The 136,541-nt window shown below is 48.1% G+C and overlaps 8 protein-coding genes across 22 annotated transcripts in view; 2 read left to right on the top strand and 6 right to left on the bottom strand.

Annotated features, from left to right (window-relative positions):
• LOC111151709 (tubulin gamma 1) overlaps positions 1-6,993 on the bottom strand; it is an 8,777-nt gene extending 1,784 nt beyond the window's left edge. Inside the window, exons 1-11 of one of the 4 annotated variants that reach the window (XM_022509862.1) lie at positions 6,904-6,993; positions 6,474-6,586; positions 6,123-6,290; positions 4,847-4,919; positions 4,498-4,603; positions 3,929-4,055; positions 3,377-3,463; positions 3,108-3,257; positions 2,575-2,727; positions 2,323-2,484; positions 1,808-2,195 (exon numbers count right to left, since the gene is read on the bottom strand). In XM_022509862.1, coding sequence (XP_022365570.1) covers positions 1,998-2,195; positions 2,323-2,484; positions 2,575-2,727; positions 3,108-3,257; positions 3,377-3,463; positions 3,929-4,055; positions 4,498-4,603; positions 4,847-4,919; positions 6,123-6,290; positions 6,474-6,586; positions 6,904-6,952 — 1,386 coding nt within the window. In that variant the 5' untranslated portion in view covers positions 6,953-6,993 and the 3' untranslated portion in view covers positions 1,808-1,997. Of the gene's footprint in view, positions 1-1,807; positions 2,196-2,322; positions 2,485-2,574; positions 2,728-3,107; positions 3,258-3,376; positions 3,464-3,928; positions 4,056-4,497; positions 4,604-4,846; positions 4,920-6,122; positions 6,291-6,473; positions 6,587-6,903 lie in introns of those variants that run through there. The other 3 variants (XM_022509864.1, XM_022509863.1, XM_022509865.1) reach the window with 3 other exon arrangements.
• Positions 6,994-7,344: 351 nt separating this feature from the next.
• On the top strand, positions 7,345-29,512 carry LOC111151539 (reticulophagy regulator family member 3). Its single transcript, XM_022509601.1, has 9 exons — positions 7,345-7,589; positions 20,273-20,379; positions 22,293-22,323; positions 23,258-23,384; positions 24,029-24,113; positions 24,913-25,050; positions 26,101-26,183; positions 26,798-26,930; positions 27,357-29,512. The coding sequence occupies exons 1-9, from the start codon at positions 7,345-7,347 to the stop codon at positions 27,809-27,811; spliced, it is 1,404 nt and encodes a 467-aa protein (XP_022365309.1). The 3' UTR covers positions 27,812-29,512.
• Positions 29,513-31,076: 1,564 nt separating this feature from the next.
• LOC111151244 (PSMC3 interacting protein) lies at positions 31,077-35,348 on the top strand. Of its 2 annotated transcripts, XM_022509100.1 has the most exons (9): positions 31,077-31,127; positions 31,222-31,322; positions 31,497-31,586; positions 33,484-33,595; positions 33,646-33,647; positions 34,145-34,252; positions 34,352-34,405; positions 34,523-34,582; positions 34,663-34,888. In XM_022509100.1, the coding sequence occupies exons 1-9, from the start codon at positions 31,094-31,096 to the stop codon at positions 34,717-34,719; spliced, it is 618 nt and encodes a 205-aa protein (XP_022364808.1). In that variant the 5' UTR covers positions 31,077-31,093; the 3' UTR covers positions 34,720-34,888. The 2 variants fall into 2 exon arrangements, with proteins under 2 accessions (XP_022364808.1, XP_022364807.1); XM_022509099.1 differs by lacking the exon at positions 33,646-33,647 and having other exon boundaries at positions 34,107-34,252; positions 34,663-35,348.
• On the bottom strand, positions 34,961-39,758 carry LOC111151243 (MLX, MAX dimerization protein). Of its 5 annotated transcripts, none has more exons than XM_022509093.1 (8): positions 39,427-39,758; positions 39,035-39,071; positions 38,459-38,548; positions 38,076-38,182; positions 37,719-37,818; positions 37,420-37,519; positions 36,863-37,064; positions 34,961-36,114 (listed from the first exon to the last, which is right to left on the bottom strand). In XM_022509093.1, exons 1-8 carry the CDS (start codon positions 39,697-39,699, stop codon positions 36,058-36,060), a joined length of 966 nt encoding a protein of 321 aa, XP_022364801.1. In that variant the 5' UTR covers positions 39,700-39,758; the 3' UTR covers positions 34,961-36,057. The 5 variants fall into 5 exon arrangements, with proteins under 5 accessions (XP_022364801.1, XP_022364803.1, XP_022364802.1 ...); XM_022509095.1 differs by having other exon boundaries at positions 39,589-39,752; XM_022509094.1 differs by lacking the exon at positions 38,459-38,548 and having other exon boundaries at positions 39,427-39,756.
• A 588-nt stretch (positions 39,759-40,346) lies between these two features.
• LOC111151242 (Coenzyme A synthase) lies at positions 40,347-44,569 on the bottom strand. Of its 3 annotated transcripts, none has more exons than XM_022509092.1 (10): positions 44,477-44,569; positions 43,325-44,035; positions 42,482-42,696; positions 42,086-42,217; positions 41,765-41,954; positions 41,616-41,680; positions 41,345-41,429; positions 41,077-41,174; positions 40,840-40,986; positions 40,347-40,738 (listed from the first exon to the last, which is right to left on the bottom strand). In XM_022509092.1, exons 2-10 carry the CDS (start codon positions 44,022-44,024, stop codon positions 40,688-40,690), a joined length of 1,683 nt encoding a protein of 560 aa, XP_022364800.1. In that variant the 5' UTR covers positions 44,025-44,035; positions 44,477-44,569; the 3' UTR covers positions 40,347-40,687. The 3 variants fall into 3 exon arrangements, with proteins under 3 accessions (XP_022364800.1, XP_022364799.1, XP_022364798.1); XM_022509091.1 differs by lacking the exon at positions 44,477-44,569 and adding an exon at positions 44,430-44,461; XM_022509090.1 differs by lacking the exon at positions 44,477-44,569 and having other exon boundaries at positions 43,325-44,429.
• Positions 44,570-48,914: 4,345 nt separating this feature from the next.
• On the bottom strand, positions 48,915-51,541 carry LOC111151543 (hydroxysteroid 17-beta dehydrogenase 1). 2 transcript variants are annotated; one of them, XM_022509605.1, is made up of 6 exons: positions 51,047-51,541; positions 50,774-50,941; positions 50,464-50,643; positions 50,249-50,342; positions 49,609-49,786; positions 49,245-49,497 (listed from the first exon to the last, which is right to left on the bottom strand). In XM_022509605.1, the coding sequence occupies exons 1-6, from the start codon at positions 51,141-51,143 to the stop codon at positions 49,273-49,275; spliced, it is 942 nt and encodes a 313-aa protein (XP_022365313.1). In that variant the 5' UTR covers positions 51,144-51,541; the 3' UTR covers positions 49,245-49,272. The 2 variants fall into 2 exon arrangements, with proteins under 2 accessions (XP_022365312.1, XP_022365313.1); XM_022509604.1 differs by having other exon boundaries at positions 48,915-49,497; positions 50,249-50,643.
• A 70-nt stretch (positions 51,542-51,611) lies between these two features.
• On the bottom strand, positions 51,612-58,823 carry LOC111151541 (N-acetyl-alpha-glucosaminidase). The gene is given in 7 exon segments (XM_022509603.1): positions 51,612-52,118; positions 52,120-53,114; positions 54,181-54,437; positions 55,279-55,364; positions 55,550-55,696; positions 56,580-56,727; positions 58,411-58,823. Coding segments are annotated over 7 exon segments (2,235 nt in total). The 5' UTR covers positions 58,797-58,823; the 3' UTR covers positions 51,612-51,902.
• A 7,185-nt stretch (positions 58,824-66,008) lies between these two features.
• LOC111151299 (ATPase H+ transporting V0 subunit a1) lies at positions 66,009-121,981 on the bottom strand. Of its 4 annotated transcripts, XM_022509191.1 has the most exons (22): positions 121,843-121,981; positions 110,545-110,623; positions 108,930-109,027; positions 108,074-108,202; positions 101,079-101,182; positions 100,622-100,748; positions 98,669-98,751; positions 97,539-97,632; positions 94,089-94,301; positions 92,789-92,939; positions 91,757-91,896; positions 91,261-91,418; positions 90,508-90,598; positions 86,567-86,685; positions 85,470-85,686; positions 84,984-85,091; positions 84,082-84,156; positions 79,895-80,002; positions 78,664-78,681; positions 73,712-73,829; positions 73,236-73,407; positions 66,009-67,591 (listed from the first exon to the last, which is right to left on the bottom strand). In XM_022509191.1, exons 1-22 carry the CDS (start codon positions 121,957-121,959, stop codon positions 67,498-67,500), a joined length of 2,613 nt encoding a protein of 870 aa, XP_022364899.1. In that variant the 5' UTR covers positions 121,960-121,981; the 3' UTR covers positions 66,009-67,497. The 4 variants fall into 4 exon arrangements, 3 of the variants coding, with proteins under 3 accessions (XP_022364899.1, XP_022364901.1, XP_022364900.1); XM_022509193.1 differs by lacking the exon at positions 84,082-84,156; XM_022509192.1 differs by lacking the exons at positions 78,664-78,681; positions 84,082-84,156.
• Between the last annotated feature and the right edge of the window lie 14,560 nt (positions 121,982-136,541).

The following is a 136,541-nucleotide window of genomic DNA, read 5'->3' as shown; positions in this document are numbered from 1 at the left end:
GGAAGGAGGAAGGAAGGGAAAGGATGTTAAGAAACATTTTATTAATGCTGAGCCAGGTACAGGTCTAGTCACTGGGGATCCAGCAGTGATCAAAGATAAGCTCAAGGCACTTACATTAGGGCAGGAGGTCAGACACTAAATAAGGAATCAGAAACTATCTAAGACAGTAATAGATGCTACCAAGGGAAGGGTGGTGTGACACGAAGTGACTGGAAGGGGTCATAACATTAGGTAGAACAGTCAGGAAGGGATACTGGAAGTGACATTTAGGCTAGCCACAGGAAGATCTGGGGAAACAGCATCCCAGGTAGAGGATATCACAGGTGGAAAGGCTCTGAGAGGACAACAGCATTTAGAGAAGCAGAAAGACACAAGTGTGACTGGCACATAGTGAGGGAGAGCGTGGTGGTGAGGAGGGAAAAGTTGCGGGGAGGGGGGCAGCTCTCAGAAGGCCCTGGTGAGGAGCCTGGGCAAAGGATGAGACAAAGGAGAACCCAGTGACCCCTACCGCCCTTTGACCTCTGCCCTCTCTTAGGTGGAAGAGATCATGCAGCTGGTGAATGCCTACTTGCCCAATCCCTCCCCTGAGAGGCCTTGCAGCAGCCCTTCTCCTCCATGCCAAGACCTGCCAGACACCTCCCCTCCCAGCCAGCACCCGGGCCTGGACGAGCCCCAGGGACAGTCTGGCTGTTTAGGGCAGCTGCAGGACTGAGCCTGCCAAGAGGTCACGACCTCCCTTCTGCCTCCAGCCTGGACCTGGACTGCTCTGAGATTTGAGGGAACCATGGACCCTTTTGGCCCTGCAGGGACAGGGCACACCCCACACCCAAGGGCTGTAATGGGTGCCGATGATTTTCTAGTTTGTTTCTTAATTTATTTGTAGAAGAGAAGCGAAAAAAATCCTTATTTACACAAACCCTTCCTGTGGGAGTGTTGTCGGTGGGACCAGTTAGAGCCCCATAACTCAGCGCTCCACCCCCCTGGGGACGCCCACACTCTGAGCTTTTACCAGCACTGAGGGGAGTCTGGACACCACAGAGCTCCACCCTCCTTGACCTTCTGGATTTAACCTCCTCCTAGCCAGCAGGCTGCCACAGGGTGCTGGGTGGGGCAGGCAACAGGGCAGTTTGGGAAGCTGGCAATTACTCACACTCACTTCTCCATTGAGCAGCACAGGGGTGGCCTCCTGGCGTCCCTGAGGCCGGAAGGCAGTGAGTCATCAAGACTGGCACTACCCAGTTCCTACCCCGGTGTCCAGCATCTGGGCCCTCGTTGGGTCCATGTCGGTGTGCCTACTGCTTTGGGTCTGGAATGGAGAGAAGCTTGGGACAGGATCAGACCCAAGAGCTTCTCTGGCACAGATAAACGCCTTATCAGGATGGGCTCAGCCCTACTCCTGAGTTCTGTTCCTGCTTTATCAAGCTAGGTTGAATTGGGTTGCGTTCCTAGGGATCTGATAGCCTTGGGCGCTGGGAATCCAGAGTCCCAGGTTTCCTGACCTGCTCAGTATGCTGCAGGCCCTCCTTCACTAGCCTCCACAGCCTACTCCCTGAGTGGAAGAGTCTGGGGCAGTACTGATCCACCCCGGGGGCAGAAGCTCAGGCACCGAGGACAGGGCAGACCTCAGTAACCCTCAGGGCTGACTCAGGTAGAGTGGCCTGGTTCTAGGCAAGGTATGCCAATGGAAACAGTGACCACATTGACACCCGGATTAGTGGTAAGAAGCTACAGCAGGTAAAGGACACATGCCTGGGAACTGGGAGGGAACATGGGTCATCCCCCCATATTCACACTCTGACTATATGCACAACAAAGCTTTATCACTTTATTAGAGATAACAAGCATATCAAGGGTCAGGGCAGAGAAGGGAGGAAGGAGGACCAGCGTCTGGGATGGAGATGATTCTAGAAAGGTTTTAGCTGAGAGGAATCCATGTCACAGGGACCAGGCATTATGGGGACTGTGCTTACTGTCCAGGGGAAGTGGTGGCAAGGAAGTCACTGCTCCTGAGTGCCCCAGGAGATGTAGTCTGGCCGCGTGGCTGCGTGGTACTCGTCGATGAGTTCCTGCACCACCTCCCTGGACGTGTCCAGCTCGTCGAAGTTCTCCTTGAAGATGTCCTCCTTGCGGAACTGCTCCAGGAAGGCCTCCCGTTTCCGCAGCTTGTCATACTGCTGGCAGGAACTTTCAAAGAGCTGAAAGAGATAGAAATCTCCAGGATGGGAACCCGTGCAAGATAAGGGTCTGGAATGGAATGGGGCAGAATGATAAGAGTGGCTAGTGGAACAGACTGGTCAGTGAAGCCCAGGAGATTAGGCTCACCGAGGAGATGCTGGTGTGGTTGGCCATCATGAGCCCACTGACCCGGTGGGCCGAAGGCAGGTAGGGAGACTTCCTTGACAGGGCCACCTGGATGCTGGCAGGGCCCCAGGGGATGAAGTTGGCCAGCTTCCGTTCCCGGATCCTCTGCAGACTCTTGTGGACCTGGGGGGAGGGGTGCACACAGCAGTGGTGGTGGTAGCCTCTCCTCTACCCCTGCGGGGCCCGGGGGTGGCACGAAGGGGCCTCACCTACCTGGGTGGGGTCCACCTCCCCCTGGATGATGTTGAGGATGGCGATGTAGCAGTGATTGGTCTGGCGATCCCGGCCCGTGGACACCATCACGTTCTTGGGCTGCAGCAGCCGCCTCATGACATCCAGGACCGTGGTCTTCCTCACGCTGGCCACCTGAGGGGACAGTGGGCCACAGGGCCCGGGCCCGCACTCAGGCCACCGTCCAATACCTCAGCCCTGTCTGACTCGGGCTAGTGTGGTTTCTTGGGGAAGGGTCTCGAGATCCAGGTCTACACTGAGCCTCTGCTGTGGGACTGAGTCCTCCTCAGCTCGGCAAGGTCATGGCCCTGTGCAGGAGCGTTCGCAGACCCCACAGAGCCCGGGCCCTGCGGGGAGGGAGCCAGAGGCACAGGGGAGAAGAGAGCGGGTCAGCGTGGAGTTGGATGGTCTATGCCGGTCCTGGAGCACAGAGCCTCTGGGGGCCGCAAGGGGCAGCTCCTGGGGCAGCAGGGGGACAGAAAGGTGAGGGCAGGGCCTGCCGCGACTGCTCCTACCGACTGGTCCGTGGTAAGCGGGGTGTAGCCCGTCATGAGGAAATGGAGTCGAGGAGTGGGAATGAGCGAGGCGATGAGGCCGATGAGGTCGTTGTTCATGTAGCCGGGGTAGCGCAGGGTGGTGGTGCTGGCTGACATGATGGTGGACACCTGGGGACGGGAGCGTGTGCTGTGGGCCCTGGCCCCTAGGAGGGGTGAGGGCTCCCTTCCTGAGGTGGAGCAGAGCAAGGAGGGGTTCCAGCCCAGAGAGTCCGGGAGTGGGGGCTCACCAGCTGGTTGATCTGGGAGAAGGACGGGTTCTGGATGTGCAGGCGGTCTGTGGCGATCCGGTTCAGGGCTGTGTTGTCCAGCACTACCTGGGGGGGACAGAAGAGAATGACAAATTTATGGAGACAGAAAGAATAGGAGTTCTGCCTGAGTCTGGGCTCTGAAACTTAACTTCTTTGGTGCCTCGTGGCCAAAAAGACCCATCCAAAAGGCACTGACACAGGACTGAGGAACAAAAGGGCTCAAAATGGACTTTTTTCTTTTTTTTTTTAAAGATTTTATTTATTTATTTGTCAGAGAGAGAGAGGGAGAGAGAGCGAGCACAGGCAGACAGAATGGCAGGCAGAGGCAGAGGGAGAAGCAGGCTCCCCGCCGAGCAAGGAGCCCGATGCGGGACTCGATCCCAGGACACCGGGATCATGACCCGAGCCGAAGGCAGCTGCTCAACCAACTGAGCCACCCAGGCGTCCCTCAAAATGGACTTTTTAAGTGCAGGAAGGTGATGAAAGCAGACAGAGGTGCTGGAGGGGAGAATGGCAGAATCTAGGACGCACCACACAGTCTGCGTTCTGGGTCAGCCTCTTGAGCGTGAGCAGTGAGTTGTAGGGCTGGACCACCACATCGCTCATCTCGTCCTGGTTGGGGAACACTGAGTACGTCTGCACCAGCTTCTTGGGGTACCTAATGGGGTTGAGAGAAGAGGGTCAGGGTAAGAGACTGGAGATTTGGTTAACATGGGGCTCATGATAGTCAGAAAGTGGCTGAACCTAGATGGGGAAACTGGGGTGGGACACAGGATCAACAGAGAAAGGAGACTTGACTTTTGGAAGTCCGCAAGCCCAAAGGAGGAATGGCAGAGACACATCTTCAGACCTAGGGTTCTAACTCTAAACCAGCCATGCTCCCTGAACCTTCATCTCTTCATCTAGGGCCTAGATTCTAAGCTGCGGATCCAAATCCCCAGAGTGTGATCAGGTTCTTGGTCATTGTACCTTCCCTTTCCTAACCACAGGACTGAACAAAAGGCCTCTTTCTCTGTTCCAGCAAATAGGAAGGTGTATCTGGAAGGCCTCCCAGCTTCTTGGGAAACCAAGTTTTCCAGCCTCATGAAACACAGACTTACCTGTCATTCAGCCGTTCTAAGAGGTAGGAGCCCAGGCCAGAGCCTGTGCCCCCAGCGATGGAGTGACACAGCACGAAGCCCTGCATGGGGAAGGGGCAGTCAGTGTCTAGGTATTGCATTGCAAACTGGACCCATCCTACGACTTCTAGGACTCCTATCTTCCCGAGGCCTCTCCTCCACTTCCCTCCCCCCCACCTACAGCTTAGGAGACCCTGCCTTGTGTCCAACAAAGCCCAGTGGCTTGTTCAGTAGAAAAGGCACACGGGGAGGTCTTATACCTAACGGGTGGCTTCTAAAGGGTGTCGTCAAGCCTTTCCTATGACAAATCCCACCAGCATTCCTAAGACACTCACCTCTAGACTGTCACTGCCATCTGCCTCCCGATCTATGATGTCAAAAATGTCCTCGTGGATCTTCTCTCCCTGTACAGACATGGGGAGTGTCAGAGTGAGACAGGACCATGGACAAAGACTCTGACCTCAGAAGAGCCACCCTGGATTCTCTTTATAGAACCATAAAAGTCCTTTTGTGGAGCACAGTAGCCCTGCTTTTCATTAGTACTGAGAGACAGTAAAGCACAGTGGGTATGAGCAGACGGTACATCCGGGTCATGTATCAGTTCTAGTTTTATTTAACCAAGTGACTCTGGGCAGATTACTCAGTTTCCTCATCTGTATAACGAAGGGAATAATACAACTCTTCAATGCCTTATTTAAAATTCTTGGGGCCAGGTACGTTTTGGGATTCAAATTTTTCCTGTTCAAGTAAGGTACTATGGTACATATGATGTATGTTAAGTAAAACACCAGTGGGTGTCTAATGTGTGTTAATCAAATATATTAATATATTAATATTAAATATATTAATATTTCTGCAATGACACATATGAGTAATGACAAGTTGGATAGAAGCTAAAATAGCTTATCTCCACTGATATTTTTTTTTTAAGATTTTATTTTATTATTATTTTTAAATATTTTATTTATTTATTTAACAGACAGAGATCACAGGTAGGCAGAGAAGCAGGCAGAGAGAGAGGAAGGGAAGCAGGCTCCCTGCTGAGCAGAGAGCCGGACGCGGGGCTCGATCCCAGGACCCTGAGATCATGACCTGAGCCAAAGGCAGAGGCTTTAACCCACTGAGCTGCCCAGGCGCCCCTTAAAGATTTTATTTTTAAATAATCTCTACACCCAGCCTGGGTCTCGAACTCACAACCCCCAAGATCAAGAATCACATGCTCTACTGAATGAGCCAGCCAGACACCCAAGATTTGGTTTTGCTACTAAATAAGTTATAAATCATCTTTTGGTTTCACAGCTTTCTGGAATCTGAAAAAGCAGTTAAGAGGCCATGAACCTATAATACCTACCTCTACAGTTCTGGGGAGGTTTAAGCAAGTTATATGTAAAGCATTTAGTATAGCCTGGTACGTAGCACTGGCAAGTGCAGTCTTAACCATATTATGTAGTAGACTTAAAAAAAAGAACTCTCCTCAGCCATCTCTCTCTCTCTCTCTCCACTACGCATACATCCTTGATCTGGTTTCTTCTCTCTCTGGCAAGTCATACAACCTGTCCTCACACAGGAAGGGAGTTGTGGGTCCTGCCAGAGAAATAGCAAATGACCTGCGAGAATCCACTGGCCCAGTTGTTGCCAGCTCCTCCTCCATGCTCCGACAGGTAGATGTTCTCTGGGTTGTAGAGCTTCGCATAGGGGGAGTTGAGGATGGAGTGGATCACCCGGGGCTCCAGGTCCAGCAGCACCGCCCTGGGGATGTAGTGCTCATCGTCTGCCTGCCAAGGGGCATCCAGCAAGGGGGCACAATCAGCTAAGGCCCAGCCCTCCATCCTCCCAGCTCTGGCTCCTGCCTGCCCTCCCTCCTCAAGCCTCCCGCCCTGGTTCCTCTGCCCAGCGGGTCTCCCGGTACCAGGCCCCTGCCCTTCCCTCAGACCCCCTGGCCAAGTCGCTGGGGGCACCTGGTAGAAAAAGACGTCCTTGCGGTCAGTGCCCTCGGTGGCGAACTCCTCCACGATGCCCTCGGGGCTGATACCATGCTCGGCGCACAGCTGTTTCCAGAACTCGAACCCAACTGGGGGAGAGGGGCAGACGGGGGAGAAAGAGGATATCTGGGTCTGGGCAGATTCCAACTAGGAGCTGAGGGACTGAGCGTCTGGGTTTGAAGGTAGGAAGTCAAGCCTCGGGAGTCTCCCGTGTAGGAGGAAAGGGCTGTATGCCAGCGACTGGGAGGGGAGGGCCCCTCGGGGTTGGGCAACTGGACACTGGGTCAGGCATGTCCCGCCTTCGGAAAACTACGATTCTGGGAAGGGCAGATGGAGTCCGGGATCACAGCGAGAGCCCACAGAATCTAAGGAACCTAAGTAGTGGAGGGGCCGGAGGTTCGCTCACTCTGATTGCCGCACTGGCCCAACTGTAGGGTGATGATTTCCCTCGGCATCGCTCCTCAGGCACCGGCGCTGCAGACGCTCCCGCCACCCAAGCCCCGGCTCTGAAGCCGCTAGCCGCACGACGCAGGCGCCAAACAACCTGTTCCTCCCACAAACTTTCTCTGCTCCAATGAGAACTGAGTTCTGGCGATGGCAGGTCCTTATTCATCCGGCTTCAGTCGAGCAGACTGCGCGTGCGCAGCTCCGGGTCGCCCTCTGCGCCTGGGCGCGGAGGACGTACTTTGACGTAGTGTTCTTTCCTCTGGGTGGACGGGAACTAGAGCCCGCGCGCAGGCGCACTGTGGAGATCGCGGCCTCCCCCGCCGAAACGCGCATCTGCGCAGTTGGTGTTTATTGTGACCGTCGGGCCGCGGCCCCGGATGTTGTGGCTGCCGGGGGGGAGATGGCGGAGGCAGAGGGGGTGGCCGCAGCCGCGGCCCCAGGCCCAGGCTCGGGGCCGAGTTTCAGGGGCCGCCGCGCTCTGTCAGGCTCCTGGGAGCGAGACCAGCAGGTTGAGGCGGCGCAGCGGGCCCTGGTGGAGGTGCTGGGGCCTTACGAGCCTCTGCTGAGCCGGGTGCAGGCAGCCCTGGTGTGGGAGCGGCCAGCCAGGAGCGCCCTGTGGTGCCTGGGGCTGAACGCGGCTTTCTGGTGAGAGAACTGGGCCCTCGGAAACCCTCCCAGGCGCGAATTCGTCAGGTTTTTCTAGGGCTCTACCTCTCGCCTCCCTGTTTTCTTCGCTGCATTGGCTCCTTACAGTAACTGTCTAATTTTGCCTCATCTCCTTCCACTCCATCCCGCCTGCAGGCTTTGCACCGCAGTTCTCCCCAGGGCCTTCCAGTCATCGTCCCTGCTTTACTTGTCCCTCAGCCTCACCCCGTACATGTGGCAGGAGCTTCTGATAACATCTTGAGCCGCTCGCAGTGAGCGAGGGCGCCTCATTTTGGCTAGGGAAAGCTGTGTCACTTAAGGCTATCACTTCCCGTCTCTTGTTTGCTCAAATGTGGTTCGAAGACCACCCCCCGAGCTCTGATTTTAGTAGTTGTTACTGGGCTAGATGCGTCAGACTTGAGATGTTGCAAAGGTCTCCGTAGGTGTGATAAGAGATCTGAATTAGAATTAGCACGTTAGGTCTTCTTTCTCCTGCTTAAGGGAGTTTGTGAAGTCTGAGCGTCAGTGAGAGCCTCCAAAGCTGCAAGTTGAAAGAAAATTACAAGCTTTTGAAGAACAGTTATGAAATAGTGATAGTGCGGTTTCGCCCGTTTCAAAGCCACTTATGATTGCAACTCCTCCCAAAGAATTAGAGATCCATCCTTAGGCATGGTTTATAGGCAGGGAAATTGAGGATGCCTAAAAGCGTGTGTGAGTTTTACTCAGCTGGCGAAGTGAGACTGTATATATGCTCTAAGAGTCTATGTGTCATGCTGTGTGAAATGGAACTGCTGCTTCTTGGTTGTCATGACCTAAGGTGGACATAGGTCTTTATACAATCTGCTGAGCATACTTCGGAATTATTCATAACTAAGAAAGGATTATCCACCAAATTCCAAGGGAACTGCAGTATTGGGGAGGGGGTCTACAGCTGAATGAAAAACCTATTCTGGATAAGTCTGAAATGGAACATTTCCAAAAAAAAAATGTCGTTTTGTTTTTAAGATTTTATTTATTTATTTGACAGAGAGAGAGAGAGACAGCAAGAGCAGGAACACAAGCAGGGGGAGTGGGAGAGGGAAAGCAGGCTTCCCAGTGAGCAGGGAACCCAATGTGGGGCTCGATCCCAGGACCTGAGATCAAGACCTGAGCAGGACACAGACGCTTAAAGACTGAGACACCCAGGCATCCCAGACAATATGTTTTTGCTGAAAATACTTTTTCTCCTAAAATTCTTGGTTTTAAAACCAGCACATTTATTATTTTTTTGTCTGAAAGATTTTTGGTGAACTGGAGCACAATTTCAAATTCATTGACCGAAAGGTACAATGTTCAGCTATTACTTCTCACAGTTTGAAGGAGACTCAGATTAAAGGTGTTGCAGCAGTCTCTGACACTAGTTGCTTCCAGAGACTTCAGCAAACTTGGTGATAAAGTTTTCCTACAGCATTCTTCATTTATTTTTGGTAGTGCTTCTTTGATGCCCAGGTACTTACTTCCTTTCCTCTTCTACTCTGTCAGAAACCTTTAACTAGAGCACATCAGTCAAGAGCATTTTCCAAAATGATCTTCTCTTCCTTTCCCCACCTCCCCCATCACAGCCCTAAACCCCAAACCATCCAGTCAAAACTTCATTTTTTTACCTACACTGAGATTGTACTCCTAGGGAAAAAATTGGTCCTCATTAAAAGGTTTGGATCCAAGTGTGATTGTCTGATACATAAAAACTCCATCAGGATTTAAATGAATAATGAAACCAAGGGTGTGTTAATACAAATGAATCAGTAGCATGTCTGTTGTTATTTCTCAGGGGACTTTCCATATGCCTCTTGCATGAGAAACTTTAGAAGTAGGTTGTGGAGTTGAGATCTGAACATGGCTGCTCCTACTGTTGGAGTTAGCTTTAATTTTGCCCCTCAGCAGTGTATGCTCAAGTTTACTAACAGGCTAAATTTAGAATCTCACTCAGCTCCTGTTTTCTTACATCTTGGTCTCTTAAAGCCTTGTGATTGGTCTTTATCTCTGCCATTTCCTGGTAGCTTGCCTACTGTGTATCCAGAACATGGTTACTTGTTACATTCCCATCCTTCTCCACAATGTAGGTGAAGAGCTACAGCAGAAGGAAGGTGTGACTCGAGACTCTGGCACTTTGTGGAGAGAGGACTCATACCCATGAAGGTTACAGAGTGACAGCTAAGGTAGTTTGGTAAGGCAGTTCACAGGATTGTTGTTTTAGGAAATGAGCCTCCTTGGGAGGCAGTTCGAGGTTCAAATTGAAGACTAGACTTAACATTCTAGTAACATCATATTTTATATGTGTATTGACATTTCAGTTAGTAACTGTTTAGTTTTCAGACTTTATAAATAATGTTTAGAAAATGTAAGAGGATCATTGGCATTTTTTCCTTTTTTGTTCTGAATAATGATACATCATTAACTGAGATGTTTTATACATTTTGAGGTATTAGAAGATTGGATAGGAGTATAAAAAAAATCAGAGTTCAGGTAGGTAGCTCTTAACTTTCATTGATATGTATTCTCACTCAGGGTTTTTCTATGCCTGTGAATGTACCCTCTTACATCTTAATTAAAAACAGCAACAACAACACCACAAAAGAAAGAGATGTATAGCCTTGCTATATAGTATTTCAGGGCTTTCATTCATGTTTTGTTCTGTTTTTTTTGTTTGTTTGTTTTTTGTTTTCCCTTCAGGTTCCAGAGCAATTATAGCTATTAGGTCAGAAATCTATATTGCTTCTGGTCACGGATATGTTATTATCTCTAGGATATTAACAGAAATGTTAACCCTTCCTTTCCAGTAGCTTGTGTTTTCATTAGCCTCAACGCCACCTGTAAATGAGTGATTTGGGGGAAGAATATCTGAGTCCGCAAGAGTGTATCCTCACAGGATCAGAAAAAAACAGGTTAGAGTAACCTGCTGGTTTAACTCTGACCTAGCAGATCAGGGGAGCACCAAGGAGCCTTGGAGATGTGTATGCATTCTAAGCCCTTCCTCTTCTCTTAAGAGTAGCGCATGATTCAAGAAGGGCTAGATGACTCTGGAGCTCCTTTACACTTCTTAACATTCTAGGATTCTAGACAGTCTCTATTAGGGATACTGCTTTAGAGCAATCACAAGTTGATTCCCTGTTGAGATCTGCTCACTTGTCTGAATTAACCATCCTATACTCTACCCTAGGGGATATTATGGAATCTGTTGTTTCCATGATTAAAAAAATACAGGTGTTCCCTCCCCCACAAAGCCTCCCAAATAAAAAAATGACCGAGAGGGGCGCCTGAGTGGCTCAGTGGGTTAAGCCTCTGTCTTCAGCTTGGGTCGTGATCTCCGGGTCCTGGGATCAAGCCCCTTGTCGGACTCTGCTCAGCGGGGAGCCTGCTTCCCCATCTCTCTCTGCCCGCCTCTCTGCCTACTTGTGATCTCTGTCTGTCAAATAAATAAATAAAAATTTTTTTTAAAAATGAGCAAGAAGTGATTAAGAGTACAACAATCCTGATTTAAACGGATAGAATATGAGTGAAAAACAATAGTGAGGAACAAGAGATGGAAGGTAGGGTCTGTTTAAGTAAAGACATTTGTTCTATGAGAAAAATTTACAATCAAATTGCAGTTGCAGTCTTTTTTTTTTTTTTTAAGATTTTATTTATTTATTTGTCAGAAAGAGAGAGAGAGAGAGAGCACAGGCAGACAGAGTGGCAGGCAGAGGCAGAGGGAGAAGCAGGCTCCCCGCAGAACAAGGAGCCCGATGTGGGACTCGATCCCAGGACGCTGGGATCATGACCTGAGCCGAAGGCAGCCGCTTAACCAACTGAGCCACCCAGGCGTCCCGCAGTTGCAGTCTTTTGAGCACATGTTTCTAATGCTAGTCTCTGGAAGGTTCTTGTTGGTTTTAGTAGCCAGGGAGACTCCCAAGAATGCCTTGGCTTACTTTTTTTTGTCTCCCTTTCACCATCAGCTTTTATCTATCCTAATTGCAAGGTTGGGTACTTTATGTTAATGGACAATCATTAACATAAAATAGGTGTTTAGCAGCTAGCTGGTTTCATTTCTGGTTTTGTGTAAGCAACAATGATCACTACATTATGTGGGTTGGGTTGATTTTTTTCATTCTCATTTACCAGTGACTGGCTCATTAACCAGACAGCCACAAGTGGTGTACAATAATGGGCTTTTTGTCCCTATAGGATGGGAGGCTTTGTTCTGAAGTGCCAGTGAGACAAGCTTACTCTAATAACAAAGGAACCCAGAAATAGTATCTTCTTTGATTGAAGATAGACATATGCCCTTTATTTTTTTATGATTGTAGCATAAACTTTATGATTATAGCAAACTCTTAATTTACCTGTACTAATAATGAGGATCCATGGTATAGTTAACCTCAAAAAATTGTTTAGTTTTGGACTTTCTCATGACTTTGCAGGAAACCAGTTTTTTCGAGGAATATTTTATTTAGACTGATAATTGGATTTTAACCCCTAATAAAGGGGTTGGAAGGTTTACAAAAGGACAGGGGGAAAAAGGCAGAAAATGAATTGATGGATAGATAATATTTCACTCTCAGTAGTAGTAAAAGATTTTAAAGTAAATGGCAATGAGTTACTAATTTCTGCTTATTCGTTTATTTTTTATTTATGTAAAAACGTTTTAAGGGGCACCTGGGTGGCTCAGTGAGTTAAAGCCTCTGCCTTCGGCTTGGGTCGTGATCCCAGGGTCCTGGGGTTAAGCCCCGCATCAGGCTCCCTGCTCGGTAGGAAACCTGCTTCTCCCTTTTCTACTCCCCCGTTTGTGTTTCCTCTCTTACTGTGCATTTCTCTGTCAAATAAAAATCTTTAGAAAAATTATTTTTTTAAGATTACTTATTTGAGGGGCGCTTTGGTGGCTCAGTGGGTTAAGCCTCTGCCTTCGCCTCAGGTCATGATCTCTCAGGGTTTTTGAGAGAGAACAGAGGGGAGAGGAAGAGAGAGAATCTCAAGCAGACTCCACGATGAGTGTAGAGCCCAACATAGGGCTTGATCTCACCATCCTGAGATCATGATCTGAGCCAAAACCAAGAGTTGGACAGTCAACCAACTGAGCCACCCTGATTTATTAGAGAGAGAGAGAGACAGCAAGAGAGGGAACATAAGCAGGGGGAGTGGGACAGGGAGAAGCAGACTTCTTGCCGAGCAAGGAGCCAGACGTGGGGCTCAGTCCTAGGACCTCGATCCCAGGACCGTGGGATCATGACCTGATCTGAAGGCAGACGCTTAACGACTGAGCCACGCAGGCGCCCTCAAAAGGCCATTTAAAAAAAAAAAACATTTTCTTTTAAATATATATATTTTTAAATTTATTTTTATTTATTTGACAGACAGAGATCACAAGTAGGCAGAGAGGCAGGCAGAGAGAGAGGAGGGGAAGCAGGCTCCCTGCCGAGCAGAGAGCCCGATGTGGGGCTCGATCCCAGGACCCTGGGATCATGACCCGAGCTGAAGGCAGAGGCTTTAACCCACTGAGCCACCCAGGCGCCCCAAAAAAACATTTTCTTATGGAAAGTTTAAAACATATACATAAGTACATAAGTAGACAGAATAATAATATGTACCACCTTGTACCCAGGTTTAAAATTCTTCAGTTCATGGCCAATTTTGTGTCTTCTGTACCTCAGTTCTTTTTTACTTCTTCCTTTATTGTTTTGAGGCAAATCCCAGGTGCCTTATAATGTAATCTGTAAGTATTTTAGAATGTGAGTCTCTGAAAAATAAAGACTTGAAAAAAAAAATACCAGTGCCATTATCACCGGTAAAAAATTAATGATTCTAGTTAGTGTTCAAATTTCCAGTTTTTTCATAAATATTATTTGTGTTTTGGGGCAGTTTGCTGGCTTAGTCGACAGAGCATATATGACTCTTGATCTCAGGTTGGTGAGTTCAAGCCCCACGTTGGGTGTAGAGCTTACTTTAAAAAAAATTTTTTTTTTTAAAGATTTTATTTATTTATTTGACAGACAGAGATCACAAGGAGGCAGAGAGGCAGACGGAGAGAGAGGGGGAAGCAGGCTCTCCACTGAGCAGAGAGCCCGATGTGGGGCTCGATCCCAGGACCCTGAGATCATGACCCGAGCCGAAGGCAGAGGCTTATTTAACCCACTGAGCCACCCAGGCGCCCCCAAAAAATTTTTTAATATTATTTGTTTTTTTAAAATAGTTTGTTTGGGGGGCACCTGGGTGGCTCAGTCAGGCGTCCAACTCTTGATTTCGGTTCAGATTATGATCTCAGGGTCATGGGTTCAAGCCCTGCGTTGGGTTCTGTGCTGGGGGGTGTGGAGCCTGCTTGGGAATTGCTCTCTCTCTCTCTCTGCCCCTCTGCCCTCCAAAAAAATAAATAAAATAGAAAAATAAAATTGTTTGGGGATGCCTGGGTGGCTCAGTGGGTTAAGCCTCTGCCTTTAGCTCAGGTCATGATCTCAGGGTCCTGGGATCGAGTCCTGCATCAGGCTCTCTGCTCAGCAGGGAGCCTGCTTCCTCCTCTCTCTCTCTCTCTCTCTCTCTCTCTCTGCCTACCTCTCTGCCTACTTGTGATCTCTCTCTGTCAAATAAAAAAGAAAAATTAAAAAAAAAATTATTTGGGGAGCCTGGGTGGCTCAGTGGGTTAAAGCCTCTGCCTTTGGCTCAGGTCATGATCCCAGGGTCCTGGGATTGAGCCCCACATCGGGCTCTCTGCTCAGCAGGGAGCCTGCTTCCTCCTCTCTCTCTGCCTGCTTCTCTGCCTACTTGTGATCTCTGTCAAATAAATAAATAAATAAATCTTTAAAAAAAATTATTTGGGTAGGATCCAAATGAAGTCCATATATTGTGACTGATCATTCTGTTTTTTACATCTCTTTTACTCTGTTGGTTCCTTTTCAGTCTTTTTTCCTCTACCATTTGTTGGTCGAAGAAACCAGTTTGTCTTATAGAGTATTCCACAGACTGGATTTCGCTTATTGCATCCATGCACAGATACCCCTACGCTCTGTATTTCCTGTACATTGATAACTGGATCGAGAGACTTGATTAGATTCAGGTTCAAGAATTTTGGGGGGGGGGGGGGGGTAAGACTGTTTTATAGATTATGCACTAATTCAATTTTTAATTTCATCTGTAATTATCACTTACATTTTCTTTTTTTTTTAAGATTTTATTTATTTATTTGATAGACAGAGATTACAAGTAGGCAGAGAGGCAGCAGAGAGAGAGAGAGGAGGAAGCAGGTTCCCTGCTGAGCAGAGAGCCTGATGCGGGGCTCGATTCCAGGACCCTGAGACTGCGACCTGAGCCGAAGGCAGAGGCTTTAACCCACTGAGCCACCCAGGCGCCCTATCACTTTCATTTTCTAAACTTTCTCCAATAAACATGGTTGCCTTTATGAATAAGAAAAAAGTACATCATTCAGAAAGAATAGATTGTGAGCCCACAGTGGGTAAAATGAGTAATGGGCTATGGGCAATCCCCAGATTGAACCACTCACAGGTGAAGATTCAGAATTGACTGCATTTGCACTTGTTTTTGTTAAGTTGGGAAGTTTTCATGCTGATTTTAGTTGCTGAAAAATGTTTTGCGTATTGTCTTATTAAACTCAAATGCTGTTAAATCTGCCTGTGGATTTTTGGCCAGATGAATAGACATTGCAGGACTTGAACAAGTCCAGGAGAGTCCTGATTTTTCATCCATCCCTTACCTGTACCAATCTCAAAAATAATTTATCCTCAGTTATGACTTGTATTTTTTTTTTTTAGATTTTATTTTATTTATTTATGTATTTATTTGTGAGAGAGAGAGATCCTGCGCAAGAGAGTTAGCATGAGTGTGGGGATTGGGCGGGGGGAGGGAGAAGCAAGCTCCCCACTGAGCAGGGAGCCTAATGCAGGGCTCTATCCCAGGACTCTGGGATGATGACCTGCGCCGAAGGCAGATGCTTAACCAACTGAGCCACCCAGGCACCCCCAATTATGTCTTATCTTTGCACGTAGTTGCAGAGTTTTCTTACAGATAGGCTTCTAGGTTACGTCTGTAAAATGATAAGCATCGATGTGACTTCTTTTCACATGGTCCATGTCTTACTCTTTTCTGAGCTTTTTTTTGAAAAAACACTCATCTGAGATTGATACTCCCTTTTTGTTTAGGGTTTTAACATTGAGGCCTGGAAGAAAAGAAGCACACCCTTATCCATATTTTATGTTTGATGGTCAGACCTCTAAGAGAACACTGATGCTATTGTCTGATTACCTTGGAGGGGTCAACTGCAATGTATTGAGGTGATCTTTACATTAATGAAGTTTTTACCTATATGGGGGCGCCTGGGTGGCTCAGTGGGTTAAAGCCTCTGCCTTCAGCTCAGGTCATGATCCCAGGGTCCTGGGATCGATGCCCAGCATCGGGCTCTCTGCTCAGCAGGAAGCCTGCTTCTCCGTCTCTCTCTTCCTGCCTCTCTGCCTACTTGTGATCCCTGTCTGCCAAATAAATAAATAAAATCTTTTAAAAAAAAAAGTTTTTACCTATATGGAAGAAACTGATTTCCCAAGAAATGTTATTTTACACCACACAGAAAAACTTCTTCTGAGGTTCCTACATTGGCTTATTCAAGAAAAAAGGTAAATCTGTTCCTAAAATTAATTTATGCACCAGGATTAATCTTGTTCAAGAAGATGTTCACACTTTTAGCCTTCATGACCCAAAAAATACAGCCTTTGTAAAACTCTTTATCACCTTTATCTGCAGGGTAAAATCTAATATGCTTATGATAAAAGGCCCTTCATAATATGACTCCTGCCTCTCTCCCCATACTCATCTCCTCCTTGTGTTCTGTTTCAGTTCTATCAAAACTGCTTGTCATTCTTTAAATATGTCATGCCAGCTGGCTCTTCTCCCTGAGTGTCCTCTCCTCCTTCCCAGCTGGCTCTTCTCCCTGAGTGTCCTCTCCTCCTTCCCCACACCCTTTTGTCTTGTTTTCTTACCATTTATCTTTTTTTTTCCCCCCAGTTATCTCTACACCCAGCATGGGGCTCAAACCCACAACCCGAGATAAAGAGTCACATGCTCCATTGACTGAACCAGCCAGGCACCCCATTCTTACCATTTATCTTTTAAATTCCAGCTTGATGTCCTCCTCTTTGTTATTCTTACCCTGACATGTTATATTGCAAACACAGATAGACGCATAAATACACTTGAGAGTGAGGTCCATGTCTCACTGTTTTCTGTAACTGGGCTGTGTACCTCCGGCCTCCACATAAAATGGGCACTCAGTAAGTATTTGCTGGATTGAATTGAAGCATAGGCGGGGACTATAACAGGCTACCAAAATATAAAGTAGTTCAGGTCTTGGAGAAGCAGTATTTTTTCCTGCCATCATTTTTGGAAAATCAGCCTTTCTTAGGAGAGCGTAATATCCTTTCCCTACCCCAGTTTAGATGGGTGTTAGTAATCGTGATCTGGGAAGTGGAAATTGCAGACAGTCTGGATTGCCTCCCCGGGGAGCCCTTTCAAGAACTCTGGAGGGAGCAGTGGTCCTGCCTTATCCTCCTGCGGCTGGGACAGAGAAGCAGCAGTGCTAGGGAGCAGGAAGCTCTAGGGCCCTTATCCTTGGCCTTGTTAAATTTGCTTATTTGTTGCGATGATGAACTGGACTTGGAGAAAAGATTAATGACCTGAGGCAGCTCGAGAGGCTTATTTTTGTTAAGCTGCTTTCATTCTTTAATCTCATGTATACAGTGTCCTTTAAGTGGTGGGGTGGAAAAATCGGAATAGGGTTATCATTTGGTGACCAGATTTTTAAGTCCTTGTTTCCTTCATCCTTCATCCTTCGTGTTAGTTTTAAAAATTACATAACATGGATTCATGTTTATTGAAAACAAGTACAAAAATATCTAGAAGCATTGAATTGAATTGAAGTTCCTCTGCCAGTCCCTGCATATGTGTATGTATTGATATATACACATAGACAAAGCTTTTTTTTTTTCCTTTATGAGGCTCATACTCTGGTATTGTTCTGAGTTACACCAAGCCATTAGGTCGTGTGTTCAGTTGAGAAGAGACAGGTCATTTGTAACCAAACCTTGGTCATCCCTACCCTTGTTTGATCAGTTCCTGTGATAATAGCTGATAACACTTCTACCTTGTAAAGTTGAATAGAACCGTGTGTTAGGCTTGTATTTTCTTGTCTTTCTAGCAAGATACGAAGTATGATATTTTTATAGGCAATTAAGTATGTTGTATCAAAAACTACAAACAGTCCTGCAAGTTTTGTTATTGTTACCACTACAAATAGATGAAGAAACTGAAGAGGTTAAGCTAATTCATTCAAGGACCCATAACTAAGAGTGGGTGTTCAGAGAATCAGATTCAAGCAAGTCTGACTTTAAAAGCCATCCTCACTGCCCTGCGTAACGGTCTGTGGGGAGGGCTAGTGGTGGTGTTTTCCCTGATGTGTTGCAAATTAGTACTTTTGTAAAATACAATATAAATGAGTTACTAGAAAAACAAAGTTTAAAAAGGGACAGAATATACAAACCCAAATGTGTTCTTAGATTCAAAATTACTTGGTCAGATTTTATAAAAATTTCTCAGTGTTTACTCTAAATTTAATACTGATTTCCTCGCAGATGGGCAGAGTCAACTTGCAGCCCTGCACTGGCCTGCATATACTGAGAGGCACTGCTTTAGAGCCATAGGCTGCTGTAGTAGAAGGACTCATAGAACTAGTTTTTGTAGGGATGCCTCGGCGGCTCAGTTGTTTAAACTTCTGCCTTCAGCTCAGATCATGATCCCAGGGTCCTGGGGTCCAGTCCCATGTTGGGGGGTGGGTAGTCCTTGCTCATCAGGGAGCCTGCTTCTGCCTCTGCCTGCTGCTCCCCCTGCTTGAGAGCTTTCTCTCTGACAATTAAATCAGATCTTTAAGGAAAAAAAAAAAACTACTTTTTAAAAATTTTTTTCCACTTTTTGTGGAAGATTTTAAATATTAGAATTTATCAACTCATCGTCAATCTGGTTTTACTTTTTTTTTTTTTTTTAAAGATTCTGTTGATTTATTTGACAGTGAGAGAGAGCAGGAGCAGGGAGAGAGGCAGAGGCAGAGGGAGAAACAGGCTGGCAGGCTCCTGCTGAGCCCGGAGCCTGATGTGGGCTTGATCCCAGAACCCTGAAATCATGACCTGAGCCAAAGTCAGATGCTAAACCGACTGAGCCACTCAGGTGCCCTTGTTTCATCTTCTTTCATATTCTTTCCCTTGCCAGACTCTATTATTTTGACATAAATCCCAGATATCTCATCATTTTTTTAATGAATATTATAGTATGTATCTTTTAAAAATAGGGACTCTACCAACATATTTTTCATAACATTATCACACCTAAAAAATAAGCAATGGCTCCCTAATATCTTCGGTATGTATTCAGATTTCCCAGATTTTTTGTAAATATCTATTTGTGCTTGATTCCTTCAAATAAAAACTAACTTTTCGGGCACTTGGGTGGCTTAGTTGAGCCACCTGAGGGTCTGCCTTCGGCTCAAGTCATGATCTGGGAGTCCTGGGATCGAGTTCCTCGTCAGGCTCCCAGCTCCACGGGGAGTCTCCTGCTTTCTCTGACCTCCTCTCTCATGCTCTCTCTTATTCTGTCTCTCAAATAAATAAATAAAATCTTTAAAAAAAAAAAAAGAACAATCTTTTCCTTCATTCTGTTATTGTGATGTATTACATTTACTGGTTTTTATATATTAAACTACCCTTGTATTCCTGAAATTAATCCTTTGAATATGCTGCTGAATTCAGTTTGGTAGTTTTTTTGTGTTTTTTTTTTTTTAAGATTTTATTTATTTATTTGACAGAGGGAGAGATCACAAGTAGGCAGAGAGGCAGGCAGAGAGAGAGGTGGGGAAGCAGGCTCCCTGCTGAGCAGAGAGCCCGATGTGGGGCTCAATCCCAGGACCCTGGGATCATGACCTGAGCCAAAGGCAGAGGCTTAACCCTCTGAGCCACCCAGGCGCCCCGAGTTTGGTAGTGTTTTATTAAGGATTTTTGCCTCTGTGTTCATAAGGAATGTAGGGCTGTAGTTTTCTTGTAGTGTCTTTGTCTGGCTTTGGTATCAGAGTAATGCTGGCCTCATAAAAATCAATCAAGAGGTATTCCCTCTTCAATTTTTTGGAAATGTTTAAGAAATACTTGTGTTAATTCTGAAGAGTTGCCTTTTAAGATTTTAAGATGTAGCTTCAGTGCTTTCTGTTGACCTTGACCAAATCATTGTACTTTTTGGATCTGAGTTCCTTCATCCGTAAAAGGATATCTGATTGAATTTTGTGCTTTTTAACACATTTCTATCAGTTTGTTGCCCTCCACTAAGGTCTAATTTGGTAGAAAGGTGTTTGCTTTCATCATAATGAGTTATCAGGAATGAATTTCTCCCTGAAATTAATAGAATTGCAGACTTGAAAGTCGAAAGGGGCTTTAAGAGGTCATTTGATTTAGCCCTCTGCCTTTACAGAAGCAAATTGTTATCATAGGTGAAATAGCTGATATTCAGAAAGTTTAACTGATTTTCCTAAGGTATATAACTAGGACCTAAGTCTGTTTACTGGAGCCTGAATTACACAGATGGTCCCTTCTGAAATTAGCTTAATTGGATAATAATCTGTTTTTCCCTCTCTGTAGGTTCTTTGCACTGACATCCCTTCGTCTTGTGTTTCTGCTTGCATTCAGCTCCATGATCGTCGTATGTATAGATCAGTGGAAGAACAAAATCTGGCCTGAAATAAAAGGTGAGTTCGGTAGCGTTTAGAAGAATCTGAACTGGAAATGGTCTTGCCTTTAATTTTTACCTTTAGTTTTTGGGGTTTATGAGGGTGTATCTAGAACTGGGATATCCTTTCATGTCTGAATTGTTGCTTTAGGAGACACTTGAAGGGTTGGGGCCCCATCTGTAGTTCCTTAGAGCTTTGTTCCAGCCTTCCCATTGTTACCAAGCTCAGGAAATCTGTATCCACCACCTGAGATATTCTTGACCTCATAACTGGCCGGAGGAATAAGTAGTCCTCAAGTTAAAAAAAAAAATTATCTTTGGATACTGCATCTTTTTTTTCTTTATTGGACAGACAGAGATCACAAGTAGGCAGAGAGGCAGGCAGAGAGAGAGGAGGAAGCAGGCTCCCTGCTGAGCAGAGAGCCCAATGCACGTCTCCATCCTAGGACCCTGGGATCATGACCCAAGCTGAAGGCAGAGGCTTTAACCCACTGAGCCACCCCAGGCGCCCCTGGATACGGCATCTTTACTGAGGCAGTGTCAGTTTGCCTCCCAGGGATTTCTTATGAATTGTTTATTTGCAAAGCACTAAGCTAAGCATTGTGACTTATATAAAGTATTTTCTAAGATACGGTTCCTTTTCTCAAAGATGATACACACATAGACAACAGAATGGTACCGGAGATGTCACTCTGCAGCGTGTGATCGGTGTGTTTGTCATGTATTTTGGCCCTGGCTCAGGCCTTGATGAAGCAAGAGTTTTGAACAGGTGAAGTGAAAAGTGTGTTTCTAGAGGGGCTAGTAGTTTGATTAATCTGAGAAACCAGAAGCTGCAAAGCATCTCCTGAGAGCAGGGAATTAGTCACTTTTACCAGGACGAAGAGGTCATTATGAAAGGAGTGCTAGAAGAGATAAAACTGAAATTGTTTAGATTTTACAAGCCTTTCAAGTTAGATCTAGAAGTTTAGACTTTATCCCATATGTAGTGTGTGGTCATTGAACATTTTTTTATTAGAGCTATATATTACAGATTAATTCAATAGCATTTTATAGGATCCCAGGGAAGGATAAAAAGGGGAAGGAGAGAGACCTGGTAGGAAACTATGGCTTGTATCTGTGTGAGAAGCAGTCAGAGAGGTGTTCCTGGAAATAAACCATGGGTGACTTAGCTGGGAAGAAGGAAGACACGTGAAAACTGATAAATAGAGGGTTAGGAGGGTAAGGAATAAAAGCCAGCTGTGAGAGTTCAGCGCTAGGAGGGTGGGGGGAATGGCGTTCAGGTACCAGATCCAGTAGTGTCAGGCAGGGGCATGGGGGTTGAGAGCAAGGAAAATTGATGTATGTTTTTGACATTAATTTTGAAGTGTTGGCAGGATATTTGCACCAGAGTATACAGTTTTTAAATACATTCCCATCCTATTTTGCAGAGACTTTAGGCAGTCATGTAGTTCATTCACAGGTCTTATGGCTGGTGAATGTCAAAAGACTTGACCTCATTCATTGTAGTTAATGGAACTTTTTCAAAGAGAAAAGGCAGATTTCCGGGGTTGGAGTGGTTATAACTTGCCTCGGTAACCTGGTGCACGTTGATGTGTATGAGCAACCAAGACACACTTGAGGGGCGGGATGGGTCATTTTTTCATGTGCACCTTGGCTCTTGATTGTAGTAAGTAGAAGGGGCCCTGATGCTCCATTTGGATCCCCTTACCGCCCCACCCCCACCCCCGGAGAAATGAGCAGGCATCAGCCATCCTCCCCATGTCTACACTTCCCTGACTCTGTCAGTATAACATTGTGTCTCCTTTTTATTGGCTATTACTATTTTCTTTTCCCCCAAACCTATTAAAACTCGAGCTGTCAGACCAACAGCCTAACATTTTTGTGTTTAGTTTTCCCTACCAACTAATGCTGGTGTTTGTTTTAATATTGTAGTGCCAAGACCCGACGCATTAGACAATGAGAGGTATGGAACACTAATTAAATCCCTTTTTGTTGCTCTGATTGATTCTCTTGTTGTAATATTCTGGTTACATATTGTTAACCCCATGTTATGGATACAGAGTATGACTGAGAACCTAGTCTGTTCCAAATAATCGTCTTAACGAGTCCTAAAGTTTAGGCAGCAGTATGTTGAGATGGCTAGCGTCCTCTGCTATTAACAAGAAACGTTTCTGAAAAAGAAGCATTATAGCGCCATGACCTGGTATGCCAGGGAGTGAGTTGCATTTTTTAGCCCTGCTGTAAAAACACAGAAGAGGCTTGCTTCATTTGTCTCCTGGCTTTTATACCAGGTCATTTAGTGTTTTCTGTGACCTCTGGCTTTTTAAAAGGTCCCCGGTCAGAAAACACATTGGTTCCTGGCATCAGCAAGCCAAAGATTCCTCTTGTGTCTTACAGCTCCTGCTTTATTTCTCAGTTCATTCATCCCATATGTTGGATCCAAGGAAATTTCCTCTGCTATGGTTTATTTTGCTCTTGCTGAGTTTCTTTTCTCTCTGAGGGACACACCTACCATTGCCTCCCCTTCAGCAGCAGCAGCGTCAGACTGTGCTCTGCTTTTATCCCTGAATTGCAATCACAGTGAATTGCAATGGTCCGAGGGTGGAGAAGATGTTTCTCAGCACAGAGTGCCTTGGAGCTGGTGGCAGGTTTATACACGTGGATCGGGCGGCTTGCTCATAGGGTGGAGTTGTCAGAACCAGTGTGCCCTCTTAGTCCCTAAATTCAAGTTTCAACCTGGTGAGACAAGAAAAAAGTCCCGCTTCACCTCCAAAGCACCTACGACCAGCCACTCCCCAGCTCCAGTTGTAACCTAGAAGCATTGGCTGCCTACACAGCAAGATGGGGGGAGCCCCTCAACACCCTCCTTTCACAGCTCCCCCTTCTCTCTTCTATAGTTGGGGCTTTGTGCACCCTCGGTTGCTCAGCGTGCCCGAGCTCTGCCACCACGTAGCTGAAGTCTGGGTTAGTGGGACCATTTTCATAAGGAATCTTGTGCTTTTCAAAAAGCAAAACCCAGGCAAGGTAAGACTCTTCCCTTTTCATTTTCATTTCTGGCTTCTTAGTTCAGTTCATGCTAAACTGAAACAGTCCTTTGACTACATAGCCTCATTCAAGAAAGGAAAGACAGTGATGATTGTGGAGACAAAGGGAAGTTATGGGAAGGGGCTTCTGACCAGCCACTAGAACTAAGGGAAGAGCTTGATCGATGACTCCTTTGGGTGCTTGCCTGTTAGATTGAGCCATCTTCCTGCCCTAAGATGGGAAAGAGAGCTTGCTTATGTGTATTCTGTGTCATATTAAACATATGGTAGGTTGTTGGATTTTTAAATTTTTTTTTTACTTTTTTTTTTTTTTTAAACCCACCACCAACACTTGCTTTCAGAGAGAATTTTTGCCTGAGCCTATGCAAACCAATTTTCCAGTGGAAAGGGTGCAGCCCTGTTGAGTTAGCAAGGGAGAAGGAATGTGAATAGAATGGACATGCTCCTTTTCATCTCAAACAGATGCACCACGGGGTGCACCGGTGGCTACACAGCTCTCATTCTGACCTGCCCACTCATAGGTCATAAAGAATCATTTCAGCCACGTCTCCACCTTATCCCTTGTCTGCACCCTAGTCTCCTGCCATGTAACAGAAACTTAATACTGTTTCCTGACTCCTCTAGTTCTGCTTGCTGAGCTGTGGGATACTGACATTTTTGGCCGTCTTGGGCCGCTACATCCCTGGGCTCCTGCTGTCCTACTTGATACGTAAGTATGGCATGTACCTCCCCCAAGCTTCCCCTTCTCCTAGCTTTTCTAGCCAGAGCTAACTCTGGGTCTAGGAAGAGGACTTTTATATCTTGGTTCACCAGGAAATAACCTTTTTATATTTCTGTAACCTGTTCGGTGTCATGAAAATATCTTTCTTCTTGCCTGTAGCAGGCTCCTCAACATCAAGTCCTTTTCTTACCAAGCGAGCTTTAGAAATTGATGACGGTCCATTAACATATATTGTGTTACCAATCATAACAGACTGTCTGTCCCTGTTTAGGAGGAAAGTTTTAGAGTCAGTATATTGTATAACAGCAGAACCTAAGTTTTAGGGGTTACTCTACTAGATTCTGCTTATCCTAGAGCACTTTTCTCCTGGAGTGCAAGGTTTTAAATTTCATTACTTCCTCTTGGCATGAACTTTGCGTGGGGCCGGGAAACTGAGTAGTTAACGGCTGTGGCCAGCAGCTCCTGTGATTTGTTGAGTCGTTCCTGAGTCGTTGCCGGTCTAGCCTTATTTATGGCTCAGTGACACCCAGATGCAAGTGACCACACCTGGTTCTGTCCTCGATATATCAGCAGCACACTCTGCTGTGCGCGGCCACATCGGTGGCCACAGAAGTCTCTGCCATCCAGAACCCCCCCCCCCCCCCCCGCCATGTGGCATGGGAGACGAGTAAAGGTCACCGGGAGAATGAAGCAGAACTATGCCCCACCGACTCTCTGGTCAGAGGACACAGTGGAAGAGGAACAGTCCAGCTTCTTCTCCCTTGTGACTATTTCCTACTCGTTTCAGTTGTCACTGTCCTGATGTGGCCCCTAGCCGTGTACCACCGACTGTGGGATCGAGCCTACGTACGGCTGAAGCCAGCTCTGCAGCGGCTGGACTTTAGTGTCCGTGGCTACATGATGTCCAAGCAGAGAGAGAGACAGTGTAAGTGTCAAGGGGAGGCTTCGTTCCACTTGGGCAGTTTGGGGAAGAGAAGAAAAAGCCCATAGGTCTGACATAATGGGTAGGTCCTCAAAAGTGGGAGTGGTGGGATGTGGTGTGTAGGAGGGTGGTAGGTAAAAGTGATATCTTATTCGAGGGAAATCTGTGCAAGCTTACGAGTTTTTGCATTTGCAATTCTGGACACTCCCAAGTTGAGTACAAGTCAGACAGTGAAGATCTCTATCCCTAGAGTTTGCTGCTTTCTGTGAAGCCCTTTCCATATACCCAAGCACTGTGGTGGTAGCTCTGTGTATTTTTATTTATTTTATTGTATATTTTTATTTTATTCATGTGTATCTTATTCAACCCTGACAACCTTGAGAAAAGAAATTGAGCTTTATAGTCAATAAATAGTACCTCCTAACTAAGCCATGCCTCTTTTCACTACTGAAAGCTGCTTTCCAAAGGTGATAGTTTGATACTGCCTGAGAAGTCAGAAGGGTACTAGCCCTATACCCTCCAACACAGGAATGACAGTCGTGTGAACATTCCCCTCCCTTCTGTGGGCTGGTCAGATGGGCTGTTTCATGAAGGCCCAGCACGCTGCCTGTGGTCATGTGGGCCCAGCTCCCCAGCATGGCCAGCCGAATACTATCAGTCCTCGGAAGCCTGATTGAACCGGGGTGGGGCGGCTCCCTTGCCTTCTCTGCAGTGGCATCTACTTTCCGCTTAACATCCTGTTTGCCCCCAGCCTATCCTGCGAGTTGCTGATCCTCTAACCAGAACAAAAACGGAGAGGGGCTGGTGGAGGAGAGGCGCTGGGAGAGAGCCTTTCTGTGCTTATTATCAGCTTATCTTGCCGCTGAGGGTCAGCAGCTGCCCCCGCACCAGGCATTGTTGTTTTGGTTGTTTTTTTTCAGGCATTGTAATTTTGGTTTGGGCTGTATTTAGAGGGTTCATTTTCTTGTATTCTGATCTTATGCCTTTGAAGTCCGATGGGTGGGGTTTTTCCTTCAAGGGAAGGTGCCAAGGCCTTCTGCTCTTTGCACACAGTGCGCCGCAGAGCTTTGCACCCAGAGCGTGCCTTGGACAGCCACAGTGACAGTGAAGAGGAGCTCGCGGCCTTCTGTCCTCAGGTATCTTGGATGTGGGAAGTACACCACCGGCTAGTTTTCTTTTAGCTCCCTTTAACCATATGACACCTCACATTTAGGCTGTAACTAGGCTTTCAAACTTATGGTGCTCCAGGGCCCCACCCTCCCCTTGCCCCACGAACAGTGAGGAAAGCAGCTCGTGTTATACTGGGACTGTGTGTATAGATCTCAGTTTGAGCCTGGTGACCAGCACACCCTCTTCCATGTCTCCTTTTAACCCCTGCCATCATGGCAGGACTTCTGGGACTAGTGTGATCGTCTTTTAAACAGCGCAGCTCACCTTTTGTTGGGCAGTGTATCTTCCCGGCCCCCAAGAAAAGTAATCTCTGCATCAGCTACTCGCTTTAGAGTAAGTGGCTGGTTGGCTTCCCCGACTGCTTTCCTTCCTGCTCGAGATCGGTAAGTAAGGGTATTTTCCTTGGGGGCGCAGCCTAGAAGGATCACGATGCTGACTGAAGTCCCCAGTCGTGTCTGATGGCAGTGCTGGCTGTAGGCTAGCCTTTAAGGCCAGCTAATTAGTAGAGCTATAACTGGGGAACTGCACCTGTTCCTAATGGCATCCGCTCTTCAGGCTTGTTGATCTTTTCTCTCCTAAGCTGGATGATTCTACTGTTGCCAGGGAATTGGCCATCACAGACTCTGAGCACTCAGATGCTGAGGTCTCTTGTACAGACAATGGCACGTTCAATCTTTCACGGGGCCAGACACCTCTAACAGAAGGCTCTGAAGGTGAGGGGGACCATGGATGTGAATTTGTAACGGCTCTGACTGTCGCTGTTCAGCTTCCCTGGGCAGAGGATACTGCCCCCTCCTCCCCTATTTTCAGAGGTGTGGAACAGGTGGCAGAGCAGCTTTGGTGGGGGTTGGGGGGTATGGCTGCAGCTGGGATTGTGCTGCTGCTCTCCTTAAAATCCTCAGTAGTCTCAGTTCTAGGCTCCTGTAGAGCATAAGGGAGGAAGGGGAGGGAATTCTTTGGCCAGCAGAGATCACAGCAGTATATAAGTGGAGGGGAAACGCCCACCAGTGCTCCAGGTTTTGCTTTACCCTGAGAAATTCCAGGTAAAAAAATCTGGTTGCATGGTGCTGACTTTGTGGGGCTAGGGCACAGGAGTGCCAGACTGTTGCCATGTCTCAGACACCCCTCTGTTCTCCCAGACCTAGATGGTCACAGTGATCCAGAAGAATCCTTTGCCAGAGACCTTCCAGACTTCCCTTCCATTAATGTGGATCCCGCTGGTCTGGATGATGAGGACGATACCAGCATTGGGATGCCTAGCTTGATGTACCGTTCCCCACCAGGGGCTGAGGAGCTCCAGAACCCGCCTGCCAGCCAGGAGGAGACTGTGCTGCCAGAGCTCCTGCTCAGTGCCCTGCCTGCAGGGTCCCACCTCACCAGCAACCTCGCCAGCCTGGTCTCCCAGGGCATGATCCATCTGGCCCTGTCAGGGGCCTCCCAGCCAGGCCCTTCTGGCCTGCCTCCCCGGAGAACAAGAGGCTTCCTCCGGGCCCCCAGTTCAGACCTGGACACTGATGCTGAGGGGGATGACTTTGAACTTCTGGACCAGTCGGAGCTGAATCAGCTGGACCCTGCCAGTTCCAGGAGCCACTGAAGCAGAGACTCCTTTTAGGGGTCACTGTGCTTTAGGTTTTTTTTTCTCCCTATCCCACTTAAGGTGAAGGGGCAAGGGAAGAACCCAGGTCCCATCCGCTGAATTACATATGAGTGCTTGGCGGCCTGGCTGAAACTCAGGCCTGCTGAGAGGATGGATGCTCACGCCCCTGCTACCCGCTGGACGCCCGGTTCTGAGCTCAGTCGCTGCAGCGAGAGTGCTCCCCTGAGGGAGGCTTCTCCATCAGAATGGTACTTTGGGGGAACAAAATAATCAGGGGTATTGGTTCCCCTTTGAGGGGGTGCTGCTGTTCGCTTCTAGGTATGGGTGCTCGGGGGCCCTCCGTGACAGAAGCACCCTTCCCTTCCTCCCTCCCTCCATCACCTCCTTGGAGCTCCAAGTCAGCAGCAGCTGCCATCCTCCTCTTTTGCGAAGCCATGATTTGATTTGTCTTTTTCTAAGCAAGTTTTTTGGTTGGGCAGAGCAGGCCTGCTCCTTCTGCCCCAGCCCATCCTCATTTCTTGAGGCCTAACCTCCAGTGCTCCAAAGTAGTGCTTGTGAAATTTAAGAACTGTGAACATGTTGTGGGGGCGGGCTTCTTCGACATTACCTTGGGCTGTGGGGTCAGCTGGCTGAGAGGGCGAGTGCCTCTGTGTCTCCTGGTCTCATGGAATCTTCTGAAGCTGCCTGGTTACTTCTGGTGCTGCTACCCCTGGCTCCATTTGACCATCAGCCTGAGCAACGAGCAAAGCAATACCACACCATATCCGTGTCCGTGTTCCTGTTGCCTCCCCGGCTCCTCCACTGGAGCAGCAATGGTTGCACGGCGTGTCAGGGAGCACTTTACCAGTGGCCCGCCGGCATTCGCGCAGGGCCCAGCTCTTCCTGCACCAGCTCTTCCTACTCCCTGTTCAGTTCCTTTAATACTTTCATTTTTAACTGCTTCCCAACTTGGTGGGGCCTCCTTTAAGGAGAACCCAGTTAGCAAGAATGTGTCTGTAGTCAGTAGAGACTTCTCTGAGGGGTATCTGTTCTACTGCCCCTAGAAAAATCATGTGAGACAAAAACTAAAAATGATCATTCTAGACCTGTGCCAGCCTACAGCCTCTCTTTGGCTCCCCAGTCAGAGCTCAGGCCAAACTGTTCTGTCCTCTTGCCCTCTGCATTAACCCTTTGCTGATCCTCAGGGACCACTCCCCCAACACCCCCATACCTGGGCAAGGGATGTTGGACAGAGCCCATTTTCGTGTGCTGCAGGTGGGAGTGTGCTAACATGTTTGCTCTTGGTTGATGGAAAAGGTAGAGGCCAGGAGTGAAAACTAAGGGAGAAGAGCTAGGTGCCTGTTTCATAGTCACTTGTGTGTGTGAAGTTTAGGGGTAAATGGCATCTCCCTGCTTTATGGTTCTCAGACTTTGGACAGAACCCAGATGTCTCACAGGTGAGCTCTGATGTGGGAAAAAACGGGAAGTGTGGAAGAGGAGTGGGTTTGGGTGTGTTTGCAGGAGTGTGGGTAGCTTCAGGCCTTGGAAGTTGGCAAGAGGGAGGGAGGAAGGAGAGCAAAATCTTCAGAAGGTGTTTCTTGTACCCCGGGGGATCCGGCTCTGAATCTCCTTCGTCCTCCACTGTGAACTGGGGTGGGGATGGGCGGCGGGGGGCTGGGGGGAGTGGTGCTGGGGAATAAATCTTGTATGAGAACAATCTTTAAGAGACTGGTATTGAATGGTGTCTTGCCCTTGGTAAGGACAGCTGGTTAATCTGAGATGGGATTAATCTGAGGTGACAGCCTCAGAAGAGTAAGCCCGGGTGTGAGGGACCCACCTGCCTGTCCCTATTTGTGACCTTTGTGATGGTCAGGACAATCACCACATACGAGGCCACTTCCCCTCCCTAGGAGAGCCCAGGCAGCACAACTGGCACTCTTGACTAGCATCTAGCCTGCACTCCCATCATTTTTGTTTTTTTAAAGATTGTGTTTATGTATTTGTCAGAGAGGGGGAGAGAGCGCACAAGCAGGGAGTGGCAAACAAGAGGGAGAGAAGCAGGCTCCCTGCTGAACAAGGAGCTGGACCTGAGGACCTGAGCTGAAGGCAGAAACCCAGCCAACCGAGCCACCTAGGCATCCCCATTTTTAATTCTTAGTATTGTTCCCTAGCCGTGTGAAGACAAGTAGGTGCTTCAAAGGCTAATGAGACTTTAGGTAACAGGTTTTACTTTTTTTTTTTTTAATTTTTTAAGATTTTATTTATTTGACAGATCACAAGTAGGCAGAGAGGCAGGCAGAGAGAGGAGGAAGCAGGCTCCCTGCAGAGCAGAGAGCCCGATGTGGGGCTAGAACCCAGGACCCTGGGATCATGACCTGAGCCGAAGGCAGAGGCTTTTAACCCACTGAGCCACCCAGGCGCCCCCATTTTTTAAGATTTTATTTATTTAGGTAACACGTTTTAAAAAGTAGCACCATGCTCCTCCTCTGGAGTGAGCTACAGGGACAGCTGCTCTTTGGCCTTCGGCTGACCTCAGAAACTAGAAAACACTTATTTCAGGCTTTGTCCCACTGGCCACTGTGGGCAGGAGTGGAAAACACCTGCCAGGTGTTGCCATAAGATCCACTCCGCCAACAGGAAACTTTTCTACAAGCTTTGCGGCTTAACAGTATAGCCCCCTCCCAACCCTGCCTTCCCTCGGCGTCCAAACCTCAGCGCGTGTGGAGCGCCCCCTGTGCGCGAGGCTCGGGAACCGGCAAATGTGGGCAGCGCTGTGCTCCCAGGGCTCTGAGGCACTCTGTCCTCCCAACCAACCTCCTGCTAGTACCTCTTGTTCCTGTTTTACAAATGAGACTGGCGGTCGAAAAGAACACCGGGCCGTGGGACAGGACACGTCCCTATGGGTAACTGACCCTGTGACCTTGAGCAGGTCGCTAGCCCGGCGGGAGCTGAGCCTAAGTTCTCTCCCCCTTGGAACATCGTCCCAGCTCACGGTCACGAGAGCTCAGCCGCCCCTGGAAGTGGGTTTCCAGACCCCAAGCAGTGGTTGGCCCGACCTGCGCCCAGAGCCGGAGGGCGCGGGGAGGAGCGGCCCGGAGCCAGCGGACCGGAACCGCCGCTGCGACCCTGGGGGCCGACGCCCGACACGGGTCGGACTGAACTACGGCGCCCGGGAAGGTCGTTCCATGCCTCGCGAAGACGTCCGCTTCCGCCAATCACCGCTTGCGGCCCGCCCCGGAAGCAGCCGTTGCCTCGAGCAACAACAACGTCCGGCTTTCCGAGTTGGAGGCGGGAAAGGCCATGAGTAAAGGCCGGGCGGAGGCCGCGGCGGGAGGTAAGCGGGGAGGTGGGCGCGGGGGAGACCCGGGCGGGGGGGACGGGAGAGGCGTTGGTTGGGTGACCCCCACCCCTGTCGCGTGTCTTCGTAGCCCCTGGGATCCTCCTGAGGTACCTGCAGGAGCAGAACAGACCCTACAGCGCCCAGGACGTGTTCGGGAACCTGCAGCGGGAACACGGACTGGGCAAGACGGTGAGGACCCTCTCCTGGGACTCCTCCCCTTGGGGCCCCTCGAATCAGTCCGGGGTGCTGCCCTCTCGGGGCTGCCATTCCAGCCGCGGGCTTCCTAAGGCTTGTCCGGCTGAAATTCCCGCTGCGTGGGCCCCGAAGTCATTGCTCTGACTGCCCGCCGCCCTCCCCCGCCAGGCGGTGGTGAAGGCGCTGGAGCAGCTGGCCCAGCAAGGCAAAATCAAAGAGAAGATGTACGGCAAGCAGAAGATCTATTTTGCGGACCAGGTGAGGGAACCTGTGCAGATTATCGCCCGTGTGACACCCCGACACTAGGTCAGCCGGTCTCTAGAATGAACTCTCTTCTGGGGAATTTGGGGCACCCCATGAAACTCACTTGTCCTAGGTCATGAAAAGGGCCCCAGGCACCCTTTAAATCAGAGTGGGTACTCCCCTTGCTGTGACCCAGACTTAGTGAGACTTCCAGATTTGGGACGGGATAGATGACAGAAGATCCTGAATTGCTGCTGCGGAGATCCGTTCCCTCTTGGAAGTTTCTTTTTCCCAGTCATCTAGATTAGCGCCACCATCTGCCACACGGTTCGCCTTCTGCCCCCACCCCTCACTCCCAACACAGGTAACGCTGATTTTGTATCTCTGGGCCAGCCCACCACTTGGATGCCTTCTAGACCTTTCTGAGTCAGTATTACTACTGCTAAGGTAGATTGCCTCATCCCTCCAAATGGGCACCTCTCCCTGCTTCTCCCTCAGTGGACTCATGCTTCACCCAAACTAGAGACTGGGGAGCCCCTCATCTCTCTCCCCCAGTGCCCCGTTGGTTTTCCCCCTTCCTGACTTGGCCTGTCCTTTCCATCTGCATCTCCTGATACCCTCCTAGCATCTGCTGGCCTCAGATGTCTTCGGCACGGCAGCCAGAGTGGTCTGCGTGGGTGCACAGCGAGTGCCATTGCCCGACTTCAAACTCATGCTCCCTAGAGTAGGGAAAAGGTACTAGGGAGACCCGACCCCCGTGCCTCACTGTCCCTTCTCGGTCCACTCACCAGGACTAGAACATGTAGATGAGTTTTACTCCTGTGTCCTTCTTCTGCCTGGAGTTTTAAAAACCCTTCTTCCTCTTCTGCCTCTTTGCTCAGCTAACCCTTACTCATCCTGTAGGATTCCCCTCAGGGATCACCTCCAGAGACCTTCCCTGAATTCTCTGATCGCCTCTTCTGCAGGCGCTCGCTTCTTTGAGGGACGCGCTTGTCTTACGTGTCTCCTCTCTGGACCGCAGTCTTCCAAGGCAGGCCCCACTTCTCACCCGTATTCCTTTGCTCAGCACCCCCACCCCAGAAGCTAACATCTAGTAGACGCCGAATACTAGTTTCACTGAACCGAACCACCACCAAGGCTAATTTTCCTAAAATCGGTTTCATTATGTGACAACTCTAGATTCCTTAAGGGAGAGTTTTGCAGATTTTCTTCTGTAAAGAGCCAGACCCTTAATATTTTAGGGTTTTGTGGGCCAGATGGTCTCTTGTCCCAGGTACACAGCTGTCACAAGCCCTCGAGACTGCCACTGGAGAGCAAAAGCCGCCCGAGACTGTGTGAAGGCACAGGCACGGCTGTTTCAGTCAGTGTGTGTTTCCAGAACTCCGGGTCTGGCAGGATCTGGCGCGCAGGCTGGCGTTCCTCTTTTCCCTAATGTGCTCCCCACTGTCGCCGACCAAACCCCCACGGGGCCCATCCCCGAGGAGCACCATCCTCGGTAGCAGCTGGTCCCTCGGGGTGGGCTGCTCAGGCTTGTCCCTTCAGTACTGTCCCCGCCTCTGTCCCCATCCCTGTTCTTCCTGTTGTGGGAACGTGTAATTCAGGTATCGCTACCTTGGGGAGAATGTTCCTCTACTCCTTTAGCCCAGTGAGCGGTCTTAGCACTAAGTGAGATCTCCGCCGCGTTAGTATCCTGCCAGCCTTGACGCCCCTTGAGGACAGGCGCGAGGTTTCACTTATCCATCATACCTTGTTATAAGCTGGGACCAGTACTAAACTGAGCGGTTTCTCACAGGCCCTCTGGAGGGCTGGGGAGCCCCACAGTCTTGCATGTATGTGATGCTGCCCCCACCCCAGATGAGGTTCCCCTCCCGTGCCTCACATCAGCCCCCTTGTTTTTCCTCACCTCTGGCAGGACCAGTTTGCCATGGTGAGTGACGCTGACCTCCAAGGCCTGGATGCCAAAATCGTGGCCCTCACTGCTAAGGTGCAGAGCTTACAGCAGAGCTGCCGCCACATGGAGGCTGGTAGGACTGGGCAGCCCCCAAGGGTGCCCCTAGGGTCAGGGTCGGTCTAGAGGTCAGGGATTATGGAGTGAACGGTTTGCTGGCTGCAGCGTTGTCCCACGGCAGTGACTCTCTCTGCTGGGCTGCCACAGGCATCGTATCAAAAGAGAGAACGGCTAATGGCCTTTGAATGTGAGTGGGCAGGACATGCGTTTGCTTTCCCTAACACCCTCAGTGCCCTGGGCCCACACTCCCTCGGTGCCGGCTGCTCTGACTGGCTACAAGACCAGTCTGTGCAACCTCACTTTACCACTGCTGGTAGATGGAGGAGGAGAGAAAACAGGAATAAACCGGTAATTCTGTAAGCCTTCATCTCTACTGAGCATTTCCAGAATGTGGAACTCATTCTGGACCCTGTGTGTAGAACCGAGAGCAAGGTAGGGGTCCAGTCACTACCTCAGGGAGCACCCGCCGGGAAAGACCAAGCCCCAGCCTCGGGGTAGGGAGTGACCCCGGAGAGCTGTGGTTTCAGAGCTGAAGGAGTTAACTAGTGCCCTGACCACACCGGAGATGCAGAAAGAGATCCAGGAGTTGAAGAAGGAGTGTGCTGGCTACAGAGAGAGACTGAAGAATATTAAAGCAGCCACCAACCACGTGACTCCAGAAGAGAAAGAACAGGTGAGCTGGGAGCGCGGGCAGTTGTGGGCCCGGCGAGGAGGCGCAGCCTCGCAGCCTCCGTGGGGCTGAGGGGTTAGAGGCAGCTGTTTCCCTGCCCAGGTGTACAGAGAGAGGCAGAAGTACTGCAAGGAGTGGAGGAAGCGGAAGAGGATGGTGAGTGAGCGTGCTCCGGGCAGGCCCTAGAAACGGCAGGGGAACCCGGGACCCGACAGCGCGGCCCCTCCAGGCGGTGCTGCCCACCTGAAAAGGGGTGGTTTTGTTTCCTGTCAGGCAACAGAGCTGTCTGATGCAATTCTGGAAGGATACCCCAAGAGCAAGAAGCAGTTCTTTGTAAGTGGTTCTCTCTCCTGTCCCCGCTCCCCTGGGTGCTGGGTCCAAGGAGCGCTCACTCACTTGTCTCCCTGCCCCAGGAGGAAGTCGGGATAGAGACAGATGAGGATCACAACGTGAAGCTCCCAGACCCTTGAGGGGTCCCCCGGCAGGACCCGGGGGGGATGGAAAGAGAGGTCCGGCACTGGTTGGCTCCTCCAGGTTGGCTTCTGTGTTTGTTCCTGCTGCTGTCTTTGGGCAGAGCAGCTGGGAGAGGGGCAGGAGCCAGAGTATGGGGCGTGGGGAGTGAGCAAGCCCACAGCCCACGGTCAGGCTCAGGTTCGTTTTCCTGGCTACATTCCAGTTGCTTGAACTGAACGCTCCAACTGGAAACAATGCTAAAGGAAAGCATTTGGTAGTATTTATTGTAATATAATTTGATATAAAAATACTTAAATTTCCTCTGGATAACCAAACCTCCCCGATGTCAACCCTGCAGAAGGCTACAGAGTAGAGACAGGAAACTGTATATAGCATTCAAGGAGCCCAAGGCCTTACCCAGGACTTCTTGGAGCTCTTTACCCCAGGAGGCCTTTAAATACCTTCTCTACCCCTTCACCCTGACCCCAAGTCCTGGGAGAGATGCAGGCAGCACGGGGACAGAGACCCAGATACACTTGACAGGAAGGGTGGGAGTGGTTCTGAGGCCCAGTTTGTTTTCCAAAATTGTAAGTTTAGCAAAATTGCACTGTTGGTGTTTATTTAGAAAATTAAAAAAAAAAAAAAAAACTACGTAGTGCTGTGTGTCACACTTGACTTCTCTGTGCTGTGCTCCTGCCTATGGGCACAGAGGGAGCAGGAGCACACAGGAAGGCCGCTTCCCTCTAGCACCCAGAGCAGGATAAGAGAGGCGATGGAGTAGCAGGTGAGGACAGGATCCTGGCAGCCCTGCCCAGAGCTGGCCAGCAGAGCCTGAGTCCCACCTTGGGCCCACCAGGGAGCCCTAGCCCAGGTACTAGGCAGCCTGTCACACTTCATGGCTGTGAGAGTATTTCCTCATGTTCCTTTCTTTCTGTCCAGCTACTGCCAAAATGGCCAAACTTGGGCCAGGTGTTGCCCAAATCTGGCCCAAGAGACCAAACCAAATGCAAACAGTAGCTCCCAGATATGTGTAGATCTGGAGCAAAAGTCTGAGGCTTAGAAGGGGAGAGGACGGGAGCTCTTGGGGATATCCAGAGCAGACCCCCACCCTGAGGATTTTTACGGGAAGGGGGGAAAGACCAGAGGCTCGAGTTTTGTGGTCAACATAATAAATTAAAGCTTTCACAAAACAAACACCCCAGCCCCACTGAGGATGAGGGGTATCGGGGAACCAAATGCCGGGAGCCAGCAGACCTGTGTGGAGCATCGAGTCTGATCTCAGAAGGCCAGCGGCTCTGTGGCCAAGCAGGAGACTCGGGCCTCTCGCTGGCTCTTCTGTGAGTTCGGGGCGCCGGTCAGTACAGCTGGTTCTTCAGCTGGTGCAGGACACCAATCACGATCTCCCGGAGGGTCTGGTGGGGGCAGCAGAGGGAGACATGGGTGGTGCTCAGGCAAGGACAGAGCACCGGCTGGGTGACCCGTGCCTACACAAGACGCGCTCTTTAGAATGCAACAGAAAAAGCCCCTGGGCCGCACTGCTATCTGCAGTTTACTCTGAAGTGTCCCTGCGAGAGCACAGGGAAAGGGATGGAAGCATGGCTGGCTATGTGGAAAAGCAAATGCAAGAAATGGAAACGGTAGCATTTAGGTGTGGGCTTGGGAGCGTTCGGGACATACTATGCTTCAAGTGTTCCCAGAAAATGTCAGGAAACAAAAAAGTGGGACTCTCCGGATGCAAGTCCAGCCTCAGAAAAGGCAACCAGGCCTCAGGAGCACAAGAGTCCGGCAACAGCATTCACACGCTGCCCCGTTACAAAGAACACAAGCCCCGGGGCAGACTACTCCTGCGGGCCTGGGGGTGGCGGCCAGCAATCTTCCAGATGGGCCGAGTGAATCTGCTGCCTCAGTGAGGGCAACACACTAGGCAGCCACACGTGGGCTGAGAAGGGCCAGGGTTAGGCCCATGGGATTTAAGTGCCCAATCAGTCCTGCCAAATGAAACCTTATAGGAAAATCTGGGCTAAGAAGCAGAGGAGGGAGACACCCCCCAAGAAACCTGAAAGCTGCTGCTGCCTCCTCCTCTGGACAATTTCGGACTTGGGCCACTTTGCCAGGAGGAGTGTTCTCCCCCACCACCCCACGATCACGGCTACCCCGTACCTGAGGCTTACAGTGCTCCTCAATCCAGCTGAAGACACAGGCTGACAGCTCCTGGAAGCTGGCCACGGAGATGGAGGCATTGAACGACTGGAACAGGGAGTCCATGATGCCTTGAAACACATTGAACTTGACCTGGTCAGAGACCTGGTCTTCCCCCTCATGGGGGTTGTCCTGGTGTGCCTTCACAATCTGCTCGTAGTTCCTGAAATCGAGGAGTGAACAGGGCTCAGGTGCCCGAGGTTCTCCCCCAGGAAGTGGCTCCTGGAGAGCTGCTGCAAGGTAGTCCACATCAGCCAGACACTGCTCCGGGACAGAAATGGTGACCCCCCCCTCTCCCCACCCTTCCCTTCACGAAGCCCACAGGCACTTCGAGAACGTGCTGTGCGTTAGGGACACGGGGGTACAGAGTCCAGCCTCCAAGCGGCCACCTAAGGGAGTGAGAGGATTATCTGGCCTGTAGTATCTGATGTGGCCTTTAAATGAGAAGAAGGTATGAACTGAGGTCTGCCCGAGTCCCCTCAGAAGCCCTGGTTCACCCAGCTCAGTGTCGCCCTTACACTTTCATGATCTTCAGGGCTGTGACATCCTTGCGTAGCATGGACACTTCCTCCTCCTGCTTTTTCTTCTCCTTGTGCAAAAACTGGATGTAGTCAATGGCTGGGATGGGTGGGGGTGGGCACAGAGGAAGTCTCAACCAGAAGGACAAGGCTGACTTTGTCTCCCCCCGCCCCGTCCCACTCCCCACCTGCCCCATAACCACCGCCCCACCAGGGCCAGGCCGAGAGTGGGTAGAAGGCTCTGGCCTCTTCACTGCCCTGCTGGTCCCAACCACTCCCAGGGTTCTCCCTGGTCATACTCTTCTGTAGAACGATGGCTTTGCTGAGCTTTTGGGAACCAATGGAGAAGTCCTGCTGCTGGCAAGTGGGGACGATTGTCTGAAGGTCATCATAGCCTCTCTGTGGAGACATCAGGGGAAACAAGGCTTCCTTTAACTCTGCGGATTAAGGCAAACTCACACCAAGCTTTCTCTTCAAGAACTGAGTTCCATGCTCGAAACTCAAACAGGTGGGGGTGGTGGAAGGAGGGTGTTCTCATCCAGAGATGAGATTAGCTGCCCACAAGGATGTCTGGTGCTGTCTGATGAGGTCGGGGCAGAGCGAATCAAATGTAATGGGCCTTCCTGCGCTGGCTGAGCTGCGGGCCCCCCAGTCACCTTGATGGCGTCTCTCCTCTTCTGCTCGGCCTGCGTGTGTGCTCGCCGCCGCCGGTCCTTGTAGGACTCCTTGTAGGATTCCTGGTGGTAATCGCTGTCCTCGTCATCTACGCTCAAAGTTGGGGGCGGGAAGAGGTCATTTTGAGGCCCAGTGAGGCCCAGCTCACCCACCGTGCCCCAGTGGGAAAGAAAAAACCGGTGCCTAGAGACAGCAATGGACAGAACAACCTAAGGTCCTAGATGAGGTGAGAGACAGTGAGAGCCTGTGTCTATCACTAGTTCTCCAGCAAGCCCATGTGGGTGACTGGAGCTTCCTGTCTGGGAAATACACTAAAATGATGGTGTAACTGAGTCCCCCCAGGTCGGGGCATGTTGCTGCCTACCTGTATTGGGGACGGAAGAGGCACTGGTGGAACCGATGCTATTAGCTCTGGACACTACACTCCCCTTTCGGGTACTTTCTACAAAAAGCCCTGGAAAAGAGAGGTCCCAATCACTAAGGGGTAAGGCAGGGGAACACTATATTAGACCCTGAGAAACCTGTGGGTACAGTGGCTTCCTGATCCCTTAAATCTGACCTCTCCCTTTCAACCCAAAAGCCACTCATACTGGGGCACCCATTTCCTGTTTGTGCCATGCCGCAATGCTCCTGTCCCTGATTTCCACACTGCTCCATGGGCCTGTAATGGTACCACTGGATCACAAAATGGCATCTGGGCACAATGAGGGTGAGAGAGCGGCCAGCTATCACTGCTGTCACTTCCCTGCTTGAGAGCAGAGGAAACCAGCTGTACCCTTATGCTTCCTGCCCCGGTCCTGCAGCTCCTCCCTGTCTCAGGGCAGGAACTCGGCTCAGGGACAGTGGACTGTGCTCAGGTGTGGCTGGCAAGACCACGGGAATCTATAGGGCTGCAGCGGGAGGGTCATGAGGGAGCTGGGGACAGTGGGGAGGCACTCACCGGGGTCCAGACTGTTGTCGCTGTAGGCGTATTCCACCTGCAGCACCAAGCAAAGGAAACTCATCAGACCTCGGCCCAGGGTCCGCACCTCCTTTCACTGCGCGCGCGCGCGCACACACACACACACACACGTCCTACTCACACCCACCCCCCCAAGGTACGCAGGCAATTTCAGGATGCACGCGTGCGCGCACACACACACACTCTCTCTTCCCCCTGGGGTGCGCAGGCGACTGCAGGACTGCCCCGGGAGCCAATAGCGGATAGGCCATGGGAGCGCCTCCCCTCCGCAGGACCCCGTCTGCCCCTACCCACGCTCTAGCACCTCCCCAGCCCCCCAACCCCGCCCCCCCCCACACACTTGTGTACACACGCGTCACTTGTCTCCCCACCTTGGCACGCGCGGGGTGAGAGCTGTCTTCTCTGCAGCCCCGGGGCCCGGAGGGCGGGGGGACCTTTAGGGACTGCAAGGAATCCCCTCGTCTTCCGGCCCCCCCACGTGCACGAGCCCGACCCGCCCTCCCCTCGCCGGCGTGCGCGCCCGCGGGGCTTGCCTTGACCCAGGGGTCGTCCGGAGAGGCGCCCGGCTCTGTCATCTCCGACCCACCAAACCGGAAACCAGCCCGCGGGCGGGCCCCCTGCCGCGAAGAAGAGGCGAGGCGCATCCACGTGACCCAAACCCACCAACCCAAGAACGGGAGGCGGAGGGCGGGGCGAGCGCATGCGCAGCCCAGAAACACCGAAACCGTGGACCAGAGCCGCTGGCGTCGGAGCGGAAACCGGTAGCGTTCCTGTTGCCGCGACGTGAATCGTTTTGTAAAATGGGGTCCCCTCAAAAGGCTCGTCCAGTGTCGCCGACAGTTGTGTGCACGCGCTGTGCGAGCCCAGGCGGCTCTCGGGGCGCGTATCCCAGCCCCGCCCTGCAGGCGGCCTGGAAGGTGCAGACTTGGCCACCTGGGCTGACCCTGCCTGGCTGCCAGGTCCAGTCCCGTGAGGGCAGACACCCCGCCGGGTTCTTAACGTCCCGTTTTCAAAAACCAGCCAGGCATCTGGCAGGAGACCAGTGGAAGAAACACTGTCAGAGAATCTGTTAGCCAAGTTATGCTACTTTACAGACAGGGAAACCGAGGAACCTCGAAAGTCTGTAGCTTCTTGCAAAGCAGAAAGCTATCAGTGATAGAACCAAGGCTGACCTCTGCCTGGCTAGCTTCAAAAGCCAAGCTCTTAACCACTGCACTCCCAGGTTCCAGCTCAAGGCTCCCCAAAATACCCAGAGGCATCGGGGCAGGAAGCAGACACCATACAGGCAGCATCCGGCAACATTCATCTTTAATTCTGTTACAAGTTCCAGTGTTTGCCCTGGCTACAGTCGGCCGTAGATACCATGCGCTGTGGGCAAGAGTAGGCACAGAATGCCAGAGAGGCCTGCTTCCCCAAGTGCCACAACCTCAGTGATGGCCAAAGGCCAGCCAGCAAGCTGCATAAGGCTCTGCATGTCCACCAGGCCCGGCCCTGCGCTCCCCAGTTTGGCTCAGAGCCCTCTAGGCCCAACCAGGATGAGCACGGAGGCCCCCATTCCTCCTCACCACTGAATCTCTGGGCAGCTCCAAGGGCCACTCTGGCCCACAGAGAACTCAATGTCAGCCACGGGCCTCACAACGTCTGGGGGATGCGCTTCTGCAGGAGGGCCCAGGCTTTCTCCACCTTTGAGCAGGCCAGAAAGTTTGGAGGAAGAGAGGACAGGGTCAGGCAGGCACCCAGCGGAGACCATTTCCCCACAACCCAGCCCTTCCCTCAGCACCAACCTGGCGTTGGGTGACATGCGGTTCCCATAAGGTGCTCAGCACCACGTGGCTCTGGTCCACGAGCTGCTGCCCACTCATCTGGCTCTGCAACCGGCTTTGAGCTGCAGCCTCACTTAGGCCATCCCTCTCCACAATGCGTCGTATGGCCTTGACACAGACAAGGCATAAGTCAGCCCACTGGCTCAGAGCAGGCTGCAGTCTGCAGTGGGGACAGGCTGGGAGACGGGGTCCGGATACCTCAGTCTCGGGAATGACAACGGTCCACACCTCATGCACCATGTCCTGCCAGCCGGCTTCAAGCAGCATAGCAGCATCGATCACACACACGTGCTTTCCTGTGGGGAGACCCCAGTCACCGGTGGCAGCATACTGCCACTTATCAACAGAGAGCCAGTGAGGCCTAGTCCCAAGGAAAGTGGAGGGTCTGCCTTGGGGTGGGGAAGCTCCCAGGAGGAGAACTGGCTTGATGTCCCCCTTGGCTGCTCCCCTTATCCCTCCCACTCACCCTCAGCCATAGCGTGCTCTATCTCCTCTCGCGCCAGCTTTGCGATAACTGGCCACATGATATCCGTGAGTATCTTCAGCTGCTTCTGAGGAGGAGAACAGAAGAAGTAGACGGTTTACCTTCCCTCAGTGATGGAGCCAGCCCGAGGGAGGAGGTGACTGGGAACAGATGAGTGGAAAGTGGCACTCTGGACCAGAGCAGAGAGGTCCACTGGGTCCCAACCTCTGTGTCTAGTAGTAGCTGAGAAACCCTTGAAGAGGCGTATGTTTACCTTGTTCCCAAACACCCGGCTGCCTAGGACCTTCCTGTTGATAATGCCATCTTTATGGAGAATATCTGGACAACAGAGACACGGGACTGGGCAAGGAGGCCAGGCCGACTTCTCCCTTCGGGCCACCTGCAGCCCTCCCCAGGTATTACCTGTTCCAAAGGCCTCCACAACAGGCTGGTAGGCAGGACCACCTGGGGCATAGGCCCGATGGCCCAGCTGGTCACTGTCGATGACATATGCCCCCAGGCCCTTAAGCCGCTGAGCTACTGAGCTCTTCCCGGAGCCACTGATGCCCGTCAGCCCAATCACGTAGAGTTGTGTGGGGAGCTCTGGCCTCTTCTGGAGGTGGAGGAGAGGGAACCCCAGTTACTAGGATCTTCAGACTCATCCTTGGGACTGAATTCTTCAGACTTTACTCTCCAGCATTTCCAGCCCACCCAGGAGGGGAGAGAGTGGGAGGGCAGGCATACATATGGAGGCCGAAGCAGGTTTCCCAGCATTCGATGGCGGAAGCTAGAGGAGCTGACTTTATCTTCTTCATTTTCCTTGTGGCTTTGGTCCTTCAGCAACTGGATCTGGTATAAGGCAAGCTCCTCCAGGTTCTGTAGTAAAAGAGGGATGAGGAGAGGGAAGGAGGGACAGGACAGTGACAATTGAGCTGTCCCCCACCCCCCGTATCCTCCCCTACATATTCCAGAGGTAGAGCCTGCGTCCAAGGGCAAGCTGGGAACCGGTTCCTTCTTGCCTCTTCCTCACCACCCTAAACCCTCTCTTCCCTCCTCTAGGGTTGTGGTACTTCCAGCAGTCCCCCACGTGGCCTTCCCCATCCCCATCCACTCCCTCTGCCAGTGTCTCCCAGGGGTTACATTCTCAAGGCGGAAGCGGTTGACGGCCATCCCCCCACGATAGGTCTCCTCGCTGACCACCAGGAACTCCAAGGAGGGGTCAGAGCCAGCGGGCCCATAGGGGTCCAGCAGGGGGATGATATCAAAAGTCAAGGAGGGCTTGATGTCCACCAGGAACTCACTCAGATGTTCCACACGCTCTGCATAGGGTTGGAGCAGCTCAGGGAGCAACTTGCCTGGGGAAGGAGCCCAAAAGAACAGGGAGATCTTTTTATTGGGGAGGAAAAGTATAAGCAAGTTTGGGGAAGACTGTCCCTAAGCATCCAATCTCCAGATAGGGGTGGGTGACAGGAAGAAAGGGCTAAGCTGGGAAGTGGTCTGTGTCAGGGGAGCTACCAAGAGGGGGCAGCCGCCAAGCACAATAGTCATGGCAGGCACCGGCCTGTTCCCAGAGAACCAGCAGTGCCAGCATCAGAGTCAGATGGAGAATTCCAAGACCCACCCAACCACAAGTCCCCTCTTACTGTGTCTCTGGCACAACTACCTACAACCCACTCATCCATTTATTGCAAGGGTCTCCATCTGTAGGGTTCATCACCCAGAGAACTTCTTAAAAGTGAAGACTCCTTGGCTCCACATTTGGGGGATTTCTGATTTGAATGGTGACTAGACCACACACTGAGAAAGCTGCACTTACTCATTTAACATAATTTCCTTAGCACCAACTGAGTGCCAGTCACTGGGACATCTGGGAAGGGTGGGAAGTAAAGGAGGGCCCCCCTGTTCCTCAATCATGAACTGGGGGCAAGGTTAAGGAGTTCTGAGGGCCTTCCCCTGCTCTATTCCAGGGTCCGTCTCACTCACTCTTCAACAGGTCTTTGTCTGCTACTCCCACCACAAGCTGCTCCTGGGCCAGGATGCACGCGACGCTGAGCAACACCTTGTGAGCATTGTGCAGGCGGTCAAATGTGCCACCCACAGCCCCACGGTGGTAGCCACGCACTGGCTGCTTTGGAGACCTGGCCACGGGGGAGGCTGGCCTGATGGTGGAGGGTAAGGGGACATCCAGGGACTCCACAGGCAGCTCTCCGGGTCCATAATCGGGGTATAGCAGCACTGAAGCCAGTTGGGGACAACAACTATAGCAGCTGGTGGCATAACGCTCTAGCTGTTGCTTGACTGGGTTGTACTGGCTTCCGTCCAGGGTCTGGAAGTCAGTCAGCACCACTTCCGGTGGGTGGGCCAGGTTCTGAACTGAACCGGACAGGGGAGGGAGAAAGGCGCTCTTGGCTCTGATATTGGTCAGCAGGACTCTGACGTCCAGGTGCCTGTGGACGTCGGCGCCAGCGTAGAGGTGTGTGATGAAATCCAAGACCTCAAACGTGGCCTGCACGAGGCTGGATTGGGGCTGAGCTGGGGCCCCCAGACTCATGCCCGGCTGCAGGTGTACATAGAGCGTGTGATTCACCAGCCGGGCCGCCGAGGTCAGGATGGGGGCCAGGCGAGGGGCCAGGGAGGCCAAGGGCGTCGTCAGCACCAGGAGGCCCGACCGGAATACGGCCATGCTGCCCAGGCCTGCGGACAGCCAGGGAGACGAGGCGTGGGTGACCGAGAGGTTATGTGGCTGAGGCTGAAAAGTGGGGCCTTGGACCCAAGGGAGGGGACCTGGCGCAGGGACGGGGTTCTGTGCTGATCCAGAGGAGACCGGGGGAAGGCGCGGGGCCTGGTACATGGCGCCTCGGGTCTATGTGCTAAGACGCTCTTTCCACATTTCTCAAACGCAGCGGTGAAGTCGCTGAACTGAATCGAAATCCTGGGCAGGGAAACTAGGCTGGACAAGAGCCCCTGAGTCATAGGTCTGGGGATCCAGAAATCCCGGGCCCTCCTGCCACGCTGTACCCGGGTCTTCAGAGACTCGAGGGAGGGGACTAGAGGAAAACGCTCAGGCTCGGGTCGGTCCCCTACTTACTGAGACCTCTGGGCTTAGGTTCCGCGAGCGCCGCCGCGGAGGCTCACCTGGATGCGACCCGGAAATACTGGTTCAGCAGCTCCGTGTCCGAGCTACGGAACGGCAGAAAGGCCAAAGTGTCTGCTCTGTTCGGGATCTCGCGAGACTTTGTATGGCGTTGGGAGAGCCCTGCCGAGGGGGCGGGGTCGGACTCGGGGGTTGGGTAGGCGGGTGGAGCGTTATTTCCAGATTCCGGCCGCAGGGGTCTGGACCGTGGAGGGCTAGGCGGTCCTGAAAGGGTTTTGTGTATGCTCTTCAGACATTAAGAGAAGAGAATGGCTTCGGCCAGGTTACCCAGGAGACAGCGGTAAAGGCAGAACTAACACCTGGCTTTCCTGTTAATAAATTACAGAGATGGGAGTCACAGGGTGGCACTGAAGTCAGGACTCAGAGTCCCCGCAGCCCTCCTGGCGCCCTCCCAGTCTGAGGATCCTCCTGTGGAAGGACCACTCTGTCGGGAGTCCCCATTTCACAGCTGGGGAAATTGAAGCCCTCTGTGTTCCAGGAACATTATAAGGAAGGTCTTGTGGCTCCGGAGCTCTCCACACCACCCAGAAACAGTTTGAGAGAGAGAGGAGGAGAGCTCTGCCTGGCAGCTCAGTAGGGTTGCCAGAGGATGGTCTCCAGACGGGAGAAAAGGGGAGGAGGGAGGGAGACCTAGTGGCAAGGGTTTACTGTGAAGCTAATGGGGCCCGAAAGGTTGGAACCGGTAGTCTGCACGGGGAGAGGAAGCTAGGATGCCATCAGGAGGTATTTCAGATAAAGTGTCCACAAAGATCTCAAAAGGGAGGGAAACCCAATTTCCAAGATTCCAGTAATGTGCTATCGTTTATTTTCCCAAACTAAACAATGCTTGTTTTCATAATTATGTGGGTTCATTTTGTATTTTTTTAAAGATTTTATTTATTTAGGGCTCCTGGGTGGCTCAGTTGTTAAGCGTATGCCTTCAGCTGGAGTCATGATCCCAGTGTCCTGGGATCCAGCACAGCATTGAGCTCCCTGCACAGCAAGAAGCCTGCTTTTCCCTCTCCCACTCTCCCTACTTGTATTCCCTCTCTTGCTGTCTCTCTGTCAAATAAGTGAATAAAATTCTTAAAAAAAAAAAAAGTAAAAATGATTTTTTTAAAAAAGATTTTATTTATTTATTTGAGAGAGGCAGACAGAGAGCCAGCACAAGCAAGGGGGAAGGGCAGAGGGAATGGGAGAAGCAAGGCCCCCACTGAGCAGGGAACCAGACATGGGGTTCTATCCCAGAACCCCAGGATCATGACTTGAGCTGAAGGCAGATGCTTAATTGACTGAGCCACCCAGACACCTTAAAAAGGTGTCCCAAGGGGTGCCTGGCTGGCTCAGTCCGTAGAGCATGCAACACTTGATCTCACGGTTGTAAGTTCAAGCCCCACATCAGGTATAGAGTACTTAAAAATAAAATCTTAATGTGTTGTGATGAGCACATAATGAATTGTTGAACACTACATCAAAAACTAATGATGAAAAAGAAACAAAAGTAAACAACTAACAACTAACAAACAACTTAGTATGTTGGCTAACTGAATATAATAAAAAAATAAAATCTTAAAAAGTAAATAAAATAAAGAGGTGTCCCAAAGGTGTATAAGCCTTTGGCCCCACAGAGCCTGGCTCTGCCCCTGGAGTCAAGGATTGGAAGAGTCACAAAGGCACTGAGCCCAGCCTTCTAGCAGGAGACACCTTAGATTGGATTTTTTCTTTTAGATTTTATTTATTTATTTGACAGAAAGCATAAGCAGGGGGAGCAGAAGGTAGAGGGAGAGGGAAAAGCAGGCTCCCCGAGAGCAGGGAGCCTAATGGGGGCTCGATCCCAGAATCCTGGGATCATGACTTGAATTGAAGGCAGACGCTTAACCCACTGAGCCACCCAGGCGCCCCCTTAGGTTGGATTTTTAAAAAGAGAACCCAGGGGCGCCTGGGTGGCTCAGTGGGTTAAAGCCCCTGCCTTCAGCTCAGGTCATGGTCTCGGGGTCCTGGGATCAAGCCCTGAGTTGGGCTCTCTGCTTGGCAGGGAGCCTGCTTCCCTTCCTCTCTCTCTGCCTGCCTCCCTGCCTACTTGTGATCTCTGTCAAATAAATAAATAAAATATTTTTTTAAGTTAAAAAAAATAAAAAGAGAACCCAAAATAAAGAATCAAACTGCCAAAAAAAAAAAAAAAAAAAAAGAATCAAACTGCAGACTCTCAGGGAGTACCTTGAAACATCGGAGCACACTCCCACGCAGAATCACTGCTGGAAGAGATCATCAAGAAAACATGGCTGCCAGTTGACTCTCAAGCTGGATGTAGGCAATTATAAATTCCTTGACCCCTCCTCTGTCAGAATATCCCCACAGCGGAAGCCTTGAGAGAGCAATGTTGTTGAGACCATCTGGACATTGCATGTGACTGAACCTATGGAAGGCTTCCATATAAGCTTTTAAGATTCCAGTGGACGAGTGCAGAGATCCGCTTGTCTTGCAGCTGCCCAGGACGAGTCTCCTATGTCAGTCCGCTTGCTTATTAAACCCACCACCTACCACTCTGGAATCGTCTGCTTCTTTCTTCCATCCTCTCTTGCCCTCTGTGTACAAGGACCAGTTTCAGGTTTCATCCAGGGAGCGGCCCAGAGTGTGAACCAAGAGTCATTTTTATTCAGTAAATATGAATTTAGTGTCTCCCATGTTCAGGGATGGTTCTAGGTACAAGGGATCAACCAGTGAGCAAAACAAAAGGGCTGCCCTAGAGCTTAGATTCCTGCGTGTTTTGGGATATGGTGGTGAAAGTTATAAATAAATGTGTAACAATAAAGTCAGCCAGTCAGTAAGTAAATCTAGTACCATCTAGTGATGGTAAGTGCTACGAAGGAAAATAAAACAAAGTAAGGGGACTACAGCGGAGGGAAGGGAATGCTATTTTAGATAAGGTTGTCCAGGGAAACAGCAAAGACCTAAAGGAAGAGAAGAATTAGGGAAAGTGAACCAGACAGAGAAACAGCCAGTTCAAAGGTTCTGGGGCAGAAAGCCAGCAGGGCTGAATCAGATGATGGGAAATGGTGAGAAGTAAGGTCAGGGGGCACCTGGGTGGCTCAGTGGGTTAAAGCCTCTGCCTTCGGCTCAGGTCATGATCTCAAGGTCCTGGGATCGAGCCCTGCATCGGGCTTTCTGCTCAGCAGGGAGCCTGCTTCCCCCCCTCTCTCTGCCTGCCTCTCTGCCTACTTGTGATCTCTGTCAAATAAATAAGTAAAATCTTTTAAAAAAAGAAAAAAAAAAAAAGAACAGCTTGGGGGACAGGAGCTGGGCTCTGAGAGCAGGTCCTATGTCCCAGAGATTCATGCCACATGGTCCTTTCCCCTTCTGTGGCCTTTCTGGATCCTGAAGGGACAGCGGAACCATCTGGGCCGGCGAGGCAGGGGGATAGGTAGGGATGAGCCGGCTGAGGTCCCCTGTCCCAGGAGCAGAAGCAGCCAGCAGCCCAACGGCCCAGCAAGACCACTACCTGGAAGTCGCAGCAGGCCAAGATGGGGTGACTCCTTCCGGCCCCCCTCAGGTTCCACACAAAACCCCAGCAGTTTCCTCTCTATTCCAGCTTTCCAAGTTCTCTGCAGCCAGGTCCCTGCCCTCTCCAAATGGTCATTTCCCTCCCCATCTCCTAGTCCCTTCCCTGGTCCCATCTTCTGGGCACCCCTGCCCTTCCTCTGCCTGCAGGAAGGATAGTCCATCAGGCACCAACCTGGCTGGAGCTTCAGCTGAACCTCCTGGTGAGTGGCAGCCTCTGGGCTGGTGGGCATCCGTCCAGCTGAGTTTTGTCAAGGGCCTGGGCAGGAGGAGGACGAATGGAGCTGTGTCCTTTTGACTCACTTAGCTTTGTTTCTTCTTTACATATCTAGCTTCCATATAGGAACACAATTACATAGTAACACCACTAGTAGTAGAAATAATATCAGGGCCTGCTATTAAGACCTCTGTCCCAGGGGCGTTCAGGTGGCTCAGTTGGCACCTGTGTTAGGCTGGGGTAGTGGAGCCCTGGGATCGAGCCCAGTGTTGGGCTCCCTGCTTGTGGGGTAGCCTGTTTCTCCCTCTCCCTCTGCTGCTCTCCCTGCTTGTGCGCACGCTCTCTCTCTCTCTCTGACAAATAAATAAAACCTTTAAAAAAAAAGATTTTATTTATTTAATACAGAGTGAGAGAGAGAGAGCACAAGCAGGGGGAGCAGCAGAGGGAGAAGCAGGCTCCCTGCTGGATGCAGGGCTTCGTCCCAGGACCTTGGGATCATGACCTGAGCCGAAGGCAGACTCTTGACTGAGACACTCAGGCGTTCCCAATAAATAAAATCTTAAAACAACATCAACAAATCTCCATCCCAACACTTTCAGACAGTACCTCAATTAATCCCCCATACACTCCATGACATAGGTCTTATACCCATTTTACAGGTAAGAGAACAGTCAGAGAAAGGTTAAGGCCCTTGCCTGATTTCCCATGACTGGGGGTGGGGGCAAGTCACAACCTGGCTCTCGCCCTTCCCCGGTCCACCTAACACCTGCTGCAGACACCCCGTGGGAATCCAGGGACCACTAGCCGCCCTGCCCTTCCGAGGGCTAGCCTCTTCCTCTTTCTGGGCCTCGGTTTCCGCACAGCTATAACCCGGGCTAACCACGATCTTTCCAGATCGCCCACCCGAGGCACGCGCCACTTGTCCCACCGGAGCAGTGCAGCCGGCAGCCTGGCGCCGTCCCGCAGAACCGCGCATCCCTGGGGCACAAAGGAGAGAGCGGCAGACAGCGGCGGACCAAGCCTTTATTGCGGGGCGGCGGCGGCGGGAGGAGCGCGGAGCTCGGGGCCGCCTGGGGCAGCGTCGGTCGGCTCCTCCGCGGGCTCGTCGGCGAACACCGCGCGGTGCATGGCGGCGACGTAGCTGCAGCCGCTGGGGTCGGCCAGACGCAGGTGCGCCAGGGGCAGGAAGCTCTCGGTGCTGAAGTAGCGCAGCGCGGGGCGCGGGGCGCGCAGCGCGGCGAGGAAGACCTGCGGCGGCGGGAGGAGGCGCGCTGGCGGGAGCTGCCCCCTCCCCCCCCCCCCCCACACACACCGCCGCCGCGCGCCGTCCCTGCTCCCGGGACAGCGCCCGACCCCTACCTCGGTCACCTCTTCCGGGTCCTGCGCCGCCTCGCGGAAGATCCGCTCCAGATGGCGCTGGTAGCGGGAGAAGAGGTGGCGGGTCTCGGCGTCCGCGCCGTCCAGCACCCCGCCCGCGACGCCCTCCAGCTTCTCCAGGAAGGCGGTGCGCACCGGGCCGCACTCGATGAGGCTCACGCTGCGGGCCCAAAGCGGCGAGTGGGAGGGGGGCGCAGCCAGAAGGCCGGACCCCAGCCCTGTCGCCGGGCAGGGCAGGACCGGCGAGATGTGGGTCTATGCCCGGGCGCCGGCTCCGCCGAGGTAACCAGAGCCTTTGAAAAGCGGCTTACAGCCCGAAAAGCACCCCTGCCTCCCCGCCTCCCACAGCCATTTAGGGGGTGTGAGGGAGATTTGCATTGGAATTCCAACCTGGCAAGCTCCCTTAGTGTGTGACCTTGAGCCAGTCACCTAACCTCTTCAGCTTCCCAGCTGGATGGCAGCAGAGGCGCGGTAAGGAATGGCAAGTGCCCTGGCACACGATAATTGTGACCCGAAGTGGGGAGGGGCCAGGGAAAACGCCTGAGAGAGGCTCCAACAGGACAGGGGGCTGGAGTTCCCAAAGTCAGGGGACAGGGGTCCCCGGGGCGGGGCGCTGACTCACTGGACCCCGAAGGGAGGCAGGAGAACCGCCAGACTCTCGCACAGACCTTCGATCGCGAACTTGCTGGCGCAGTAAACCGCGTTGAACGGCAGCCCTTCGAGGGGAGAAGAGGCTTCGGAGGCGCGTCTGGGAGGGTCGCCACCGGGAGCCCCAGGCAGCCGGAGGCACTGCTACCAGATCCCGCCCCTCCCGCTGGCCCCGCCCCATCCACGCACCCATCAAGCCGCCCATGCTCCCGGTCACCAGCACGCGTCCCGAGCGGCGGCGCTTCATGTCGGGCAGGAAGGCCTGCAGTGTCCGCACCGTCCCAGCCACGTTCACGTCCAGCACGGACCCCACTGCGCCGGCCGTATGCGCCTCCAGCGGCCCGAGCAGACCCCGCCCCGCATTACACACTGAGGAGAGAGAAGTCGGACCCTGCCTGCCTCTCTGTCCTCCGACCCAGCAGGTCCCTGGGCCTCAGGACATTTTGGTTTGGACACAGTGCCGGGGAGGCTTCTGCACGCGTGTTGCGGGGAGGCTCACCCAGCACGTCCACGCGGCCCTCGGTCACGCGTGCCCGGGCAGCGGCCACAGAATCCGCGTCCCTCACGTCCAGCTGCAACGTCTCCAGGGAGCCAGGAGGGCACCCTCGGGACCGGGCTGCCTCCCACAGCGGGTCCTGCGCCCTCAGGTCCCGCAGCGTGGCATACACTGGAGGTTCGGAAGAAGACGAGGATCTGAATTCCCTGCTTACCGCTACGTGGTCCCCTTGGACCCGGGGCTGCTCCTTTCTCTCCATCCCAGCCTCTCAACTACCTTTGAAGCTCCGGGAGGGGTCGGACGCCAAACGCAGGGCCAGGTGCAGGCCGATGCCGGAGGAACAGCCAGTGATGAGCACCACGGTGCGGTCCATGGGGAGACAGTGAGGAGAGGTCCGGGACTGCACCGCTCAAGACTCGGGTCTCTGAGCTCTTTAATCTAACCTGCTCCGCCCCGCCCCCGCCCTCGGGGTCCCCACCCCTTGTTGTGTCTCCAACCTAATCTCAAGGCTGAGCCCTCCTTCGGGTATGGGGCCTGCTCTCCTTGTCCTGCTCCCGGTCAAGGTGGAGATGACGCCCCTGCTGGGAATACCCGTTCTTGGGTGGCTGGTCAGAAGCAAGGCAAAGCTTTGCGACTAGGAGATGTGGGCACTGAGTGCCCTGGGCACATCTTCCCCTGGGTGTGCCTCTGTCCCATAGAGACAATTACGGGTTCCAAAGTTGGCTGCGGGGGGTGTGAAAGTAAACGTTTTGGGAGGGCATTCCCGGTTCCAAGGTCGGGTGTTAGTATCAGAAATGGGGAGGCTGAAGCAAGCGGGCAGGGAGAAAGAGCCTCACGCCAGTGTCCATCCTATAGCCCAAGTCCTCCCAGGCATCATGGTAGTGACATTCTGAGAAGCCCAGGGGACTCACCGGTTTATTAAGTTGTATTAAAAGAGTACTTTGATCCCAACTTTGGAGAGGAGGAGGAGGGCAGCTCACCACCCCCACCCCCAACTTCCCATTCCTGATCCTCTGGCAGGTCTTGAGTTCTTTTGCCGGGGCCTGGGGACCTGCTCGTCTAGCTCCAGGCCCTGGGAGCCTGCCCAGGCCTGGAATTCAGGAAAGACCACCACCCAAGGGTGGCTCATCTGTCACAAGTTCCCAGCCACCAACCGGGGGTAATATTTGAGGAAGAGCTTCTTGGCCAGGTCCACAGTGTCACCTTGGGGCTGGCTGGGATACCTCTGTGTGCTGAAGACAAAGGTCTGCTCCAGCTGGAAGGCTTTCTCTTCGAACTGGTGCTGCTGGAAGGGACGGCCTTGGACCAGGCTCTCAACCAGCATCTGCATGAAGAGCTCCCAGCGGGGGGGCGTAGTAGCCAGCCACCAGCCCCGCCAGCTGCTTGTTGGCGTAGTCTAGGATGTTGCCCTCGGGCCCCCAAAGGGTCAGCTGGTAGCGGCCGTCCTGCTCATAGAAACGGGCCTCGGTCTCGCTGACGGCGACCGCGCGGGCCTGCTCCAGCCACGTGCCCAGCAGGAAGCGGCTGTCACTAGCCAGCACTCCATCCAGGGCCGGCAGAAGCTCGTAGACCAGGATGCCGGCCGCCCTCATTAGGGGCACCAGCTCCTTGTTCAGGTAGGCAGTCTTTGCCTCCGTGTAGTACAGGCTGACCAGCTCCTGGACCGCCTGGCGAGTCACGTCCAGCAGGTCGTAGCGGAAGGTGGGGCTCTTGGCTAGGGTGGGTGCGGCTGTGAGCAGCAGCCGCCAGGCCTCGAACACGGCCGATCGGTTGTACCAGACGGTGGTGACCATCTGCAGGGACGGCCTCCTGACCAGGGGGCTGCGATTGTGCCCAGTGCAGGCCTCACCAGAACAGCTGTAAACACTCCCAAGAAGCAGTCTCCAGGCGACCTCTGTCTCCTTGCTGTCGACTCCATACCGACGTGCCGCAAAGCTGGTCACCCAGGCCTCCAAATCAGCCACTGGGTCCTTCCGCCAGCCCAGCTCTGCCATGAGGGCATAGACCACTTCGTTCTGGCCGATGCCCTCCGGGGCCATGCCCGTACCTACCATAGTGGAATTGGGGAAGAGGCGGGCCGCGGCAGGGCCCTGGTTCACGGCCTCCAGGGCCCCAAACAGACCGTGGTTACCCCCAAAGTTATGCAGCATGCACCAGATAAAGGGCTGGCCGTGGAAGGAGGCCGTGCGGAGGTACACGGGCTGGCTCTCGGCAAACAGGTCCAGAACCAAGAGGCGGCCACGGGGTACGGCCCCCAGCACGGCTCTCACCTGGGCGGGTCCCCAGAACTGGGGCTGGTGCTGGAAGAGCCAGCCTTGGAGCAGCCACACGGCGTCAGGGTCCACTGTGGTTGGGGCAGAGGCAGGGAGACAGAGAGAGGACTGATGAGAGGCAAGAGGGTAGGGGGCCGTTCACCTCGTACTACAGATGAAGAGACCGAGGTTCAGAGAAGTTAAATGACTCTATCACAGTTGGCAAGCTTTATGAAGCATCAAAATTACCAGAAGGGGGCGCCTGGGTGGCTCGGTGGGTTAAGCCTCTGCCTTCAGCTCAGGTCCTGATTTCAGGGTCCTGGGATGGAGCCCTCCATCAGCCCCACATCGCATCGGGCTCTCTGCTCAGCGGGGAGCCTGCTTCTCCCTCTCTCTCTGCCTGCCTCTCTGCCTACTTGTGATCTCTCTCTGTCAAATAAATAAATAAATAATCTTAAAAAAAAAAAATTACCCAGAAGGCTGGTTAAAACAGGTGCCTGGGCCCAAACCCGAGTCACTCCAATTCAGGAGAATGTGCAGACCCGACAGGCTCTGGGACGAGGCTGAGGCCATGGGGCCTGGATCACAGTGCTCTCAAGGCAGCCTGAGCCAATGGGCTCCCTTCCTGGCTGACACGGAGGCCTCCTCACCCAGCCACTGCTGACCTGACCCCTCTCTGCCCCACCCTGTAAGTGGCAGGACAGAGCACTGGGTTCCTGGAGGAGGGTTCCTGGAGGACCAGGAAGGGTACCCACCGGCTTTGAACACATCCCCTAACCTCTGGCCCACATTACCGACCTCAGCTCGGAGGCAGAGGCCAAATGAAATATTTGCAATAGCCAGCACTTAATGGCACTTTACTCTGGGCCAGGCATCATTCTGCTTACGAGGCAGCCCCATTTTACAGATGAAGCCACTGAGGCACTGGGTGGGAGATAACTTGTTGTAAGTCACACAGGCCAAGGTTCGAGCAGGCTGTCTGGCTCCAGAGCTCATCTCCCACCCACAGTATGGTTAACTGAGACAGTGTATGTGTACAAGTGCTTGGTAAACGGTCAAGTGCTGTCTTTTTTCCCACCCCACTGACTTCTGTCACACCCATGTCCCTGAAGGTTGGGGGTGGGGGGCTCGCCTTCCCGGCTCTCCCTGGCACCGAACCTGTGATCATGGCCTGGTAGACAGAGGCTGTGGCTGCGGCAAGGTAGGAGGGCTCCGAGGAGGGGGGCAGCATCTCGTTGAAAGTGTCGGCCCCATAAATGTGATCCGTGCCAAACTCCTTGGTCAGCTCCCGCAGGAAGAGGCTCCCAATGACAGGGAAGAGAGGGTCTTCTGGAGCCAAGAGGAAGGAGCAGGAATAGGAGCAGTTGAAGTGTCCCCAGCTGCCCAGCTGGGTGACGTTGATCTGAGGGAACACCCTGGTGGGAGAGGGAGCAGGGGGCAATCCAAACATTTACTGGAGGCTGATACACATTTCACCAGCTGCCTCCCTGGCTTATCTGCAGTTCCTGGAACACATCCCAGTCTCTCGTGCTCCCGTGCCTTTGCACAGACTGTGTCCCGTGGCTGGAATCCTTTCCTCCTCCCTCCCTGCTTATGTAGCTGGTTACTTCTCAACATCCTTTGAATTTCATCTCATCTGTAAAGCTTCTGTTCTCTCTCCCCCTCCCACCAGCTGAACAAGCAACACTCATTTTTCAATGCTTGGCCCAGTGCTGCCTCTGCTCTGAGGCCTGGCTGCCCCTCTTCCCCAGGCAGAAGGGGCCTAAACAGAGAAGTGGACCCATATATATTCCTGCCCCTATCACTATACTGCATGCCCCTGCCAACCTCTCCCACAGCAGGGGTGGAACTCACTGCACCTTCAGTGCTGCATCCCCATGACCCAGCACAGAGCCTCGTCTGACAAGCACTTGCTGAATGTAAGAATGAGGCTCTTGCTACCCAGCCGGGAGGTGAGGGGGTGGCCAGCCAGGCCAGCAGCAGTGCACTAAGCCCTGCGACAATGGTGGGAAGCGGGTGTTCATGGGCGCGGAGGAGGTGCTAACAAGGCTGGGGGCCCCAGCAAGGCTACCTGAAGGAGGGGGGTCTCAGCTGGGCCTCAGAGACTTTTCCCAGCCACAAGAGAGGAAGGCCAGAAATCAAGCCCAGGCCCACATCCAGAGCTTCAGTTTTTCTTCAAATCACGTTTTGCAGGAAAAAATAAATTCCCTCTCAAGCCAAGTCCGAGGGCGGGGTGGGGTGAGGGGGGGACGTTACCTGGTGAGAGCCTTGGGGACGTGACCTGCAAAGGCAGGTAACACCGGGATCATGCCAAAGGAGCGCATGCGGTCCAGGATCCGATGCTGGAGGGAACAGAGGGGGGAGGCGATGGGCATGGCCTTGAGGCGGAGGCCCTCACTCCCCCAGGGCGCACTGAGTCCCCAAGGCCTAGTTAAGAGCCCCAAGGCTGGCCAAATACCCACCCCCCTCGGCCCAGGACTACGTGGCACTGTCCAATGCTGCCTCCTTTCCTTCCCCGTCCTTTTACCTGCAGGTACAGCTGTTTGAGGTGCCAGGAGTGGGGCAGGGGGCCACCCCACGTGTGCAGGTTGCCCATGCGCTCCCAGGCCAGGAAGGCAGGGCCAGTGAAGTACTCATCAATCTCCGACTGGGTCAGGCCCAAGGCCAGGTACACCTGAGGAGGAGGGCAAGCCCCGCACATAAACACATGAGAATACATTAATCTCCGCTCAGTAATTCATGCACTCAACACTCACTCATCTCTTCTCTGGGCTGAGCCCTAGAGTTACTAAGACAAAACGTGACCCTTGCCAGGAGCCCACAGTCCAGGAGAAATAGACCTGTGAACAGGGGAGTTGACTTATCGGTCAGTTTTGCTGCAAGAGTGAGGTGAGGCACAAAGGGGCTCTCCCCAAAACGGGAAAGGGGTCTTAGAAGGCTTCACAGAGCGAGGCAGGCCAGAATGACGGGTGAGGCCAGCTCTGCAGGGAGACTAAAGAACCCACCAACCCTCCCCGCCCCCACCGCCAGCAGCCAGAGCCCTCAGGGCCCTGGCACGGAAGCCCCCAGGCCAGGGGGATGCCTGCAACGGAGGGGAGCGCCTACATGTGTTGACAGGAGCAGGTCTCTCCCAGATTTGCATCTCAGAAAGGACACTGGTGGAACTTAAGAGCCAGGAGTCCTGTTCAGAGGCTCTTGCAGGGTTGGGGGTGGGGGTCGTCCAGGGAGAGGGGGCAACAGCCTGCACTGGGGCCATGAATAAGGATAAAGATGATGAGGCAGATCAAGGCTGCCAATGAGACAGAACCCATGGAAGCAGCGGCCTCACCAGCTGTGGGGATGGGGAGAGAGGGAAGCCCGACTCCTTAGCGTTTCTAGTGGGGTGCTGGGGTCCAGCCCTGAGCAAGTGCTCCTCTGTGTTCAGCTCAGCAATGGAAGCCTGCTTCTGGACAGCTCGGGCCATCATGCACGTCATGAACACCTCTAAAGTCTTTATTCTGTGTCTCAGACCCTGAGCTGTGGGGAGGCAGGGACACAGAAGGGAGGGGGACACACACCCGCTGCCAGATGGCCTCCTGGCCGCTCCAGGCCAGTGCCAGGTTGATGCCATTCAGTGCCATCCAGTCCAGCTCCCACTCCCAGCGGGCCCAGTCCCACCACACGAAGGAGTAGCTGTGCGTGCACACATTCTGGTAATAGCGGTACCTGCCGGGGAGGTGGGGGGGGACAGGGTGGGTTTGAGCTGCAGCATGACCCTGAGGGCAGAGAGTCCCCAAACTCTGAGGGTCCCTTGCCCTGGGAACAAGCCCCCCCACCCCAGATAGAGCCCAGACGGGAGGAGTTGTGGCCGTCCACTGCTTCACTCCAGGACCCACCCCGGGTGGCGCTGAGACTCAGTACTGAGGCAGGAGGGAAGGGAGGCTTGGGAGACAAGGTGACCAAAGTAAAGCCATTCTGGAAAACTACAACGCCCCACTCCCTCCAGTAGTAAAAGCTGCAAAAGTTGGACATTCTTAAAATTGCTCCCCATGGGTAATTCCACAGCCCGAAACACAACCTTAAAACAATGGAAAAAACATTTTTTAAAAGATTTTATTTATTTATTTGACAGACAGAGATCACAAGTAGGCAGAGGAGGCAGGCGGAGAGAGGGGGATGCAAGTCTCCTGCTGAGCAGAGAGCCTGATGATGCAGGGCTCCATCCCAGGACCCTGGTATCATGACCTGAGCCAAAGGCAGAGGCTCTAACCCACTGAGCCATCCAGGCGCCCCTAAAATAATGGAAAAATTAACCACCCAAGCAAAGGTTAAACCCAAAGTTAGGGGTGACTGGGTGGCTCAGTCAGCTAACCATCTGTCTTCAGCTCAGGTCATGATCTCAGGGTCCTGGGATGGAGCCTCATGTTGGGCTCTCTGCTCAGTGGGGGGAACTGATTCTCCCTCTCCCTCTGCCCCGCCCCCTTGCTCACACTCACTCAAGTCACTCTCTCAAATAAATAAAATCTTTAAAACACCCAAAGTTAAAAAGTAAGCCTCTTTCTACATGGATAGCTAATTTGAGAAACAAAAAACGCTTCATCTGGGAGGAGAGATGGCTCCTTTGTGAAGTAGCACCTTTCTGACTTCTAGACTTCATAAATCTTTGTCCCTTCTCTAAACGGCTTGTTCTTGAACCTTTCTCCCCAAATGCCAAGAACCTTCTTATGAGGGGCCTGACGCCCTCCCATTCAGGGTCCCGGCCACCCAGTTGTTCTGAGGTGCCCCTAGCCGCAGCCAGGCAGGAGTCCGGGATAGCGCACTGCCTCTCCTGTCAACTCTTCCAGAGCCCCCGTCAGCACAGTGGTTAAGTGCTCCACGGCAACGCTGGTCCCTGTCCTGGAAGGGGGGGGGGGGTCCCCTCCCCACTGTTTAATGTGGAGACAGAAGTGTGAGCACCTCTCTGCAGTGGGACAAGCACCAGCATGGAGGCTGTGAGGCGGTGGGTGTCATTCCTCGGTAAGCATCTTCCAAGAGAAGGTGGAAGGAAAGGAATAGCATTTTCTGGCCACTAATTGTGCACCACAAATTCTACGCCCGTCACGGGGCAGATCCTCACGACCAACACTGCGCGATAGATGTCACTGTTTCCATTTTTCAGATGAGCCAGCTGAGGCTCTGAGAGGCTAAGTGACTTATTCAAGGACACTCGGCTTTTAGAGGCAGAGCGACCCTACGGCCGGCGCTAGGATCAGTCTCGGTGCCGTATCTAGCGCGGGGCGCGGCCGGGCCTCTGCGAGGAGGGCGCCCCGCGGCGGGAGGTGGGAGGCAGGTGCAGGTGCAGGCGGCCGCCGGGCGTGGGGGCGTGCGGGGGGGGCGGTGTGGGACCCGGCGGGCAGGCGCGCCGCGTACCTGTTGGGCGTGGCCTCGGTCAGCTCCTCCGGCACGGCGGGCAGCGGCTCCGGCAGGCGCAGCTGAGAGCCGGACCAGGCCACGTGGCAGCCGCAGAAATCGCGCAGGTAGCGGTGCAGCCCCGCGGCGGCGGCCACGCCGGTGGAGCCGAGCACCCGCACCCGCGCCCCGGCGCCGCCGCCGCTCAAGCGGTAGGTGTCCAGGCCGGACTCGGACGCCAGGGCGCGCTGCACCGACACCGAGAAGGCGGCCGCGGGCCCGGGCCCCAGCAGCCGGGCCAGCAGCTCCCGCACGGCCGCCGCCTCCCGGGCCTCGTCCCCGGCCGAGCCGCCCACGGCGGCCAGGACCAGGAAGCCCAGGACCGCGGCGACAGCTGCTGCCTCCATGGTCCTGCGGTCTCGGGCTGGCCCAGGGCCCGCGAGGCATCAATTGCGACTTGGCTAGGGGGCGGGACGGCCCGCGCCCAATCAGCTGCAGGTCTCAGACCACGTGGCGCAGAAGGTAGCGCCCCAGCCTGGCGGGGAGAGACCGCGCTTCCGGGTCCCGGATCCGAGTCCCAGGGGTGTCTCCTGACGGCTCGTGGTGTGGGGGCGCGTGACCCGTGTCATCAAAAGCCCAGGCTGTGACCCGGTGCCCTTCAGAAGCGTCTTCAGGTACGGTTGTACCTGAAGAGCTTTCACACTGTCTTCCATCCAGCAACTGCCCAACAGATTTTTATTTGGAGTTTTATTTTGTGCCAGACACAGGCACTCTCCTCTAGGAAAAACCTAGAAACTAAATACCTACATATATTGAAAGGAATCCGGACGCCTGGGTGGCTCAGTCCTTTAAGCTTCTGACTCTTTAATTTTGGCTCAGGTCATGATCTCAGGGTTGTGGGATCTGGCCCCCCACCGGGTTCAGCAGGGAGTCTGCTTGAGCTTCTCTCTCCTTCTCCCTCTGCCCCCCTCCCCCTTCCCGCTCAAGTGCTCTAAATAAATTCATTTACTCCTAAAAAGAATTGAAAAGAATCTATTCAAAGTCCGTCCACCCACCCACCCCAGCAAAGCTAACAGACAAAACTCACAGGTGTCCACTTGCCTCTCTGTTTTTCTCTGTGCTCTCCATCTTCGGAAAGTAGACCCCAACTACGGAGCATATTCTCTACCCATATCCCAGATGAGCCTGGGACAGAGCCCCTCAGAGAACCTGCCATCTCCTGCTCTACCTAGCCAAGTGTTGCAACCCTCCCAAATCCTTCAAAACCCCTTAAAAGATCCAGCCTGTCAGAAACTCAGGTGACTTCTCTGGGATGTCTGGCCCCTCTCCTCCCTGGGAGAATAGACAAGCTCTGTCCTGCTTGTTCCTCTACTCTTTTTGCAATTCTTTGCCCTGGACACTGGCCACTGTAACATAAATAAAGTTGTGATGCTGTGAAGAAACACAATAGGTACCTGGCCTAACACTTCCAAAAGGAAGCAACATTTAATATGAATTAAATTGGGTTGACTAGGAAAAGAGGGAGGAGAGAACATTCCCGGCAGAGAAAATGTATGTATGAAGACTAGGGGGGCGCCTGGGTGGCTCAGTGAGTTAAGCCTCTGCCTTCAGCTCAGGTCATGGTCTCAGGGTCCTGGAATCGAGTCCCACATCAGGATCCCTGCTCAGTGGGGAGCCTGCTTTCTCCCTCTCTCTGCCTGCCTCTCTGCCTACTTGTGATCTCTCTCTGTCAAATAAATAAATAAAATATTAAAAAAAAAAAACTAGAGAAGGGTAAAGAAAGAGCTGGGCAGATTTGAGGAACTAAAAGATCAGGAAGTGGAAGGAGATGGGTCATGTGAATCTGGACTGACCATGGTGGGACAGGGCAGGGGGGTGGGGCAACGGGCGGGGGGGTGGGTTAAAGGCTCTCCGTTTGATCCTTAAAGGGTAGCAGAGAAGGACAGGTGGACCCCTTATCTTCATTGTACCTCCTGGGAAACTGATGGCCAGAGAAAGGAAGTGATGTGGACGAGATCAGTAACCAGTAGGAGAACATGTTTAGGACTAGAACCTGGACCTCCTAATTCCCACCGTTCTTGCCACTGCTCCCAAATGATGCAACTTTTCAGGCTGCCTGCTGGGCCGGGTGGGGTTGGGTGGAGCTGTGTAGTGACCGGAAGTGGTGGGTCCTTTGGGAGGACCACACTTCCTAAGAGGATTCTGAGTCCTTTTGGAGGCAGATGTAGCTTTTTCTAGAGCGTTAGGCCTGAGTGAACTCCTGAGAGAAAGGGGAGGGGTCAGAGGAAGAGTTGCCAGTGCAGAGAATCCAGAGCCTGAACCAAAAGAGAACATGGGAGTCCAAAGAGCTTTTTCCCTGCTCCTCTGCCCCCTGCCCAGCCACAGGCAGGAACTGCAGGCCCCCTGCCTTGTTCCCAGGTCAGTGAACAGCTCCTGCTCCCTGTTGGTTTCTGGTACCAGAAGGTTCCCACCGTTTCCCTGGGAGCAGCTCCAAGACTAGCCCAGAGAGCTGTGCCCTCCTGGGGCCATAGCCTATACCATCCCCCCCCACCCCCAGCTTCTCTCCACTCCCCTCCACTCTCCCCTCCAAACGCTCTTTGCTCCAGGTAAGACTTGTCAGATTTCCCTCCCAGGACCACTTGACCAGCATTTCTGGATTTTAGGACACACAAGGGTTGGGGGAGTTGGGCTGCAGGTTGTCAGGCTCAGGGGGTCTTTCTGTGGGATCTGGCTTCATCCAGAGTGGTGGGGGCTGCCTACAGCAGCGAAAGATTAGGATGGGTTTGGTAGAGCCTTCAAGGCCTGAGCTCATGGATGCTTGGGCAGGAGCTTCGAGGATTACTCCGGACAAGTCACACTGTCTCTGCTCATCTTCCCCATCGGGCTAGGAACTCTCTGCAGACAGTAGGGGGCTGATCGAAGAAATTAAGGTACATCAACAGGATGAAGTATCAAGCATTTGCTTAAAAAAAAGTCGGGGGATGAGGACAATGTGTGGTGTTAATGTTCTGCAAATTATACATTTATTTATATATTTTTAAATTTTTGTTTTAAGATTTTATTTACCTGACAGAGAGAGAACATAAGCAGGGGGAGTGGGAGAGGAAGCAGCAAGCTTCCTGCAGAGCAGGGAGCCAGATACAGGGCTTGATCCCAGGACCCTGGGATCATGACCTGAGCAGAAGGCAGACACTTAATAAACATCTAAGCCACCCAGGTGCCCCTATATATTTGTACTTAAAGGCCAAACTAGTAGGTATAGCAAACTCCCATTTGTGCCTTTTTTTTTTTTTTTTTAAGGGCCACGAAAACAGTGGTTGCCCTGGGTGGGGCACTGGGACTTTTGGGGTGGGAGTAGGGCTTTTATAATAGAGACTTTTGTTCTGTCTGATCATTTCACCATGACACTTTTGCAGTTAACATGTGTGGAACGAGTGAGCTGGGCTCTCTGCTCTCCACCTGTCTCCTCTTTTGTTCCTGGCCAGCCTGATCTTCTGCCTATACACCCCAGAACACCTTCAGGGTCACTTACCCCTTTCTGCCTGTCATCACAGCCTGTAGGATCCCACCACCTTGTGTGTGAGGAGGAATGTGTGGCTCCTTCCTTGTCTCACCACCAGGGGACAGCCCACACCCAGGACATGCCTTGGGTCCGCCGGGGAGCTGGGAGAGCAGGCAGGTCATTGAGAATCTGAGATCTGAGAAGAGCTCCAATGAATGCCCCTTCTACCCAGGGCTCCTGGGAGCAGAAAGAGGTGCAGTCCTACCCAGGCCCCCAGTGAAGGACAGGATGAGAGGGGGTTCCTGAAAATGCTGATGGACTTGTCTCCTATAACTCCAAGCCACCCTCTCCCATGCTCGTTCCAGTACCTCAAAGTGGGGCACTCCCCGGACAGGAGCACACTCATTCAGCAGAGGTCTGCGGTGCAGGGCTTCCATAAGAAGGGGATCAGGATACATGGTGTGCCCCTTAAACATAGGAGCAATGGCTCCATCCTGCTCCCTGCCCATACCCCAGGGCTCCTGGGACTCCTCCCCAGCCCTACTTCCATGGCTCTGTTCCTGCCCAGCCCATCTTTAGCTGGCTGGGCTGGAGGCAGTCCAAGGCCACTAGATCCCAGAAGTTCCGCTTAGGCAATGACCTGCCAACCCAGGTCTTTTCCAGTGGGCAAGGGAGGTATTTCTCCCCATGGAAGCCCTAGGTCTCTCACCCCCGCCCCATTTTATTGATACACATCATAAGTTTACCAATTTAAATGCTCAATTCAGGAGCTCCTGGGTGGCTCAGTCAAAGTGTCTCTCTTTGGCTCAGGTCATGATCCCAGGGTTCTGGGATTGAGCCCACATCGAGTCCCACATCAGACTCCTTGCTCAGTGGGGAGCCTGCTTCTCCTTCTCCCTCTGTCTGCCGCTCCCGCTGCTTGTGCGCTGTCAAATAAATAAAAAATCTTAAAAAAAATAAACGTTCAATTCAGCAATTTTTTAAGTGAATTCAGAGTTGTGCAACTGTCACTATAATCTAATTTTATAACTTCATCATTCCCCAAAAGAAACCCTATACCTACTAGCAGTCACTGATGTCATTTTAATTGGGCCCCAGCCCCATCCGGTTGCCCGTCTACTCTGTCTCTATGGATCTGCCCCATTCCAGACATTTCACATGAAAGGAATCACACATTATTTGGTCTCACATCTGGCTTCTTAGCTTGATGCTTTCTTTTTTTTTTTTTTTTAAGTATTTATTTATTTGAGTGAGAGAATGAGCAGAGAAAGCAGCAGAGGGAGAGGGAGAAACAGGCCCCCCGCTGAGCAGGGAGCCCGATGTGGGGCTCGATCCCAAGACCCTGGGATCATGACGTGAGCCAAAGGCAGCCGCTCAACTAACTGAGTCACTCAGGAACCCCTAGATTCAATGTTTTAAAAACTGCCAGAGCTGCTTTCTGAAGGAGCTGCACCATTTCCCATTCCCCCGCCCCATACTGCAGTTCCAATTCCTCCACATCCTTGTCCACATTTTTAATTTTCCCTTTATTATTGCCTTTCATGGTGGGTTTGGTGTGGCAGGTCTTCTTATGGTTTTGATTTGTGTTTCCCTAATGATGCTAAGAATCTTTTCATGGGCTTATTGTTCATTTATGTAGTTTTCTTCCTAGAAATGTCTACTCAAATCTTTTCATTTTTTAAATTAAAAAGTTAATTTTTTTTACCTTTTACTTTTTAAGATTTATTTTTTTACAAAAAAAAATTTTTTAAATTGTTATTTAGGGGTGCCTGAGTGGCTCAGTGGGTTAAAGCCTCTGCCTTCGGCTTGGGTCATGATCCTGGGGTCTTGGGATTGAGCCCTGCGTCGGGCTCTCTGCTCTGCAGGGAGCCTGCTTCCTCCTCTCTCTCTGTGCCTACTTGTGATCTCTGTCTGTCAAATAAATAAATAAAATTTCAAAAAAAAATTGTTATTTATTTGACAGAGAATGCACACAAGCAGGGGGAGGGGCAGAGGAAGAGGGAGAAGGAAAAGCAGACTCCAAGCTGAGCAAGGAGCCTGATGTGGGGATCTATCCCAGGACCCTAGGATCATGCCCTGAGCCAAAGGCAGACATTTAAACCACTGAGCCACCTAGGCTTCCCTAATTTTACCTTTTATTTAATATTTTTAAGATTTTATTTATTTATTTGACAGACAGAGATAACAAGTAGGCAGAGAGGCAGGCAGAGAAAGGAGGAAGCAGGCTTCCCGCTGAGCAGAGAGCCCCATGTGGGGCTCAATCCCAGTACGCTGGCATCATGACCTGAGCTGAAGGCAGAGGCTTTAACCCACTGAGCCACCCAGGTGCACCTAATTTTACCTTTTAAATTAAGGTATTTAGGGGTGCCTGGGTGGTAAGACGTCTGCCTTCAGCTCAGGTCCTGATCCCAGGGTCCTGGGATCGAGCCCCACATCGGGCTCCCTGCTCAGCGGGAGGCCTGCTTCTCCCTCTCCCACTCCTTGTTTGTGTTCCCTCTCTGGCTGTGTGTCAAGTAAATAAATAAAATCTTTAAGAAAAAAAAAGTACAAAACCTTATTAAGACTAAGGCCCATAGATTTTTTTTTTTTTTTTAGAGTTATTTTAGAGAGAGACCCTGTGCACATGCAGCGGTGGGGAGGGGCAGAGGGAGAGGGGGAAAGGGGAGACGCAGACTCCGTTGAGCACAGAGCCCAGTGTGCGGCTTGATCTCAAGACTCTAAGATCGTGACCTAAGCCAAAATCAAAATTTGGGACTCTCAACTGACTGAGCCACCCAGGTGGCCCTAAGGCCCTTATCTTTTCTTTTTTGTTAAGATTTATTTATTTGAGAGAGAGAGAGAGAGAGAAGTGGGAGGTGGGGCTGGGGCAGAGGAAGAGGGAGTTAAACTCAAGCAGACGCTGTGCTGAGTATTGAGTCCAATGCCAGGCTAGATCTCCCGACCCTGAGCTGAAACCAACAGTGGGACACTTAACCCATTGGCCCCCCGGGCGCCCCTCTTTTATCTTGTCATTTTGCTTTTAGGGTTGTATCTAAAAATCATCCCCTAACCCAAGCTCATGAAAACATTCTCCTATAGTTTCCCGTAGGAATTTTAGTTTTTAACTTTTACATTGAGAAAAAATGTAGCCTACTTTGAGTTCATTTTAAATACGGTGTGGGGGCTGCCGTCCAAATGTGTTCTTTCGCACGAGGATACCCAGTTGTACAAATACCACTTGTCCAAGACTGTTCTTTCCACACTGAACTGTCCTGGCCCCTTTGTGGAAGCTCAATCTCCCACAAAGTAAATCTATTTACTTCTGGACTCTCATTCCACTGATTCCAAATCTCTCTCCTTTTGAGTCGGTAACGGAGCAGAGGCTGAAAGCGCTCCTCCCCATGAAGGCTCCACCCGCGGGGGCCTGAAGCCAGGTGCGGGTGCCGCACTCACGGGCCTGTTCTGGGGCAGGTGGCCTGTCGGGGAGGAGAGGGCTCGAGGAAGAGGAACATGAAACAGGGTGTTCCTGCCCCTCCTCACCCTGCCTCACCCCTCCCGAGCAGCAGCTGTTTGCCTGCTGCTCACATTCCTCCTGGAGGCCCCAGGAGGAATGGGGAGGGAGGGCACTGCGGAAGAATGTGGGGGCCTGACAAGGCAGTTAGGGAGACCTCGCCCTCCCTGCCCGCCCCGCCTGCTGCCTCTTCAGCTGCCTGCCGACTTTAGCACCTCACATCCTCCTGCTGCCCTGAGGAACCCCACGCAGAGCCTCCACTTACACCAAGGCCAAGGGCATCAGGGCTCAGAAGGGCCAGGCTACTGAGTCCTGGAAAGCACACTTGTAGAAGAGGCAGAGGCAGGTGGGCAGCTGCCCAGGCCCCCTCTTTCCCTGCCCAATGGGTGGGCAGAGTGGGAAAGGAAAAGGAGGACAGGTCCCTAGGTCCCCTCCCCAATGGAGGTATCTGCAGAGCTGCTGGGCTCGAGGGAGAGGAAGGCGCCTGGGAAACTTGAGAGGTGAGAATTTCACAAACTGTCCAGCCTGCAGCTGTGGCCTCTGATCACAGGGAAGCAGACGTGCTGGGGGAGGGGCAGGGGCGTGCGACACAGGGGCTGTGGGCACAAGGACAGGCAGCCTCCCTGGTAGAGTCAAACACACTTTATTCAGCATAGGAATATGTGAACAGAAGGGCCTTGGGCAGGGTTCCTAAGAGCTCTGCTTCAAACCCTGCTGTAAACAGAGCAAAGGTGACATGTAAACCACAGGGCCCAGAGGGGAGGGGGCTCAACACAGGGCCACACTGGCCAGCACACGGGGAAGCTCGGGTGGCCCATGCCCAGGAGAGGCTCTAAGTGACTCACTCAGAAAAGCCCGGGTGGGAGGAGCACAGGGCCCTGGCCAGCTCAGGGGATTATCTCCACCACTGGGGGCCCAGGGTTCAATTTAGCTGAAGCAGCCCGGGCTGCTGTGTCAACACATGATTAAAGGCCCTGAAAGCCATAGCCCAGCATGGGGGTGACAGGAGAGGTGGTCCCTTGGGGGGTGCTCCCCATCCGCCCACAGGGTAAGGCCCTGTAGCTCTCACAAGCAGCGCACTGCAGCCCTGGCCCAGCATCCCACTGACCAACTGTAAATGGCCCCGACCTTCACTGCCCATGACCAGGACCGCACTCCCTTGACCGGGGGTCCCCAGTGGAAGTGCAGAGGGACACTGGAGAGCAGAGAAGGCAGGTCTGCCGGCAGAACCACCCTGGATGACTATGGTCCTGCCCTAGAGACTCATGATTAGGGGTAGGGGAATGTCTTGGGGACTGCGCCAGGAAACAGCACCAGTTCGAAGCCTCTGCCCAGAGGGCAGGGCCCGCAGCTCCACCTGAGAAGCATCCCGCCAGAGGAGACAGCCAGGACCTCTGCGCAGAGACCCAGCTGTGCTGTTGTGCCGGGTACACAGCGGGTAGGGAGGAGGAGGGGATTCTGGGAGGGAGGAAAGGGCGAGGATTAGGGAGGTGGTGTGCGGTCCCCTGGCACCCTTGGGAGTGACAGGGAGAAGCCACGCACAGCGGCACAGTCGGGTCCAGCCGAATTCCTGATTAACTGCTCTGAAGACCAGAGGGGATGGGCAGAGGACAGAAACACCACCTCCTGGACCCTCTCCCTGCTAACACAAGAGTGGGGTGTGTTAAAGGGCACCCCTGCCCCCAACCAGTAACTAGAGGGGCAGGAAGAGGGGGCTCCAAGTCCTGGTGTATATGGTGACGGCGCTCCTTCCGTGGGCTTTGGGCTCAAATGTAAAATGCACAAACTTGTTCATCACCAGGGGACAGAGAAGGGGCTGTCTCTGGCTGGACGGAGGCTGGGAGGGCAAGGCCAGTGCCCAGTGGGTATGAGTGACAGCCAGAACCCGGCTTCTCTCTAGAAAATCACTACACTACACATGAAGTTGGAGGTGGCGGAGGACCCAGGGAGGGACGGATCTATCTAAATGACTCACAGGTAGCTGGGGGAGGAGTGACGGGGATGACACAAATACCCCGATACCCAGGGAACAGAACCAACAGGCAAGAGGAGCGCAGTTAACCACTGCAGAGGGAGTGGGGAGGGCAGCCTGCTGGCACACCGCCCCACGACGGGCTCACTCGTCAAACTTCCCTTCCCGAATGTGCTCGAAGGAGAAGGGTAGGAACTTGAAACCGGTTCCGCTGTAGAATTTATTCTGGAACTCGACCCTGGGGAAAGGGAAAAGGAAAGCCATCATTCCACAGAATCCTTTTGGGGTTTCCCAGGGGCTAAAAGGATGCTCTGACCCTCCTCCTGGAGACCTCACTTTCCTAGCTGAGCCTGGACAAACAGCTCAGCCTTCTGCCACCCACCTGCCCACCCACCCACCAAGCCCAGGCCTTAGCCTACTTCCCACAGTGCACACAAGCCCTGCTTCTGAAGCCGGGGCCTGCCCTCGGCCAGGCACTCTGGCAAGGCAGGAGTGAGTGCCGTGTACCTCCTCACTGGTTTGTCCTTCCTGCTCCTTCCTGCTAAGCTGAGTGTGTTTACGCAAAACTCTTTGTCTAGCCCTGTGCAAAAGTGCCACTGTTTTGAGGCTCTTGAGGGCAATGAGACTAGACACTAGCTCCTGGCCAGCGCTCAGGGGCTCACGGCCGACCTCTCAGGGAAGCCCCTGGGTGGCAGAGCTCAGCGCCAGGGACTCGGGCAAGTGCCCTTGTTTGTTTCTTTTCTTGCAGGAGGAAGGAGAAGGGAGGGTTGTGAGTGAAGGCTGGAGGCTTTGGGGAGGAAATTCCCAGGAGTTGCGGGGGTGGGGAGGAGTCTTCTCCAAGTAATGGTAAAAATATTCTCCAACGACAAAAACATCTGAGAACGAATTCTTCTCTCAGGGGCTGAAAGGAAAAGCAGAGCTTCACCTCCTTTCCCAGGGAGCCCAGCAGCCATCACTGACCACCTCCCTGGGGGCCTCTCCAACTCCGAGGGGCAGGAAGCCGGCCCTCCTGGAAGCAGAGCCAGGCTGCTGGCCGAGCTTCCCCCTGCACACTTCCTGGAGGGCTGCCCAGCAACCAAATCACCACCAAATATGGGCAGAAAAATGCATGAATCAGAGGATAAAAAAGCCAAGGAGAGCTGCCCTGAGGAATAGTTTCCACTCAGCTGTGTGACCCTGGGGGCACCAGCAGAAGCCCTGCAAAGGACAGAGGGGCTGGGGGCTGGAGGCTGGGACCTAGGGCGAGACTCCGTCCTGCCTCCAAGCCCAGAGGCTGCACAGGAAGGACTGTGTGCATCAGGGACGGTCTGATAGTGGCCTTCAGAGGTCCTCAGAGGCCCCTTCAGCCCTGCACTGCTGGCTGCAACCCCTGAGGAGAAGAGGTGAACAGAATTTTCTGCGGGGGCATTAAGAACAGGTGGCCTTCTCCTCCCAGCCCCACATTCCAGGGGCTGAGCCCAAATCCCAAAGCCTCCCAGACTCTGGAGGGTTCCCTGGGCCAAGGGAAAATAGGACCTGGGGGAGGGGGCTTCACACTGAAGTCACAGGATTCCTGGCAAGAGCAATTTCAAACCGGGATCTGGATTTGTCCCCCCGTCCCAACCCCCTGAGAAGTCCTAGAAGCTACAGCTATTCAGGCCTCCATTGGGGGCATTAGGTAGGGATGGGGTAGGTTCCTGCTTTTCACCCACTGCTGTGAGGTCTGCATGCTTCACGCCGAGCAGGCTGTCTGCATATGGCAAGGGCATTTCTGAACAACTGGAAAGAGATCGACATATCCCATCTGCATTCAACATGTGGCGAGATGGTAGCCAAGTCACCTTAGGGTCTATGAGGGGCGCAGAACTCTGACCCCTGGCTGGCTAATCACACAAACAATTCAAATTCCAAACTGGACGAATGGAATAGGAGCTTCAGGAATTGTTCTGATGCCCGTGGGATCACCATCCTTCTGGCATTCCTCTGTGTGCCTTACCTACCCAGGGGGCCCAGCGGGAAGGAAGGGCTCCAGGGGTCTGGGATGCAGGTGGATGACTTCTGCTGTGTGAGCGCACGGGTGGTCCCTCTGACAAACGGCCCGATACTCCCTCTACCTCGAGCCACTGCCTGTGGTTAGAGGGTTCAGGTGGCCACCACCACAGACACCCTGGGGCATCTCGGGGTCTGCCTGACTTCCCGTCCCTTCTCAGCCTCACTTACTCCAACCTCCCAAAACAAAGCTGGAAAGCAATCTCCCTATCGGGCTCCCCACCCTTTTTTCCCTCCCAGTCAGGAAAATGAGTGTTTCCTGAGAAAGTGCAAACATCAAGTTCTTTGCGCAGGGGCCTAGAGTGCCCTGCTCACAGCCCTCCAAGTTCCTCTTATTTTAGGAGCCTGCTACACTATTCAGGTAGCCTCCAGGGCCCTGCCATGGCCCAAGCCACCTCTAGAATTCCACAGTTGTGAGGAGGCCCAGCCTCAGGAAGTCAGATGGGTTCCTCAGACACCCCTTCCCTCCCTGCTGCGGTACCTGGCAGAGGCCTCCCCGTGACCCGAAGGGTAAGGGGGAGTTGCCGGAGCGCTCAGCACTGCTATGTAACAGGAAACCTCGTTTCCTTGAGTGAAGGAAGGGGAAAGGAGTCCTGGGTCTCCTCCCTTTCCTGGCAGGCATGTGAGTGGAAAGAGGCAGTTTTAGAAAGATGATCTGGGGCTGAGCTACTTCTCAGGCCCTTTCTGCCACTCTCTGAGCAGCCCAGGGCCTGGAGCACAAATCTGTCTGATGGCCCCCATGCCAGCCAGGGCAATGATGGCAGCCAGGAACTACACTCCAGGTGTACTCACTTTCAGGCCAGCTGTTCCTGCAACCGCCCCGTGGTGTCCTGTGCGCGCCATTTCACTCTTTATGACAGCCTGGTCCCCACCTTCCTTTGCCCTTCAACAAATCTGTGCGTGCACACGTGTGCACACTGACACGTGTGTGGATCTGCTCGGTAAGAAGGGATTTGGTTCCTGAAAGTGGGCCAGGAGGCCGCAGTCTTTCTACTGAAGTCAGTTTGGCGTCCACAAACGGACAAATCCTATCCCTGCCTTTGCCTTTCCTGCGCAAGGAAAGACATCTATGACAGGCGGCCAAAGAGAGAAACATGTAACTCAGAAGGACACGAGATGAACAGGCTGGGACAGTAACCTGTTCACTCTTGTTTTCAAATATATCACCCACCTCCTTAGGACCCTACATGAATCTCACACTAGTGGTGTATGACGTTGTTGTTCTTGTCCCCACTGAAGACATCCAGAGCTTTTGTAATGGGGCAGCCCTTGCATAGGATCAGGAAACCCCAGCTGACAGCCAAGGATAAAGTGAGTTATGAGGACGTCCAGGCTCGACCCCAGGAAAAATACAGCAATGTCAAGCACCCATTTTCAGCAGGACCCGCTGTCCCCAGCCTCACAAGAGGGCCACAACTCAGAATTCCTGCATCCCAGCGGTGGTGGGAACCAGGACTAGAAGGCCCCAAATCCCTGCCTCACATCCACATCTGGCCAGGAGGGGGAGCACGAGCACCCGTTTCATTCACCCCCCTTTCAGTCAGGGCGATGTTCCAAACGGGCCTCCAACAACGGGATTCTGAAAGCTGGACAAAGGAGTTTCATGTTTCTCTTCTCTGAGACACCTCCGCAACCCACAAGGTTGTCTGATGAGCCTGTGCCTCTCTTGGGGGGGGGGTCTCCCCTCTTGAAACACTAAAAGCAGTTTCTTCGCGAGGGACTGGCACCAAGATGCCCTCTCCTTAGGGCAGCCCACTTCTAAGCGATCTGCACTCGAACGTCAGTTTCTGATGAGCCGGGCCACTGCGACAGGCACCTGGTGTGCGCATTATTTCCTATTTATCACAGCAACCATGTTACACGGATACCGTCCTCTCCCCACCTGAAAGTGAGGTCCAGAAAGGTAAGTGCTCTCCTCAGGGTCACGCAGCCAGTGACAGCAGAGCCGGAATTTGAACCCAGGTGGGCCTAATTTGAAGCCTGCTCTCTTGTCACTCATCAGGTCCTTGGGCTCACTCATGGGGCCGTGGGAAGACACCTTCACTTGAAGGCCACAGGTAAGCCCGAGGGAGAAATAATCCTTCTGGCCGCAATAGAACATGGCCTCCCAAGCGGCCTCTGCTCACTATGGAGATTAGGCCCAGGCTCAGGTGACGACGGTGTGCCTGGCTCACTGCTCTGACAGTTCTGATCTAGCACCATGACTGCTCCTGCCCGCCCAAGGGAGGAGGTGACAGGCTCCCCTCTTGGGCTGGAATTCAGGTGGGGTGGCAACTTGGTCCCTCAAGCCCAGGGCTCAGGAGACAGAGAAGGGACTAGGAAAGGAAGGAAGAGACAGTGAGTCACCAAAGCCTGGCTACACAGACATTCCCTCATACCGAGCGGCTGAGGAAGTGTGCTGGGGAGAGAGCGTGCTGATAAGCTGAGAACAGGGCAGCGGGCCAGCAGTCTGAGCCACACAGCACCCCGAACCTCCTGGCTGGACAGTAAATAAACAACAGCTGGGTGGGGAGGAGGGCAGCAAGGAGGAGGAAAGCCAGCCAGAGGACGGGTTATTTTAAAAGAGCTTTTGAGGGAAGAGCAAGTCCCAGTTACGCCCCGCTCTGCCATGCCTCACGTTCCCCTGTCATTTAGAACAGCAAACAAAGGAATCTTGGAGGGGGCTCGGCATAACCAAGTCAGGAGGAAAACCAAAGATAAGGGGAATGGGGAAGAGGATCCTTGGGTTCAGGGTTAGAAAACTGATGTCATGAGACATTCCATACACCCTCTGATCTTGAGATCATTGGCACCATAGGCCCTCTCGTCTAGGAGTTCCTACGGTTAGAGTCTCTGAGTTTGTGACCCCATAAACGGGTAAGACTGCTGGTGGGGGTGTTTCTCTAGGGACAGGGCCCAGAGCTTCCACAGCCATTGGGGTTTGAGACGCAAAAAGAGAGGGAGAATCATAACATAAAGGATGAAGTAGAGACTCAAAAGAGGGAGAGCTTGAGGTAGGGAAACCAGATGAAGTACAGGATGCCTAGTGTTTAGGATGAGTATATCCCATGTACATTTGGGAAATATTTATACTACAACAAAACAAAACAAAACCAAACCATTGTTTATCGGAAATTCAAATTTCACTGGGTGTCCTGTAATTGTATTTGCCAAACCTGGTAACCCTACCTTGAGGTCACAGGGTCACTGCCTGGACCAGACTCCACCTCTCCCACTCCCTGGGACTGAGCTAGCTCTCTCCAGACAGAGCCATTAAAAGCCACCAACTACTTTAAGGAAAACAAACAAATCCAAACCTGCCCTTCTGAAGAAGCTGCTTCAGGGTGCTGAGCTACACAAGGTGGAAGCAGGAACCCCCCTACCCACATGGGGCTGCCAGGGCTCCTACGCAAAGACACTGGCACAGTGACAGAACGAGAGGGACAAAACTGGGGTACAGTATGCTCTAGCACCTTCCCGGACTGCAAATCTATTCCAGAGTTGCTTCCATTGCTCTGAAGACAGGAGAAAGTTTTTGCCAGAGCAACAAAACAAAACAAAACAAAACAAAAACCAAACAAACCAACAACCTCAGCAGGGCTTTTAAGCCATAATTAAGAGCAGTGAAGAAAGCTAAAGGCAGGGAGAGGGAATCTGACAACACCCACCAGAGAATTCTCCATTGGAGGCTCTGAAAAGTGAGCTGTGCTTTTCTGTGGACATTTCCTGATGCTCACTCCTAATGTAGGTCCTTGGGTATAATGATGTGAACGAAAGCAGACACTTTCTAGTGTCTCTGGATTCTGTACCAGAGTAAAGCTGCCCTCTGTGCAGCTAAGGACACATCCCAGCCCCCCGAACTCGCTGCCGCTCACCAGTGTAATCGCAGTGCATGGAGGAAGGCCGAGAGGCCCTCCATGATCAGAAGAATGGCCACGGTCAGGGTGGCAAAGGCAGCGAAAATGAAGAACAGCGCCAGACCTCCCGCCAAGCTCTTCACGCTGAGGCCGATGTGGATCACCATGGTCCAAAGCACCTCAGACAGCTCTGGGGAATGCAGAGAGACAGGACATCTGGTTCAGCGTGGCAAGAGGTGCCGTGGGCCTACCACTTTGCTCTGCCGTCCCTCACCTGAAGCATTTGCCGCACCCTGGCTTCCTACAGGGACTCCCGTGCATAGCTCAGGTGGCAAAATGCTCGTCCTCCCGTTTGGGCATCTTTCTCTTGGGATTCAGGAGTCTGAGTAGTTCCAGACCTCTATGTTATTTCCACTCTACTTAAGCCCCACATCGGGGAGAGCGCCCAGAGAAGGGGAAACCTGTAATTTCCCACCAGAGAGAAATACACTCACGTGCATGTGCCAGGCTGAGGGCCCAGAGCCGCAGGTAGGAGGCCGTGTTTGAGATGCAGCCCAGGCAGTACTCGATGGTATGGATGGCCTGGTGGACCATGGTGTCCCCAAAGTCAAACTGTCATGGGAGGAAACCAGAGAGAAGACAGGAGGCTGGGAGGCGATGTGCAGATGGGGCTGTGGCCACTTGGTGCTTGGGGCCCAGGCCTGAGCACCAGCACTGACGGCTATCCGGACCAGGAAGCCCCCAGTGTTGACCTCAGTTGGTGATTCAGCTACGTTATCCCCAGAAATCCTGCCTGGCTTAGCCCCCAACTGGGACACCCCATTTCCCTTGACAGACTACATTTTAATGACCTCCTTCTTAACGAGATGACTCTCAACACATTTTTTTTCCTCTCACTAGGCTCTAAGCTCGAGAGAGGAACGTATGCTGAGTTAAGAGCACTCAGAGAAATGGGCTGTCTGGACGCGGGACTCGGGCCCTGCTGCTGGGCCTCCTCCAGCTGACCTCCTCCCTCCTCCTTCCTCCGAGTCCTGAGAGCAGAGGGCTTTTCCCGGGCGGCCATGCTTCAGGTGACGGGCTCGCAGGCCAGAAGCTGCCAAGACAAGACTAAGCCTCTACAGTCACTTCACTTATTATTCTTACGGCCTGTTGGGAGCAAGATAACCTCCTTTTTCTTTTGCGGCTTCTGAGAAGATGACACATGGAAATTCTGACAGAAGTTTCCCGAATCCTCCAGTTGACCGAGACCACATGGAACATCTATTGTTTTTTGTTTCTGTTTTTCTCAGGCTCCCTTTCTCTCAGCTTTCCTTCCCACATCAAATACTGTTTCGAGAATAAAGGGGTAGAGCTAGAACAAGCTTGCAAGAGTTCACATGCAGCCCGCTCCAAGAGTGGCTAGGGAATAATTACTGGCATCCTTCCAGGGCCCCAACTCCCACCCCGGGTGGGGCAATCACAGCCACCAAAAACAGGAGGTGGGCCCTTCCTGGGCTCCTCCCTCACAGCCCCCACAGAAACCCAGAAGCACAGGGCCTCCCCGCCTGCCCTGCCTTCAGGTCAGAGTCTGTTTTTCACCAGTTTCTTTCAAGACTCACATGACTCCACTCCCAAAGGACACAAGACATGTCCTGGGAAATTGCAGGAGGGCAGGACAAGAGAAGGAGCTGGCTGGTAAAGCGCTAACAGCCCAGGCCTCGGGGGTGCGGCCAGGAGGGATGGGGGCCAGCTCCAACACACCATCTCTGGGCAACTGCCTCAGTTTCCCTCACCTGACCATCTACACTTGGAGTATTTTTGGGCTTTTCTTCTATAACAGGCTCTTCAGCCCTCCTAAAGAGGCCTGTTATCCTAAAAACTAGGGAAATCTTCATTACCCCAATCCCAAGAACACTGCTAAGAGCTCTTTCCCACCAGTGCTGGCTGTCACCCCAGAGCCTGTAGAGGCAGGAACAGTCCTGGCTCCCAGGAGCACTGCTCCTAAGAGCTCCACGAAAGCACGGTTTGCTGGGTTTCCTGTAGAACTGGCCTCTTTTCAGTTTTATTCTACCCAGAGTTCCTCCCAGAAGAATGGAGAACACAGAGGGAGCCTCCCTTCCGGGTGTTACCACACTCTCTGTACTTTCTTCCTAACTTCTTGTTTTGTAACCGTGGGCAAGTTTTCATCACTATATAATGGAGAAAGTGGGTGAGGATTTAGCGTGAAATGCAGCCCAGCACTTAGGAGCCTATCACTACCTCAGGAGTCATCTGTGACTGAGAAGGGCCGCTACGGACTCCCTCTACACTCTCCTCCAGGTGTGTGGCCTGTCCCCTCCTCGCCTCCTGGGCCCTGCCCTCCACCCTCTCTACCCAACAGACCCTACCTTCCCAGGACCCACTCCCTTGCCTCCCAGGTGTGAGGTCTAACACATTCTGTGTCCTGACTGAGCCCCTGCAGTGTCTCTCACTGTTGCCTTTTCCTCCTCGCTCTGGAGACGCTCCCCTGCCCTCAGTTTTCTTCCTACCTCCCTGGATGCTCCTTCCCAGTCTCCATCTTGATTCTTCCTTAAATGTCGGAGGTCCAGCCTCAGCTCTCACACTTCTCTTGCAGCGTGGCCGCTCAGTCTTGGACGGCCACCCGTAGGAGTGACTCCCCGATGGACACCTTCATTTCCGCTTTCCCTGTTCCCAACGGGCCGTGCTACATCCCTTCCCAGTGCGCCAGAGGCACTTCAAACTCCATGCCCCCACATTCATTCATTGCTTTCCTCTGATCCCACCAGGACCTGTTCCTACTCTAGGTCCCATGTCTAACAGTGTCATCACTAGGGCCCCAGGCACCCGAGCCTGGAAGTCAATCTGGAATCCTCACTCACTCTCACTGCCTACATTCACTGAAGTCCTGGGACCGGTAGCTCTAACTTCCTTGATCTCCTTAGCCGTCCCTTCCTTTCCAACTCCTCTGCAACTCCTCACTTCAGGCCTGATTCTTTCATGACTGTATCAAACTAGCTGGTGTCCATGCCTCCACACTGTGACCCCTCCCCAATCCAATATCCCCTAGAACACACCCACTAGAGCATTTCAGCAATGCATACAGGCTGTGACACTTCCAGCTGCCCCCGCCTTCTGATCGCTCCTTACTATTCAAACACTCCGTACCACGGTGAGTTTCTGCAGCCTCCAGGCGCCCCTCTCACTGGTCTCCAATTCCTGCCCCTGAGCTCCAGCCAAGCTGTGTGCCTGTTTATCCCCAACACGTGATGGGCCCACATGCCTGGGTCTTTCAGATAACTATACACACTGATGGGTCTGCATTCTCACCCAGCCCCCACAAAGACTCCTGCTTGACCGGACTAAGTTAGCAACAATCTCCGTAGGGAATCACTTCCTGGTCACCTCTTCACCCCAACCCCAGTGCCTGTCTGGTGCCCTCTTTCTGTGTTCCCACAGCATCCTGGGCACATCTTAATCACGCCATCTGTCACCCAGGCTGTTTCTTCAGTTTGGCTGGGAGTTCCTTGAAGGCAACGGCTATGTTTTTCTTCTTGCAGTTTCTGTAGCACCACAGTGCTTGGCACACAGAGGGTGAATGAATGAATGGGTGGGATAAAAGAATTAATGGATGGATGGGTGGGTGGGATGAATGAACAGATGGATGGATGGGTGGGTGGGTGGGATGGACAGATGGAGGATGGGTGGGTGGGCAGGGCAGACGGATGCATGAGACAAATGAATGGGTGGGATGGACAGATGGGTAAGTGGGATGACTGGATGGATGGATGGGTGAGTGGAATGAAGAAAACACATGGACGGATGGAATGAGTACACGGCTGGGTGTGTGGGATGACCACACCTGGTGAGATGACAGTAGGGAGAGGTGCCACTGACCCTTGCTGAATGGTTACAGCCTTTAAAGACTTCCCAGACGATCAGCTGGCCTGCCCTGGTTCGCAACTGGACTGAGTGCTTCCCAGGGAGAGGAACTACAGCTTCACCCAGACTGGAATAATGGCCTACATGGGGCAAATGGGTTTTCACAGCCAAGCAAAAAGGGGAAGTTCTAGAAGAATCGGGCTGAACTTAAAAAAAAAAAAAAAAAAAAAGGTTTTGTTTGGAATCTTTAGATAATTGTAATAGTTCATCTAAATCTGTCTGTGGAGCACTACACCGTACATGTGCCTGATAAAGATAAAATGTCATCATTGTTTAGGAAGCCACGGGAAGCTGAATCCTTGAGGGAGCTGAGGGGCCAGAGACTAGGGAGGCTGAATTACAGTCCATCTTGTGTGGACATCCAAAGCCCCTGGGACATGGCTCACTAATGCGGACCATTCTAATGATGACCATGCATTGGGTGCTCTACTAGAAGACACTTAGAAAGAGCAGTGTTGTTGGAGGCTGTGTTACTGGGAGAGGCCTGGGCTCCTCGCTAACAGGGAACACACTCCCAGCCAGCCCTTCCAAGCATTCGACCAGTGACTACGCGCAGGTGAGCAGCTCACAGGAACATAGGGGCTCCTGGATGCCAGTGAATGAGCCTCTCCAGCCTTCAGAAAGACCGAGCACGGTCTGGTTTTACACCGAACAGCCCATCCCACTTCTCTTTTAGAGAGGACTAGGAGAGCCAGGAGAGGGAAGGTTCATGGGTCTATGTATTTTAGAGAAAAGTTTTGGGGGAAGATGCAAACAGTGCAGCAAGGCCTTTAAAAATAAAAAAATCAATTTAAAATTTGTGTATTGCTAAATGAATTACTGCTAAGCTAGAAGGCCTTCTACTCCAAATGTGGCCTGAATAGCCAACTTTGTTTCTATTACCTGGTATGATATGAACTCCTTTCACGCAAATGGGATTGTTTTTTCCTGGGATACACTGGAGAGACAAAGCCTCCTTTTTGAAAGCTTTCTACCTCCCATCTGGGTCACAGGGAGGTAGAGTGGACCCCAAGTGAAGGTCCAGCAATTCTCACTTCAAGCACCATCAAGCTGATGAGGACAGGAGGAAGAGACTGGCTGCATCTCAGACAGGGAGGAAGGGTAAGCTTTACTCACAAGCTCTCAGAGAGCAAGGAGAAAACAGCTACTCCCAGCGGCAGAGCGACCGTACCATACATAACACCACAGGAGAGGAAGGCAAAGACCAATGGGATTTAACCCCCAAGGGGGGTCACTTCAAGAATGCCACAGCAGACATTACTTGCGGCTCCTTTCAAAGCCATTCTCAGAGGGATTAGATCAGCAAAGTCAATGAAACCAAGACAGAGGTGACCGACATGAGATGCAGTTAATGGAGATGAGCTTTTTCAGAACACAGGTTCACGCACTGGTTAGACATGGCCCGTGAGATGCGGGATGCGCGGGTGTCGCGTGCGGCCCCCAGCTGTAGCAGGGTCAGCAGCGTGATCACAAGGATGGGAAGAGAAGCCCCAGATAAACATGAAGGCAAAGCCAGCTTGTTTCTTACCACTTCATCCTCGGTAGGCTTGTAAATACAAATTTACACTTAGTGGGAAGCCATGCCACACACGGTCACAAGTCACGAGCACAAGGTTACGGACTGTTTCCCGGGGAAAACTGTGGATGTTAAAGGGGCCTAATGCGTTGGAGGCCGGCCTCCTCAGCACGCGCAGAAAGCAAACCCAGCAGGATTTACAGCATTAAAAGATACATATCTTTTAAAGGCACCCCAATCCTTACAATTTCTTTTAAAAATGTCATACGCATAGGGGAAGCGGTCAGTCAGACTGAGAAGTTTAGTCACCTGGGTCCCCAATTCCTATTCTATTTGCTTCAAAAAGCATATAATGCAAAAAAAAAAAAAAAAAAAAAAAAAAGAGAGACAATATGATGAACAGATGACATTCAAAAGTTCAGTTCAGAGGCTTTGTAGTGTGAGTGTCAGGCAAGGAGACTGGATTTTAAAAAACAGCCTGGGGGTGGTGGTTTAAGGAAAAGTCTAATTTGGCTTTACTACTTTTCACTCTCCCTGTAAAAGGTCGGCAAATAACATTTTTTAAAAGCTCAGATAATATATTTGTAGTAAGAGCGCATTAGTTGGGGCGCCTGGGTGGCTCAGTGGGTTGGGCCTCTGCCTTCAACTCGGGTAGTGATCTTGGGGTCCTAGGATCGTGCCCCACATCAGGCTCTCTGCTCAGCAGGGAGCCTGCTTCCCCCCTCCCTCTGCCTACTTGTGAACTCTCTTTCTCTGTCAAATAAATAAATAAAATCTTGGGGGGAAAAAAAAAAAGAGCCCACTAGTGGGACAAGACTTAAAAAATACCCGTGGTTACAGTTCCAACTGGAACCATTCCTGAAAGGGGAAAGGGATGAAGAAGCTGCCCTAAGGGGGCTGTGTTTCTGGTAACAAGAGTGGGGAAGCCTGGGCCTCTTCTGCCCTCGGTCCCCAGGAGCACAGTTAGTCATTGAGATCGGCATGCAGAGTACTGCGGGCAACTCAGAATTCAATGAGCTCAGACAAATGACCACAACTGCTGCGGGTACTGGACGGGGCCACCCGGAGCTCACAGCAGGCCCGCTGGAAAAAGCTGTGCTGCCCGAAGAGGCCCGGAAGGCAGGCTGATCACTAATATGAGCATTTTCATTTTTCAAGAAGACCAGAGGGAGGCCACTTCCGCACATAAGACGAGGGCTGACCCACATGAGAAGGAGAGGAAGCCCACGCCACTGGATCTTACCTCTTCTGCGTCCTCTGAATGGGTGGAGAGCTGGTCATGCTGAATAATCTCAGCATCCTCCTCTGTCGGTCCGTTGCCCACCCTGATCCCACCAAAGTTGAGAGTTCCCTACACAGATGAACAGAAAGAGTAGAATTTGCCTGGGCTTTAATGTGACATTCTGTGAGGTGGGGAAGGGCGATGGTTAGTACATACAAACCTCAGAAAAGCATATATTCTAGCAACAAAATCAAAACCCGCTGATCAACAGCTGAACTAAAAACAAACCACTGTCCCCGCCCCAACCACCACCGGCCCAGCCCCAGCCCCAGCCCCAGCTGCATTTACCACCTCACTCTGATCAGTTCTGCCTGCCGCACCAGGATGCACTAACCTGGCCTTGGTCAAGGCCAGCTGAGGCCTGCTCGAAGGAAAAGCTTCATATGAGCAGACTCTTATAACGACTGTAGCTCTATCTATAAAGTTGTCAGGGGTCTAAGTTTTTCTAGAACTAAAGATCAGACTTTCTAGGAGGGAGGGGAGTCAAATGACATGGTGACTATAACCTGGTTGGATAAGCTTTCAACTGGAACCTAAGAGTTCTAGCAACCTCTCCCAGAAGCGGACCAGGTCTCTGCCCAGGAACAAAGGACTTCCTAGGATCAGGGAAGGGACAAAAGCTTAATGTACATCAGCTTGTGGCTAGAGAATACGGAGTTAAAAAAAAAAAAAAAAGAAAGAAAGAAAAAAGAACAAGGAAAAGACTCCTTTCCTTCAGTGGAGGACTCTGGAATGTTCCAACAATCTTGGAGGCATATGGCAGATGTGGACTGGGTGTTTGCCTCTACCCGTTTCCCAGTCATTGTGTTCAGTGGGCTCCCCAGAACCAGAATTTCTAAGTCAACCTGTCTTGAAAGGCTTGGGTTTGCTGAGGCAAAAGGACTCTTTGAGTGCAAAAACCAGGCAGAACTGGAGTGAAATCAGACAAACAGCAATGAGAGCTAACCTGCCAGAGGGAAAAGGAGCTAAAGAACCAGCCCTTAGACCCACTGCTTATGGTTTCTGATCAGGGATCCCAAAGGAGGCAAGAGTTTAAAAATTGCTCTCCAGCAAAATGGCCTTCTGGGCAGCAGCACGACGTGCCAACTGCCCTGGGGTCTCCACTCATGGCTCCACCTTCTGGTGTGCACTTTTTACCACAGCTTATGGACTACTAGAACTCAGTGTCTGGGCAAAGTCTCTCTCTACTTGTAGCACGGGTTCTCCCATGCTGGTGAGAGAGCCAGCTGCATCAGAATCACCTTGAAATTAGAGATTCTCAAATGCTACCTCCAGAAATTGTATGTTTAGTAGGTCTGGAGTGGGGCCTAGGAAATCTATGTTTAAAAAAATATCCCCCGGGGCACCTGGGTGGCTCAGTGGATTAAGCCGCTGCCTTCGGCTCAGGTCATGATCTCAGGGTCCTAGGATCGAGTCCCGCATCGGGCTCTCTGCTCAGCAGGGTGCCTGCTTCCCTCTCTCTCTCTCTCTGCCTGCCTCTCCGTCTACTTGTGATCTCTCTCTGTCAAATAAATAAATAAAATCTTAAAAAAAAAAAGAAAAAGAAAAAACAAACATTTAAAAAAAAAATATCCCCCAAGTGAAAACTGTATAATCATTTTTACTGTCTGTCAAAATTGAAAATGTAAGCACACACACACACACAAATGCAAGTACCCTTTGAGACTCAGCAGTCCCGCTGCGGGGAACATCTGTGTTTATGAAATTTTATCAAGGTACATGGACAACGACGTTCCCTGCATTCTTATTTGTAATAGCAAAGAATTGGGAACAACCAACACATCCATCAACAAGAGAGTGATTACACAATTTTAGCATATCCAACAGAATGTTCTATGGAATACCAGACAACTATAAAAGAGTGAAACAATCTCCCAGGATACACTAAAAACTTTAAAACCTAAAACTGTGGCAGAAGAGTGCCACAGTTTAAAACACAATTCCTAGTATGTTTTAAACACATACATATATACATGTACAAACATATATACAGATTTATATTAATGGATAACAGAAATATGCAGAAAAAATTTGGAAGCAAAACTCCCCTGCCTTTGAGCAGAAGGGGTCTGGGAAGAGGGGGACTTTCTCTTTCTGTACTATTTGCATTCTCTAAACTATTGCTTTAATTTTACTTTTTAGTGTTTCGGTTTTAGTCGGGCTTTAGTAGCCCCAACATGGGGCTTGAACTCAAAACCCTGAGATTAAAACCTGAGCTGAGATCAAGAGTCAGACGCTTAACCTACTGAGCCACCCAGGTGCCCCCTAATTTTACTTTTTAATGTCAATAAGGGATTGTCTAGGTCATGGAATCAGGAACCATCTTTATTACCTCTTTTGTTTCAATACCCTAAGAAACAAACAAATTTAAAGTTTACCAGGTAATTCTGATGTGTAGTCAGATTCAGGAAACCCTAAGACCCTGGGCACCTCCAGGTCATGCACCTTATACCCGACAACCCTCAGCAGGTGGACTGCGGCCAGGAGAGGACCCCAGAGTACCCTGACAAGGGTTACAGGGTCCAGGCAGCCTTTAGGCTTTAAGTCTCCCAAAACAGAAGGTCATTTCTGAAGCTTTCCCCAACCAGCAGACAGAGTGAGGGGCAGACAGGTAAACCATCTCCCCAGGCAGACACCAACAAGTGTCCCTTCAGGACACAGGACATGAGAGTTCTAGGAAGAGGGGATGAGACATATACATCAGCAAAAAAAAGAAAAGAAAAAGTAAACTGTGACACACTGCTTACAGACAACCAAGAGGACACAGAACAGAAGAAACACAGATCAATGATCGTATCCTCAGCCCTTAGGGTCAAGAATCCAGGGTCCTTGTTGTAAAATGACCGTCCTGATGCCTTCAGGCTGCTCTCTAGAGCCAGATATTTTGCTAAAGAACCAGTGAGGTGAAGAAGACCCCATGAATGTGCAGCTTTCCAGACTGGGGACATTTAATTTGGAGAGTGTCACAGAAAGGGGATACCAGAGTTAAGAGCATCAAGACGGATGCCTCAGAAGCACATCATAAATATGCTAAGACTAGCAAAAAGAAGAGCATTGGGAAAGAATGTTGATAAATGGATAATATGTGCTTTGTGGGCTTTTAAAAAAAATTTCTCATAGGAAAGGAGAGAGTAAGTCTCTCTTTGAACATAATTTCAAGCAGCAACATTAAATGATCTTCTGGTCCAAAATGTCAGCCCTTTTAGACTCGTTCTAGAAGGATGATTATGGCAGTTATCTAAGTTTAAAATGATCCGAAATACCTAATGAAGGAAATGGTTCTCCATCTAAATATTTCATTTTCTTTTAAAGGAGTATGATGTCTGTCACTAGATCACACCAGCAACATGTGTGATCCCTGCTGGTGACATTTTAAAAATCTGACCAATTACCTGGAATTGACTGGGCTAAGTTGGTCTCAGTGCATTAAAAGAGTTTTGTTAAGAGATATCGTTAAGGACAAATATTGAAATGATTAACATCTGAAGTGCTGTTATTGAATTATGAGTTGATATTTAAAGAAGGAAAGATCCAGACAGATGACTTTGCTTACTGCATCAGATGCAGAGGGCATAGAGACCCACACAGACTGGAGGTCTCTGGAGCAGCTGAGGACAAGAGGGCTTCTGAGTCACTCACAAAAGAGCAGACATGTATAAGGTCCCACTGGCAGGAGAGAAAGTCATAGCTAAAATGGACCAAATGTCCACGCATCCCTCCAAACCAGAAGTTTAAAGAGCAGGGAAATTCATTCAAGAATCACAGGAATGTTCTCGCTCCATGCTGAAAAATCATCTAATACATGGTTACAAAAGACAGACATGAAAGTGGATGAGTCCAAGAGCTGTCACCTTGGATTAAGATGACGGGATTCTGAGAGGGTACAACAGTCACTTTGCTTCCATAGATATGACTGTACTTACAGTTTTTAATAGAAACTTAATTAGTAGACCAACGGTAAAGATGATATTAGAATCTATTCATAAGAGGTGGGTATCTTTTCTGTCATCATCTCAGTGAGTCACAAGGACGTACTTCCCAAGAGCACACATGTCCCATGCTCTCAATGTAATTGAAAGGAATTCTGCTGCACTGTTTGCCACCTCTTTACACAAAATGTGATGGTTTGTCAGTTTTAATTCACTCACTGTTGCAGCCGCTGCTGCCTCTAGTCCCTGCTGGCTCGGGGTTGGGCTGACTGGGGCCTCCACAGGCTGCCCTTCCTGATAGTGAATGGAAGAGAAGAGGAAGGGGGAAAGAAAAAAAAGAGGGAGGGAGTGAGGGGGGAGACGAATGGAGGGTACATGGAAGGATGAAGATGGTCAGAAAAGGGAGAAGGAGGGTCTTGTAACTCAGCTGCTCTCCAACAGGAATAATAATCTAACAGCCTTTTGAGAGTCATGCAATAAGGTCTTTTGGGCTTTACTAGGCAGTGTAATAAGTAAGCATCATTGCATAGGCAGAAATGAAAATCTGGCAACTTAAGTGTGTGTGTGTGTAGAATTCATAAGCACACATACATTAAGTAAACACAAGTGTGTGTGCTCCTTTCTAAAAAGAAAAAAAAAAAATCAGTGTTCTTTAAACCAAATGTTTTTTCCGGATGTCCTTGTTGGTGAAAGTATCATGGTGTCATTTTAAAAGAAAATGTCTCAGCGTCAGCCCTGCGGTTGCCCAGGCAAACCACATGAGTGGATTCACCTCCCTGCAGCTCTTGCAGCCCTGATCTGGCTGACACTGCACGCAGGCAGGCCCAGACCTGGACTGTGCTGAGCACAGCATGAGCAAAGCATGGCCAGGAAAGGCAAAGACCTATGACTTGTTTTCTCTGCCTGAGCTACACAAAGCTGAAACCAGATGTTCGAAGAGCAAATACATGTGGTTTTGGTTTTTAAATTTCAGCAGGTCCAGTACTCATGCTGGGATATGACACAGGTGCATTTTAAGATCATATAGACTTATGCACAATTCATTATATCTGATGAGGAATTGCCTTGATCTCAAGGGTGGGGGGGAATCTAGTAACTTTCAGCAATAAAAATACACCCACCAAATGCTTCTTCCTCAAATATTGATGGCGAAGGACCAGTGGTTTAAATAGTAGCATCCAAGGTACACACAGTAGTGCAACCACTACCAGGAAACACTGAATTCCTTTCTACAAAGTAAAGACAAGGCACATCACATTAATTAAACATGCAGTTTCCAACTCCAGCACAAATTTCCCCCAAACAGTACTTTCTTACTGATCTAAGAATAAAACTATCTAGCTTCTCAAAATAATTAGATGATGTTGTGGCAAAGCCCAGGAATTGTCTCATAGGATGAGAATTATAAATTCTGCCCTTTGTGGATACAGGAATTATAATAGGTCCTCCAAAGCTGAGGAGGATGGGCTGAATTTAGGTATGGATATATGGGCTGAAAACTAAAACCACAGAAAGAGATTTTTAAAGGCTTTGCCAGAGTCACAGAAATATCTGGCTTCCTGACCTAGGGTAACCACCTAAGACAGTCCACCTCTGGGTTGACGCACCTGTCCGGAATACAGCATCGAATTACTAGAGTCCCCGTAGGAGAAGAGAAACATGTTTATGAAATGGATCAGAAGGCTCGGTGCTTTCTCAGATGTATTAGCATTATAGGCTGTCCACTTGTAAAATATGAGGATAACCAAGTAGCCAAACAAAGAGGTCATAAAGATTATTTCAGGAATAAATCCAAAGTAGATATTCAGGGGCTTCTTGAAATAGCTAGAAAGGAAGAGAGAAAAAAAATGTTAAAGATCAACGGACCCAGGGGGGTGCCGGCTGGCTCGGTCAGCGGAGCATGGGCCTCTTGATCTCGGGGTTGTGTATTCGGGTCCCACACTGGGCACAGTACTTACTTTAAAGGTGAACAGACCCAGGGTCACCCCTACACGAAATGGAGTACTTAGTAGATTTCCTACCTACAGCTCCCTCAATTCTGTTTTTATCACTTAAAGAAGCAACAGACAGAAGCCGGGAGGCCAACAGAAACAAGAAGGATTAACTGTGACTTCCAAACTTTTGGACCTTGAACATCCTGGTACCAACCCCAGTAATCTTTTCCCATGAGAAAGAGACTAGAAAATATAGTACATTCTGGGACCACAGTTCATAATTTTAAATGAGTTACCCATAAAAGAAAAAAAGTCACTCACTCATTTTGATAAAAATGACATAAGGTTTTTCCAAAGATCTTTACTGCAGTTATGAATTGTTAAGGGACTAATATTAAGCCTCATTTAAGAATATGAGATTTTTAGGGGGCACCTGGGTGGCTCAGTGGGTTAAGCCTCTGCCTTCAGCTCAGGTCATGATCTCAGGGTCCTGGGATCGAGCCCCACACTGGGCTCTCTGCTCAGCAGGGAGCCTGCTTCCCCCTTCTCTCTCTACCTGCCTCTCTGCCTCCTTCTGATCTCTCTGTGTCAAATAAATAAAATCTTTAAAAGAAAAAAAAAAAAAGAATATGAGATTTTTATCAAAGCACTTCTTTAACACAGAACGGGGTTCTGAGTTACTAATCCCTCCCCAAATAAGCCATTATATCTTTATGCAAAAGCATTATCTAAGCTATGCGTGTTCTTGTGTCATAAATACAGCAACTCACGTATGGTTGAAGAGGCTCAAGGTGACTCCGAACATCATGTGGGTGATACCTAGGATAACAGACGTCTTCATTTTAAAGGAGTTGAGAAAGGTCAGTTTATTGGTAGCAATGTTCCAGATCTGTCACAACACAAGGAAACAAAAAGGCATTACAGAGTTTGTGAACAGGATATTATTCACCTATTTCTTTTTCTTTAAAAGCAAGCTCTACCAAAAAAAAAAAAAAAAAAAGTAAGCTCTACACCCAATGTGGGGCTAGAACTCATGACCCTGAGATCAAGAGTTGCATGCTCCACCAGCTGAGCGAGCCGGGTGCTCCTATTTACCTACTTTTTAAAGCCTTTTTTTTAGTTATAGAAAATTCTAAACACAGACTTAAGTAGAGAGGACAGTATAACAAACGCACATTTACCTATGACCCAGATGCACAATTACCTATTGACTCAAGGTCAATCTTATTTTATCACACAGACAACCTACTCTCCACCTCCATATTATTTGGAAGCAAAGTCCGATATCATATCATTTTACCAGTAAATATTTGACTCTTTTTTTGGTTTGTTTTGTTGTAAGAAAGAGAGAGCCCGCCTGCTGGGGAAGAGGAGGAAAGGTGGGGAGAAGGGCTGAAAGAGAGGGAGAGAGAGAGAGAGAGAATCTTTTTTTTCTTTTTTTAAGACTTTATTTATTTGAGAGAGAGAGAGTATGAGAGAGCATACAAGCAGGTGGGAGGGCAGAGGCAGAGGAAGCAGCAGACTCCCTGCTGAGCAGGGAGCAGGATGCAGGACTTGATCCTAGGACCCCAGGATCACAACCTGAGCCAAAGGCAGATGCTTAACTGACTGAGCCACCCAGGTACCCAAGAGAGAGAATCTTTTTTTTTTTTTAAATATTTTTATTTATTTATTTGACAGAGAGAGGGAGATCACAAGGAGGCAGAGAGGCAGACAGAGAGAGAGGGTGAAGCAGGCTCCCTGCTCAGCAGGGATCCCAATGCAGGGCTCAATCTGAGGACCCTGAGATCGTGACCTGAGCTGAAGGCAGAGGCTTAACCCACTGAGCCACCCATGCACCCCAAGAGAATCTTAAGCAGGCTCCACACCCAGGATGGACATGGGGCCCAATCTCATGACCCTGAGGTCATGATCTGAGCTGAAATCAAGATCAGATGGTTAACTGCCTGAGCCACCCAGGCACCACACCCCACCTTTTTTAGGTAAGGACTAATTTTTTTAAAAACATGACCACAATACTGTTATCACTCCCAAAAGCATTAACAATGACTCTTTAATATCATGAAACATACAGTCAGTATTTAAAATTCCTTGATTGTGCCCCAATTTTTTATTTATTTATTTTTAAAAAGATTTTATTTATTTGAGAGAGAGAGAGAGAGAGAGAGAAGGATAGCACAAGCTAGGGAGAGAGGCAGAGGGAGAGGGACAAGGAGACTCCCTGCTGAGCAGGGAGCCCAATGCAGGGGTTGATCCCAGGACCCTGGGATCATGACCTGAGCCGAATGAAGGCAGTTGCTTAACTGACTGAGCCACCCAGGCACTTATGCTTCAATTAAAAGAAAAAGAATTTCATTTATTCAAAGTAGAGTCCAGATTAGGTCTCTACACTGACACAGCTCTTAAATATCTAATCTATAAATTCTCCCTCTACTCTCCTTTTTCATTCCTTACAAAATATTTGAAGAAGCTGGGACATTTATTTTGTAGATGTTCCCACGGTCATTGTTTTCCTGATCATATCCCCATGGTGCTGTCTTTCCATCTATTTTTATTTTTTTAAATTTTATTTGGAAAATAAGAATCTATTTGAAACAGGAAAAAGGCAAAAACAAAACAAAACAAAAAAAAAAACAAACAGAGAGAGAGAGAGAAAGAAACAAAGAAAAAAAAAAAAGAAATGTAAAATGTTAGTCTGAAGGACAAACGAGTTGTGAGGAAACACCTGGAGCTCAAAATAGTCTCCTCCCCTGGTGCTGGAGTTTTGCCGTCCTGTGGGATCCATAAGCTTGTCATTCACCTGTTCTTCCAGTCTGTCTTCTAGGTGAGTTCCATCTATTTTTAAATATCAGTTGCCTTAAGCTTTGTCACCTGGGCCTGGACATCTGCAGTATTTTCCACAGTTCTGCCTCTACTTGACCATCAGATTACGTTTCCTGAACCAACGCCTCCAATGCAGGCACTTCCCTGTGCCTAAACCTACCCCGCACCCCCACTGTCTTCTCCAGGACGAAGTGCAGACTCAGGAACATGAGGGGCCAGGTCTGCTGCCAGCTAACCTCGCATCATGTTTCCTGAACCGGGGTCCTTGTGAGGAGCTCATGCTCGGCGACTTCTAACCTGAAAACTTGTGGCTGATTCTCTCTCAGACCCAGTGAGCCCTGAGATTCAGTTCTATAGCTCCAACGGCCTGATGGACATGTATACCTGCACGTCCAACAGGTTCTTCAAACTCAACACCTACCCTTAAGCATCAAATGAGATGTATGCAAGACAACAACAAAACAAACAAAACCAAAAAACTTTCTGTTAACTACAGAACACTACAGAATGTTACCTAGTATTATTATTAGACTCTAAGCTACTTGAGGGCAAGGGCTACAACTGCAATTATGTGTTTCCCCCAGTAAGCACTATGCCTAGACACAACAGGGATTCAGTAAACATTTGTTATGTGAAATGTTATTCAACCTCTTCAAGCCTCTGTCTCCTTATCTGTATGACGGGGAGAGCAGTACTTACTTCCCTGCTAGAAATATTTCAGGGCAGAGTACAGAGATTGGCCCACAGCAACCATTTCAGTAACATTTGCTTTTATAATAATCAAAATGAGTAACTTTGTATCTCCCCACTTCTATGCTTTTGCACATACTTCTCTCTCACCTGTAACAGTCTGAAATTATTAACATTTTCTTTATTTATTCATGAGAGATAGAAAAAGAGAGAAAGAGGCAGAGGGAGAAACAGGCTCCCTGCCAAGCAGGGAGCCTAATGTGGGACTTGATCCCGGGAACCTGGGATTCTGACCTGAGTTGAAGGCAGACGCTTAACCAACTGAGCCACCCAGGCGCCCCTGAAATATTTTTTAAAAGCCAAATTAATGCCCATTTTTTAAGGAAACCTTGATCTTTCTGTCCCATAACAATTTGTTTTTCCTCTGGAATTCTGTACTCCTTTTTGTCTAATGCTCATTCTTAAATTCCTCCCTCCATCCCCCTTTAAGCAGACAATACAAAAGATTTGATCACACTTTATTTGCCTAAGTTTTTTTTGTTTTTGTTTTTTGTTTTTGTTAATTCTGGGAAAAGTTTCTGTAAGTATATAAGGATAAAAATGGAAATCTAAAAATCCATAGAAAGAACTACTTCTGCTTTGTTAAAACATCTGCTAAAAATAAAAGCCAAACTAAGTTAAACAGAAATAAACTGGGAAGGAGTCTTAAAAGTCAATCTTCCCAGGGTCAAAATTATCACACATCTCTGAAATAAATAGTGCAGGAAAAATTATTTGGCTCCCCAAGGCATTTGGGTTTCTTATGGTTTGGAAGTACTCTAGACCGCTACACAAAGGCTTTCCAAAAATACTTCAGCTGAAAACCAAATTAACTATCTTCAATTTAATTCTCTCACTTCCGGGTTACAGTTTAAAAATCTAGTGTTAGGGGCACCTGGGTGGCTCAGTTGGTTGGGCGTCTGACTCTTGGTTTCGGCTCGGGTCATGATCTCAGCGTCATGGGACCAAGCCCTGGAACCGGCTCTGTGCTCAGCAAGGAGTCAGCTTGGGATGCTTTCCCTCTTCCTCTCCTGCCCCTCTGCCCTTCCCCCATACACATGCACACTCTCTCTCGCTCTCTCTCAAGGAAGTAAGTAAATAAACCAATAAATCTTTTTTAAAAATGTGGTATTAGACAAAAGGAAAGAAGTGTTCTTACTGGATCGATGCCAAAAGGGTATGGTCCTCCAAAAACTCCAGGGACGGATGGGTTCAACTGCAGAACAGGGTTCCCCCGAAGTGTCTCCTCCCTACCACGTCAGGAGAAAAGTTCCATTTATTTTTATCAAGAGAGGGAAACTGCTGGGGTCCAAAACTGATCCTAAAAGAACCTATTACAGCTGTCTTCTCTCTTCAATAAAAGAGGAGCGACTAGCATCTGAGAATAAGAAGGGATCAGAAATAACAAGACCACAACAAACAAACACACCTACACAACTAAGTAAGGAATTTGGGGACTCTGCTTTTAATTTACAAGAAACAATGTGCCTAAATTTATAGTCTCAGTTTCTTTCTCTTCTTCTTCTCTTTTTTTTTTAAGTAGGCTCCACACTTAGGGCTGCCTGGGTGGCTCAGTTGGCTAAGCATCATAAGTAGGCTCCACACCCAGCATGGAGCCCAATATAGGGCTTGAATTCACAACCCCAAGATCAAGACCTGAGCTGATTTCAACAGTCAGATGTTTAACTGACTGGGCCACCCAGGTACCCCAGGCACTCAGTTTCTTGATAGTGCTGAAGGAATCACAAACATTTGCTTGGCTGGGGCATAAATAAGAGGGGACACTGGATTCTTCTTAAACAGAGACGCTGTCAGCCACCTCTTCAAGAGGTAGAAGTTTACCTCTTGTCTGGACAATCAGAGCTGAACAGAAAGGGAATGAACTTTGACTTTTAGCTTCTTTGCAACTTACGTCCAATTATATAAAGTGAACATTGGCCGTACGCTCCAGGATGACCCGAAGATATTAAGAGACTTGGAAAAGCAATCATTGTAGATGAGGCCAGTGTAGATGGAAAACACGCCCATCAACAGGATAATGTACCGGCCGCTGAACACGGTGCTAAACATCTGGGAACCAGAAGAAAGAAGTCAATGAAACATACTCCTCATGGCTCATGTTGTGACAATGTTACAGAGAATATATGACCCTTCTTCTCACACTAATCTACCCCACCCACCTCAGGTCAGAGAGCTTAGAGTAAAAGCCAAATACAGTGCTAACAAGAAATTAATTTCACAACACATGACTACTTTAGAGTTAAAATGAATATAACTTCTCTACTCCTGTAATGGCCTCTGTAACTTCTCTGTAAATGCATGGATAAAAGACTCCCAGATCATAATTTTATAATGAATGCTTGAGAGATGACAAAGTTTCAGTCCAATGCAGATGGAGCAAACATTACCTCATTCTCATTCTTCTGAGACAGGATCCGGCTCTCCCTCAATACCATCCATACAGCAAAAAGGGTCATCAAAATACCATGGCCAAAGTCCCCAAACATCACAGCAAACAGGAAAGGGAAAGTGATGATGGTATATGGAGCTATAAAGAAACCAGAGGAAAAAAACGAAGTACAGAAAACCGCGACCATCAGCAGCAGATCACATTCCTCCTCATACACTAAGATCAGTATAAGGGGACTTATTCTCTAGCTGTTGGTCAGACGGACTCCCAGAGAAAATCTTCCATGACAGGATCCCCACGTCCTCACAAAGCAGCTCTGATGGGATCTGGGCGACCATTAGCATTTTAAACAAAGAACACAGGAAGTGAAAGTTCTGTCCCTAGACCTGGCAACGGTGTGGTTTGTTCTTTGATTCCCTTTCTCTAGCCCCAGAAAGCTGCTCCTTTGACAGGCAAGCTTTCTTCTCTTGTGCAGCAACCATTTCTCAGCTGAATAAAGTTCCCAGGTAAGTGGGAGGAAGACCAGAGCCCAGAGAAAAGCCAGTCCCGCAGACTTTAGCTAAAAACAAATTCTCAGACTTGTGACTTAATAATTACTCTCCTGTTTTTGCTTTGTGAAATCTGCTTTGTGTCTAAAATGGTCGATAATTGCTAAGTTTTCTCTAACCTGGAATAGGGAAGCCATTTAAAAATATCAGAAATCTCGGAAAAAACTTTTGCTTAAAGAACTTCCTACAAATGGTGTGCTAGAGAAAGCCAGGTGTTTCATAGTTGTGAGAGCACACAAAAGAATCCAATCCCCTGAGCTCACTCCTATAAAACCAAGTCTCAAAGGAGAGCCGCCCAGTAATAAACTTCCCTCCCTGTGTCAAAATGGGCACCTCCTTACAGGAATTCTGCCAGGGCTGAGGTCTTGACAACATCATTAGTTTTACGCCAGTTACTCAGGAACATTTGAAGGGAGACATTAGAAGAAACAAACAAACAAACAAATAAAACCTCTAGAGGGAGAAGATTCAAGCTTTTTTACCTGGATTTATTTCTCGGTAAGTTCCAATTCCATAAGCATCTACTATGTTCTGAAAGCCATACGTGAACTTGTTTGTTTTGTTATAGGTTGGGGGCGTCTGATTTGTTTGCATCCTGTTCAGAATAGAGGGCACAGTGGAACCACTGTGTTCCTGGGAAACAGTAAACATATATATCAAACTTAGATCGTATGTATTTGTCAAAACTCATTAAACTACACATATAAAATAGGTGCTTTTTACTTTATGTAAATTGTATGTCAATCTTGCCCAGTCTTTGGAGAAATATGAGCTAGGTATAAAATCTACAGTGAAAGATTTAAATTAAGTGTTACAAAGAATATCCTTATGTGAGAAAATTTAATTCCAAAATGTGCAACCAAAGAAAACATGGAGCTTCCTTGTCTGGAGACATTCTCACGTGCCTTTCTAAGAGTATTGTTGTTCTGCCCTTTTATGGAGAAAGCAGCGTTAAGAGTATTCTTGTTCTGCCCTTTTATGGAGAAAGCAGCGCTATCTTCTCGAACTCTAACTACTAGACAGGACTGCCAGGGTTATCTCTCAGAGCAGTCTGATGGGAGTGCCTGGGTGGCTCAGTTGGTTAAGCTGCTGTCTTTGGCTCAGGTCATGATCTCAGAGTCCTGGGATCAACGACCCTGCACCGGGCTCCCTGCTCAGTGGGGTCTGCTTCTCCCTCTTCCTCTGCCCCTCCCTACCCCCTGCCGCTTGTGCTCTGCCTTCCCTCTCTCTCAAGAAAATAAAATCTTTAAAAAAAAAAAAAAAGGGAACCAGTCTAAGGGGCAAAGAGAATGGATAAAGAAACTGACATTCTGGTCAGGAGCGATTCTGAAGAAGCATGAGTATATAACCAAGTCATTTCATCTTTTTAAAAAAATATTTTAATATTTATATATTAATTTTGAGAGCGAGAGAGTGTGCGGGTACATGAGTGGGGGAGGGGGAGAGAGAGAGAATCCCAAGCAGACTCTACGCTCGGCGTGGAGCCCGATGTGGGGCTGGATCTCACAGCCCTGAGATCATGACTTGAGCTGAAATCGAGTCAGACACTCAACCGACTGAGGACTGAGCCACCCAGGAGCCCAGTCATTTCATTTTTTTGAACTGTAGTTTCCACATCTGGAAAACAAGGTTATACAAAATGTATTGTTAGGAGGCAAGAGGAGTACAAGATGAGTCTACCCAAGAACTCTGAAAGTAAAAATGCCATAAATGTCATCAATTAATGTTAGTACGGATGGGAACTGCTCCTCCCAGCTGCACTGCCAGCTGTGGGGGACTCACCGTGCCCCTTCTGAGCGCAAACTGGATGGAGTCGAGGTCGGTAACGGGGCACCAGACCTCTGCGATCAGGCACTTCTGGGTCACGTCGATGTTGCACAGGTTCAGGGTGTGGTAAATGGCCTTCATCTTCCGCACTTTGATGAACCAGACTCGGATGTTCTTAGCAGCCGCCTGCAGGACCCGCTGGCGGTGATCCTCTGTTTGATTGAGAACCTTATGGGAGAGAAAGCAGCACGAGAGATCCTTCTACACCAGGCTTAGGTCTCAGCATATGAATGGCAAAGAGCACAGCTTTCTGAGCAGGATTGCTAGGGATTTATTCTTCTTCTGACTAGAATGGCTTTTTTTCGGGGGGGGATTATAAGGAATTAGAATTTTAGTTACTAATATTCATTTTCATTCAGCGTTAAGCTAAAAAGAAACCTGAAGAGATAGTTTTTAGGTCCTCTATATTTATCTTCCCCCCAACTCCACAGCTTATCTGATCATTAAAGAACAATGACTTTCCATGTAGAGTCTGTAACTCAGACTCAAAGACATCAGCAGCATAGGGCTGGGACTGGACAAAATCCACTATTAAAAACAGTAAGCTGCAGAATGTGATGAACATAAGCCAGCACTGGGGAATGATGGGAAAGAGGCAGGGCTGAATGCCGCTGCCCGCCTATGCCAAGAGAGACTCCATGCCAGGAAACAAGGGACAGGAGACACTGCAGGGTCAGAAGGACTCAAACCCTTAGAAGATATTTAGACTGCCACATACCACTGTTATCGTGGGGCAGATAAGTCTTTATCTTTCTGTCAGGATTCTTGGGGGAAAAAAGACGTTTCAGTGGTGATCCTTTGGAAACCAGTACACATTGCCCTTAAGAGCAGGGATACTTAACATTCTACTGCCTCGTTTATCACCATTTATGATTTCAACAGCAAGAGAGAGGCTAAGCCAAAGGGCGAGCAACCCGCCACTCACACTTCTGCATGAAAATTGACCTTAAATCTCCACATTTCTTTAAAATGCACAAGGCTGGGGTGCCTGGGTGGCTCAATGGGTTAAAGCCTCTCCTTTTGGCTCAGGTCATGATCCCAGAGTCCTGGGATCGAGCCCCACATCGGGCTCTGTGCTCAGCGGGAAGCCTGCTTCCTCCTCTCTCTCTCTCTCTGCCTGCTAGTGATCTCTGTCAAATAAATAAAAAAAATCTTAAAAAAAAAAATACACAGGGCTCCATCATACCTGGTTCATCAAGTCAATTCAGAAAAAAGTAGTAACTACTTTCTGAAGGGCAATAGGTGGTGACTTCCATAAAAAACACACATGCTAGAGAATCTCTTGTATCACTTGAGAAGGAACAAAGTTATTTTCACACCTCCTGGCTGTTGACAATTTTACAACTACTATTCAAACTTCAGGAAGGATGCTGGATAAACTTGTAAGCATTGCCCTATCTGCTTTTCTCTTTCCCTATCCCCCACACCCACATTTTTTTTTTTAAGATTCTATTTTTAAGTAATCTCCATACCCAACATGGGGCTCCAACTCACAGCCCCAAGATCAAGAGTTGCATGCTCTACCGACTGATCCAGCCAGGCACCCCTCAATTCTTTTTTTTTTTTTTTTTAAGATTTTTATTTATTTATTTGACAGACAGAGATCACAAGTAGGCAGAGAGAGAGAGAGAGGAGGAAGCAGGCTCCCCGCTGAGCAGAGAGCCCGATGCGGGACTCAATCCCAGAACCCTGAGATCATGACCTGAGCATAAGGCAGAGGCTTTAACCCACTGAGCCACCCAGGCGCCCCACCCTCTATTCCTTTTTAAAGTTTCAGTTCAGGGTGCTTGGGTGGCTCAGTGGTTGGGTGACTTCCTTTGGCTCAGGCATGATCTTGGAGTCCCAGGAATGAGTCCCACATGGGGCTCCCTGATGGGGAGACTGCTTTTCCCTCTGACCCTCCCTCCTCTCACGCGCTCTCTCTCTCACTCTCTCAAATAAATAAATAAAATCTTTTAAAAAAAATAAACTTTCAGTTCATACAGCTGGGTATTTCAAAGATCAAATTTTGCATATTGCCGGTGCCTTTTAAAAACCTATGCATTAAGTCAAGGAGGAGATAAGATAGCTCTAGAACCCAGAATGTTCTAACTGGCCTATCACCTGCCAGCAGGTCTAAAAGTCTAAAAAACTCTCTTCCCTTGGTTAAACAGGTTAAGTGTATCTCAAAGGAGATGGGAATAGGTTGTTGGTGGGTCAGAGACAATGGGGGCTGGAGGGAAAGATGATAAAGGGAGTTGAAATAGGAGTTAGAACATATCTCTGACAATTCTGCCCCTGCTGGGAAGAACTGTCTTTGATATTAAGTACAGTGGGCCCCTATCTGTAGGGGACACCACCCAAGATCCCCAGTGAGTGCCTGAAACCGTTAATATTATCTAACTATTTATAGTACATTTTGTTCTACACACACATACCTATGACAAAGTTTAATTAAAAAAAATTACGTACAGTAAGAGATTAACAACACTAATAATAGAACAGAATATAACAATATGTTACAATAAAAGTCATGCGAATGTGGTCTTTCTCTCTCAATATCTTATTGTACCATACTCACCCTTCTTGTGAGGATGTGAGAGGACACAATGCCTAGGTGAAGGGATGGAGTGAGGAGAATAGCGTAGGCTGCTACTAGCCTTCTGACATCATCAGGGGGAGGATCATGTTTCAGACCCGCAGTCGACTGTGGGTAACTGAGATCTCAGAAGGCAAAATCACAGAGAAGGGGGAGCGGGGACTGCTGTGTGTTTTAATGCTTCAAGAGGACAATCATCACATCCTTTCAACCTGGAACAAAGCTCCAACTGGCCATGCTTTCCCTCCATGGATGCCTCAGTCATGACTCCAACCTTAGGACCTCATGATAACCGTGGAGTGTATAAACCACACTGGTGATGTCAGTCTCTTCTGGGGTACAAGACTTACAGTAGGCCTCTCTGGCTAGACCGTGTGGTTAAGATCTGAGGCAACCAGAGTTACACACCAAGCTATTAAGAGTGGCTGCCTCTGGAAGGAGAGAGAGTGTGAGACGAAGGAACTGACTTTATGTGTACTTCTGTATTGCTTGATATTTTTTTCTCATCTAAGTATACTTTTTTTTACCTCATAAAAAATATCTCAGACTCATAAGGAGGGAAACTGAATACTCAAAGCAACAACAATTTCGGAGGTATAGCATTCCTGTCGCGTTTGAGGATGATTAACACTGTCATGCTATTTTTAGCAGTCATTCCCTGCAACTTTTCCCCAGCGCCCAACAGCACAAGTCACCCACGGACACTTTCGTTTTTGGCATCCTGGCTGCTATAGGTATCTCATAAACTGTTAGTATTTCAAGGAAGGAGAATGGTCTTCGATTATAGTATTTCACACACACACAAATTCCCTCCAGCCCTCTGATACCATTTGGAGATCGTCAATCCTGGTGTTAACTCCAGAAGCCATTTCCTTCCGCTCCTGTGGTGTCTCAGGACAGGGATAGAGTGAGGCCCGGAACCTGGAACATACAGACACAGCCCAGTGAAAAACAAAGTTTCTTTCTTTTTTTTTTTTTTTAAGATTTTATTTATTTATTTGACAGACAGAGATCACAAGCAGGCAGAGAGGCAGGCAGAGAGATGGGGAAACAGGCTCTCCACTGAGCAGAGAGCCCAAAGTGGGGCTCGATCCCAGCATCCTGGGATCATGACCTGAGCTGAAGGCAGAGGCTTTAACCCATTGACCCACTCAGGCACCCCAAAAACTTAAGTTTCTTAACCTGTCCAATTTAAATAACCTCAGAAAGCAATCTCAGTGTACTAGAAGGACCAGAACAGGATTAGCTCAGACTGGAGCACTGATCATTAATAAATTCTAAGTGTCCTATAGATAGAGCAAGAACATCTGAACTACCCTTACATTCTCTGCAGCTACTGAATTCCCTTAAAGTGTTAAAAACTCAGTGGTGAGGGGCTCCTGGGTGGCTCAGGGGGTTAAGCCTCTGCCTTCGGCTCAGGTCATGATCTCAGGGTCCTGGGATCCAGCCCCGCATCGGGCTCTCTGCTCAGCAGAGAGCCTGCTTCCTCCTCTCTCTCTGCCTGCCTCTCTGCCTACTTGTGATCTCTGTCAAATAAATAAATAAAATCTTTAAAAAATAAAAATAAATAAAAACTCAGTAGTGCAAATCATATTGTAAATTATTAGAAAAAGGTGGCAAGGAAAAGAGATCCTATGGGTAGAATTTCAGAAAAGTATGAGGGCACAGTGCCTATATAGCACACTACTGGGTACACAAACCCATTGTCCTAAAACAATGTAGCATTTGTAAACCATGAGTCCTAAATACATTTTTTCAAAGAAAGGAAATTGTGGTTTTGACAGTACTTTTAAAAACGAACTTAGGTCATTTCTAATTGTTTAAAATAGTCCTAATATAATTAAAAGATACTTGCACTGTGTCAAAGTAGACTAAAAGGGTTACTGTTTCACTCTTCTATATTCCATGGCTTAATAGGCAGCCTGGCTGCACCCTCTGGGAGGCACATTTCTCTTACCCTTCGCAGATTTTCTTGACTCTGTTTTTCAGCTGATCGCCTTGGAAGAAGATGATGAATACAGACTTGTGCACGTGGTCACCCTGGGCCCCAAACCCAAAACAAAGAAATCAGATTTCTGGCCTGGAAGAAAATTTCTTAAATACCCTACTTGGTGCTACAGGAACAATGGGAGTCCTTGAAGGATATGGCAACCCTGTACTTTTTAAGCTCTGTTACTAGAACATTTGCCCTGTGGTCTCCCATTCACACAAAAAACCCTTCTGTATTTGTTTTTAAACTCAACCATGAGCTGAAATACAGATGCTAAGATGATTCTCCTTGTAGCACCATATAGCCCTTTTTACTAATTGAACCTCAGACCCTACAATGCCTGAGTAAGGAGGGAGGAGAGAAAAGGAAGCCATTCCTGTTTGTTCCACGCTTAGAAGTTCCCAGATAAAGGGGACTGAGGAACCATAAGGAGGTGAGGGTTTGGGAAGAATGCTGATATAGAATCTCATGCTTCATGCTAAGTTTGATTTAAGGGCCAGGGAGGAGGGCCATCTACTACAAATACCAAGTTCACACATGGAGTCTGACACAAGGACTGCAGGGCAAGGTCAGAAAATTAAGCATAACTGGGTGTTAACCAGTATTGTCTCTGGTTGCCTGTATTTTCTCATATTCCCAGAGTTCTTATAATAAAAAACAAACAGGCTTTAGAAGAATAAAAGGAGATGAGGAGTGAAGAAAATGAGGCAAAGAGTCTTAAATCCCTAAGTTCTCCAGGATGGAAAATAAACTGGAGCATGTGCCTCGTGTAGCCGCTCTGCTGTAGCTATCCAGACCCCTTTCCTCAACTTGTTGATAAAATAATCTTTCTGTTGCCCAGAAATTTGTCCAAATATTCCCGAGAACAGCTCCACATTAAGAGTCACTACAGACTGCAGTGTCTCCACAACGCGAGGACAGCCTGCGGGGAGTCTGCCCAGCTCTGCTCCTCTGGGAGCTCCCTGAACCCTAAGTGTCACCACTCTCCTGTTCAGGAGGATAAAAGGATAAAAGCCTCAGGTGCTCAGACCATTTCAGCTGCATGACCCACTCATTATGAGAAGTCTCACAATCCAATCTCTCTTTGTGGAGAGCAAAGGATACTTATTTTAGAAAATCCAAAGGATAACTTTCAACAGAAAAACAAAGCCCAGGCTTCCAAATAATACCAATATAAAAGTAAAGTAAATTTTTTTGCAGAACACTTCACCTTCCTTGCTTGGGAACTTTGAAATCAGGATTCACCATACTTAGTGTATGTTGATGTTAAGAGCTCTGCCCCATTATGTCAAATGCCAAGGTGTTCAGCCATTCCTACTCTGCAAAGCACGAGGTAGGGAAGATCCTCTGATCTTGCACAATGTATTAGTTTTTTTTGTTTTTTTTTTTAATGTATTAGTTTTAAACGAAGTTTCTAAATCTCCCAACAAACAAGTAGACAAAAAAACCTTACCAAGTAAAACTTTCATCAACTTATAAAGGTCATAGTTGAGGAGGAACTCTCTCCTCTCCTTACACATTGAACTAGAACTGGAATTGGAAACTTGGAACTGGAAAATTCAGATGTCACACTCTGAATTTTCATAGAAAGTTAATTAATTTTCTTTTGGCCTCTGATAAGTAACAGAAAGTATATAAAGCTGAAGTTTAAAATAAGGGGAGAAAATATACTTATAGTCCAAATAATACTGACACAGGTGAGGCTCGAAATGTCTATGCATCTGTCAGTACACATCATCGGCACATAGAGGACGGAAGTTAAGAGGAAAAGAGCAATACTTCCTATTTGCAGATCGGGGCAGGGGGAAACTTAAGGGATCCTCTGTGGGAGGGCCAGACTCAGGGGGTACCATGCAGGGTTACTGCTCTGAGCTCCCTTTTACAAGACCTACGCCACAGGACACAATTTCCTTGTCTTACAGTCACAGGATCCTCCAGGGGGTTCTCGATTTCAGCCTGTCGCAGGAACACATTCCCCCGGCACACCCGCCAAAGCATGCGCTCAAAAGTAGGGATGCGCTCCCGGTTAATCACACCAGCCACGAAGCTGTGGGGAGAAGAGCCAGATGGGGAACTCTACTCCACGCCATGGGTTGGAAGGCTTTAAGACAAAGAAGGGAAGTGAGGGGAGAGGCGCAAACATGACAAACACACAGCTATGCAATGTTATGTCAAAAGGGCTCCCAAAGTCTTCTTCCCAGAACCAGGAGAGGGTTGATGGAACAGCTCAGGAACTGAATCCAAAGTGACATAGGAATGTCTCAAGAAATTCAGAAGAGAATGCATCCTGGAAACAATTGAATGCCCAGCCTCACTACTCTTTTGACAGCAAAAATGAATGTGACCCCGAGTTATGGAGGGTTGAAGCACGACTTACCCAAGTCTTAAAGGTGTGCCTCTTCCCATCTCACTTGGCTCCAGGAGGGACGAGGACTCTTCCAACAAGTCTGGATCCGCCATCTGCTGATGATGCAATTCAGCCTGAATTCACAAATCAATTAATATCTAATGAAAATAGTTAGTGGCATGCAGGGAACGAGGAACCAGGAGATAAGTTCAGAAAATAAAGACAGAAAAGAAAGAAACCACCAAAAGAGACGACATACCCACAAAAACAATAAGGGAAGAAAACAAAAGAAAGAAACAAGAGGAAAAGAAAGCTTAAATGCCCCAGTAAAGCATCTGGGGAAATGGTTTTTGAAACAAGGAATAAAGGAAAAAAACATTAAATAATGGTGACAATGTATAAATCTGTTATTTGGTGGAAACCATTTTTTTCTGTGTTTCCCTGAATGAGCCATGAAAGTATCAGGAAATATGTGTGCATACGGATGGAAGCTGAAATGTTTCTGTTTTTAGCTGAACCAAAGCAACTGTGAAGATACTCGCAACATCAAATTTCCAGGCAGCTACAGACTAGAATTTTCCCTGGGTGGGAATGTGAAAGATGGAGACTCTCCTTCCAAGGAAGAAAGCAAGGCACAGCCACCGTCCCGAGCACAGTGGGATCAGGAGAAAGGCGGAAGGGGCATTTCCACATGTCTGGGTTTCCATGTTCTTCAAAATTCAGAACATGAGAGCTTTCAACATGGCCACCATATAAAATGCCCCAAGCCATGGGATTTAAAGAGTATTTCTTGGGACGCCTGGATGGCTCAGTAGATTAAGCCACTGCCTTTGGCTCAGGTCATGATCCCAGGGTCCTGGGATCGAGTTCCGCATCAGACTCCTTGCTCGGCAGGGAGCCTGCTTCTCTCTCTACCTCTGCCTGCTTGTGGGTGTTCTCGCTCTCTCTCTCTCTCTCTCTCTCAAACAAATAAAAAAATAAATAAAAAAAAACGCAACAAAAAAAAAAAAAAAGTAAATCATATTAAAAAAAAATAAAGAGTATCTCTTTCTCCACAAGCACAGTAGATGGGCAGGCCTAGGCCTCCACTGTATCAACAAAAGGAAGAAAAGGTGAAAACCTCTCTGAGTGGCCTAGTTTCTGACCGGGAATCTAAGAATATTAAAAAGGTGATGTTAGGCTATACAGCTTAAGTGTCACTGAGAACAAAGTGGAAGCCAATAATCTTAATCAAGTGAAGATAACGTAGCCGATAATAAGCCAATATAGAGCATGTACGCTAGTTTAATTGTTCAGATTTAAAATGATTTCCACCATGACAGTTTATACAATGAAATGAAGGAGAAGGACCTTCTCAGATGGAGATCTATACTTCCTAGACTCTCTCTACCCAACGCATCCTACCACCTTTTATTCTTATCAAAAAGGAGAAGCTGCTCTAAAAAATAAAGGCCAATCAACGTCTCTATCACTTGATCTCCCCAACTTTAATATCCACACACTGCTTGCTTGACCAAAGACTAGAAATCAGCCAGAATAATCTCCCTTTTCAAAGCAAAACTAAACAAAAAAATTAGGGGAATTTTTCTCTATCATTTTCATCCCAAACATCAATTCAACTCCCTTCTTGTTAACCCCGTGATCAAAAAATGTCACGGGGTGGGGCGTCTATGTGGCTCAATTGTTAAGTGTCTGCTTTCAGCTCAGGTCATATCCCAGGATCCTGGGATGGATCCCCACATCAGGCTCCCTGCTTGCCGGGGGGGGGCGGTGGGGGGACTGCTTCTCCCTCTCCTACTCCCCCTGCTTGTGTTCCCTCTCTCGCTGTGTCTCCCTGTGTCAAATGAATGAATAAAATCTTAGAAAAACAACAAAAATACCCCAAAAAACCTTAAAAAATGTCACAATGGAATCTCACCTGATAAGTGACAGGACCATAAATGTAAAGCCAAGGGGTGGGGGGGGAGGACTTTAGGATTGAGTATAAACCTACAGATATAAACCAAATGATAAGGCTGAAAGCCTAAAAAAAAAAAAATAAAGAAATTTTTGGGGAAGTGAATTCTAAAAGTTGATGCAGGATCAACATTCAACCCTCCTTTCACTCCCTGACCCCTCGAAAAAAAAAAAAAGAAAAAAAAAAAAGAAAAGGAAGGGCAGGCATTGAGTACATCAGAGGGGAGACAGATACTGTCCTCAGATGTTGAAATCAAGTTTAAGATGAGAAAATGCGGGCAACAGGTTTCCATTTCCTATCAAATGGAAGTTTAGCTTTTTTGTTTCTACTTAATATCAAATCAGCTGATTGCAAGCCACAGGTAACTCATTTTAAGGATCTAGATGACTACCTCATTTCAACTTCTTTTAGGGATGTCCCTTGGCAAAAACCAGTGAAACTGACTGCTACCCACAAGACTTCTGCCTACTTCCTGCCATGGTTCATAAGACCTGGTTTCAGTAAATCCAAAAGATCAGGCACAGCGCAAGCCTATGTGCTGTACAGGGGACAACTGCTGGAGCGGCAAAACCAGACTACCCTATCATCTACTCCCACCCTGGGGCTCTGTGGGTGTACACAATCCTCAGCAGAGTTCAAATTAAATGGAAACTTGCAATAAGATTCTAATTAATAATTTCACTACTTGCTACTTAAGAATCCTAAATCTTATGGGGCGCCTGAGTGGCTCAGCAGGTTAAGCTTCTGCCTTCGGCTCAGGTCATGATCTCAGGGTCCTGGGATCGAGCCCCGTATCAGGCTCTCTGCTCAGCGGGGAACCTGCTTCCCCCTCTCTCTGCTGGCCTCTCTGCCCACTTGTGATCTCTTTCGCCCTGTCAAATAAATAAAATCTTAAAAAAAAAAAAAAAATCCTAAACCTTAGAGCGGAAAGTCAAACATTTTTAAATAAAATAATTGTGCCTCATGGGGAACTAGGAGGACCAGAACTGCTCACTGAGGGCCTTTAAGACGATCTCTAAAACTGCATCGTGGGGTATCTGAATCCTATTCTGGGTTCCTTAATAACAATAACAACACTGCCAATGTGTGTCTGAATTACTTGCTATGCTCTCCGGTTCACCTTTCCCCCAGTCAGAACACGAAAACCATGCCCTAAAAGAGGAAGTGGCAGAATCTCAGCGGCGTCCTGTCCACAGCGCGTCTGGTTCAAGCTGCATTAATTAACGAGAGTAAACGCTTTTACTTCCAGCTACACTGCGAGAGAAACCACATTTCATCACTGAAGGTATTCACCCAAGCCCCAGAGGAGATGGCAGATGGGAAAGAAAAGTAAAGTAAAGCAGATGGATGGAAGACGCAGAAGGAAAGGAAGGCAGGGAGACCTGCATGCCATTAACCATTACTTTTCCAGTCTTCTTTACGCTCTCATATGTTAGGGTGCTTATGGTAAAAGATGCAGAGAACGCTCTCCAGCTCTTACAGTTCTTCATAAGCAAGAAGACTGAGAAAAGGATAATCATTAACAAGTCATTTTAAATGCTCTGGATAAGAAATGGCTAAGTTGAATTTGTAATCATCTTAAATCATAAGAATGCTCAATTTATGTTTACTCTTCCCCTTCCAGACATCTTGCCAATCATGACTGCTATGCCTAAAGATGGAAAGAACCACTTCCTGATTTAGCCATTTTTTGGTAACTCATTATTATAGGTTACTGATCATGTTCACCAAATTTTATAAAAAAAAAAAAAAAGAAGGGTTTGAACTGGTCGTATTTTAGGCCATTTGCAAACATTATAATCTCAGGCATGGAAGACAATCTTGTGAAAAAAATTACATTTCCGAGATTTGAGGGTGGCAAGTTTCTTTATCTTTCGCATTATTTAAAGTGTGCGCTCACGTGCACAGATGCGCTTACTCTGTGAGGTCTCATTTCCTGTCAAGGCAGTGACACCTGATGCTGCTGTCTGACAACAGTAGGGCAAGGGCCATTGAAAGGAACCTGGCTGAGACTCTGAGCTAGTGACACGCCTCTGCAAGGCATGGACTCTGCACTCAAGAAGAAAGGCAGAGTAGCTGTTGCCAGAAGACTCCCCACACTATGGTGAGGGTGCTAGGAACAAGAGAAACTGATGACAAAAGCAGCCAAAGATCTCTCACAGCCAAGGCCTCATGCTCAAAAGTACTTCAAGATTATTACCCACCCCCCACCCTGGGGTGCCTGAGTGGCTCAGTCAGTTGGATACCTGCCTTTGGCTCAGGTCATGATCCCAGAGTCCTGGGATCAAGCCCCGCATCAGGCTCCCTGCTCAGCAGGGAGTTCTGCTTCTCCCTCTGCCTGCTGCTCCCCATGCTTGTACTCTCTCTCTCTCACTCTCATTCTACCTCAAATAAAAAAATCTTAAAAAAAAAAAAAAGGTTATTCCCTGCCCCCACCAAAAAGTGTTTTGTGTAAGGGGGAAACAACACACTATGGATCGGGCATGAAGGTCATGAAGACTTCCAGAGTGCCTTCTCAGCATGGGTGTTTCATGTTGAGATTTATTAATCACAAAGCAAATTCCTAAATCCAGAACGTGCGATTTTAAAACTGTGATCATGTTTCCAAGTGATTTCTCTTATTTTGTTTTTAGTATCTTGTTTTTAATAACATTAACAATTCAAGTAACTATTGCCTGTAAGGGAATCCACTTGTCAGTGTTTATTCAGATTTTCTCTCAGAATGAACTAGACAAGGAAACCTATTCCATTCCTTAAACTCAGGAGGTTATGAAAGACATGTGCATACATTTCAGCAACAACCCAGCAATAAACTAAGACTATATCAAAAGGGGAAGAAGGGGGGTTAGGGCAAAAGAATTAAGCCCCAAATGATACTCAAAGTACCTGAGCTTTGACTCTGAGGCCAGCTGAAAATGGACCTGTGGGCAGCTTGGACAGCTTTAGAAGAGCACACGTCTGGGAGCATATGGAGATACTGTATTCTGGCATGTTTCCTGATATGACTCAGTGATGCATTCCATAAGCACAGGGACCATGTCTTACTCATCTTGTGACTCATGAAGAGTAGGTGCTCATTAAAGCTCAGTGAGTTAATGAATATAAATACAGTAACAGGTCAGGTAGTGAGCAACTGGAATTCCAGATTATTTGTTCATTAAAACCAGATGGCAAAAGTGGCCATGCCTGTTGCAAAAGACCTGAAACACTTGGAAAGAGTTCATCACACTGTCCCACACCCTCTAATGCAATGAGATATCGAGTACTAGTGAAAGAAGTTTCTGTCAGTCTCAAAATTCTCCACTCAGTCAGCAAGCTGAATATTCACACCAAACCTCTCTGGGTACATAGCCAGATACTGTCCTTGGGATGATCACGCAATTAAATTCCTCTGAGCTTTTCCCTGTTCCCTTGCCCCAACGGATTTTTTTTTTAATTAGCGTGGCTTCACTGAGTCAGTTCTTAGTTACTGAGGAATGTGTCACATCTTCAGCTAACTTTCTGGAGCCCAGCGGTTCACAAACTAGTGTGCCTCAGAGTCACCTTGTGGAAACATATTGCTGGGCCCCACCCGCAGAGTTTCTGATTCCCTGAGTCTGGAGTGAGGACTAGTAATGTGCATTCTGACAAGTTCCCGGGTCAGGCTCACGCTGCTGGTTACAGAGCCCGTGCTCCAGTCTAGAGGGCTAGAGAGTTGGTCTTTCCCTAAAAGACAGATATTAAAAGTAGAACTGAGAATACGTCACATGGGGCGCCTGGGTGGCTCAGTGGGTTAAGCTTCTGCCTTCAGCTCAGGTCGTGATCCCAGGATCTTGGGATGGAGTTTCACATCAGGTTCCCTGTTCAGCGGGGAGCCTGCTTCTCCCTCTCCCCACTGCTTATGCATGCTCTCTCTCTCTCTCGTTTTTTTTTTTTTTTTTTTAATTTTAAAGATTTTATTTATTTATTTGACAGAGAGAGATCACAAGTAGATGGAGAGGCAGGCAGAGAGAGAGAGAGAGAGAGAGAGAGAGAGAGAAGCACACTCCCCGCCGAGCAGAGAGCCCGATGTGGGACTCGATCCCAAGACTCTGAGATCATGACCCGAGCTGAAGGCAGCGGCCCAACCCACTGAGCCACCCAGGCGCCCCATCTCTCTCTCTCGCTCTTAAATAAATAAGTAAAATCTTTAAAAAGAGAGAGAGAATACATCATGTGCTAACTAAAACAGGCCTTCTATTTTTAAAAAGCTTTGCCAAATTTCATGTTGTTGTTGAGCAAAGGACATGAAGAATTTTATGGAAGGCACACTGAACAGTGGCTGGACCAACAGCTGAAGTGTCTGATATTACTAATCTGGTGGCCAAGACACCTGACCATAAAAAAGAGAGTTACCAATATCTTGGGCCACCCATAAAGCAAGTCCAGGCTGAAAATCCTCTCCAGGTGTAATTAGAAGGAAGCCTTCCTTTTAAAAAACCTACATTTTTAACGCAGGAACTGATTTACATTTTTCCCTATAAAGTAGTGCAATTGAGTTTCTGTGAAAATCCAGGAACTTCAAAACAGGCATCCTTCCAGTATTTCCATAAAACATAAAGAAAAACTCTTGAAAAATTAAAATGTGATATGTGCTAGGTGGATAGTTACAAATGTGCTCATGACTGATAAGCAAACATAGAGAATAAAATAAAAATAAAAACTTGATGATAAAAAGTTCAGAGGTTAAAACTTCATTATAGTTTCATGTAGGACCGAATGTTTCTTGTTGCTTTAACTTTTACCTTAACCCTTTACTTACCTTAAAATATAATGTAAAAATTTCAACTATATATATACTACTACTTTAGGGTTCCTTTCCCCAGCTCGGGATGAAAAACTGCAGAAAATGCAAAAATATACAAAACCATGACTGGCTGTGTACTGCATGAAAAATGGAACATAATCTGATATTTCTTCAACTAAAACAGTGCAAAAATGGTATTGCTTTCAAACTAGCAAATTAAAATAATTTCTGGAATAACAACATGGCCCACTTGTGCGGGTGTGTTATCAGCTGCTCAAATACTAAAAGAAACAATAGTCTGACCTCATCAAAAAACTGCTGAGTTTTGCGAAGTATAAATTTTAATTCAGTCAGTTCCAGGAAATTTCTCTTCAGAGCTTCCTGGTTTGTGTTGATTTCCTTCAGTTCATTTTCAATCTTCTCAAAATTGGCCTACAGGAAAAAAAAAAATCAAACTATTAACTTACAATAAGCTCAATATGCTTGTTCTGAAAGACAGATTAATTCATCCATCCCATAGAATTCTTGCAACCCTCATGGTTCAAACATATTTTATATCTACCCAGCAAATATGTGATTTTGCCAGGCAATCTTCTTGATGAAAATTTTTTGCTTAGCATCTTCTGTCTTTATCTATAGGTTCTATTACACACTTGGTTGAATTTCTCAGGGGACTTTGGATGGATAAAATAAATATGGAAAAGTCTACTGCTGGGGCGCCTGGGTGGCTCAGTTGGTTGAGTGACTGCTTTCTGCTGGGATAGAGTCCCATATCGGGCTTCCTCTGCTTTGCAGGGAGCCTACTTCTCCCTCTCCCTCTGCCTGTCACTCCCCCTGCTTGTTCTCTCTCTGACAAGTAAATAAATAAAATCTTAAAAAAAAAAAGTCTACTGCTTATTCATTTAGTCTATGAGATTAATAAATTGGTAGGTAAGTTGACATTAATCCAATAAGGTTTCAATAAGGCGACAAATGTTTATTTGGTAGCATGCGATATTGTTCAAGAGAGTGCTCTATAATAAGTCTCCATAAGAAACTCACAAGCAAGAGACAATGTGGACAATGGCAGCAAGAATTCCTCTATTCTCTATTCACACGGGAAAATAATTTCTGCATTTAAGTAGAAAGAAACACATCTGGCTTCCTTAGAATTGTTTACCTCTAAGTCAATCATGTCCCGGGGGAAGGGCACCTCTGGGTTTTCACCAGTGTCCATAATTGGGATATTAGCTTTTCTTATCTCTTTCTCAACAAATCCTAAAACGACAGAATCAAAACATTCATGTATAACATAGGCCTGGAATTGCCAATATTTGAGGAAAAAAATAAGAGCAAAAATCTGGCTAAAAAGAGCTTTTTCTATAAAGATACTTTCATAGAAAGAAGCACAACATGTAAATTATTTTTCCTCCACGTTCCTTTTCTTTCATTGCACGCTCTCTAAATCACAGACTCCCCAGGGGCGCCTGGGTGGCTCAGTGGATTAAAGCCTCTGCCTTCAGCTCAGGTCATGATCCCAGAGTCCTGGGATCGAGTCCTACATCTAGCTCCCCACTCCATGGGGAGTCGCTTCTCCCTCTGACCTTCTCCCCTCTCATGCTCTCTCTCACTGTCTCTCTCACAAATAAATAAATAAAATCTTAAAAAAAAAAGGCTATGTTGACATCTTAGATAGTGGGGCATCTAGATGGCTTAGTCGGTGGAGCATACAACTCTTGATTTCAGAGCTGTGGGTTTAAGCCCCATGCTGGATATAGAAATTGCTTAAAAATAAAATCTTTAGGGGGGCCTGGGTGGCTCAGTGAGTTAAAGCCTCTGCCTTCAGCTCAGGTCATGATCCCAGGGTCCTGGGATCGAGTCCCGCATCGGGCTCTCTGCTCAGCAGGGAGCCTGCTTCCCTTCCTCTCTCTCTGCCTGCCTCTCTGTCTACTTGTAATCTCTGTCTGTCAAATAAATAAATAAAGTCTTTAAAAAAAAAAAGATTTTTAAAATAAATAATTATTGGGGCACCTGGATGGCTCAGATCATTAAGCATCTGCCTTTGGCTCAGATCATGATCTCCAGGTCCTGGGATCGAGCCCCATGATGGGTTCCCTGATCACCAGGAGTCTGCTTCTGCCTTTCCCTCTCCCTCTGCCTTTCCCTCTGCTGTGCTCTGTCTCTCTCTCTCTCTTTCTCTGTCTCTCATATATGTATAAAAATCTTTAAAAAAATAAAAAATAAAAAGTTATTTAATAAAATAAGATGGGGGTCTGTGCCCTGCCTCTCATAATTCTATAATGCAGTACTGGTATAAAAACCTTCCCACAGGGGCACCTGGGTGGCTCAGTGGGTTAAAGCCTCTGCCTTCAGCTCAGGTCATGATCTCAGAGTCCTGGGATCGAGCCCCACATCGGACTCTCTGCTCAGCAGGGAGCCTGCTTCCTCCTCTCTCTCTGCCTGCCTCTCTGCCTACTTGTAATCTGTCTGTCAAATAAATAAATAAAATCTTAAAAAAAAAAAAAAAAAACCTTCCCACAAAAAAAAAAAAAAACATTATGTTCAGTTTTCAGCCTTGTCGTCTCAAACAAGGTTTCCATTAAGCACCACCTACACCCAATACCATAAAATCTACTTGTACACAAGAAATTCATCTTAATATCAGGATCGTAAGACTATTCTTCCTTCCTTTTTCTTCTGTAGTATTTTCTTCTTTTGTGAAGAGGACTAGTGTCTCTAGTTTAAGACAACTGACTCATTACAGGAATATAATATGGAACCAAAAATGCACATACGAAGCTTTCGATCCATTTCTTCGCATCTTCTAACTTCATTCACAAATTTCCGCTGGAAAACATTCACATCTGGATTTAACTGCAAAATAAGAACACAATACCACATATTTAAATGCTGCATCTATTTTCTGTTTCACAAGCAACACTCTGCAAAGCGAAAATCTAACATGCTGTGTCAGTGCATGATCCAACACTAACACAAATGGCCTACCGATCTACATGAACTGTTTTGGGGCCAATCACATTAACTGAAGGTAAAAAACCCTCCTGCACCATAGCACCATATTATTAGAATGGAGGCAAATTAGAGAAAACAATACAGTACAAAATGGTCTTCCCAGGCCAAGGTCTCAGTAAGCTCCCACAACCAAAAATTTGAGCAATGGCTATAATAGAAGCTCTGCCAGGCTTTCCTTCTCTTCATCCCCAACAGAAGACACAGAAGGCAAACTTCTCTTATTCTTCCAGGGTCTTCACTTCCTAGGGGACAGGCTGGTTTTTCATTCATACATCACAAGTAATTTTCAAAGCAATGTGACAGACAAAATCTTAAAAAAAAAAATCAAAATCAAGGGGCACCTGGGTGGCTCAGTTGCTTAAGCATCCAACTCTTGGTTTCAGCTCAGCTCATGATCTCAGCATCATGAGATGGAGCCCCATCTGTCTCCTGCTCAGTGGGGAGTCTGCTTGAAGATTCTCTCTCTCTGCCCCTTCCCCCACTAGCATAAACACACACTCTCTCTCCCAAATAAATAAATAAGTCTTTAAAAAAGAAAAAGAACTCAGTATAAAAAATACAACCTAGGGTGGCACACTCAGTTGAGTGGCCAACTCTTGGTTTCAGCTCAGGTCACGATCTCAAGGATCATGAGATCAAGCCCCACATGGGGCTCTGTACTACTTAAAAGGACTCTCTCTTCTAGGGCACGGGGGTGGCTCAGTCGGTGGAGTGTCCAACTCTTGATTTCGGCTCAGGTTGTGATCTCAGGGTTGTGGGATCAAGCCCTACAATGGGCTCCACACTCAGTGCAGAGTCTGCTTGGGATTCTTTCTCTCCCTCTGCTCCTTTTCCCCCACACATACTCTCTCACTCTCTTTCTTTCTAAAATAAATAAATAAAGTCTTTTTTTTTTTTTTAAAAAAAGGCTTTCTCTCCCTCTCCCTCTGCCCCTACCCTCCTGGCTCTACACACAAACTCTCTCTCTCTAAATAGATTAATTAAAAAAAAAAATACAACCTAAAGGACATATTTGGAAATTCTAAAATAGTACTGAATAATTCATGGCTCAAAGAAGAAATCATGGGGTGCCTGGGTGGCTCAGTCAGTTAAGTATCTGCTTTCGGCTCAGGTCATGATCCCGGGGTCCTGGGATCGAGATCACATTGGGCTCCCTGTTCAGTGGGGAGCCTGCTTCTCCCTCTCCTACTTCCCCTGCTTGTGTTCTCTTTCTCTCTGCCAAATAAGTAAATAAAATCTTAAAAAAAAATAAATAAAAAGACAAATTAAACAAAATTTTGTTAGACTGAGGGAAGTCATAAATATAAGAATCTAAAAAGGCAACTATAGTGCTTGCTTTGGCAGCATGTATGCTAAAAAAAAAAAAAAAAGGAAATATACAGAGATTAGCACAGCCCCTACACAAGGATGGTATGCAAAATCCTGAAGTGTTCTGTACAACAAAAAAATAAATAGGCAATTATAGATGAATAATACTAAAATACTAAAATGAGTGTTAGGCCAATAACTCCTCAGACAGTTTAGATTAAAACAATTTTCTAGAAAAATATAGCTTATCAAAACTGACAAGAAAGAAAAAAAACAGAATAAGCCTATAATCAGTAAAGAAATCTCAATGGTTAAAATATAGCCATCTAAAAATATCAGGCCTAAATCCATCAAAATCCTAGAGGAGAACACAGGCAGCAACCTTTGTGACCTCAGCTGCAGCAACTCCTTGCTAGACACGTCTCTCCACAGGCAAAAGAAACGAAGGGAAAAATGAACTACTGGGACTTCATCAAGATAAAAATCTTTCACACAGCAGAGGAAAGAGTAAAAAACAAAAACAAAAACAAGACAACTGACAGAATGGGAGAACATATTTGCAAATGACATATCAGACAAAGGGCTAATTTCCAAAATCTATAAAGAACTCATCAAACTGAACACCCAAAGGACAAATACTCCAATCAAGAAATGGGCAGAAGTCATGAACAGTCATTTCTCCAAAGAAGACATCCAAATGGCCAACGAACACAGAAAAAAATGCTCAAAATTACTTGGCATCAGGGAAATACAAATCGAAATCACAATGAGATACCACCTCACACCAGTCAGAATGGCTAAAATTAACAAGTAGGAAACGACAGATGTTGGCAAGGATACAGAGAAAGGGGAACCCTCCTACACTGTTGGCGGGAATGCAAGCTGGTACAGACACTCTGGTAAACAGTATGGAGGTTCCTTAAAAAGAAAATAGAGCTATCCTATGACCCAGCACACTACTGGGTATTTACCCCAAAGACACAAATGTAGTGATCTGAAGGAGTACCTGCACTCCAATGTTTATAGCAACAATGTCCACAATAGCCAAAGTACAGAAAGAGCCCAGATGTCCACTGATAGATAAATGGATACAAATGTGTTATATGTGTGGATACATATATATACACACATAATATATGTACATATATACACAGAGCTGTGGTATCTGTGTGTGTACACACACACACACACACACACACACACAATGGAATATTACACAGCCATCGAAAAATGAAATCTTGCCATCTGCAATGACATGGAATTAGAGGGTATTATGCTAAGCAAAATAAGTCAGTCAAAGAAAGACAATTATCCTATGATCTCACTGCTATGTGGAATTTAAGAAACAAAACAGAGGGTCATACGGGAAGAAAGGAAAAAAATAAAACAAGACAAAACCAGAGAGGCAGACAAACCACAAGAGACTCTTAATCATAGGAAATAAACTGGGTGTTGCTGAGGGGTGGTAGATGGATGGATGGGGTAACTGGGTGATGTATATTAGGGAAGGCATGTGATTTAATGAATACTGGCTATTATCTAAGGCTGATGAATCACAGACCTGTACCTCTGAAACCAATAATATGTTAATTTTTAAAAAGCAAGAAAGGAAAAAATTAAAATCAAAATTAAAATATCAGGACTTAGAGGCGCCTGGCTGGCTCAGCGGATATAATGTGTGACTCCTGATCTCAGGGTTCATGAGTTCAAGCTCTCCATTGGGTGTAGAGCTTACTTTAAAAAAAATAATAATATAATGAAGAAATAAGAACATCAGGCCTGGAAGGTTTAAAAAGAGTTTCCACTAATCTTTCAAAAACTAGATTAAGCCCAAATCTTTGAAAAATTATTACAAAGAGGAAAAATGAGGGAACACTCCTCAACTAGTAAACAGGACTGGCCAGTATAAACTTGATACCAGATAAGAACAGTTTGAGAAAGGACAGTACAAGCCATATCACTTATCGATACAGTAAATCCTTATTCGCGGTTTTAGTTACCTGCAGTCATCTTAGTCTGTGCAAGTGATCCTCCTTCTGACACACACTCAGAAAGTCAACAGTAGCCCTACACTTCATCACCACGCCTACATCATTCACCTCACCGAGTCTCCTCACCTAAGCATTTTATGCTCACATCCTCACAAAAAGGGTGAGTATAGTACAAGAAGATATTTTGAGAGGGACCAAATGCACATAACTTTCATTACAGTATATACTATAATTGTTCTATTTTATTATTATTGTGTTGGTATCTTACTGTGCCTAATTTATAAACTAAACTTTACCATAGGTATATATATATAGAGCAAGAAACAATATATGTACAGGGTTTAGTACTATCTCTGGTTTCAGGCACCCACGGTGGGACTTGGAATGTGTCCCCCCCATGGATAAGGAGGGGGATTACTGTAGAAGCAAAAAAAAAAAAAAAAAAATCCTCATACAACATCAGGAAACTGACCCTCCAAATTCTTTTGAAATACACCTCATGACCAACTTGAGTTTACCCAGGTTTGCAAGGATGATTTTACATCAAAAACAAAAAATCAGGGTGCCTGGGTGGCTCAGTTGGTTAAGCGACGGCCTTCGGCTCAGGTCATGATCCTGGAGTCCCAGGATCAAGTCCCGCATCTGACTCCCTGCTCAGCCGGGAATCTGCTTCTCCCACTGACCTCTCTCCTCTCATGCTCTCTCTCTCAAATAAATAAATAAAATCTTTAAAAACAAAACAAAACAAAAAAATCTATACAAATGGCCAATAAGCATATGAAAAGATACTCCATATAATTGGCCATGAGGGAAATGCAAACCAAAACCACTATGAGATACAACTTCATAGCCATTAGGATGGCTAAAATAAAATCTTTAATTTTTTTTCAGATTTTATATTTATTTGAGAGAGAGAAAGTGAACAAGTATGAGGTGGGGGGTGGGTACCAGAGGGAGAGGAAGAGGGAGAAGCAGACTCCCCACTGAGCAGGGACCCTGACAAAGGGCTCAATCCCAGGAACCAGAGATCATGACCTGAGCCGAAGGCAGACGCTTAACTGACTTAACCACCCAGGTACCCCTATGATAAAATTTTTCAAATAGAAAACAACAAGTGTTGGTGAGGATGGGAAGAAGTTGGAACCCCTGTACATTGCTGGTGGGAATGTAAAGGGCTGTGGCTGTTGTGAAAAGCAGTTTGGAGGTTCCTCAAAAAGTTAAACACAGAATTATCATATGACCCAGTAATTCCACCTGTAGGTATACAACCAAAAGAAATAAGAACTCAAACAAATATTTGTACACAGATGCCTGCAGCAGCATTACTGACAAGACTTAAAAACTGGAGGGCGCCTGGGTGGCTCAGTGGGTTAAGCTGCTGCCTTCGGCTCAGGTCATGATCTCGGGGTCCTGGGATCGAGTCCCGCATCGGGCTCTCTGCTCAGCAGGGAGCCTGCTTCCCTCTCTCTCTCTCTCTGTCTACTTGTGATCTCTCTCTGTCAAATAAACAAATAAAATCTTAAAAAAAAAAAAAAAAAGACTTAAAAACTGGAAACAACCCAAATAAGTTCATCAACTGATGAATAAATAAACACGAGTATTACACATATAATGGAATATCATACAGCCATAAGAAGGAACGAAGCCCTAATACAAGCTACAAGGTCGATGAAACTGGAAAATAATATGCTAAGTGAAAGAACCAAGACAACAGAAGGCAACATATCCTATGATTCCAATTATGTCCAGAATAGGGAAAGCCCTAGAGACAGAGATAGATTAAGTAGTTGGCCAGGGCATGAGGAGGGACGGCTAATGGGTACAGGGCTTCTTTTGAGGGTAATGAAACGTTCTGGAATTAGACAGTGGTGACGGTTGCACAACCCTGTGAATACACTAAAAACCAATGAATTGTACACTGTGAAATGGTGACTTTTTTGGCTTATCTCAATTATAACGAACATAGGCAGTAGAGTCAGACAGTAGAGGGGTACAGATATGTGTATCCTGGGTAACTATTTTCATCTATGTCATAGGTTCCTAGTGTGGAAAATGCAAATGGTGGGTTCCACTCTTCAAAAGTAGGTTCTATTTCTCCGGTGCTGTGAGGAATGCCCACAATAATGTAAAATGCTCAACATGCATCGATCATAAAAATGCAAACTATCCTTGTGATTTTAAGTGTTAGACAGTAAGGGACTGAACAGCAGAGAAGAAGCATGTCAAAGAGAAGAGTGGATGAGGGGACCGATGAGTCACAGAAGATCTTGAATGGGCTGAGTGAGAAAAATGTCTTATTCAATTGTCTCTCTAAAACCCAGAGTGGTATCTTTTGCAGAGAAGATAAATAACTCTATAGCTCTCTCTTATATCCCAAACCGGAATTCATTTTAATATGTTGCACATTTTCTCAGGAAAAATAGATACAAAAAACAAAGTACAGATACAAGCTGCAACATGGATGAACCTTGAAAACATGCCAGATGAAAGAAGCCAGTCACAAAAGACTACATAGTATATGATTCCATTGACACGAAACATTCAGAATAAGCAAATCCATAGAAACAGAAAGTAGATTAGTGGCTTTCAGGGGATGGAAGGGGGAGGGGGTATGGGGAGGAAATGGGCAGTGACTGTTAATGGGTTCAGGGTTTCTTGTCAGGGTAATAAAAATTCTAAAACTGTGGTGATGGGGGTTCTTTAACTGTGAATATACTTAAAAATCATTGAATTATACACTTCAAATCAACAAATTATATAGTATGTGAATTATAGTTCAGTAATTCTGTTAAAAAAAGACCATAGGAAATAATCTGGATATGTAATTTACCAAATTAATAAAGGAAAAAACATGGGCGACTGGGTGCCTCAGTCAGTTGGGCGTCAGCCTTTGGCTTAGGTCGTGATCCCGGGGTCCTGGGATTGAGTCCCACATTAGGCTCCCTGCTCAGTGGAGAGCCTGCTTCTCCCTCTTCCTCTGCCTACCTCTCTGCCTACTTGTGCTCTCTCTTTATCAAATAAATAATATCTTTCAAAAAAAATGCCATGTGACGGATACATAGCCCTATTTCCTTATTAACAAAAATCCCAATTTTGTTAAAAGGAGTTACTGGTCAGTTGAAAAAAAACCACTTTCCCCAGACTCCCTTGCAGCTAGACTACGCCATAATTCTGGTCAACAAAAATTAGGAAAGTCTCCTGAGGATTTCTGAGGGTTTTTTTTTCTCTTAATATAAGTACTTGTTCTTCCCTGCACTTACTTCTTCTTGCCCAGAATATGGATGATTTAATACCTGGAACTGTGGTGGTTGTCTACAAGGACAAAAGCCAAATGCTCAAAGATGCCAAAAAAGAGATACAGAAGGGGGCACCTGGGTGGCTTGGTGGGTTAAAGCCTCTGCCTTTGGCTCAGGTCATGATCTCAGGGTCCTGGAATCAAGTCCTACATCGGGCTCTCTGCTCAGCAGGGAGCCTGTTTCCCTTCCCCTCTCTCTGCCTGCCTCTCTGCCTACTTGTGATCTGTCAAATAAAATAAAAAATAAATTCTTGAAAAAAAAAAAAAAAAAGAGATACAGAGGGCACCGGGGGGCCTCAGTCGGTTAAGCTTCTGCCTTCAGCGCAGGTCATGATCTCAGGGTCCTGGGATCAAGTCCTACATCAGCGGGGCGGGGGACGGCGGTGGCGGGGGGGGGGGGGGTGTCCCTGCTCAGCAGGGAGTCTGCTTCTCCTTCTCCCTCTGTGTTCTCTCTCCTTCTCACTCTGTCTCTCAAATAAATAGAATTAAAAAAAAAAAATGGGTGGTTTGCATTTCCCACCCTGCTTAAAAAGAAAGAGAGAGAGAGATAAAATGATCTTAGGACACTGATGATAGTGTGAAGCTGGGCTTCCTGTTACATGAGAAAAGTACACCCCTCTCACTTGGGTTTTCAGTTACGTACAGCTGAACACAATCCTAACCAGTATTAGTTTGCTGTTACTCTTCTTCAACATGTTAGTAAACTCTTAACGTATACGGCAACATAAGGGGAAAAAAAAGAATACAGATTTGAAAGGAAGAAACAGCCTACACTCCAGTGGTGCAGTAGAAAAGATTATATCAAAGTAGCAAAATGTTAACAACTGGCGAATCTACATCAGAGTATTCAGCCTTGGAATTATTCAAAATAAATATTTACGGCAAAAAATACTGATGAGTAAAGCAGTGAATTCTGTGACAACATATACCATGAAGAAAGGGAAAAGACAAGCCAAGTTATCAGTAAAGGATTAGAAAAAGATTAGCTTCCAGAATATATGAAGAACTTGAATGTATTCTACAAGTCAATCAGTAAGACAAGCAACCCACAAGAAAAACAAGCAGATGACAGGGACTACACATTCATGGGAAACAAAACCCATTATGCCCAATAAACAAAAAGATGCCCCGTGTACTAATCAAGAAAATGCAAATTAAAACAAAAAATAGAGCACTTCACACACACCATGGTGGCAAATTCCTTTAAGCTTGAGCACAGACGTACTGACACAACTGTAAAGTGACAGGAACTCTCAACCAGCAACAGAAGTTTGAACAGGTTCGACAATGTCAAGAAGCCTTTGACAACACCTGACAGTTAAAGAGGCGCAGAATACTCAGCCATGCCCGTCTTGGTTACAATCCCCGGAGCAGCAGCAAGTCCATTACTTTACGCAGTAACACCAGAACATCATTTGCCTCTTTCATCATCACTCTCTCATGAGTGTTCAGTGAAGTTTTCCAGAGGCTCATGGTACACGTCACAGCCAGATGACTGCCGAAGCAGACACGAGAATCCAGCTGTCTTCTATTAATTCGGACATTAAAGAGATTTTCAAAAGCGTAAAAGCAGTACCATTCTTCTATTTTTTTTTCTCTGTTTTGGAAAATACTTATTTTTCACAAAAATGTTATTTATGATAACACATAGCAGGTTTATTATTATGATTTTTTAATAAATAAGTATGTTAAGCATATCTCATACAATAAATATTGATAGCTATAACTCACATAAAAGCTCTTTGGGGTCCTCAATCATGTTTTCAGGGTGTAAAGAGGCCCTGAGACCAAAGTTTGAGAACCACTGCCCTGGAGAAGTGATCACATATGTATACCAGGAGACAGAAAAATCTTCGTGCAACACTGAGCAAAGAACCGTCCATCAGAAGGAAAAAATGATAGACTGTGTATAAAATAACTAGATAGTCATTTAAAGAAATGAACTAGGGTGCCTAGCGTCTGCCTTCCGCTCAGGTCATGATCCTGGGGTCCTAGGTTCAAGTCCCACCTCAGGTTCCATGTTCTAGGCGAAGCCTGCTTCTCCTGCTTCCTCTGCTTCTCTCTCATGAATAAAATCTTTTTAAAAATTAAAAATTAAAAATAAATGAACTAGCACTACATGTATCACATGGCCAAATCTCACAAATAATGAATTTAAAAAGCACAGGGCTGAAAGATATATACAATATACCATGCATATGGTTTTAAAACATCTAAAATCATACTAAAATATATGATTATTTAGTGATACACATATACACAAAAAAAGTAAAAAATAAAAACAATTGGGAATGATAAAAGCAAAAACTGGGGCACAAGACTGGCTTAGCAGGTACAGCATGCTAATCTTGGTCTCAGGGTCATGAGTTCAAGCCCCATACTGAGCATAGAGCTTACTTTAAAAAAAAAAAAGGAAAAATCTTCCAGAGGTTACCTCTGCAGAGGTGGGGAAAGAAATAGCATGGGGGAAAGATACATAGGAGCCTTCAATTATATATGGAGGCTTTCAAGTACATATATCAATTACATATGTACTTGAAACACAGGTTCATTATATTATTCCCTATAATTTTTTGTATGATTGTAATACATCATAAGCAAAGATTAAGAATGCTGAATAGAGGGGCGCCTGGGTGGCTCAGTGGGTTAAAGCCTCTGCCTTTGGCTCAGGTCATGATCTCAGTGTCCTGGGATCGAGCTCCACATCGGGCTTTCTGCTCAGTAGGGAGCCAGCTTCCTCTTCTCTCTCTGCCCGCGTCTCTACCTACTTGTGATCAATCTCTGTCAAATTAATAAATTAAAAAAAAATCTTTAAAAAAAAAAAAAAAGAATGCTGAATAGATACAAAGGTGTTAGGAAGGGGAAGACGCCATTGGACCAAATGAAGGATTGCAAATTAAAGGTAACTTCGGTTTGATTTAGGTCTCAAAAACTCTAGAAAATTGGAAGAATACCACTGCAATAGCTTAAATTTAGCAAGTCAGGATGAAGAAACAGTTTGGGAAAAGGTAAGGTGGTGGGATTTAGACATGCTACCAGGAGCAGCAAAGATGTAAAGAGAATTGTAAATTTAAAGATAGTGTTTGGGAGCTGTCAGGGCCAGAGATACAGATTTGGGACTCACTGAATAAGAATGGAAGATTTGAGAATAGATGAGATCAAAAAGGGTAATAAAGGAAAATGAGCATAAGAAGAAGCTTATTAGAGAGAGCAGAGGATAAAGCTTGGGGAACAGACACAGAGGCCCATGGTGGAGAAGATAAAAGAGAGGCTAGGGAAAGATGGCAGTGAGTCCTCAGAAAGGTCAGTGAAGGAATCAGAGTCAGACAGGAGAACATTCAAAGAAAGAAGGTATAAAAAGGTTCAAAGAGAATGACGAATGTGCTAGGTCACTGGATTATATTCGTATAATTTCAGTGTGCCAATTTCAGGAAGCCAATATTGATTGATCCCAACACTTTCTAACCACTCGTCTTTCACCCATTCATTCCAACAAAAGCTGACTGAGTATCTTGTATGTAGACACTAATGATACAATAATTATTTCTGTCTTCATGGTCCTACGATCACAGTAGAAGAGAAAAACTAATCAATTACTAACACTGATGAATGTAAAATCACAACTATAATGAATGCTATCAATGGGAGTACATGGAGCTTTGAGACTGCATAATTAGAGAACTGTTAACTCCTCCCTCCTCTCAGCAGTGTATACTGTGCCTTCTGAACAGAATGTAAGCCCAAGAGGACATACTTTTTTTTTTTTAAAGATTTTATTTATTTATTTAACAGACAGAGATCACAAGTAGGAAGAGAGGCAGGCAAAGAGAGAGGGTGAAGCAGGCTCCCTATGATGCGGTGCTTGATCCCAGGACCCTAGGATCATGACCTGAGCCAAAGGCAGAAGCTTAACCCACTAAGGCACCCAAGCACCCCGAAGGCTTACTTTTTTATACTCTTATACTGTTGATTTTCTTTTGATATCTTCTCCAACTGCTCAGGATAATGCTTCAAAATAATGGGTATTTAGTATATCCTTACTTACACATCTGTAATGGGATGCATCAGATTTTGTAAAAAAAAAAAAAAAAAAAAAAAAAAAAAGATCTAATTGAAAAAAAAGCTGTGACTTTTTTTTTTTTTTTTTTTTTAAATAACCTGCCATGGGTGTTAAAGAGGCCAAAAGAAAAGTATAAGCCTTGAAAAGGTTAGCTTGGTGTCCTCAACCAATTACCTTGAGACTGCTTAGGATGATTCTTAAAGAGGGAGCTAGTAAAATTATGGAACAACTGGCACAAAATATTCTCACCTCTAGAGAGACAATTTGAAATGTACATTCTACCAATAGTAACCCAGTTCTATGTTATTTTTGCAAATAAAAAGCAAAACATTCATTATAAGGCGATTGGCTCTGACAACAAAAACAGAGTTGAGCGGTATTCAAGAGGCACCCCACAACTACTTACATCACGAAACTGAACCTTTCCCAGTTCTCCTAATTCACTGACGCAACAATAAGCAGCTTCTGACTGTAGAAAAAGCTGGGCCAGCGTCATCTCCTCGCTTCGGAAGAGCTCCCCCATGGTGTCAATGGGAGTACCTGAATTTCTCTCCAACCTTAAGCAAAAAGAGAAAACTGCATTACTAAAAGGAGCAAACACCACAACAGTAAGCCTCTTTTGTTTTGCATTTCATTATCTTTCACCCCATGCAGACAGATCTTTAACATCCTGCTTCAAAGGATGGAAAGGACAAATTGCAAAAGGCTGTTACTAAATCCTCTCCCACAGAATACCTAACAAAAAGCCACTTCCTTCAGTCAACATCAGGATCAAATGACAAAATTTGGGGGCGTCCCAATACATAAGAGTGTATCCAGGTTAAAAACAGGAACTGGGATTCCCAAACAGCTCTTTAAATACCCTAGACAGGGTATTATGAGGCAGTGATGTTCAAGCTGCCTGATCTTTTTTTGGCTTGTGTCAGGAAACACATGGAAGAGACCTAGATTATTCTCTCATAAAGGATGTCTCCGTTGAGACTAGTTTTCTACCCTCTACTGCCCATTTCTTTTTTTTTTTTCTTTAAAGATTTTATTTATTTATTTGACAGAGAGAGAGATCACAAGTAGGGAGAGAGGCAGGGAGAGAGAGAGGGGGAAGCAGGCTCCTTGCTGAGCAGAGAGCTTGATGCTGGGCTGGATCCCAGGACCCCGAGATCATGACCTGAGCTGAAGGTAGAGGCTTAACCCACTGAGCCACCCAGGAGCCCCTCTACTGCCCATTTCTAACTGTTGGAGTCCCAGCATTACCCTAGAGCTATAGGTACCTTAAAGGGTTTAATCTTCCAACTCCTCAGGAAACACCACTTTCTCCCTAAGGAATCTAAACACATCAGCATTATCTGAAGAAAAAAAAAAAGTGGGGGGGGGGGGGGGGGGAACTCGGGGGGGTACCCCAAGAAAATGTGGGACTTTTGATCCCAGGGTCAGGAGATTAGAAACCCCCATGGGGGGTGGAAATTTTTTTTAAAAAAAAAAAAAAAAAAAAAGAGCTGCCTTGCATATTAAGCTAAATTTCGAGTCCAGCATGACAGGAATATGTTGATAATGACAAAGCAGTTTTATCAAACCACAGAGAATAAACCTGCCACTTCCATAGCTTTCAATTTCTTATCCCCACCTTCAAGATTAATTACATTCCTCCATCTGTTAAAGCTTCTCATGCATGAGCCAATAAAGGTTTCCTTTTAGGGCTGTCTTATCCTTGCCCAGTATGAAAGACAATGGCGCTATCAGTGGTCCTGAAACTGCAATTATTTATTCTCAATCAGCTATTGTAAGGCACAGACTGTGCTCTATCTAAACTCAGCAAACCGTACAATATTTTTAGTATCATGAGGGCATCCATAAGGATAGGTGAAACTGACATCAAAGGAAGAGTTACTGTTCTGTAAGGCTGGAAGACATTTTGAAAAATCTGAATGACAAAACCTTTGTGCATTTGTTCAAGGCAGCAAAACAAAACACTCAGATATAAGCAAAGATTTCTCAAGAGATTATGTAGCCTGTCTTTAAAATTGTCTATACCTGAATCACCCAAAACAGCTGTTATCAACCCTCCCACATCCTCCCCCAAACAAGAATAGAGTCCACAACCTCTAAAGCAGGTAAAATTATGCCTGATCAGCATAGTTCAGGGGCTGCCAATAATGACAGCCTCCAGAGTTGCCTCCCTCCTTCTGTTCTTTAATGATTACAAGTCTCCCTAGAACATCTCTATCCCACTGGAGCCAAACAGAAAACTAAACAGGCTAAAGCGATTCCGGGATGCCTTGTCACAAAACAAAATATGAATAAACAGCAATTCTGCACAAGATGAGTATAAATAAAGCGCCCGGCGCCTAGCCTCACTATTGTCATCCAGCCCTCGCCTCCTACGAGGTATTCAAATTCACCTGCTTTATTTCCTGTCTACCCAGTGAGAAAGCAGGAATTCTCTGAGCCCAGGCACACCTACCTCCCCAAGTGGCGATTAAAAGGCGGGGAGGGATCATCAAATTGGGAGCCCCTTTAAAAAGCCCCCCAAATTCTTCTGCCTACCCAATAACCTTCTGTTTCTCCGCCTACGCCTTAAACGGGGGAAGGGTCGAGGGCCTCCAAAGAGGAGTGAACCTCCGATTCCTATGCCCCGGGGTGGGGGTACCCGAAGAGGGGTGAACCCCCACTTCCTCTCAAAGACCTAAGATCTCTGCTAATTCCTTTGACAAGCGATGAGACTAATTAGCATTTCCCATGCCCTTCCGAGGCCTCTCCGGGCCGCGCCGTGCCTACATCCCCCCCGCTCACCTTCAGCCCCGGGCCGGGCCGCAGCCAAAGCAGCCGCCCCAGACAGAGCCCGCAGCCTCAGCGGGTTGGGACATCAGCGCTCGACGTGCGTGCGTCCGCAAAGCCCTGCCCCCGCGCAGCCGCCGGCTCCGCCCCCACGATGACCTCATTGTAGTCAGCCAATGCGGGGAGGCCTGGGTCGGCTGCCGCACTGCAGAGTCGTGGGGGCGCGGGCAAGACCCTGAATGCTGACGCCATCTTGTTCCCGGGGCCGTGACTCCCGCCCCGCGGGACGGGGTGGCTGTGGGGGTTGATGGTGCGGGTGCTCGAGGACCTCCACTCATATGCCCTTCAGAATTTCTTCTCCCTGAGACTTACCCTCGAGGCTGGGCTGTCTGCTTGCAGATTAATTCACAACTTTTCTTCCTTGAGGAAAGTCACATCAAGGAAGGGGAGACATTATGAAATGACCTGAAAGCTGGAGGAAGAGCTTACTAAAAGCGCTTACAGTCCAGTCTTCTCTACATTACACACGCACGCTTTTTCCTTATTTTACAGAGGAGAACATTTAAGCCTCCGAGTGAGCAAGGCCTTTCTAAGATCGTAGTAGAACCTTGAACAGGGGCTCGTTCACTTAAGTATGGAAAAGCCCTTTTTAGGAAAGTGCTTGGCTAAGTCCCTTTAGCAAGCGTTCAGGGTCTATTTTTCTCCAATTAGTGGGGAAATCCCCATAAGACCCTATGTAGTGACAGTACATTTTTATCTTGTTCGGTGGATTCCTGCAGGCCGTTTGACCACGTAAGGGTTTTCTATTCCTCAAAAGTTTTTAAAGAATAACTTTTTTAAACGGCAAAAGTGGAGCATCTGGGTGGCTAAGTAGGCTAAGCGTTTGCTTTCAGCTAAGGTCATGATCCCAGGGTCCTGGGACGGAGCCCCATGTTGGGCTCCCTGCTCCCCAGACAGCCTGTTTCTCCCTCTGCCTCCCACCCCTGCTTGTTCTCTCTCTCAAATAAATAAAATCTTAAAAACAAATAAAACCAGGGCGCCTGGGTGGCTCAGTGGGTTAAGCCGCTGCCTTCGGCTTGGGTCATGGTCTCGGAGTCCTGGGATGGAGCCCCGCATCGGGCTCTCTGCTCAGCAGGGAGCCTGCTTCCTCCTCTCTCTCTGCCTGCCTCTCTGCCTGCTTGTGATCTCTCTGTCAAATAAATAAATAAATAAAAATCTTAAAAAAAAAAAAAAATAAAACCGCAAAAGTGATGCTAATGTGGGAAACAAAGGCAAAAAAATCTAAATTTCCTTACTAGCTACAGCCCACTGACAAGTCCCTAGGGACAATGCTTTAGGCACTCAGCTGCCTCGAATTTTGTTTGCTTGTTTTAGCTCCCTCGATGTTAATACCTTGCTAAGGGCAAAAGGTAATCTCAGCTGGACCCCCAGGATGTTCTAAGTCTACTTTAACATATAAAAGTTCCTTTGGAAAATTACTTGCTCTCTACGCCCAGAGATACATGTTGGCAATCATCCTCCAAGCATATGACCCACCAGTATACATCGGAAGGGTCTCATGACTACGGTTTTTTTAGACAGTAATAAACGGCTTTTTCCTAGCAATAACTAATCCCCTCAAAGGTCCTGGAAACCTTCCTTTCAAATTCCTTAAAGACTTAACGCTATCCCTAACCCCTTCCCAACTTGGAAGTAAATAATGGGCCACTTCTCAGGACCCCAGTGCAGCTCTTTTTGCCCACAGATCCTGTCCCCATGCTTCAATAAAATCACCTTTTTGCATCAGCTCCAAACCCTAACATTTCCCACATCAGTGTTACCTACTATTTATAAAAATGTCTTTCTCAAATACTGGTATCAACTCCATAAGGAGGAGTAAGGATCCCAAATCGTTTGTAGTAACCAGAGCTGTGTCAGGAAAAACTTGGAAAACCAGTTTTTCAGGCTCGGTGGATGGTGGAACCCTATTGAGATTCAAGTGTAATGAGGGAGATACTTCAGATAAAAACTTGATGCTGATAATTTTGTCCACCTGGCAAAAACATTATCAATCCTGCTTTACCAGCCTAAACAAAATAATGAAGGACAAAAATGGACATTTTATTTAAATTTTCTATCTCCTATTGTGAGTGAAGATATAACTTGACTCCATTACGATTTAGTTGAGAAGCAGCACCTTGGAGAAGCCTAAACCCTCCCCTTCCCTGTGATCTTCAATGTCCCCTAGCTGTCTCAACTTTTCCTGGCAGGACAGATAGAGACCCACACTTGAAAGCCTGCCAAGTTTCAGAAAACTATTACACAATGATTACCATTTCCTTCCTCTGAGATTTAAAAACAAAACAATACAAAAAAAAAAAAAAAAAGCCCTCCTCCCGCCGCCTTTCTTTTAAACCTCAGAGTCAACTTGCTAACCACAAATTTTTGGTACTCCACTTTTAAGACAGGCTTTCATCTGGACTCGCCTCAATCCCCTTGAACTCTGTTTTTTCATGGTTTCCTTGAAAGTATATCCTCTCAAGAGTTCATTTTCTGGCTCCTTTCATCTCCTGCCATCAATCTTTCTCCAGTGTTCAGTGTTCTCATTCCCTCCATGCTCTCTTCCTTGGCAGTCCTGCTTCTTGTTGGGTGTACATGTCTATGTGTGGGACTCACACCGATTTTTCCATCCACCTCCCTTATCCAAGGCTTCCAGATGGAATTTCAAACAGCCTGAATAATGCCATTCAGGCAACAAATGCTTACTGAGGGCCTAACACGTGGCAAACATGGTACTAACTGCTGGGGATAGGAAAAATGAAATAGACCCATTTTCTATCTTACAGTTCAGTGAGAAATAAAGTTCCAATAATTATAAGAGAGAGACAGAGATGAATGCAATGACTCATACTTACTATGTGACAGGCACTTTTCTAAGTGCTTTATAAATATGAATTCATTTAATTTTCATAACAATACTAGGAGGAAGATACTAGTATTATTCCCATTTAATACATGATATGGTGTGGGGCACCTCACTGGCTCAGTCAGTAGAGCATGCGACTCTTGATCTCAGGGTCGTGAGTTTAAGCCCCACATTGGGTGTAGCGATCACTTAAACAAGTAAGTATTTCTTTAAAAATAAAGTAAAATCTTGGGCGCCTGGGTGGCTCAGTGGGTTAAAGCCTCTGCCTTCAGCTCGGGTCGTGGTCCCAGGGTCCTGGGATCGAGCCCCACATCAGGCTCTCTGCTCGGCAGGGAGCCTGCTTCCTCCTCTCTCTCTCCTTGTAATCTCTGTCAAATAAATAAAATCTTAAAAAAAATAAATAAATAAATAAAGTAAAAATTTTTTTTTTTTTAAAGATTTTCTTTGGGACGCCTGGGTGGCTCAGTTGGTTAAGCAGCTGCCTTTGGCTCAGGTCATGATCCCAGCGTCCTGGGATCGAGTCCCACATCGGGCTCCTTGTTCTGTGGGGAGCCTGCTTCTCCCTCTGCCTCTGCCTGCCACTCTGTCTGCCTGTGCTCTCCCTCTCTCTTTCTGACAAATAAATAAATAAAAATCTTAAAAAAAAAAATATTTTCTTTTTATTTATTTGATAGAGAGAGACACAGCAAGAGAAGGAACACAAGCTGGGGCTCGATCCCAGGACCCCTAGATCATGACCTGAGCGAAAGGCAGATGCCTAACAACTGAGCCACCCAGGCGCCCTAAGTAAAATCTTTTTTAAAAAAATAGATGATGTGGTGAAACTGAGGCTCAATAATTTGCCCAAGGTTGCTCAGCTAGTAAACGGTAGAGCAGGATTCAAACCCAGGCAGAATGGCCCATTTCCTGTGCTAAATACTGCGCTGTTCTACAGATTTCTAGTGTTCCTCTGCTGTACTGTCTACAGAGTGCTGTCTCTGAGTCCAATCTGAGTTCAAGTCTTAGTCTGCCATTTAATATCTATAACCTTCAGACTCTCTAAGCCTCCGTTCCCTCCTCTGTAAAGAGGGGTTAATAATGATACTTTTCTCATATGGTTATTGGGAGGAATAAAAGGAACTTTAGTACATGTTTGGCACTCAGTCTGTATTAAAAACTGCTAACTAGGGGTGCCTGGGTAGCTCAGTGGGAGCCTGCTTCCCCCCCTGCCCCGGACCCGCTCTCTCTCTGCCTGCCTCTCTGCCTACTTGTGATCTGTGTCAAATAAATGAATAAAATATTTTTTTAAAATTGCTAATTATCATCATCATCATGACTGTTGCTGTTGATACACAAAATACTGTATAATGGACCAGAGAATCTCAGAAAAGTTTACATTGAGGAGATGATATGAGAGCAGAGTTTTGTTTTGTTTTGTTTTAAAGATTTTATTTATTTGAGAGGGAGAGAGGGAGATGAAGAAGACTCCCTGCTGAGCAGGGAGCCCAACTCGAGGCTCTATCCCAAGACCCCAAGACCATGACATATCCCAGGACCCCAAGACCATGACCGCTGGAGCCTCTGGCACAGGCTTAACCAAATGAGCCACTCAGGTGCCTGAAAGAGTTTTGAAGGATTATGCTCTCACTGAATAAAAACTGGCCCTTCCCCTCAGATCATTAATCCTGCTAATGGCATTATTGTTTTCCTAGTTACCCAAGTTCCAAGCTTAAGCCATCTCTAATTCCATTCTTTCTCCTTCCACATTTAATCAGTTGCCATGTCATGTTAATTATGTTAATTATGTGTCCTGCATTTCTTGCCTCTACCCACTTATCCTTTTTATTTTCATTGCTAATAACCTATACAGGTCCGTTAGCCTCTCTCAGATACTAAAGCAGGAACCAATGGGAAGCAGCATGGGGTAGTGTAGTAGACCACAGGCTTTAGTACCATCCTGAACTAGGCTTGAATCTCAGATCCTCCATTCATTCCAATATCAAATGTAAGAGAAATCTCAGCTCTAACAATTACAAGGTGTGTGAACTTGAGCAAGCTGGTTCACCTTCTTGATCTTCATTTTCCTCATTGAGACTCTCATGGGCTTATCCTATCTCCTTTAGAAAACACAGTACTGGGGCCACTGGTGGTGCAATTGGTTGAGCTTCTGACTCTTGGTTTTGGCTCAGGTCCTGACCTCAGGGGTGTGAGACTGAGCCCTGTCTTGGGCTCTGAGCTTAGTGAGGAGTCAGCTAAAGTTTCTCTCTCCTCTTCCCCTGCACCTCCCTATGCTGTCTCTTTCTAAAATAAATAAATCGTAAAAAAAAAAAAAAAAAAAAAAAGAGAGAGAGAGAGCGAAAAAGAAAACACAGTACTTTCTTCCTGACGTTTTTTCTCTTCTATCACCAAATTATAAATTCCTTTTCTCCTCCTAGCTTTGGGCCTACTCATTCAATAGTAAGTACTATTTCTTGAATGAATGAGTGAACAGATGGATGATTCTGAAAGAAATGGGAGCCTCCTAATAGAAATCTACTATCAACGAAAGAACACAGGTTAACAGACAAAAAGGAATATGATTACACCTGCCTCTTTTCTTTATCCCCTTTATTTTATGGGCTTCATTATCTGGGAGAAGAGCGTGTGACAGATTCTTCTTTTCTTTTCTTTTTTTTTAATATTTTATTTATTTATTTGACAGAGATCACAAGTAGGCAGAGAGACAGGCAGAGAGAGAGGGGGAAGCAGGCTCCCCGCTGAGCAGAGAGCCCGATGCGGGGCTCGATCCCAGGACCCCGAGACCATGACCCGAGCCGAAGGCAGAGGCATAACCCACTGAGCCACCCAGGCGCCCCTTCTTTTCTTTTTTTTAATGTTTAAAGTTTTTATTTGAATTCTAACATAAAGTGTAAAAGCGTCAGTGACAGATTCTTCTAGTTTTGTAACAGAGATATGAGAGACAGCTAGGAAAGGTTCAGAGGAGAAGCTAAAAATCAGAAAATGTGTGTGGAGTCAGGGCCAACTCTGTAGGATCGCCAAGTTTAGCACAGGAGTGCTGACGTTGGCATTCCATTTACAGTTCTCAAAGTTATTCTACATCAAAGCATACCTACGAGGAAAACACTCTTTGAATACTTAAGAATATTTTTTAAATTTATTTTTAAATTTTTTAGCCAGTGAAAAGGACTGATCAACAAAACCAAAAGACAACTGACAGAATGGGAGAAGATACTCACAAATGACATATCAGATAAAGGGCTAGTATCCAAAATCTGTAAAGAACTTAGCAAACTCAACACCCAAAGAACAAATAATCCAATCAAGAAATGGGCAGAAGGGGCACCTGGGTGGCTCAGTAGGTTAAGCCTCTGCCTTCCCCTCAGGTCCTGAGATCAAGAGTCCTGGGATCAAGCCCTGCATCAGGCTCTCTGCTCAGCAGGGAGCCTGCTTCCCCCACTCTCTCTGCCTGCCTCTCTGCCTACTTGTGATCTTTCTCTCTGTGTCAAATAAATAAATAAATAATCTTAAAAAAAAAAAAAGAAAGAAATGGCAGAAGACACAAACAGACTTTTCTGCAAAGAAGACATCCAAATGGCGCCAACAGGCACACGAAAAAGTGCTCAACATCACCCGGCATCAGGGAAATACAAATCAAAACCACAATGAGATACTACCTCACAGCAGTCAGAATGACTAAAATTAACAAGTCAGAAAATGACAGAGGTTGGCGAGGATGCAGAGAAAGGGGAACCCTCCTACACTGTTGGTGCAAATGCAAGCTGGTGCAGCCACTCTGGAAAACAGTATGGAGGTTCCTCAAAAAGTTGAAAATAGAACTACTCTATGACCCAGCAATCATAATACTGGGTATTTACCCTAAAGATACACATGTAGTGATGCGAAGGGGCACGTGCACCTGGATGTTTATAGCAGCAATGTCCACAATAGCCAAACTATGGAAAAAGCCTAGATGTCCATCAATAGATGAATGGATAAAGAAGATGTGATATATATATATATATATACATATATATATATATATATATACACATATATACACAATGGAATACTATGCAGCCATCAAAAGAAATGAAATCTTGCCATTTGCAAAGATGTGGATAGAACTAGAGGGTATTATGCTGAGCGAAACAAGTCAATCAGAGAAAGACAATTATCATATGACCTCTCTGATATGAGGAATTTGAGAGGCAGAGTGGGGGGTTGTGGGGGATAGGGAAGGAAAAAATGAAACAAGATGGGATTGGGAGGGAGAGAAACCATAAGAGACTCTTAACCTCACAAACAAACTGAGGGTTGCTGGGGCAGGGTAGGGAGAGGGCAGTTGGGTTATGGGCATTGGGGAGGGTATGTGCTATGGTGAGTGCTGAGAAATGTGTAAGCCTGATGATTCACAGACCTGTACCCTTGGGGCAAATAATACATTATATGTTAATAAATACATACATATATATATATGTATATCTGTATATGTGTGTGTTTTAATGAGAACACTTCCTATCTTTTTTTTTTTTTTTGCCTAAAGATTTTATTTATTTGAGAGACAAATGTAGCAAGAGAGAACACCAGAGGGTAGGAGAGGGAGAAGCAGGCTCCCCACTGAGTAGGGAGTCCCATGTGAGGCTCAATCCCAGGACCCTGAGATCATGACCTGAGCCAAAGGCAGACACTTAACTGACTAAGCCACCCAGGTGTCCCACTTCTCTTATCTTTAAATAAAAATGATTTACATTTTTTTAATGTGAAATTGCTCTGCAATTAGGACTTAACGGCTGCCTGATCTACTGATTCCCCAGCGCCCCTGAGGCACCTTTAGACAGGTCCTTTTCCGCTAGAAGTCCTTGTGGCAACATCAGGGGCTTGATTCCCTTTTTTTTTTTTTTTTTTTAAGATTTTATTTATTTACTTGACAGACAGAGATCACAAGTAGGAAGAGAGACAGGCACAGAAAGAGGAGGGGAAGCAGGCTCGGTTCCAGAACCCTGGGATCATGATCTGAGCCGAAGGCAGAGGCTTTAACCCACTGAGCCACCCAAGCGCCCCCATGAGGGGCTTGATTCTTATCAAATGTTGAACCACTTACAGTTTTGCGTTCACTGAAGGGATATTCTTGGGACCTTGAGGAGTATGTGTTTTTTCTAATCCAAGCATTTTTTAATTTTTTTAGATTTTATATATTATTTGTCAGAAAGAGAGAAAATAAGCAGGGGAGAGGCAGGTAGAGGGAGAAGCAGGCTCTCTGCTGAGCAGGGAGCCTGATGCGGGGCTTGGTCCCAAGACCCTGGGATCATGACCTGAGCTGAAGTCAGATGCTTAACCGACTGAGCCACCCAGGCATCCCTGAAGGCTGAAATACTTTATCTGGAATTCTTGATTTGGTAAATTTATGATGAATTCAATCTGTACAAAAAAGAGACTCCACACCTTTTTTCACATTTTGGAGTTGGTCTGGGGGCCTCTGAACTACTGAGCACAAAACCCCTGCCATGAATGTGGGGACTGTTCTCTTCAGAGGTGAGGGAAAGGGAAGTAGAAGACAGACCACCAAGCACTATACTTGAAGAATATTTTTTAAAAATGATTTTATGTATGTATTTACTTATTTTAGAGAAAGAAAGAGAGCACTGGGGGGAAGGAGGGAGGAAGGAGCAGAGACAGAGAGACAACCAGGCTCCACGCTCAGTGTGGAGCCCGACATGGGGCTTGATCTGAGCTGAAATCAAGAGTTAGATGCTTAATTGATGGGGCGCCTGGGTGGCTCAGTGGGTTAAAGCTTCTGCCTTCGGCTTAGGTCATGATCCCAGGGTCCTGGGATCATGCCCCACATAGGGCTCTCTGCTCAGCAGGGAGCCTGCTTCCTCTCTCTCTCTCTGCCTGCCTCTCTGCCTACTTGTAATCTCTGTCAAACAAATAAATAAAATCTTAAAAAAAGAAAAGAAAAGAGTTAGACGCTTAATTGACTGAGCCATCCAGGCGTCCCAAGAATACTTTTATAAATAGCTTTCAGTCATCAAACCTCCATGATTCTTTCAGCAAACACTCACTAAGTCCATGCTTTATATGGGGCATAATGCTAGAAAATGGAAATGCAAAGATGAGCAAGGAGATCACTTGTCCATCAGGGGAGAGAGACAAACAACTAACAGTAATATAGCATATGTAATACAGCAGAGGCTAGAACAGAAGGTTATGAAAGCTCAGAGAAGAGAGCTATTATTGACCCTAGAGAAGCCTTTAAGAGGACATGATATTCAAGGTGGGCTTTGAGGGATGGATAGAATTTTGTTTAGAGGAGGAAACAAAGGCTAATAAAATTGAAGAGAAACAGTACTAATATTTTAGACCAAAATCAGAATTTGTTTTCATCATAGTAGGCAAATACATTAACTTAGCCCAAAACCGATAGACAACTTTGATTCAGAAAAATCAGGCATTTGTGTTGATTTTATCTCTAATTTTCTGTATGCTTCTGGAGTAAAGAAAGGAGACAAGAAGAATATTCTAGGTTGTGCTCAAGCCTTTCTTTCATTGAACAAGCACAGCATAGGTCCAACAAGACCAAGTATAAAATGCTGTTAATCACACAGATCTGGAAGATGGGAGCAGATCTATAGGAGACTTAGCAGGTAATGCAATTCTGGGAGCTTAAACTGAGCTACTCCTTGGCATTTGGGAAAATGTTTCAACAAAAATTGTAGAAATTAGTTCTTCCCTACCAAGACAAAGCAGACAACAGAGGTAGTGGTCTAACAGAATCTCAAAAAGTTTTAAGACTTGTCACTATACGGGCACCTGGGTGGCTCAGTTGGTTAAGTGACTGCCTTTGGCTCAGGTCATGATCCTGGAGTCCTAGGATCGAGTCCCGCATCAGGCTCCCAGCTCCATGGGGAGTCTGCTTCTCCCTCTGACCTTCTCCCCTCTCATGCTCTCTCTCTCAAAATGGATAAATAAAATCTTTAAAAAAAAATTGTCACTATAGTGGAATGACTAAAATAAATGTTTTTCCTTTTTCCCCTCAATTTTTCCAACTGTTCACCTGCAAGTAGTTGGCAGCAAACAGCAAAACTGTGATTTAAAATTTTACTTTTGCTTGCCTACGTTCTTTGAGAGGATAATCACTCGGTTTAATGATGGTTTGCATCTAGTCAAATCAATTTTTGTTTTCCCCTTCTATGTAAAAATGAACTCTAGTTCTACCAAGGAACTGATTTTACTTATTTATCTATTTTAAGTAAGCTCTATGCCCAACATGGGGCTTGAACTCACAACCCCAGATCAAGCATCCTGTGTTCCACTGACTGAGACAGCCAGGAGCCCCAGGAACTGACTTTAGTGTTGATGAGAGGATTCCCCTGCCACGACTTTTAGGTGACTTGTAATCATGTTTGACCATCATTCTTGAAAATGATGAGTAGCAATGTGTTTCCACAGAAGTAATTCCTTTTCACCCCGAGTTCTCTAAAATAACACTCTGCTTTTACTTTCAAAGCCTGTCAATGTTTAAAATAAAAGCCTTTGGGTAAAAAGTAAAAATCTCTTCATAATAGATTTTGAGGCTTCCTTTGAAGCTCAAGGAATGTCAGCTTCCTTTAGCTCTGCTAGTGATTACAACCACAAGGAGATATTAATGAGCCTAAGGCATGTGACATTTTATGTAACCCTCAAGACTTGTGACCAACACATAAGGGAAGGAACTCTTAACTTGTGGAAGTTAAGAATGCCATGGAAAAAAGCTTTTAAATGAAATGAAATTTTCAGAGAAAGACAAACCATATTATTTCACCAAATGTGGAATCTAAAAAACAAAGCAGATAAGCAAATGACCAAAAAGCAGAAACAGAACCATAAATACAAAGAACGAACTGATGACTGCTAGAGAGAGCGGAGTGGAGGAATGGGCAAAACGAGTGAAGGGGAGCAAGAGACAGAGGCTTCTAGTTATAGAATAAATGAGTCATGAGGATAAAAGGTACAGTATAGGGAATATAGTCAATGGTATTGTAATAGCATTTTACAGTGGCAGATGGTAGCTAAACTTTGCTGAGCATAGCATAACATGTAGTTGTGAATCACAGTGTTATACACCTGAAACTAATGCAACATTGTGTGTCAACTGTTCCTCAATTTTAAAAAAATTTAATTGAGAAAACTTGAGATGGGGGTGCGCCTCTCTTCAGCACAGGTCATGATCCCAGGGTCCTGGGATCAAGCCCCGCATAGGGCTCCCTGCTCATCGGGAGGCCTGCTTCTCCCTCTCCCCGGCTTGTATTCTCCCTCTCGCTGTCTTTCTGTCAAATAAGTAAATAAAATCTTAAAAAAAGAAAGAAAGAAAGAAAACTTAATATGGGATGAAGGGAAAGGACTGATTGACATAGGTTAGAGAAGAGACTCTGTGACGTTAGGCCCGAAATACTTGCCAGAGAAACAAGAAACTGGTTCAAGGATATTTCTGAAGTAGAGAATCTGGTAAATGTTTCTGTATTGGGTTTCCAGTGACTTGGAAAAAAGGTGAGACCTAGAATGAAGAAATACATTGGAAAAATCCAGTAGAAAGGATCTGGTTGAGCCAAGGATCAAGGGATGCATTTTTTAAAATAGATTTTATTTATTTATATGACAAAGAGATCACAAGTAGGCGGAGAGGCAGGCAGAGAGAGAGGGGGAAGCAGGCTCCCTGCCAAGCAGAGAGCCGGATGTGGGGCTCGATCCCAGGATCCTGGGATCATGACCTGAGCCAAAATCAGAGGCTTTAACCCACTGAGTCACCCAGGCACCCGCAAGGGATGTATTTAATTTGAACTGTTGTATTGCCCATCTTAGTGCCTGATTTTTAATATATACTTAATAAATTTTTCTTTAGTAAACTCTACACCCAATATGGAGACCCCAATGACCACAAGATCAAGACCCCAAGATCAAGAGATCAAGAGTTGCATGCTCTACTGACAGAGCCAGACAAGCACCCCTACTAAATAAATATTTTTAGAAGAGTCGGTTAAGCATCCGACTCTTGATTTTGGCTCAGGTTAAGGCTAGAGATTGCTATGCTTTACAATTGAATTGTTTTGTTTTATAAAGCAGTGTTGAACTGGGCTTGGGTGATATTTTAAGGAGTGAGTTGTGGGAAAGGGAGCCTGCAGGATATTTTTAGGGAGGATGTACAAGGGTATGGTCTTTAGAGAAGAAAAATTTTCTTAGGAGGAGAAAGATACCCAAAGTGAATCTTCAGTTGGATATTGCCTTGAGTCCTATTTTCATTCTAAGTTTCTTTTTGTTAGGTTTAGAAATTCTGAATACAGGCGAACAACTATTTCTATTAAAGAAATATACTTTGGATGGGGCTCCTGGGTAGCTCAGTCAGTTAAGCCTCTGCCTTTGGCTTGGGTCCTGATCCTGGGGTCCTGGAATTGAGCCCCATGTTGGCTCCTTGC

This window comes from Enhydra lutris, unplaced genomic scaffold, assembly GCF_002288905.1.
Source record: "Enhydra lutris kenyoni isolate GAN:26980312 unplaced genomic scaffold, ASM228890v2 scaffoldscaffold26, whole genome shotgun sequence".
NCBI classification, from domain to species: Eukaryota; Metazoa; Chordata; class Mammalia; order Carnivora; family Mustelidae; genus Enhydra; species Enhydra lutris.
The sequence above is the reverse complement of the archived record's forward strand: the minus strand, read 5'-3'. Positions and strand labels throughout refer to the sequence as shown.

Bases quoted from the DNA above. Each gene is read 5' to 3' on its own strand.
- LOC111151539 (XM_022509601.1), top strand. From the start codon at position 7,345: ATGGCGGAGGCAGAGGGGGTGGCCGCAGCCGCGGCCCCAGGCCCAGGC. The intron at 20,380-22,292 runs GTGAGTTCGGTA...TTAATATTGTAG, and splicing joins AATCTGGCCTGAAATAAAAG to TGCCAAGACCCGACGCATTA. The intron at 26,184-26,797 runs GTATCTTGGATG...TTCTCTCCTAAG, and splicing joins TCGCGGCCTTCTGTCCTCAG to CTGGATGATTCTACTGTTGC.
- LOC111151244 (XM_022509099.1), top strand. From the start codon at position 31,094: ATGAGTAAAGGCCGGGCGGAGGCCGCGGCGGGAG. The intron at 31,128-31,221 runs GTAAGCGGGGAG...GTGTCTTCGTAG, and splicing joins GGCGGAGGCCGCGGCGGGAG to CCCCTGGGATCCTCCTGAGG. The intron at 34,406-34,522 runs GTGAGTGAGCGT...GTTTCCTGTCAG, and splicing joins GGAGGAAGCGGAAGAGGATG to GCAACAGAGCTGTCTGATGC.
- LOC111151243 (XM_022509093.1), bottom strand. From the start codon at position 39,699: ATGCGCCTCGCCTCTTCTTCGCGGCAGGGGGCCCGCCCGCGGGCTGGT. The intron at 37,520-37,718 runs GTATGACCAGGG...CACCCATCCCAG, and splicing joins AGCCATCGTTCTACAGAAGA to CCATTGACTACATCCAGTTT. The intron at 37,065-37,419 runs GTAAGGGCGACA...CCTCGATTTCAG, and splicing joins GCCCTGAAGATCATGAAAGT to GAACTACGAGCAGATTGTGA.
- LOC111151242 (XM_022509090.1), bottom strand. From the start codon at position 44,192: ATGTACCAGGCCCCGCGCCTTCCCCCGGTCTCCTCTGGATCAGCACAG. The intron at 42,218-42,481 runs GTAACCCCTGGG...CTTTTACTACAG, and splicing joins ACCGCTTCCGCCTTGAGAAT to AACCTGGAGGAGCTTGCCTT. The intron at 41,430-41,615 runs GTAAACATACGC...TCTCCTCCTCAG, and splicing joins GCCGGGTGTTTGGGAACAAG to AAGCAGCTGAAGATACTCAC.
- LOC111151543 (XM_022509604.1), bottom strand. From the start codon at position 51,143: ATGGACCGCACCGTGGTGCTCATCACTGGCTGTTCCTCCGGCATCGGC. The intron at 50,942-51,046 runs GTAGTTGAGAGG...CCGAACCTCCAG, and splicing joins CCCCTCCCGGAGCTTCAAAG to TGTATGCCACGCTGCGGGAC. The intron at 49,498-49,608 runs GTAGGGGTCGGG...CCGCCGCCGCAG, and splicing joins ACCCGGAAGAGGTGACCGAG to GTCTTCCTCGCCGCGCTGCG.
- LOC111151299 (XM_022509191.1), bottom strand. From the start codon at position 121,959: ATGGGGGAGCTCTTCCGAAGCGAGGAGATGACGCTGGCCCAGCTTTTT. The intron at 100,749-101,078 runs GTAAGTCGTGCT...TTCTCCCCACAG, and splicing joins GGCACACCTTTAAGACTTGG to CTTCGTGGCTGGTGTGATTA. The intron at 94,302-97,538 runs GTATCAGAGGGC...CTCTCCCATAAG, and splicing joins GGATTGACGATCTCCAAATG to GTTCTCAATCAAACAGAGGA.